This window comes from Delphinus delphis, chromosome 15 (assembly GCF_949987515.2).
Source record: "Delphinus delphis chromosome 15, mDelDel1.2, whole genome shotgun sequence".
In the NCBI taxonomy this organism is placed as follows: Eukaryota; Metazoa; Chordata; class Mammalia; order Artiodactyla; family Delphinidae; genus Delphinus; species Delphinus delphis.
Genome location: NC_082697.1, coordinates 78,655,675 through 78,793,202, shown reverse-complemented (window position 1 = coordinate 78,793,202; position 137,528 = coordinate 78,655,675). Strand labels below are relative to the sequence as shown.

The 137,528-nt window shown below is 53.3% G+C and overlaps 8 protein-coding genes and 1 non-coding gene across 15 annotated transcripts in view; 4 read left to right on the top strand and 5 right to left on the bottom strand.

Moving 5' to 3' along the window:
• MLXIPL (MLX interacting protein like) overlaps positions 1–13,443 on the bottom strand; it is an 18,369-nt gene extending 4,926 nt beyond the window's left edge. For 2 of the 5 annotated variants that reach the window (XM_060032243.1, XM_060032245.1), the window contains exons 1-8: positions 12,863–13,442; positions 8,945–9,051; positions 4,949–5,031; positions 4,695–4,784; positions 4,352–4,396; positions 3,629–3,830; positions 3,424–3,504; positions 228–397 (exon numbers count right to left, since the gene is read on the bottom strand). In XM_060032243.1, coding sequence (XP_059888226.1) covers positions 228–397; positions 3,424–3,504; positions 3,629–3,830; positions 4,352–4,396; positions 4,695–4,784; positions 4,949–5,031; positions 8,945–9,051; positions 12,863–13,161 — 1,077 coding nt within the window. In that variant the 5' untranslated portion in view covers positions 13,162–13,442. Of the gene's footprint in view, positions 1–227; positions 398–3,423; positions 3,505–3,628; positions 3,831–4,351; positions 4,397–4,694; positions 4,785–4,948; positions 5,032–8,944; positions 9,052–12,862 lie in introns of those variants that run through there. The other 3 variants (XM_060032242.1, XM_060032246.1, XM_060032247.1) reach the window with 3 other exon arrangements.
• A 25,891-nt stretch (positions 13,444–39,334) lies between these two features.
• Positions 39,335–43,499, top strand: VPS37D (VPS37D subunit of ESCRT-I). The gene is made up of 4 exons (XM_060033141.1): positions 39,335–39,549; positions 40,876–41,047; positions 41,521–41,603; positions 42,209–43,499. The coding sequence occupies exons 1-4, from the start codon at positions 39,412–39,414 to the stop codon at positions 42,569–42,571; spliced, it is 756 nt and encodes a 251-aa protein (XP_059889124.1). The 5' UTR covers positions 39,335–39,411; the 3' UTR covers positions 42,572–43,499.
• A 3,577-nt stretch (positions 43,500–47,076) lies between these two features.
• Positions 47,077–51,024, bottom strand: DNAJC30 (DnaJ heat shock protein family (Hsp40) member C30). Its single transcript, XM_060032250.1, has 2 exons — positions 49,816–51,024; positions 47,077–47,233 (listed from the first exon to the last, which is right to left on the bottom strand). Exon 1 carries the CDS (start codon positions 50,997–50,999, stop codon positions 50,319–50,321), a length of 681 nt encoding a protein of 226 aa, XP_059888233.1. The 5' UTR covers positions 51,000–51,024; the 3' UTR covers positions 47,077–47,233; positions 49,816–50,318.
• Positions 51,025–51,139: 115 nt separating this feature from the next.
• On the top strand, positions 51,140–62,440 carry BUD23 (BUD23 rRNA methyltransferase and ribosome maturation factor). The gene is made up of 12 exons (XM_060032249.1): positions 51,140–51,256; positions 51,358–51,395; positions 52,726–52,821; positions 52,917–52,999; positions 53,095–53,191; positions 55,151–55,247; positions 56,481–56,531; positions 57,281–57,366; positions 57,599–57,644; positions 57,811–57,869; positions 61,889–61,978; positions 62,122–62,440. Exons 1-12 carry the CDS (start codon positions 51,209–51,211, stop codon positions 62,174–62,176), a joined length of 846 nt encoding a protein of 281 aa, XP_059888232.1. The 5' UTR covers positions 51,140–51,208; the 3' UTR covers positions 62,177–62,440.
• LOC132439049 (small Cajal body-specific RNA 20) lies at positions 61,346–61,477 on the top strand. Its single transcript, XR_009522281.1, has one exon. It is a non-coding gene; the product is annotated as a small Cajal body-specific RNA 20 (non-coding RNA).
• A 444-nt stretch (positions 62,441–62,884) lies between the features above and the next one.
• On the bottom strand, positions 62,885–79,959 carry STX1A (syntaxin 1A). The gene is made up of 10 exons (XM_060032248.1): positions 79,885–79,959; positions 72,055–72,132; positions 71,598–71,697; positions 68,702–68,776; positions 67,865–67,938; positions 67,659–67,767; positions 67,495–67,568; positions 66,543–66,680; positions 64,876–64,986; positions 62,885–64,586 (listed from the first exon to the last, which is right to left on the bottom strand). The coding sequence occupies exons 1-10, from the start codon at positions 79,912–79,914 to the stop codon at positions 64,509–64,511; spliced, it is 867 nt and encodes a 288-aa protein (XP_059888231.1). The 5' UTR covers positions 79,915–79,959; the 3' UTR covers positions 62,885–64,508.
• A 2-nt stretch (positions 79,960–79,961) lies between these two features.
• On the top strand, positions 79,962–91,566 carry LOC132437697 (uncharacterized). Its single transcript, XM_060031020.1, has 6 exons — positions 79,962–80,156; positions 80,963–81,050; positions 90,528–90,589; positions 90,871–90,965; positions 91,191–91,311; positions 91,396–91,566. Exons 1-6 carry the CDS (start codon positions 79,962–79,964, stop codon positions 91,540–91,542), a joined length of 708 nt encoding a protein of 235 aa, XP_059887003.1. The 3' UTR covers positions 91,543–91,566.
• A 61-nt stretch (positions 91,567–91,627) lies between these two features.
• On the bottom strand, positions 91,628–94,018 carry ABHD11 (abhydrolase domain containing 11). Of its 3 annotated transcripts, none has more exons than XM_060033139.1 (6): positions 93,842–94,018; positions 93,553–93,688; positions 92,699–92,872; positions 92,360–92,530; positions 92,075–92,256; positions 91,628–91,768 (listed from the first exon to the last, which is right to left on the bottom strand). In XM_060033139.1, the coding sequence occupies exons 1-6, from the start codon at positions 93,955–93,957 to the stop codon at positions 91,720–91,722; spliced, it is 828 nt and encodes a 275-aa protein (XP_059889122.1). In that variant the 5' UTR covers positions 93,958–94,018; the 3' UTR covers positions 91,628–91,719. The 3 variants fall into 3 exon arrangements, with proteins under 3 accessions (XP_059889122.1, XP_059889121.1, XP_059889123.1); XM_060033138.1 differs by having other exon boundaries at positions 91,712–91,852; positions 93,842–94,017; XM_060033140.1 differs by lacking the exon at positions 92,699–92,872 and having other exon boundaries at positions 91,712–91,852.
• A 17,983-nt stretch (positions 94,019–112,001) lies between these two features.
• CLDN3 (claudin 3) lies at positions 112,002–113,275 on the bottom strand. Its single transcript, XM_060032241.1, has one exon. It carries the CDS (start codon positions 113,027–113,029, stop codon positions 112,367–112,369), a length of 663 nt encoding a protein of 220 aa, XP_059888224.1. The 5' UTR covers positions 113,030–113,275; the 3' UTR covers positions 112,002–112,366.
• Between the last annotated feature and the right edge of the window lie 24,253 nt (positions 113,276–137,528).

Here is a 137,528-nt window from a genome sequence, read left to right as displayed (position 1 = left end):
CCACAAGCAGCCCAGCTCCACGCTCCTCTGTCCTCAGGCTCCCCCCCAACCATCTTGTCAGTTCTGCTTCACGAGGGTCTTTCCTCCCCAGCTGAACGGTGCCCTCCTGCAGGCCACAGATGGGGTCTTTCTCCCCCTCCAGTCTCTCTCGATGGACTGAGCATACTCAGGAAGTACCCTGAATACCTCCGGGGTGTGGGCAGGTGAGCTGGGCAGGGTGAGCTCACCTGCAGGCGGTTATGTCCCGAGAGGTGGGTCATGCCCGAGCAGGCAGAGGGCACCTCCGAGCCCAGGGTCCCACTGCTGAGGCCAGGGTCAGCCATGGGGCCGAAGCTGGGGGGCTCCAGGAAGCTTGAGGGTGTAGGTGTCTGTGGGGGGCGGTAGTTGGTGAAGAAATCTGTAATTCAGACACACAGGGTGGCAGCTGTCAGGGCTAAGGCCGCGGCTGGAAGCAGCGGGCTGGCCCTGTCCCCAGGCTGGGCTGGCAGTGGGGTGGGGGCCGGCGAGGGAGGGGGGGCCTTCCACAGGAGATTGTGAAACTGGGAGAGTTTCTGTCTCAGGGGAAGCCACAGCAGAGGCTCTGGTGGGATGGGCCTGAGTGGGAGACAGCAGGGGGATGTGCGGGGGTGTCAGTGGGACACCCCAGGAAGCAGCCTTCCCACCGAGCCCCAAAACTGGCTCCAGAGGCCCCCCTTCCCCACCCCCGGCCTGGGAATCCCAGGCCTTGTCTGCTTCTGTTACCAGCTCTGCTGGGGACGTGGTGGGGCGGGGTGGTACTGGTACTGGAGACTACCCGGGAGGGAAAGGGTGGGGTCCAAGGGGAGGAGGTCTAGGATGGGGAAAAGGGCATCATGGCGTCAGGAGTTCACAGAGTGAGTTAGGGGTGAGAGGGGTCAGAAGGTCAGTAGGTCTGGGACAAGTCGGGTTTGCTGGAAGGTCAATGGGTAGGGCTACAAGGACAGAGCTCAGGAGTGTGGGTGAAGGGACTAAGGGGGGTCAGAGCAGGGGTCAGAGGGTGGGCTCAGAGCGGGGGCAGGAGTGAGGGGGTGCTGGAAGGCCTGGAAGAGCTGGCGGGGAGCGGGGCAGCCAGATTGTTTGAGGTGCGGGTTGTGCAAGCCCCAGGCTATTCTGGTTTTGGGAAGCAGCTGCCTGCGGCCTAACCACATCCCGGGCCTGGGTGCGCCCGCCCGCCCGCTCCCTTCCGGGCACCTTTCTCTGACCCTGAGCAGTCTCCTGTCTGCACCAGCTCCCAAGGCCTCCTGGTCTGGTCAGACACGACCCCACTAGCCTTGGATGGACCCCAGCCCCCTGGCCAAGACAGGAGGTCAGGCCTTTCTCCCGGGGGCCCCCTCGAAGGAAACTCAGGAGTGGGATAAGCCAGCACCAAACCTCGAGGCTGACCGGGTCTTATTTGTGCATCTCATGTGACTGGGGGCCCGTGTGCTGCTGGATGGCCGGCTCTGCGTGTGTCAGTCTCATGTAACACCTGTCTGTCTGCCTCCCTGTGTGTCGGTCCTGCTCTCTGGAGCTCTATCTGAGTCCGTGTGCACCTGCCCTGGTGTGAGGTGCTCAGTGTGTACATGTCTGCCCTGTGCCCACCTCTGTGTGTGTCTGTGTGTCTTTCTCGGCCACAAGGGCCGAAGGGCTCTTCTTGCTGTCCTCCTGCCTCTCTTCCACAGAAGGACTGGGTGGCAGCGGGTGAGCGGCTGCCGATCTTCCACCCCCGGCCCCCAGGGACCACGGGCCTCATCACGTAGCCCCGGGATGCTCAGGGCCACAGAGCAGCTGCTGCTCACTGTGCCGCCCACTCCCCAGAACCCGGTGGGGCTCACAGAGCAGCAAGCCCAGCCCAGCCTGAGTCACCACGTCCCCTCACCACGGCGTGTCCCCACCCCACGCCCGCAGAAGGCACTTCCGAGTCCCAGCCACCCGCGGAGCCCTCCCACCCTGTCGCCCCCACTGACCTGCCATCCCCTGGCCGAGCCCCTCCCCCGCCCGGTGCTTCCCCGAGGGGCCCTCAGCCAGCCTCTCCCTGCTCCCTGAGCCCCTCCACCAAGCCCCCTCCCTCCACAGAGTTATGGCCCCCTCACTAGGTTTCCTCTCAAGTGAGGAGCTCTTGGGGACCAAGCGGCAGCCCTGACGGCCCTGGCGCTCCCTGCCCTCCCAGTTCACGGGGCGCTTAAGGGGGCCACACTAGCCGCCTCCCCTGTGCGACCCACACCCCATACCGTAGGTTGCCCTCGCTGGCCCCCACTCTGGCAGCCACGCTGCACTGAGAGAAGTCGCTTCCCAGCCCCGGTCGATCAGGTTTTGCCCAGAGCCCGGGTTTGGGGGGCAGCGGCTGGGCTCCTACCTGCGGCAGGGGTCTGTGTGCCCAGACGGGGCTGCTGCCCTCCCAGGCTGGTCTGCTCCCAGGGCACTGCCATCAACACTGCTGTCCCCGCAGCCCCCAGCCCCCACCCAGGCAGGCATGGGGGTGGTTCCTCATTCCCTCGTCCCCGCCCCATAGGCTTCCACCTCTTAACTGACAGGCCCAGGACCCTGCCAGTCAGGAAGGAGTGGAGGGGTCACCCAATGCAAGCCTTTATCCCAGGAGCCCCCTTTCTGCACCCAAGGCCTCAGCTGAGACAGGCTGAGCCTCCACGTCTGACCCCCAGCACGGCTCCGGAGCCCCCTAAGTGTGTGGCTCTCAGCAGCAGTCTAAGTGAAGGAAGCGATGCGAGAGACAGGCTGCTACAGAGACAAGAAGAGACGTCGGTCCACATGTGCTATATAGACATGATATCTCCGGAGGGACACGAGAAAGCGGCGACTGGTGGCCCTGGGGTTCAGGAGAGGGAGCCAGGGCCAAGGGCTACTTTAAAGAATGCTTTGTAAGATATGATTCCTGGGGTTTTCTTAAAAATAACATAGGAGGGGAGAATTGGGTGAGGTCTAGATGAGATAAAATGGCCAAGAGTTGATAAATGTTGACGTTGGTGAGGATTCCATGAGGGTCAGTGAACTCCTCTCTCTCCCTACCTGTGTGTATGCTTGAAATGTTCTTTAATAAATAGTTTTTTTAATGAATTATATAAATACTGATAAATAGACCCAAACAAAGGAGAGCCATCAAAGACCCTCTCTCCCCTGAGAGAGTCCCAGCATCTACTGCTCTCCTGGGAACTCCCCAGAGCCTGCAGCTTCAACGCTCCTGGTCCCCTGTCCCCTGCTAGGTACCCTGTCTGGCTTGCTCTCACCTGAGGCCACGGCACCTGCATCCCAAGGCCAGACAAAGGGAGACCAGGAAGATCCCTCAGAAATCACCCAGATCATCTGCCCTCCCAGAGGGGCCTGGGACTGGCCTGAGGTCTCAAGCGTACTGGGGCTTTCCTCCCACTGACCCTGACCATCCACTCACCCAGGAGGAGGGGCCTGCCCCACCTGAGATCTCCATGAAGTCATCCAGGCTGGGCTGCAGAGGCGTCAGGTCTGGCTGGATCATGTCAGCGTTGCCAACATAGGCTGGAGGGGGCAGTGGTGATGTCAGCAGCATCGGGCAGGGCGGAGTGGGGGCACCCATGCCTGGCCATCCTCCCTTGGCTGCCTGGATCCCCTCAGGCCTCCCTTTCCTGGCGCAGCCCCTCACCGTCCTCGGGGGGCAGCTGCAGGGGTGTAGGACCGGGCTGAGTCATGGTGAAGAGTGTGTCGGAGATGTCGGACAGAAAGCAGTCGAGATCCAGAAGCTGCCGCCTGCCGGTCTCCTCCTCTGGGCCCGCCAGCAGGACGGGCACCACGCTGGTGAAGAGCTGCTCGCACCATCGCTCCGGCGGCTGCCACCCCCCTTCCACCTGAGGAGACAGAGCTGTCAGCAGCCCCAGGTGGGCTCCACTGCCCTACTCCTTCCCAGTCTGGAGACACAGGGGTCTCCCACCGCCCCCTGCCTGGGGGATGAAGTGGTCAGCCATCCAGGGGGCCTCTCTGCAGACAGCCCCTCCTCTCCTCTCTCCGGTGGACCCAGTTTGCTGCCTGAAAGGCTAGGGTCACCCCACTGGCCTCCAACAACTCCTCCCAGGAGAGAGGCTGGGGTGGCCTGCTGAAGAGATGAGGGTCCCTTCCTGCCCCTACACTTTTCCCTACCTGGGTCCCCAGTTCTTAGAGCCCCATGCTTCCCCACCACTTGCTTAGTGAACCAGAAGGCTTGGGGTCTTCCCACCACTGCGCTCCAATGCTGCCCTTCCCAAGAGGAGAAAAGCTCAATTAATCAACCAGAGGACACACCCACTCCACTCACGTCCCACCCTCACCCCACCACCACTGCCTCGCCCACCCAGAGGGAAGCATCCAGTCTCTGGGTCCAGGGAGCACCCACCTGCTTTGGGGCCAGGAGATCCCCTTCCCTGCTGGACTTACGGAGCTGCAGGAACACACAAAGGTGGACACTGGATCCCTTTCCGCTCCTCCATCGCTCCCCGCCAAGGCCTCCCTACTCACTAGCTCCCCCAGATCAACCGGATCCCTCACTTCCCCTCGGAAGCTCTTTGGCCCTGGGAGGTAAGGAGGTTGCGAGGAGGCCCTGTGGCCACTGGGTGGCGCTGTCGGCCTGGGTCTTAATGGAGGACAGGGTCGGGGTTGGGGTTGGGGGGGAAGCCCTCTGGGGCTCTAGCAAGAGAGGCCGTGGCCAGAAGTCGCAGGGGAAAGGGCCCCCCACTGACCCGCTTCTTGTAGTAGATGCGCCACTTATGGTACTCGCGCATGACCACCTCGATGCGCCGCTTCCAATAATTCCCCTCCAAGACGACGGCCTGAGGAGGGCCGGGTAGGGGACTCAGTGCGAGGGGCGGCACCGACCCCACCCCTCACCCAGTCTCCCTCTGGGCCAGCCCCTCCCGCTCAGCATGAGGAGTGATGGGCAGGAGGGGCCTGGCTTGGTGGGGCGGCAGGTGGTTGGTCCTGTGGTCTCAGCTACCTCCGGTTTCCGGTGCTCATCAGCCTCAGGCCCCTGCAGGGGGGTCACGAAGCCACACACGGGGCTCTTCCTCCGCTCCACATCTGAGAGAAGAGCGCCAGGTCAGGGGTGTCCAGCTCCCTCATCTCCCATCCAAGGGGACTGGGACTCAAGTGCCACACTATGAAATCCTGCTTGGCCTTCCATGCTCTGATTAAGTGCCACCTCCTCCAGGAAGCCTTGCTGCCTGCTCTAGCTCTCCCAGATCTCCCTCTTCTATGAGACTCTGTAAAACAAACCTCCCACACCCCATCTGCCCCCTTGGGAGCCTAGTAGGTGTGCAGGCAATGCTTGCTGAATGGCATTGTTGGGCCACACGAAGTTAATTGCCCCAAGAAGGTCCTGGTCAGGCTGGCGGGCTAGAGGTCCAGAGCCCTGGTCCCCTGCTTCAGGATACCCAATTCCATCTGAGAGCCACCGCTGGCCCACTTCAGGCCACCTGCCTGAGCCCTTTCTCTGCCTCCTCTACTCCCATCCCTGTCTTCAACCTTATCTCTCTCCAGGCTCCTTTTTGGCCTATAAACAAATTCCAGGCTCTCCTTTACCTCTCAAACCTTCCCCTTCCTTTGCTTCCCAACAAGCTAAATTTCTTCCCATCACCCCTTTGCTTTCCTCCCAGACTCTGGCAGACCTGTCACTCACCACATCCACCTCTGCCCTCCCAGTTGCATTGTCACCTCCGGTACCTCAGCATCTGCCCGCACACCCACCCCGCTGGCCCAGCTCCTGAACTCAAGGCTCTGGCCCTCCCCAGTCCTGTCCTCCGAGACCTTGGCTGCAGGGCACCTTCCTCCTCCCTAAGCCCCGGGAACCTTCCCTCTGTTCTCCTACCTCCCTGACCACTTTTCACTGGCCCTTCTGCCAGGCCCACTCCCCCTAGCCTCTCTCACCCTGCTCCTTTCCAGTTTCAGACCCATCTTCCAGCTGCCTGGGGAACCTCCATTAGGAAGTCTCAAAACACCACTCTCAGACGTTTGGGAACTTCCCTCCCAAGCCCACGCCTCCTCTGGACTGCATCCCAGTCTCCCAGCTCCCCACCATCTCCCAGTGTCCCCATCTAATCCTTGGACTAACCCTCTCAATCCCAAGGGTGTGTGGCATTTCTTCCACCGTCCCCGCCCCTCCCTATTCTCACTGTTCCCCCTGGTCTAGTGTCATTTCTCGCCTAGACCTCCCTGACTCCAGCCTCACACTCTCCAGCCCATCTTCCTGCTGCGGCCAAGTCAATTCTTCCTAAAGGGCAGTACAGGTCTAAACCCCTCCATGGCTCCCTGAACCTCCAGGATAAAGCCCTCACCCCTTAGCCTGGCTTCCAAGCCCTCCGGGACTGGCCCCACTGCTTCTCCTGCCTTTCCATTGCCTTCATATGCCCCACCTTGAAGCCAGACCCTAACCGCCCCCCCACACACAACAGCCCTCTGGTTTTATTCTACGTGGAATCCCCTTCCCTTCCCTCTGCCTCATCACGTCTGCCCTCCCATCAGGATAGCCTAGGGCTGCTCCTGTTCTAGGAAGCTTTCCCTTGTCTGAAACCCCATGGTCCCATGTGCCTCACTTTCCACCCTGCCTTGGCCATTTCTCTACATGCTGGCCTCTCCGTTGGGAGTGAAGGCAGAAGCTGTTGCTTTTAGCCCCAAATCCTTACATCTGGCACAGAGCTTGGCACACAGCAGTCCAGGCTGCGTGGACTCCTGGGGGTTAGAGCAAGGAGGATCTCAGAGTATCTGTTCCTGGCTGCCTAGTTGAGGATATGAGCACCAGGAAAGACTGGGCTTGCCCAGGGCCCCCAGAGAGTCAGTGCTGAGCAGGCCCGGTCAGGCTCTGCCCTCCCCCACTTGGCAACCCTGTGCTCTGGACAGAAGGGCAGGGATCATGTGGCTTCGTAGAGCTGGGACATGCTTTATTTAACAATGATAAGTTCATCCATTCATGCAGCCTCCTAGGCCCTTGCACCTATGCTGGGATAGATGCTGGGACAGGGGATCTATGAATGAATCGGGGAGGAATCTCCCAGCTTAGTGGGAGAGACAGGAAAGCACAACATCACACGAGCTAAAGCAAGGTGGAGAGTCAGCTCATGAGAGGTGCTCTGGGATATCAGAGGAAATCAGGATGACTTGGGGGTGTGGAAAAGGAAGGGCTCTTGGAGGCCAGGAGCCTGCCGAAAGGGTGGGGGTGTGAGGGGGAGGAGCCAGGCAGCCCTCCAGCAACCCCACTCCTCCCCCTTTCCTGCAGCCCCCCTTCAAACCTTCCGTGTTCGGGGAGGAGGAGTCCTGACATTGGTTAATAATAGCTGTTGCTATTATCGCAATAATAGTAGTAAATCCCAGCAGCTCACCTTCAGGGAGCCCTTGTGTGTTTCAGGCCCTGTGCTGAGATACGGACCATCTATCTCGCTGAAAACTCACAGCAAACCTCAGCAATAGGATCTATTATGATTCCCACTTGACAGATGAGCAAGCACCAACTGGGGGAGGCTAGGGACTTTCCCAAGGTCACACAGCTAGGGTGTGCTGGAACTTGACTCAATCCCCCTCTGACTTAGAACTTGGGGTCCTTCCATCAACTTGTGCCACAAGCTGGGTGAGGACCCCTGGGTGGCATCAGAAATTTCTTCTGCAGAGAGAAGGGTCTGCACCCCATCCAGCTTTGAGGGGAAAGGGTACAGGGTGAAAGCTCAGGGTGGGGTGGGAGGGTGAGGGAGTTAGAGACACCTTCTCCCCCCGGCCTATCAGCTTCCTGGTTTGGGCAGGGCCCGTCCTTAACATTCTCAGGCGAGGGCTGGAAGCCAGCCAGCTGGGAGCAGTGAAAGGAGCACTGGGCTGAGTTGCAGAGCCCTGAACTCACAGCCAGTCATAGCTCTGCTCCTTTTATGCTCAGTGACCCTGAGTAAGTCACTCGCCTTCTGGGTCTCACTTGCTCATCCATAAAATGGGGGTGATAAAACCTATCTCCCAGGGTTGCTAGGAAGCCTTAAATAAGATGATTTCGGAAAGTGCCGGGCACAAAGATGAATAGAAACCAAAAACAAACAAACAAAAAAAACCCACTTGTTTTCTCTGCTTGAATGGAATCCAGTGGAGCCACTACAGAGAATACCGTGTGTGGTCCCTCCTACGCTGTGTGTTCCCAGCTCAGCGCAGCCTTTGATCCTACAGGGGGACCTTACTGAGCTGGACAAGGTCCAGCACAGGTCTCTCAGCCTCTGCTACCCTGCCATGGGGCATAGGTGGGTTTTGTATCCCCAAATGAATGACCGTGACCTCCTCAAGGGTACATCGGATTCAACCATCATTTATTAAGCACCAACTTTGTGCCAGCCCTGTTCATACCCGTTATCCCCATGCCAGCCATCAAAGTTAGGACTCTTGGCCTCATTTTATAGATGAAAAAAATGGGTTCAGAGAGGTTAGACAACTTGCCTGCAGTCACACAGCCAGCAAGGGGCAGAGACAGGGTGCGAAACCAGCTCTGGGTGACTCCAAGACCAGAGTCCCTTCCACATGGCCTCTCTGGGCCCCCTCCCCGCAAATCTCCATGGTGGGGAACCTAAGGACGTCAGTAGAAGGCTGGTAGAGACCCACCAGGATCTGAGTTTCCCCTTTGCGAAGGGGTGCGATTGGCCCGGATAGTACTGAACGCCTCTTTCTACCCTGGCATTTGAGGCACCTGACTACACTAATGGGATGCAGAATGGGCCTTGAACCGTTCCCCAAATCTCAGCTCACTTTAGGACTTCCGAAGGGTGACCCCTGCTGTGTCCAACTTCACAGTGCAGAGCGCCCTTTGGGACACATCCCCCAAGACCCTCTGGGTTTAGAAGCTGTTGAGGGGTCCTGATGCTGGGAACCTGGCCTCCCCCAAAGCTCTCTGTGGCTGCTGGCCCTGAGGGCCCTGGGGGTTTCCGGGGCGGCCCCTTTGTCAGCCCTCCTGCTGGGGCCTGTGGTGCCCACTCACACTGGATATACCAGGCCCTCCAGATGGCGTTGTTGAGGCGGATCTTGTCCCGGCACAGCAGCTTGAGGCCTTTGAAATTCTTCCACTTGGGAGAAACCAGCTTGCCACTGTCAGAGGGAGAGGGCTGGGTCAGGGGGGGCGTGGAGAAAGGGCATGGTTGGAGGGGGCTGGTTCCACTTTCTTCCCATGCACGAGGCACTCATCTATGGTGGGCAACTCGATGGACACCCCTCCCAAATCCTGTCCCTCACTCTAATCTGCCTGAAGTGTCTACCCTGAGAGGCAGACCTTTAAAATACTCTCCCAGGTCCCCACTTGGGGCCTCTGTGTTCTTTGGTGAGACCTGCTGAAATCTGTTTATCAGCTCAGGTGTCAGAAAGACAATGCCCATTGGCCTCACAGGCATCTATCTCATAGGCTGGCTAAGGAGGGTTTTCGCCTGTTTCTTACTTAAGGAAACTGAGGGTCAAGACACGAAGGGGACATGCCCAAGGTCACATGACATGATGGAGACTCACTCAGGACCTGTGGCTTTTTCTCCACCAGTCTCACTGGCCCCCTTAGGCCTAGGGGATGGGTAAGCTTTGTCTGAGTAGAGACAGAGCCTCTTCACCAGAGGCAGCCTCCAAGCAGCCAGCCACTGCCTTTTCACTGCCCTTCTGGTGTCTGCCCAGCCCAGAATCCCAGGATGGCAATCTGGACTGACCTGGAAGGTGCACCCCTTCCCAGGGGTGTGTGCAACACAATAGCCACCAGGGCCCACCCAAAGGAAGGCAGCTAGGATGGTAGAGTGATGGGCTGGGGGCACCTTGACCCTAACCCTGACCCTGACTCTAACCCTAGTAGTCAATCAAATCCATGAGACGGAAGGGCTCTACCAGGTGAGGGGCTTGACTCTCAGGGTCCTGATGGGCACAGGCCAAGTCTGCCACCCCCGGGGAGCTGGCCTAGGAGGCCAAGATGTTCAGGGTCTTAGACCCCTGCTGGCCCCTCCCTCGCTCCTCATGATTCACAAGCTGGGTTATGCATGAGTCCCCTCTGGCCCAGCTTCTCCAACCCTTGCTCACATGGAAGGCTGAGGCCCCAAGGCTTAGTCTTTCAGAACGCCAGGCCTGCTCTCTCCAGGGCCCTCTCCCAGTTCCTGGGGGTGAGGGGCAGGTGGGTGGCAGTCTGGCTCCTGCAGCCCCTTGAGTGCATGGGTCACTGGGTCCCCTCTACTCTCTGGTCTCCAAGCTCCTGTGTTTGCTCTGGGGTTGGAGGGGGACTGCTACCCCCAGGCACAACAGGCCTCATTACCCAAATAGAGTACATGGCCCAAGCACCCAGGCCCGCTGGCTGGCCCCTCTCCCTCCTAAGTCAGATAAACACCATCTGTCTAGAAGGGAGACATGGAGTAGGGGCACTCTGATACCTCCTGGGCCAGCTTCTTCTGTGGCACCTGGGGGGACTCCTGAGTTTGTTGCCCCAGCCTGTATCCCAGCAACCTCCCAGCCCACTCTGATCACCCCGCGCCCTACCCCCAGCCTGCCTGCCCTCCCTCCTCCATTTCCCTGCTGAGGCTACAGCGTTTGTGGCCAGGCAGGGCTGGGGGAGGTGAGACAGTGACATCCACGCCCAGGAGGAAAGGATTTGGTCTGTGCTGGGCCTGTTGGCTGGGAGGCAAGGAGAGGGGCCCAGCCTGGAGCCAAAAGCCTGTGACCAGGGTTCAAGGGATTCTTACGAGCAATAGAAATTCTGGGAATCTTGGGGATGGGATGGAGAAAACTCAGAACACCCCGCCCTCCCCTGCCCACACACACATATCTACCTTGTGGAAATTTCCCTGGAAATTTCCTTAGAGTCCTGCTTGCTCCACCTCACTCCTGAGGCCATTCTTTCCATAGCTAGCCAGCTCTGACCATGAACAAGTGTTCTCTTGGAACTTCCAGAACCTGCCTCCCTGAGGGTTCCACCCGCAGAACCATGGAACACGGGCCTCCTCCCAGTGCAGCAGTCCTCTCTCTGCCCATACAGCCCTGCTGAGGGTGAAGGCTGGTCAGACGTCTACAGGCTGTTCTCCGGGTCAAGCTGGCCAGTTCTTCCTGGCACCTCTGGACTCCTTGCCTTGCTGTCCCTGCCCATCTCCTTACTCTCTTGGGATACCCCAGCTTCCACAATCCTCTCCCCTCCAAGGAACCCCTACAATTAGGGGTCTTTAAGGGCTAAAACACTGTCCCAGTCTGAGCCTCAGTTTTTTCCTCTATGGGGGAACTCAAAGACTCCTCTGACACCGAGCCACTACCATCCCTGGCACTTAGGACCCCACCCGGGGCGGGCCACAGAGGTTGAATATTCTGGGGGTTTAGGGAGAAAGCCCAGCCCTCTCTACCCCAGCTGCCCCTGTATGGGGTCACATCAGCTTCCAGTCAGCCTCCTAGTGTGGGCGGTTCTTGGAGTGTGCTCTGCCCCCTGCCTTGCCATTTCCCCTGAACCTCCCCTTTTGGTCACTGTGGTCTGAGATAGGGGCATGAGCCAGCCCAGGCAGAGCAGTGTGTAATGTAAAGCAGAAAGCTTAAGTTGGGAATGGATGGGAAAAGGGGGACCCTGGGGGAGTCTGGGGAGCAGGGGTGCCCAAATCTGGTGTACCGTGACCTTAGATGCCCTTTCCCAGGAGGTCCCCTGATGTCCGAGGAGGGGCGGGAGGAAGGGATGGGAATTTGAACTTTCCACACAGGTCTGGCGCTCTGGATGATCAGATTGCAACACGACCTGGGCCCGGGGCCAGAGCGTGTGGGCCAAGGTTACAAAGCGTCCAGCCAATGGGAGTCGAGGCTGGGCGCCACAGTGGGGGGTGGGCAACACTCTTCCCCAATCCCCACCCCAGCTCTGGATCCCAGTCAGAGCAAGTGCAGGTCTGTAGCCAGCGGTTCTCAGAAGAGGAGGAGGAGCCGCAGAGGAAGAGGAATATTTACACAGAGAAAAGATCAAGGCTGGCCGATCCCCCTTTCTCCCCTACGGTTCTCGGTTGATAATTTATCCTGGTCCCTCCGCTCCGGGGAACTTTGCTCTCCGGGGCACTGAGCCAGGACCCCGGTTCGCGCCCTCCCCTGGGACACAGGAGTGGAGCTGGGGCCGTGCGCGGCCGGCGTGCTCTGCGACGCGCCAATCAGGGGTCCCAGGCAACATTAGGCGCTCAGCCTCGCGTGGCGACCCGGGTGGGCGAGGCCACGCCGCCCGGACACCAGCCCCGCGCGGCCTGCAACACCCACTGCCGGACCACAGCTGGGAAACTAAGAGTTGCGCCCCTCTGGGCCGGCCGGGGCACCCTCCTCCCGCCACCCTCGACCTAGCAGGTCAAGAACAGGTGTTCCGGCAATTGAGGGGTGAAGGGTGGACGAGAGACTGGGTTTCAGTCGACGTTGGCTATGAATTGGGACAACATGGGCGCGAGGTGTATCGCGAGGGTGCAAGAATAGAGCGGGCCTGGGCGGGGACTGCTGCGTTGGGAGCGGAAGGCTACAGGTTGTCCGGTGGAGTGGCCCCCGGGGTGGAGGGTGGGAATGTTAGGATGGCCTAGGGTCCTAGGAGCGCAAGGGATGCCCTGGGGGAATCTTTGGGGGCAGAGGGGTCGGGACGGGAGAGAGAGGCCCGCGGTGGGCCTACGGAGGTCGAGGTGGAGGGCAGGAGATCCCAGCCTTAGGGAAGGGGGTCTCGGTGCTGAGGAATGGGAACCAGGAGGCGCGCAAGCATGTCAGGGGCCAGTGGGCTGGGCCGGGGTCAGAGGACGCTCCGGGCTGGGGAGAGGAGGGTATCCAGGATGTCGCCGGAGTCTCTGAGAGCAGCCGGGACCAAGGCTGGGGGCCCGGTGGGGTGTCCGGGGCCCCAGCGCGCGGTCCCGCCATGGAGGGCCGAGGTCGTCGGCCCCGAAGCCCCCCTCACCTGTAGGCCAGGCTCATGCACTCGAAGAGGCGGGTGAGTGTGGGGTCGATGCTGCGCGGCCCGAAGTCGGCGAGCCCCAGGGGCCCCTCCTGGTCGCGCCGCCGGGTCAGCGAGTCGCTGTGCGGCGATGACACCATGAAGTGACCGCTGTGGATGACCTGCGAGCGGAGCAGCCCGCCTGCGCTGTGCCGGGTACTTGGGTCCTCAGAGTCTGTGTCTGAGTCCGAATCCGGGCTGGGGACGACCCGCGGGCCCTGCAAGCCCGCGACCAGACCCGCCAGCGCTCCGGCCGTGGCCATAGCCGCCGCCGCCGCCTCGCCTGGGCTAGGTGCAGCTGCCCGCGCAACCCTTGGGGCCAGGCCGGCTCATTAGCATAGCCCCGCCCTCCAACCACGCTCGAGGGGCGGGGCCTCGTGGCGTGTGGGAGTGGAAGGGGCTGTCTTAAATTAGCATAATCAATGCGCCAGGTGTGAGAACTCTGGCCTGGAGCTCCCGCGGTCTAGAGTTTGGAAGAGGAGGAGGTCCCTATGTCCCCTCCCGTCTTTCCTTATGCTGTGACCACTTGGAGTCCTGGTGGAACCGCCCCTACTTCACCCAAAAGGGGTCTCAAGAAGAGTCGTTCACACCTGAGCCAGAAAGCGCCTCAGTGCCAGGGATTCCTGCCCCCAGGGGTGCCCTCCCGTGAAGCCCCTCACCTAACTACTGCCCCCCTGCTCTCTTTGATCTCCCGGCTCACATTCACTCTCTCAGTGCTCCACGCAGCTGGAAGCACCCACCTCTCAGAAGTCTCGCGTGGCCTACCCACAGGAAGGTCTCAATACCTCCAGTTACCATTATAATCATCACTGCACCTGCACAGAGGTCCTGGGGGTTAGATGAGCGTGAATCCTGCCTGGCCACACAGGATCGTTACCAGTGGTGATGGGTAATCGCTGGCAAGGCAGAGCCTTGGTCACCCTCCCCTGGACATCCCCTAGGCAGGCCATCTGCTCTGGGCCCCCTCCTCTCACCGACCCAGTGGTCCACCTTGTGTTCCTGTTTCTGAAGGCCCTCTTCTCACCCAGAGGACACAAACTAGGCTGTTCGGTCTGAGGCAATCACACCTGTCACCTCACTGGCGCCTTTAACAATCCTTAGAGGTAGAGTTCTTGCCCCACATCAGAGCGGGCACCAGAGTCCACAGGAGTGCAAACAGGCCCACGGATCTACAGAGGGACAGCCACAAAGCCTGGTCTAGAAGAATTCCGGCATTCCCACCCAGGGCTATCTCTGGTGCGGGGACAGGTGAGGGCTGGAGGCAAATGTTAACCTCCCTTGGTTTTGCAGAGGGTGTGGCCTAGTTAAGACACAGGAGGGAAAGGGGAGGAAGTGGTCATTTGGGGGCTGAAGGCTTGGAAAAGGTTCCCCCATACACTTTCTTCCATCCCCTGGTAGGATCACACAGCTCCCACAATCAAACAGCAGTGCCCCGAGGGCCCCTGGGACCGCTTGAGGTGCTGAAATGGTTACCCAGGCTGGTCACAGGCCAGCCCTTCCACACACCACGTCCCTTGGACAGGTTCCCTCTGTCCCTGACAAACAGTCACCTCACATTACCAGGAGCCCCAGCTGCCCTGCTCCACTTGCCCTCTGCTGCTCTCTGCAGGTGTTCCCTCTCCCAAATTCTGGGGCTCCTCATATGCCCACCTCAGCCTGCCTCCTCTGGAGAGAGGGCCCTCCCTAAGTGGCCCTTTTGGGATCCTTGGCACAGTGGATTTCCCTTATGTGCCTGTCTGACTTCTCCCCTGGCCTCCGGGCCCTGAGGCAGAACTGTGTCCTAGAGTATCTGAGCCCCCATGCTGGGCACCCAGGCACTTGGGGAACGCACTGTGGAGGTAGGAGTAGGAAACAGGGCCTCCTCTTCCTTGGCGCCTCCTAGCTTCAGGGGCCCTGGCTTAAGCAGACACCTGAATTGATCCTGCTCTGCCACTAATTCCATGAATGACCCTGGGCAAGTCTCTGTCTTACTGGGGATCTGTCTCTCTGTAAAATGGGGAAGTTGAATTCAGTGATTTCTTAGGGTCCTGCAACTTGAACCACCCTTGGTTCTAAGTCCCTGCTATCAGCATTCCAGCTCACCCTCCCAGGCTCCTCAGGCCTCCTGTCCCCAGGAGAAAATCTCAGAGTTGTGTTCTGTGGTTCAAAAGACTTTCCTTTGAGCTGGTTCTCAGTAGAGTGGATTATCTCCCTCACCCCTTGCCCTAACCCTCCACAGGCATCTGCACCCCATTTCTGCCCTCCTGAGGGCCTGATAATACCTTTGGAGGCTTAAGCACTGAAAAGACAATCCCTCTGCACATAATTCAAAACAAAACAACACTACAACAAATAAAAGGAAGTCCAAGATAAACAAGGGCCTATTGTATAGCACGGGGAACTATATTCAATATCTTGTAATGACCTATAATAGAAAAGAATCGGAAAAGAATATATATTATATTTATATGAAAAAAAAATATATATATAAAGAATATATATAAAAAATGGAATCACTTAGCTGTACACCTAACAAACTAACACAACACTGTAAATCAACTATACTTCAATTAAAAAAAAAATGACACAAAAAATACAAAACAGTTACCCAAATGAATTTTGGAAAAAAATAAACTCACTTATCTGAATAAAAAAAGGAAGTCCACAAATTCTGATTTCTCCCATGATGACATCTTCAATCTTAAAAATACATATATCAATTACTAAATTTTAAAAAGTGTTCTGGGACTTCCCTGGTGGTGCAGTGGTTAAGAATCTGCCTGCCAATGCAGGGGACATGGGTTCAATCCCTGGTCCAGGAAGATCCCACACGCGGCGGAGCAGCTAAGCCCATGTGTCACAACTACTGAGCCTGCACTCTAGAGCCCACGAGCCACAACTACTGAGCCCACGCGCCACAACTAGTGAAGCCCGTGCGCCGAGAGCCCGTGCTCTGCAACAAGAGAAGCCACTGCAACAAGAAGCCTGCGCACCGCAATGAAGAGTAGCTCCCGCTCGCCACAACTAGAGAAAGCCTGTGCACAGCAACGAAGATCCAATGCAGCCAATAAATAAATAAATAAAACCCATCACTAGTCTAAATAAATAATTTGATTAGAAGTGTTCTAAATGCCTCAACTTTCCTGAGGCCTTGAATGTGTGCTTCCTTCACTTTACCCAGCCTCCCCCAACCTATCTGTATGGCCATTTAAGGGAGTACGTATTCCTCATTCCAGGCACTGTGTCCAACACTTTTGAACCATCATCTCTAATGCTACTGAAGTAAGTGTTATTAGCTTCATATTACAGTTGAAGAGACAGGCTCAGAGCGGGGAAGCAGTTACTCAAGGCCCCCAGCTGAGAAAAGGCAGAGCCAGATCTGACTTGGAAGCCCTGGTTCCTACACCTATGAGGCTGCCACTCTCCATAGACCGAGGGCATAGCCGTTTCAGAGTGTCCTTGCCCAGATGACAGTGCAGACTTGCGTGTGCTAGCCCAGGTCACCCCTTCGCTCCTTTCCCATTTGGCCTGTATCACCCAGTGTTTATAACCTCTTGCTACAGACAAGTCTTTTTCACAGCTGTGGAGATGTAGGGCGAGGTCTTGACTGGGTGTGAAGATGTGGCCGTCCCAGAGGTCCTGCCTGACACCAAACCCTCCCTGTCTCCCAGCCTTAGTTCTCAGGATTGCTCCCCCAGACTGCCATTCGACGTCAGGAAAGCTTACCCATCCTAGATGGACCCTAGATGCCACTTCCTCCTCTAGCATCTTGTTCAGATACAACTGTAATTTCATTCTGCCCTGCGTTCACATGCACCTGCCTCTCTTCCCACTAGATGGCAAATTCCCCGAAAGCAAGAATCACATCTTACTTCTCTCAATGGACCATTTTCCTCTCAAGTGCAAATGGGTATTTGTTGAATGAATGAGTTTATATCTATCTACTAAGTGTGCTCTACCTATTCATCTGTCTATCTATCTATCTATCTATCCATCTATCCAGCCAGCCAGCCACATACACACACATAGATAACATTTATTAAGTGCACATTATGCGCCTGTCCCAGTGCTAGGTATTTCACTTTTGCTAAAGTTAAAACATATAGAAAAGCAAAGATTTGGTACTCTTAATATCCATAGAGATGGAAAGTAGATTAGCAGCTGCCAGGGGTTGAGACTAGCTGGGTGTGGGAAAATGAGGAATGATTACAAGGGGTATGGGGTTTCTTTTTGGGGTGATGAAAATGTTCTAGAATTACATAGTGGTGATGTTTGCACAACTTTGTGAAATACTAAAAGCCAGTGAAAAGGGGTAAATTTGATAATAAGTGTATTATATCTCAGTAAAAAAAATTAGGCATTTAATATATTATTTCACTTACTGATAATCCTCCCCACTGTGTGTGTATGTGTGGGTGTGTTCGTACTCTTATTGCCATTTTACGGAAGGGGAAACTGAGGAAGGGAAGTGATTCAGAGGGTTGTTGTGAGAATTAACTATAAATAGTTAATGTTTATGGAGCCTAACCTACTCAGTCTAGGGAATCTTCCTAACAGCCCCATGACTTTCAACCCATTTCGTAGACAAGGAAACAGTCTTTGCTGAAGGTCACAAGGGAAAAAGAGAATGGGAGGGACTTCCCTGGTGGTTTAGTGGTTAAGACGCCGCACTTCCACTGCAGGGGGACTCGGGTTCGATCCCTTGTCAGGGAACTAAGATCTCACATGCCACGTGGTGCGGCCATAAAACATAAATAAATAAAATTAAAAATTTAAAAAAGAGAATGGGATTCAAACCCAGGCAATCTGATGGAAGCCTGCCTTACAAATACCTACTTTCTCAAATTAAAAGGACTAGCAATTGTTTGTGAGGATGTGGTGTGCACAGAACCCCATCCACTGCCACCATCGCTGTGTGACTTGGCACAATCATTTTGAAAAACTATTTGTCCGTATCTACCAGAACTGAACATCCACGTACCTTATGACCCAGCAGTTCCACAGAAACGTGCACGTATGTGCACCAAAAGACATGTACAAGAGTATTCAGAGCAGCATTATTCTTATTAGCTCAATATTGGAAACAACTCAAATGTTTATCAACAGGCGAACGGATAAATATATCACAGCACAGACACGCTACGGAATCTTAACACAGCAATGAGACGAACACTCTACCACCAGATGCAACCATATGGATGAATCTCACTGACAGTCTGTTAAGCAAAAGCAGCCTGACATGGAAGTGTGGATGCTGTAAGGCTTCATTTATATAAAGCTCCAAAACGGGCTAATCTCTGGTGTTAGGCTGTGTTTTAGCCTTGGGATGACTAGAAGGGATCAAGAAGGGGCTGCTAACGTTTTGTCTCTTTATCTGGGTTCAGGTAACAGGTGTGTTCACTGTGAGTATTCACTGAGCTGGATACTTATGATGTTTACCCTTTCTATATGGACGTTAGACTTACAAGTTTTTTAAAAGAGAGACTCAGTTTGCACGTGCACGTGCAGCCTCACGGAAGCCTGCCTTGGCTGGGGGTGCATCAGGCATCTAGGAGGTGGGGAGAGCGATGGTGCATCAGGCCCAGAGGAGGATTTGGCAGGGGGAGAGAGCGTTGAGTGAGTTGAGGGAATAGAGGATGGAGAGGTAGATGAGAGTGAGAAAGAGGAGTCTCAGCTGTGTGTCTAACCGGCGGCAAGTAGGGAAGTCATTTCCCCTGTCTGGGTCTCAGTTTCTGTATCTGAAAAATGGATGAACAAATCATGAAGAGACAATTGATAAATATGACTACATCAAAGAGGAAGTTGGACTGGATGAGTTTTCATATCAGAAGCACCCAGCTGTTCTATCAAAAAATACGGGTCTCATCCTATGAGGAAAGAAAAAAGTCACTTCTCTTTGCGAAAAGTACACTTCATGCTTACAGACCTTCTGCTTCTATATTTACGTATAGTGATATTACAAGTAGTGTCATATTCTTCATACATTTTTTTTTTTTTCAGCCGTGTTGGGTCTTCGTTGCTGCACGCAGGTTTTCTCTAGTTGCAGCGAGAGGGGGCTACTCTTCGTTGTGGTGCGCAGGCTTCTCACAGTGGTGGCTTCTCTTGCTGTGGAGCCAGGGTTCTAGGCGCGCGGTCTTCAGTAGTTGTGGCACGTGGGCTCAGTAGCTGTGGCGCATGGGTTTAGTTGCTCCGCGGCATGCGGGATCTTCCTGGACCAGGGCTCGAACACATGTCCCCTGCATTGGCAGGTGGATTCTTAACCACTGCGCCACCAGGGAAGTCCCAGTTCATACACTGTTTTTCATAAATTTATTTATTTTTGGCTGCATTGGGTCTTCATTGCTGCACGCGGGCTTTCTCTAGTTGCGGCGAGTGGGGGCTATGCTTACTTGCAGTGTGCAGGCTTCTCATTGCAGTGGCTTCTCTTGCTGTGGAGCATGGGCCCTAGGCGCGCGGGTTTCAGTAGTTGTGGCTCGCGGGCTCAGCAGTTGTGGCGCACGGGCTTAGTTGCTCCGCGGCATGTGGGATCCTCCCGGACCAGGACTCGAACCCCCGTCTCCTGCATTGGCAGGTGGATTCTTAACCACTGCGCCAGCAGGGAAGCCCCATACATTTTTAAATTACGAAAATACCAAGTGAAAAAATAATCCCAAATAGACTACGTCTGATCTGGATCGAGAACCACTTGTCTTTGTGCTCTGAGACTGTTAGAGTGGAGGAGGAGGGAAAGGAGGAGGAAACACATCAGAGTATATATCAAGTGAGTATCCAGCTATCTGCCCACCCATCCATTCATCTACCTGGGCATGTATCTATGCATCTTCTCATTTACCTATACGTCTATCCATCCCCTAATAGTCAGACTGTCCCCCTATCCACGCATTCATCTATCCATTCCTAACCTGTCAATCCATCCATCCATCTCTTCATCCATCCACCCAGCTCCTACCAGTCAATCTATCTGCCCCTCCGTCCTTCCAGCTATACATCTACCTAAGTTTCTATCTCTTCATCCATCCCCTTACCCACATACCCACTCACCTGCCCATCCAGCACACATATGAACTGGCTGTGGGTATCAGGCCCTCAGTTAAGCCAGGGGTAGGGGGGTGGGGGGATGCTCAGATACTTATAACCTGCATCCTGCCTCCAAGCAACTCTGCATGGGAGAGTGAGGCATGCCCACCAGCAACTCAGAGAGGGGCAGAAATAGTGCCTGGGACTATTTTGAGGCCTATCTCAAGCACATTCTCTTCTAGAGAGCCTTCCCTGTCCCCCAGGCTGTGAGTCAGGGAAGGCTGTCTAGATGAAGGTGTGCTTGAGGTGGGCCTCAAAAGACAAAGTGGGAAGCAGACACACAGCGAAGGGAGAAGCTGTTATGGGAGGGGAGAGCAGGGGCAAAGGCAGGTCTGGGGAGAGCAGGGAGCCAGCAGCCCACAGAGCTGCCGTGCTCCGGGCAGCCACCTCCTGGCCCCGCCCCTCATCTGGCTCCAGTGTGCACTGAGGCATCTGTACCAAAGCATGCCCCGTGGGCCACTGCCAGCTCATGGATTCCCTTACCAGTTCGTGAGATAAGAAAAAGACATAAATTGAGAGCAAGTGTTTAGAAACATTTATATTGATTTAATGGAGTAATCTGATAGTTGAATGTAATAAGAAGAAGCTGAGCTTATAATTTGTCTATTTTTTAATTTAATTTTTATAGTAATTCGTTTTCTATTCTTTTTTGCATACTTATGCATCCATGGCCGATTGAAAATAAAAATGAGCCCTTTGCCCGTCTGTATGGACTGCAGGCACTTAGAGAAGCTCTGGTAGGTGGCACAGCCTACACCCATGTACCCTCTGCCGAAGTGACCTCCAGGTCATTACCACATTTCCCTGAGAGAGGGGCAAGGCGAGGACTATCGTCCCCATTTTATAGCACGACTGGCCCAGGTTCTCACAGAGTAGGTGGCAGGGCTGAGATTTGAACCCAGGGCTGACACTACATCAGGCAGCTTCCCATGAGCTCTTGCTCCAGGGTAGGCTGAGCTGGGGGGTGGGCCCAGGAGAGGAAGGGGAAGCATCTGGAGAAAGAGCAGTCCAGAGCCTGTCCCAGGGTGTCAGTGTGTACTCAGGGCGCTGAGGGGGAGGACAGGAAGACTTCCTGAGGAGAGCGGCCCGAGGGTCAGCCTGGGCTTCCCCACGTGGTCCCAGAAGAACCAGGCCCCAGGATCTCTGGGAACGTACGCTGGGGCTAGTTCCAGGCCCGGCCCACTTCAATCCCTCTCCAGCTCCTTCCCTCCTCTTCTCCTCCTGCATCCACACTCCCCATCAGCCACCCTGTGGGATCCCTGAGGCTAGGGCTTCTGCCCATCCTTCTTGTGCCCAAAGCCCAAAGTTCAGCCAGCGAAACGGGTCTCTGCCTGGCCCTTGGCAGGAGCCACTGCACATTCAGACACATCCTCTCCTCTTGTCCTGGGGGAGACTAGAAAAACAGGGATTATGATTACTCCTCACTTACGAGCTTGAGGTCACAAGGCTCTAATTCCTGACCCTGTACTTTTTGACTAGTATGGTTGAATAGTAGAGAGGAGAGGGAAGCCATTCCCTTAGGGCCCTGGGGTGAAGCCCATAGTGGGGCAGGGAGTGGGTGGCTGGCGTGTAGTGCCAGCTGGGGAGGAAGAAAACAGTGGCCTGTGGCATAACTAGAGGGGTTATCTGCCCAGAAACTGTTTTTTTTTTCGGCCTCGGCTCAAAGCTTATGGAATCTTAGTTCCCCGACCAGGGACCGAACCCGGGCCCTTGGCAGTGAGAGCGCCAGGGAATTCCCTGCCCAGAAACTTCTTATTCAGCACTGTGGCTGCTTCCTGGGCAGCCTGAGAACCCCTATCCCAGGCCAGGAAGAGGCAGGAATAACATGGGCCAGGTGAGGCTTTTTTCCTATTCTGTCAGTGGACCAGTAACATGGGACTATATTTTTGCAGGACCATTTGGCAAAATCTATTACACCAAAAATGTTGGTACTCTTTGACCCACCAACTTCAGCTGCAGGAATCTGTCCTATAAAAATATCTTCATAAGCGTGCAAAGATGTACCAGGATGTTCCTTGCAGGACTGTTTATAATACTGAGAAACAGGAGAATGGTTGAATAAATTTTGATGTCCCTACAGTGGAATACTATGTAGCTGTTAACAACCTCATCTTTAAAATAGTGATAATAGGATTTGTCTCTCATAGTTTTTAATGGGGATTAAGTGAATTAATACCTGCAAAGTGCTTCCATAGTAATGCTAGCTGTCATCATTGTTACAGCTGTAGAAATAGGAAAAAATCACTAAGACGCAACGCTGATTAAAAAAGAAACTTATAAAACAATAGGTGAAGTGTGATCCCATGTGAGTAAATTAATAATAGTAAACACACATACGAAAAAAGAAGAAAAGTCTGGACATACAGGCACCAAACTATGATACTGGTAGTCTTTGGTGGGTGGGTAACAGAGACATTTACTTTATAAATGTCTATAAATTTTAAAGTTGGGTAATACCTGTGTATTGCTTTTGAAACCAGGGGGGGAAATCCTCCAAAAAAGTAAAGAAAACAAGAGGAGTAGAAGATGGTATGGGAACCCTTCCCCTCTTTTTGAGGACCCCGAAGTCCAGAGATCAAAGCTGCCTAAACAGCAGAAAAGACTCCCTGTTTGGCTGATCTGACACTGGGGAAGCTGGGGGCGCAGCTTCCCACCCCAGCTTGTCTGACACTTTATTCTCATTCTGCAGGGCCCAAGGACCCCATGGGGACACCTTCCCTTCAGGGCATAAGGCCCAGGAGGCTGGCTCATCAGGGAGGCTGGGTCGTCTCAGGCAAGTCATCTGCCCTCTCTGGGCCTCAGCTGCCCTCCCTGTAACATGGGCAGAAGCAGCCAGCCTCTTGTGTGTTGTGAACAGCTAGGGGAGCAGAATGTGCCACTGGCATCACAGCAGAGCAAAGGATGGGGGCCAGCCTGGAGTTGGTGTTTCACCAAGAGTCTGTCGTCTGTAAAAATGCCGATGGCTGCCATTTGCCAGTGGGCAGTTTTTACTCACAACACTGCTGACACAAAATGCGTGATGTCTTTTCCAACACTTCTCCAATTCACCAATACCAGCTGGGTGTCCTCCAATTCAATTCCATTGTGACACTGTCTACCTGGAGTTAGCATCAGATCCCACAAATTAAGGGCTCGGTCCCACAAGCCTGCCTCCACTTCAGACACCAATCACAAGTCCAGGTTGTCACCGGTACTTTTGACCAACCAGCTATAAATCAGGAGATCCTGTGATCCCTGGCTGAGGTTCCATAATTTGCTAGAAAGGCTCACAGAACTCAGGACATCTCTTTACTTACACTTTCCAGTTTAGCATAAAGGAGACAACTCAGGAAAGCTGAATGGAAGAGACGCACAGTGCAAGGTATGGGAGCAGAGAGTGCACAGAGCTCCCATGCCCTCTCCTGGTACGCGCCCTCCCAGCCCCTCCATGTGTTCGCCAACCCAGAAGCTCTCCCAACGCCTTCATTTAGGGGTTTTTATGGAGGTTTCATTACATATGCACGATCGATCGATTAAATCATTAGCCCTTGGTGACTGAACTCAATCTCCAGCCATCTCCCCTCCCCGAGATGGGGGGTGGGGCTGAAAGTTCCAACCCTCTAATCATGCCTTGATCTTCCTAGTGACCAGCTCAGAACTATCTAGGGGGCCACCAGTCAGCTCATTAGCATACAAAAGACACTTATCACTCTGAGGATTCCATGGGTTTTAGGAGCTGTGTGCTAGGAGCCAGAGACAAGAACTAGCTATGTATGTTTCCCATTGTACCACAACCAGGCCTCCCAGTGGCCTGCCAGGCCCTGAACATTGGTTGTCATGTCTAATCAACCCACCCAAACACCTGCACATAGGGCTGATGGTCCCCAGTTTACAGAGCACACCTAGCTCAGGGAGTTGTTTATTTACATGTGTTAGAGAGAGTAGGACAGTCATTCCAGGTCATACAGTTAATGAGTAGTGTAGCCTGGATTTGAAGCCAGGTGTGTCCGAAGGCAGAGCCCAAGTGTGTCCTTCCACTGGGCTGCTCAGAGGCACTGAAGGATGACCTGACCGCCCCTAAATATCAAGTATGATAAGCCCACCCCCAAGACAGAGCTGAAGTGCAGGGGCCAGGGTGGAAGGGGCAGCTGGCACACAGTAGGTGCTTTGTGAATACTTGCTGAGTCAACGAAAGACTGGTAAGTCCTTCTCCCTACGCTCTCTAGGAGGGGGTGTGAGGATTAGGGTCTCATCAGCTGCTCAAGACTCATATCCACGACCTAGAAGTTTGTAAGTTGGAGAGGGCTGCAGACCACGTGTCCGCAGACCTCGTTACACAGAGGGAAAGTGGGGCTTGAGTTGGCTCAGGGGCTGCCTCAGACCACCAGCATGTCATGTCAGTGACCACGCCAGGCCTCCTGCCTCCCAGCTCTGGGCCCGCCAAGCTGCACCATCGGGGTCTCACGAGAGCGGGCCAGGAGAGGCAGAACAGGGCCCACTGTGTTAGTCGACCCATTCTACAGAGGAGGAAACAGAGGGCCGGAAAGCAGGTGCGCCTGGCAGTGCAGCCTCCTTCTTTGTGCATTTCTGGCCACCTCTGCATGTCGAGGCGGGGTGTGGGTGTGGTTGCCCAGAGTCAGTCCCCGGAGAGTAGAATGGGGGTGCCTTGGAGGGGTGGAATGATTGTCAAGGCCAGGACCTCCCTGGCCGCTCAGACCCCTGCCTGCCTGAGAAACGTCAGGGTCAGACGATGCCCGGGCCGCCCAGGGCTCCCTGGCACAGAGGCGTGTACTGTAGTGCTCAAACCTGCCCCTGTTCTGTGTCTTTGGGGTCCTCTCTGAGTGAGACCCCTATACAAGGAGGGAATGGTATAATGGGCTTTGAGCGCTGGTTTCTCATCTTTCTTTTTTTTTTTTTTAATAGATTTATTTTATTTATTTATTTTTTGGCTGCGTTGGGTCTTCATTGCTGTGCGCAGGCTTTCTCTAGTTGCAGCAAGCGGGGGCTACTCTTCGTTGCGGTGCGTGGGCTTCTCACTGCGGTAGCTTCTCTTGTTGCAGAGCACAGGCTCTAGGCGCATGGGCTTCAGTAGTTGTGGCACAAGGGCTCAGTAGTTGTGGCTCGCAGGCTCTAGAGTGCAGGCTCAGTAGTTGTGGCGCACAGGCTTAGCTGCTCCGCACATGTGGGATCTTCCTGGACCAGGGCTCAAACCCGTGTCCCCTGCACTGGCAGGTGGATTCTTAACCACTGCGCCACCAGGGAAGCCCCTGGTTTCTCATCTTTAAAATGGGTGTGGTGATATGATGTTATATTTACTTTAGGGGGTTGTTGTGAAGATTAAGTGAAATATGTGAATGACGGCCAGTGGTTGGCACATGGTAAGTGTGGGTTTCCTTCTTTCTTCTCTCTCTGCCTCTCCCACCCCTGCCCTTTCTTTTTTTCCTTCCTTCCTAGCCAACAGCTCTGGGTGTGGTGTTAGAGAAAGAACCAGGTGCTGCAGGATACAGACAATGAGGGGACAACCTCCACCAGGGGACTCAGGGATGGAAAAAGCCATCTCAAACCAGCTGTGGGTGGGCCGACAGTCAGCTCGGCCCTGCCCAGAATCCCCAGGCTTCCTCAGTGCTGGGAGCTCTGGGAGTCATACCAACCGTGGTCCCACACCAGCCTCATCAGGGCTTCAGACTCCTGGACTGACACGGGAGGGGGGTCCCAGGGAGGCACATCTCTCTCACCCAGAGTCATGGGGCTACTGGGGACCCCCAGCAGCTGACTGTCACCTGCTCACCCACCTGCCTGCTGACCTCCATAACTCAGGGCCAGCCAGGAGGAGGCGTCACCTATTTATTGGTGCCAGGCCCTGTCCTGGGCATGTCCTGTTCCTGCCTGCTGGGGTCTGTCAGGGTCTCCTACTCAAGGTCAGCTTAGCCCACCTCGTAACATGATCTGCCTTGCCCTGTATCTCAGGAGCAGGAAAGACAGGTGGAGAAATGGATGAGGTGGGCACAGGCCATGAGGACACCCGTGAGCACCCATGAATACACCCCCTGTTGTGTGCTGCTCCTTGAATGCAGAGCACACACTCGCCCAGAGCTGCTGCCCAACAGTCTGGGTAAGAATGCTTAGGCCCAGGTTACAGATGAGCAGAGTGAGGCCCAGCAGAGGACAGGGTCACCTGGAGGACAGTCAGAGGCAGCAGTGAGAACAGAAACCAGAGCTTTGGAATCAGGCTGCCTGGGTCTGAACCCAGCCCTGCCATTTCCAGGCTGTGGGACCTTGAGCCAGTGCCTTGACTTTTCTAGGCCTCTGTTTCCTCATCCGTAAAGTGGAGAGAATATCCTCTTCCATCTCAGGTTATCAGGAAGCAGGAAACAGAGACAGAAGAGCCCCCACACAGTGCCTGGCACACAGTAGGTGCACAGCGAGTTTCAGTTCCTCCTCCCACTCCCAGCTGGCCCTCTCTTCTCCTTCCTCTGCTTCCGAGCCCAAACCCCTTCTTCAGCCCTGACCAGGGGGTGAGAATTGGCCTAAAGAGGGCCCCTCCCAGCCCGACAGCGCCAACATAGGTCTCAGCCCGCCTTTGCCCGCCACAGGGCCAGCAGCGAGGTCAAGGGCAGCCTCAGAGGGAAGACCCTGGGAGGGGAGTCTGAGTGTCTGGGCAGGTGAGGTCGTGGGAGCCTCCAAAGCGCGGCCCCTCCCATTTCCATTCCACTCTGCAGTTCGTCAAAGCTCATTCCCATCCACCTCAGCTTACAAAGTCACCCGCACCAGTGTCAGAGGATTTCATTCACAGCGTTCCATGACCCCACGTGGGGCCCTGACCCCAGCTCTCAGCGGCCCTCTCACCTGAGCGCAGGTTGAGTCCTGATCCCAGCCTGAGCCCTGAGCACGATTCCAAACTGAGCCCAGGTCTAAGGTAGATTGTGTCCTTAGCGGGGTAAGGGGGTAGGGGTGGAGGGGCGCATTCAGAAGAATCACCCTCTCAAGAGAGGGAGAATCCTGGCTGTCACAGCTCAGAGCTCCTCCGCTGGAACCCCCCTCCTTCCCCAGAAGCTGTCTCTGCCCTGTGGCTGAGGAGCTGAGCACCCCCGGGGTGGGCCTGAGCCCAGCGCTCACGTTCCCAGGCCTGAGAGCCCCAGGCCCCTCTTCTGAGGATCTGGCCAGATGCTGAGGAACCTGGGCAAGGTGGAGGCCAGGGCTAGACCCCTGGCCTCACCTGCCACCTGATCCAACTGACCCTGTCACATCATCCTCCTTGTGACGGACCAGAGACCTTGTTTGGGGGGGGCTGCCCTGTACCCCAAAGCATCCTGGTGTCCCAGTTTGTTCTGTCCCTGTCTCCATACCAGTAGCCCAGGAACAAGCCCCCCCATGTCACAGAGGGAGAGCCAGGCCCAGAGAAAGGAAGTAACATGCCCATGGTCACACAGCCAGACACAGGCAAGAGCTCGAAGCTCCTAAACCCAGTCCAGGCCTGACTCTGGCTTCCTGGCCCCGCAGTGGACTCAGGAGACCTGGGGTTGGGGGCAGGGTGGCTGGGAGAAGGGTGGCTGGGAGCCGGCAGGGAGCCCTGGTCTCCCTGAGCCAGACCAGCGGGGATGCCTTTCACCACTTCCCTAGTCCCTACCTGTTGACTAGAAGCCTGGTGACTAGGAATCCACATGGCTTCCCTGCCCCACGGAGACAGCTGGCTTCTTCCTGACCAGCCCGGAGGAGTCTGGGTCCTTGCCCCGATCCAGGGCCCACTTGGAACCAGCTTCTCTATTGGCACCCACAACTGTCCAGGGCAGGGGGGAATGACAGGGAGGAAGGCCCTCCCTCTTGGCTTCCTGGACCCACACTCGGCTCCATGGAGAGCCCCCTGGACCAAGATTCAATCCCAGCCCAGCCAGTGGGACCGAGGAAGCAGTGGGAGCCTGTGGGCCTCCTGGAAGGGCAGGCAGGGTGAACTCTTCTTGGATTCTTGATCCTGAGCCCTCTCTGGGGTATGAGCTTGCCTCTTCGCTACCCGCCCCCCACCCCACCCCCGGCTTGAGTGAGGGGGGCAGGTACACGAGAGTATTAACCCCTTCAGCTCAGCAGAGCCATAGAAGCGCCCCTCCCCATTTGACAGGTGGGGAGACTGAGGTCCAGCATAACGGAGGCTCCGACTCTCCTCGGGCTAGGCACCTGCCCCCACCTGACCCCCTCCACGCCCCTTACCTGGATTCCGCGCGATCTGCGATGGGCGTGGTGGCTCCCAGCCAGGGCCACGGGGTCTCCCGTGCTGCGTCCGTGCGGCGTCCGGGGCGCACGCGGGATGCTCCGGGCCGACGCCACTCGCTCTCAGTGTCTTCTCTGCGCCGGCGGCAGATGGCTCTGCGCTGCCTACGCAGCGGGTGTGGACGCTGGCACTGCCCGGCCCCCGCCCTCCCGCCCCCTCAGGGTGTCCTTTGCCCCTTGATCCGGTGCCTCCTTCTCTCCTTAGCACGTGGGTGGCAACCGCTCACCCAGCCGGCGGCCTGTGGGGCAGCCCTGGCCCGGGCCATGAGCCCAGGCGCCTGCCAATCCCCGTCTGCGACCGGCGCGTGCCGCTCACCTTTAACCTCCCTCTCCGCGGGGCTTAGTGCCCGGCTCCCAACCCGCGGGCTGGGTTGGAGAAGGGAGGAGCCACAGGTGTGGAGCCAGGCCCAGGTGGGCGGAGGCAGAGCCTGGGACAGCCTCGGTTACGCCCTGAGCCGCAGCCCCTCTTCTCTCTTGAGTTCCCATCCTGCTCACCGAGACCCATTCATTCCCTGAGCGCCAGCTCCACTCATACCCCGTCCTGAGCCCCCTCCTGCCTCTGAGACCTGCTCTCTCTGCCTGATTTCCCATCGTCCTCACTGATCCCCACTCCCATTCCTTGAGCAGCCCTCCCCTTCTCACACACACCCACCCCTTATGGAGCCCTCCCCCTCCATACACCCTTTACCCTCCCTGAGCTCCCGGTTCCTCCTGGAACCTCTTTCTGGCCTCCTTTCTCTCCCCTGGGTCCCTGTCTCCTCCTATGCCTCTGCCCTCTCCCCGAACCCCACCACTAAGTCTAAGTATGTCTCATGCAATATTTGGGGCATACTTATACTAAAAGATTATTCATACTGTTTATCTGAAATTCCGATTTAACTGAGCATCCTAGATTTATTCTACCCATATGTAAAACAGGGGAGGCAGGGAAGTTCCGACAGGATCTTCTCTCTCCAGGGCCCCTCTTAGCTCCAGCTACACTTATAGAAAAACCTCAGGTTGACCTGGAAGTGGTCTGGAGGGTTACATCCCTTGCAGAATAAGAGGAAAGCAAGGTGAAGATGGGAAGCAGGGTGGAGGGGATGGCCTTCACATCAGAGAAAGACAGAGGGAAGCAGAAGTTCCCTGAGGCAGTCCAATCCTGGAAGGTTTCCTGAAGGAGGAGGACGTTCATGGTTACTTTGACGCTGAGAAAGAAGAGAGGTGAGTTAAATGACTCTGGTGGATGGCTCCCCCTCCCTTAATGGAAACTGGGGAGGGTTGGGGGTCTCCTCATTTAAGGAAGTCTCCTGAAGATAAGTAGAAGGTATCTCCCCCTTTATATGAAGATTCTTTAGAGTGAGGACAGGGTCTCATTTCAGCAACAAATTACTTCCATTTCTAGCTAAGATTTGTCAAGCACTGACCACTTGCCAGGGTCCTGCCTACACTTCCTAAGCCCTTTATGTGGGTTTATTCATTGAATCCCTTCAACCACAAAATGGAGTGGGTGTTTTTCCTTATTTTACAGATGAGGAAACAGAGGCACAGAGATACTGAGTAATTTGTCTGAGGTTCATACAGTGAAATTTGAGTCCAGGTGTGCTGGTCCTGCACCTGCCATGTAATAGAGCCTGTGCTGGGGGCTGGGATTGGAAAAATGACACAGATTCTGTCTCACAGGGGACCTCGAGTCTAGCAAGGAGTGGGGATGTGTGAGTCTTTAATGACTCTGGTACAGGTCAGGCTGGGATCAGGGATGGGACAGAGTGTGCTGGGAAGGGAGGATTGATTCTGCCTGTGGAGGAGGAGGTGTGTGCTAGGCCAAAAGGATGGGTCAGTTCTTCAATAGTTTTAGGACAAGGCATTGGGAGGAAGGGTATTCTTTTTCTTTTTCTTTTTGGCCACATCACGCAGCTTGCATGATCTTAGTTCCCCGACCAGGGATTGAACCCGGGCCCTTGGCAGTGAAAGCACGGAGTCCTAACCACTGGACCGCTAGGGGATTCCCATGAAGGGCATTCTAGGTAGCGGGACGTCTTGGGCAAAGGCAGGAGAGGTGTAGAGATGCAGTGTGAGACTGGGGAATAGTCAAGAGTCTGGCTTGAGTGGAAGGGGGTCTATAGGCAAGTATGAGATGGGGGAAAAGGAAAAAGGAAGAAAATCATAGAGGAACACAGACATTAGACAAAGAAATGTAGACCCCATCCAGAAGAGGACAGGGAGCCATAAAAGAGGGGAGGGGGCGCTCAGCCCAGGAGGGGCATGTCTGCCTTAGCTGGGCCAGGACTGCACAACTGCCTTGGGGAGGTGGAGGGAGGACTTGCCCAGCTGAAGGGACTGACTGTCACTTCGCCAAAGGTCTTGGGCCTCATTCAACTCTAGATCCAGCCCCAGAACAGGACCTTTGTTAACAAAATAACACACTTGTAAATGTCGGCAGAATTGGGTGAAGAGGATTTGTCGACAGATCAAAGCTTTAGGGGTGAGAAAGGCTTTCCTGATTTGAGCCTAAGTGCCTGGCAGGATGCTGACTGTCTAAATCAAATAAGGGGGTATGGGGGAAACAGACTGTGGGCAGAGGTGGGAGATACTGCATCGTAGGGCTGCTGTGGGGTGACGTCCAGGAGGCTGCTGTCCTCAGGATGGCAGGTAATGTCTGAGCCCCTCACAAGGAAGATGGTGGAGTTCTGAGGCTGCTGAGGGTGTCAGGCTGCTTATTTCTTCAGCCTCCCGTGTACCTAGCCCCGTGCTTGTGCGAACATGTTCATAATATGGTAGGAGAGTGTCCCCCTCAGCAGAAAGATAAGACGGCTGAAGTCGGAGCATTCACTTTTTATGAGGTTCAAAACAGCTACAAATGATCTATTGTTTAGACTCCTGTGTCTATATACCAAAACTATTTTTAACAAAACAAAGGAATTCCACACCCAATAGAATGGCTAAAAAGAAAAAGAGTAAGCATATAAAGTGTTGGTAAGAATATGGAGTAACTGGAACTCAGATACTGCTGGTGGGTATGTTAAAAGCGTTTGGAAAACTGTTTGGCGGTTCTTAAAATGTTAAAGACACCTACCACCTGACCCAGTCGTTTCATTCCTAGGTATTTAGTCAAGAAAAATGAAAGGCTATGTTCATACTAAGACATATGCAATGTTAATAGCAGCTTTGTTTGTAAAAGCCTTAAACTGAAAACAACAACAACAAAAAAGCCTTAAACTGGAAACAATCAAAAGGTCCAGCAATAGGCAAATGGATAAACAAATTGTGGTATATCCATACAATGAAATATTATACTGAGATAAAAAGAACAAACTGATAAATGCAACAGTCTGGATGAATAACAAAAGAATTATTCTGAGTGAACGAAGCCAAATAAGAAAACTAGTATACACTGTATGATTCCATTTATGTAAAATTCTCAAAAATGCAGTCTAACCTGCAATGACAGGAAGCAGATCAGGGTTATCTGGGGATGGAGTTGAGGGGTGTGGGAGAGACTGGAGGGAGTGATTACAAAAGAACATAAAGGAATTTTTTTTTTAAATTAATTAATTAATTTATATTTTTGGCTGCGTTGGGTCTTCGTTGCTGCGCGTGGGTTTTCTCTAGTTACGGTGAGCGGGGGTTACTTTTTGTTGTGGTGCACAGGCTTCTCATCGCAGTGGCCTCTTGTCACGGAGCACGGGCTGTAGGTGCGCGGGCTTCAGTAGTTGCAGTGCGTGGGCTCAGTAGTTGTGGCTCGCGGGCTCCAGAGCACAGGCTCATTATTTGTGGCACACAGGCTTCGTTGCTCCGCGGCATGTGGGATCTTCCCAGACCAGGGCTCGAATCCGTGTCCCCTGCATTGGCAGGCGGATTCTTAACCACTGCACCACCAGGGAAGTCCTGAGGTCCACATTTTAAAAGGGATATGTGTGTGTGTGTGTGTGTGTGTGTGTGTGTGTGTGTGTGTGTGTGTGCTGGGATAACTGGATATCCACAAGCAAAAGTATGAAGTCAGATCCCTACCTCACACCATATACAAGATTAACTCAAAATGGATCAATGACCTAAATGGAAGAGCTAAAACTATAAAACCCTTAGAAGAAAACATAAAGGTATAATAAATCTTTATGATCTTGAATTAGAAAATGGTTTCTTAGATATGATGCCAAAGTACAAGCAACAAAAGAAAAAAATAGATAATTGTACTTCATCAGACTTTCATAAAAACTTTTGTGCATCAAAGGACGCCATCGGGGCTTCCCTGGTGGCGCAGTAGTTGAGAGTCTGCCTGCCAATGCAGGGGACGTGGGTTCGTGCCCCAGTCTGGGAGGATCCCACATGCCGTGGAGCGGCTGGGCCCGTGGGCCATGGCCGCTGGGTCTGCGCTTCCGGAACCTGTGCTCCGCGGTGGGAGAGGCCACGGCAGTGAGAGGCCTGCGTACCGCAAAAAAAAAAAAAAAAAAAAAAAAAAAAGGACACCATCAAGAAAGTGAAAAGACGACCTACAGAATGGGAGAAAATTATAAACCATATATCTGATAAAGGACTAGTTTCCAGAATATATAAAGAACTCTTACAACTCAGAAATAAAGAAACATGGGACTTCCCTGGTGGTACAGTGATTAAGAATCTGCCTGCCAATACAAGGGACATGGTGGTGCAGTGATTAAGAACCTGCCTGCCAATACAAGGGACACGGGTTCGAGCCCTGGTCCGGGAAGATCCCACATGCCACGGAGCAGCTAAGCCCATGCGCCACAACTACTGAGCTTCTGCTCTAGAGCCCGTGAGCCACAACTACTGAGCCCATGTGCCACAACTACTGAAGCCCGTGCACCTAGAGCCCATGTTCCGCAACAAGAGAAGCCACCGCAATGAGAAGGCCGCGCACCTCAATGAAGAGTAGCCCCCGCTCGCCGCAACTAGAGAAAGCCCGTGTGCAGCAAGAAGACCCAACACAGCCAAAAGTAAATTAAATTAAATTAATTAATTAAGAAAAAATAAAGAGACCAATAACCAACTGAAAAATGAGCAAAGTGTCTGAATAGGCTTTTCCCCAAAGTAGATATAAAAATGACCAATAGCACATGAAAAGATGGTGAACATCATTAGTCACCAGAGATGTGGAAATTGAAATCATGAGATAACACTTCACACCCACTAGGAGAGTTATAATAAAAAAAGATAGACAATAACAAGTGTTGGTGAAGAAACTGGAACTTCATACATTGCTAGTGCAAGTGTAAGATGGCGCAACTGCTTTGGAAAACAGTCTGGCCTTTCCTCAGAAAGACTAAACGTGGAATTATCATATACCCACTCATTGGTATATAAGCAAGAGGAAAAAACATGTCACATTGTATGACAATGTTTATAACAGCATTATTCATAATAGCCAAAAAGATGAAACAACCCCAATGTTCACCAAGTGATGAATGGATAAACAAATTGTGGTAAATACATGCAATGGAATATTATTTGGTAATAAAAAGGAATCAATAGATATACAATGGAATATGATTTGGCCTTAAAAAGGAAGGAAATATTGATATGCTATACAACATGGAAGAACCGTGAAGACATTATGCTCAGTGAAACAAACCAGTTGCAAAAGGACAAATACTGTATGATTCCACTTATATGAGGCACCTAGAGTAGTCAAATTCATAGAAACAGAAAGTAGAATGGTGTGTGTCAGGGGCTGGGGTGAGGGGGGAATGGGGAGGGAGTATTTAATGGACTTAGAGCTTCAGTTTGGGAAAATAAAAAAGTTCTGGAGATGGATCGTGGTGATGGTTGCAGAACAAGGGGAATGGACTTAATGTCACAGAACTGTATACTTTAAAATGATTAAAATGGGAAATTTTATGTCACATATGTACCACAAAAAAAATCAAAAGGAATCATTACTAATAAATTCTACAACATGAATGAATCTTTAAAACATTATATTAGGACTTCCCTGGTGGCGCAGTGGTTAAGAATCTGCCTGCCAATGCAGGGGGTACTGGTTTGAGCCCTGGTTCAAGAAGATCCCACATGCCACGGAGCAACTAAGCCCATGCGCCACAACTACTGAGCCCACACACCACAACTACTGAGCCTGCGTGCTACAACTGCTGAAGCCCGTGCGCCTAGAGCCTGTGCTCCACAACAAGAGAAGCCACTGCAGTGAGAAGCCCATGCACTGCAATGAAGAGTAGCCCCCCGCTCAACGCAACTAGAGAAAGCCCACGCACAGCAATGAAGATCCAACGCAGACAAAAATAAATAAATTTAAAAAAATAAATTTATTTAAAATATATATATTAAATGAAAGAAACCAGTCACAAAAGACCACATATTATAGGATTCCATTAGTATGAAATGTCCAGAACAGGCAAATCTATAGAGACAGAAAGTAGGTTAGTTGCCTGGGGCTGGTGGTCGGAGTGGGATCTGGGGGAAATGGGGAGTCACTGCTAATGGGCACGGAGCTGCTTTTCTGGGGTGATGAAAATGTTCTAAAATTGTGCCAATGGATACACAGCTCTGTGAATATACCAAAAACCATTGAATTGTACAATTTAAATTGTTGAATTGTATGGCATGTATCTCAATAAAGCTGCTTTTTTTTTTTTGAGGGGGTGGTGATTGAATCCTTGGAGAATAATGAATTTAAAGGCTGAATCGGACTTCCATGGTGGCGCAGTGGTTAAGAATCCGCCTGCCAATGCAGGGGACACAGGTTCAAGCTCTGATCTTGGAAGATCCCACATGCCGCGGAGCAACTAAGCCTTGCGCCACAACTACTGAGACTGCGCTCTAGAGCCCGCGAGCCACAAGGACTGAGCCCTCGCACCACAACTACTGAAGCCCACAAGCTTAGAGCCTACGCTCTGCAACAAGAGAAGCCACCGCAATGAGAAGCCTGTGCACCGCAAGGAAGAGAAGCCCCCACTCTCCGCAACTAGAGAAAGCCCGCGCGCAGCAACGAAGACCCAACGCAGCCAAAAATAAATAAATTTATTTATTTATTTTTTTAAAAAAAGACTGAATCAGGGAGCAGAACCATGAAGATGAAGTGTTCCCTTTCTCCAGTCAGCCCCTGGAAGATAGTAGGTACCCCACAAATTAAATCCAATGGATCATTTCTAGAAAGAGGAACCCATTGCAGTTGCTGTTTTTGGAGAACCGACTAAGTGCCAGACATTGTGGTAGACACATATCAAGTCACCTAATCCTTCAACTACCCATTTTAAAGATGATATAATTGAGATTCAGGGAATTAAGGACTTTGCTCTTGGTCACATAGGAAGTGGCAGAGGTCAGAATGGGACCCAGGTCTGTCTGACTTCAAAGCTAAGGTCTAAAAATTGACCCTAAAAATTATTAATTTTATATAGAAGTTTTCAGGCTTACCCCAAAGTATTAATATAAAGAATAATACAGTGCACACCTGTGTACTCTCACTCAGCCTAAGAAACTGAACTATCTCTTAATGCCATTGAAGTCCCCTCTGTCTCCTCCCCGATTCCATCCCTCTTCTGCCAGACAGCCACACTGCTGAATTTCCTGTACTTTTACTTTGTACGTATCTCCAAGCAATAATATAAAGTACGGTTCTGCATGTTTCTAAACTTTACATAAACACTATTATACTGAATGTAGTCTTCTGAGGCTGCCTTTTTTTAACTGTATTGTTTGTGAGATTTAGCCAAGTTGACACGTGTAGCTGTAATTTGCCCATTTCTGTTGCTGTGTAGAATGAAGTGTTCCACTGTATTGGACATTTGGGTTGTTTCCAGTTTTTCGTCATTACAAGTAGAGACACTGCAAACATTCCCGTTCTTGTCTCCTAGTCCAAGACAGTGAAAATTCCTAGGAGTTTGTGTTAGTTTCCTATCGCTGCTGTAACAAATTACCAAATTAGTGCCTTAAAACAACACAGGTTTATTATCTTACATTTCTGGATGTCAGGAGTCTGAAATGGGTTTCACTGGGCTGAAATTAAGGTATTGGCAGGGGCACACTCTCTCTGGAGTCTCCAAAGGAGAATCAATTTCCTTGCCTTTTCTGGTTTCTAGAGGCTGCCTGCTCGTGGCTTCTTCCTCCAGCTTCAAAGCCAGCAACGTAGTGTCTTCAAATTTCTCTGTCACTCTGACCCTCCGATTTTACTGTCAAACCTCCTTCTCTGATTCTGACCCTCCTGCCTCCCCCTTATAAGGACTCTTGTGATTACACTGGCCCCACCTGGATGATCCAGGATAATCTCTCCATCTCGAGATCCTTGATTTAATCACATCTGCAAAGTTCCTTTCACCATGGAAGGTAACAAGTTCACAGGTTCCAGGGATTAGGATGTGGACAGCTTTGGGGTCTATTATTCTGTCCACTGCAGAGGGGAACAGCTGGGTAGTGTGATATGAACACCTTTGAATTACGAGTTTGTCAAACTGCCCTCCAAAGTGAATTGATTCTCTCTCCCAATAGCAGTACAAAAGCATTCCTGTCACTTCCCATCCTCACCAACACTTGATATTATCTGACTTTTTAATTTTTGCCAACTTGACACCTGTGAAATGTCTGGACTCTGACTGCTATGCGGTCAAGAAAGAGATGATGGTCAATGGCGCTGAACGTGACAAAGAAGGGCCCTGGCTGTAAGAAGCAGTCCATGACCTTGGCTAGTGCAGTGCCCTTGGAGTTGTGGTGGTGGGGGGCGGTGAAGTCAGACTGAGTCAAGGAATAAGGGGGGGGGCGGGTATGAGGAAATGGATGCAGGGAGTACAGAGTCTAGATGGTATGTTAGTAGGCTTGGACTGCCATAACAAAATACCACACACTGGGTGGCTGAAACAAAAGATACCTATTTCTCATAATTCTGGAGGCTGGAAAGCCCAAGATCAAGGTGCCAGCAGATTTGGCTTCTCGTGAGAGCTCTCTTCCTGGTTTGCAGACAGTGGCCTTCTAGCTGTGACCTCACACTGGTGGAGAGAAAAAGAACTTTGGTCTCTTTTCCTCTTCTTATAAGGGCACTAATCCCATCATCAGGCCCCATCCTCATGACCTCATCTAAACCTAATTACCTCTCAAAGGCCCCACGTCCAAATATCATTACATTGGGGTTAGGGCTTCGACATACCAGTTTTGGGGGGAAGTACTCAATTCATAACAGGGTACTTTCAAAATATTGGGTGGGGGTGGTGAAAGGGAGGTATCAGTCTAAAGGCAGAAATTAAAGGTGAAAGAGACAGACAAAGAAAGAGACATAACTACCACAGTGGGGGAGGCATCCTGGAGGGGCAGGTGAAGGTGAGACCCATAGCAAGGGTACCTGGGCTGGCTTTGGAATGAGGGGAGGTTCCTCCTCCTGGAGGAAGGAGAGAAGAAAGGGCACTGGGGCAGGTGCAGAGAAGATCCAAAGAGGTGGAGCAGGAAGTGGCAGAAGCTCTCCCATGTGATGGGCAGTGGAGTCACCTACTGAGGGGGCAGGAGTGGGTGTAGGAGGTCTGAGGAGTGTGGGGAAGTTTCACAGGGGCCGTTGTTGTGGGATTCCACAGGGGGCCCACTGGGCTGAACAAAGGGGGATTGGTGATGAAGAGGGGACAAGCCAAGGCAGGAGTTCCCATCAGATCTCACCAGGGCCTCTTAGAGTGAAGACTGCCTCTTGCCCGGCCAAAGGAGGGCCGGACAGGGGGAGTGTCTAGGAGACCCCTGGAAGCTTAGTGGAAACAGTGGGTCTGGAGGACGCAGACCAGAACCAGGGAGATCATAGCCAGGAAATTGTGAAGTGTGAAAGAGCTCTTGATAATACCCAGGACCGTGGTGGAGGGACATCAGGGACTGTGGGGCACACAATGCTGCCTGGGGAGGTAGAGAGGGCTTCCTGGAGGTGGTGATGTTTCAGCTGAATCTTGAAAAGGAAAACCAAATTTCACTTGCCATAAAAATGTGGAAGAAGTGTTGCCTTCACAGTCTATCAGCAAGTCTGTCCTGCCCCACTCCATCAGTTTTGTCTCTTTCTCAGACATCTCCACCACACCCCCTGTGCTCTGGCTGGATTGGGAGAGTCCTTGTTGGGCACTTTCAGCTTCTATGCCTTGGCTTATGGACTTCTCTTTGGTTTCACTATTTTCGCCTTCAACTTCAGAACTCCTATTCATCCCTCAAAACCCAGCTCAAATGTCACCTCTGCTGGTGAGCCTTTCTGTGCCCTGGTGCCATCTTGGTCCTTTCTTAGTAGTGTGGTGAAGTGGAAAAAGCTCACTCACTACTGTTTGATTTTAGACAGGTGACAATCTCTGAGTGTCTGTTTCCTGACAATGGCACTGGCCAAGCCTAGTTGTGAAGATAAGGTACATGACATCCTCAGGCATCACATGGGACTCACAAAGGAAGACATCGAGCCATGACACCCACCATTCTGTCTTGTACTAAAGTAAGCTGAGTGAGAATGTGACTCTGCCTTAATCCATGAGCTCTTAGAGAGTAGAGACAATGCCCTGACAGGGCCCAGCCCAGTGCCCAGCATGGAGGTATCGTGTGCTCCGTGGACACTGCACATACAGGAAGAACTGAGATTGTCCGTCATTTACTTGTAATGTGACTTTGGGGAGGTGACATCATCTCTGAGAATCTGTTCCTTCATCTTTAAAATAACAATAACTCGTATTAGGTATTCATCTAACTACAGGTAAGGGACTCAACAATTCACTACCTCTAATCCTCACATTGTGTTATCATCATCCTATTTTATGGAAAGGAAAACTGAGGCTGGGGGAAGTGAATGACTTGTCCAAGTTAGCAGCGGGCAGGAGCTCCTGGCACCCGGCCAAATTCAGAAAATTGTGCGAATTCACGGGGTAAATGTGAAATAGCCTTGCAAACTGTAAAGGCCTGGGGTGGGAGAGTCCGTGCCTGGGGGTGTGGTGAATGATGGCCGGGAGGAGAGGAAAGGAGAGGCGCCTTAGATATCCGGACGCCGTGAGGAGGATGGGTTGCCAGGCGATCTGCGGATGCGGAAGGCGCGGCAAGGCGCGGCTCGGCCGGGGTGGGAAGAGGAGCGGCCTGCCCCCTCCCCATCCCACCCCCAGCCTCCACGCCGCGGCCCCTTTAAGAGCGGGCGGGGCGCCCTCTGGCGGCGGAGCGGCGCGCGCTGCCGGAGCCAGAGCCCCAGCCGGATCCCGGAGCCGGAGCGGAGCGGAGCCGGGGCGGAGCGGGCCGAGCGGGCCGAGCCAGCAGCCGAGCTGGGGGCGCGGGCGGGCGGCATGTACCGGGCCCGGGCGGCGCGGGCGGGGCCGGAGCCCGGCAGCCCGGGGCGCTTTGGGATCCTCAGCACCGGGCAGCTCCGGGACCTGCTTCAGGATGAGCCCAAGCTGGACCGGATCGTGCGGCTCAGCAGGAAGGTAGCGCGGGGGGCGCGGGCGGGGGGCTCGGGGGACGGGCCGCGGCCTGCCGGACCTGCCGACCGACCGAAGGGCCGCACCGGCCGGGCCGAAGGGCCTCCGGAGCCTGGCACGTACGAGTGGGCCCGGTGGAGCCGCCCCCGGGGGAGGGGGCTTCCTGAGCTGGCCTGGGGCGGGTGGGGCGCCGGAGACCCAGGGAGGCGCCCGTGCACCCCCGGGATGGCCGCGAGGCGTGTCCTACAGCGGCTGCTCCAGGGAGGTGTGTTCCGGGGGGCGGGGGGCGGCTGTTTGTGGGGGCCCTGGCTCGCACACCCACGTCTGTAGGGCCAGAAAGGGGAGGCGCCTTCCATGGGGAGAACTAGGGGCCTGTGTGACACCTGGGGGGGCCATTGGGAGGGCTTCCGTGGTCTGGGAGTGTAAGAGGGGGCTTTGTGTCTTCCGGTGGGGAGGGGTACTGAAAGCTGAGGCGTGTATTCCATAGGCCACCATAAGAGAAAGTTGTATATTTCACAGGAGATAGGCCCGGGCTGGTTGTCTGCGGGGGGGCAGAAAGGGAAAGTGTACATTGGAGGGAGGCAGGCAGGAGGGGCGTGTGCATCCTATAGGGGACAGATGGAGGGTAGTGCGTTCTCCAGGGGCAGGGAGTGGAGGCTCGGCCCGCCTAGTAACAGAAGGAAATAGCGTTCTCCAGGGCCAGGAAAGAAAGGGGTCTGCTTTCTGCAAGAGAAGGAAAGCTGGGAGCAGGTGCTAGGGGATCAGGGAGGAAAAGGGGGTGTGTATTCCTTGGGGTGTGGGGATTCCACTGGAGGGCAGAGGAGGGGGTGCGAGGGAAGAGAGGGGGGTTTGAGGGGGTGCTGTGCAGGGACAGGGTGAAGACATCACTGGAGAGTAAGAGCAGGGGGTGGGAGTGTTTTCGGCACAAACACCTGAGGAGGAAACAGACAAAGGCCTGGAATGAGAGGGAAGCTGCCCATGCATGGAAAATGGGACAGAGGAGGGAGGGGGACTCCTCGGGGACCTGAGCAGACATATTAATTGAAAATTAAAAATTAACTAACATTTGTAGAGGCCTTCGTAGTTTTCCTCACTTAAGTCTCACAACAACCCTATAAGGTAGATGTTTTTAGCTCACTTTGTGGAAGAGGAAACTGAGGCAAAGTGGGGTCTGGGCTCTTATCGTTCCTCCACCTGTTGGCTCGCCATCCTGAGATTGGGGCAGGAAAGCCAAGCTTTCGGCTTGGCCCGTGGGCACTGTCGCCCACAGTGGCAGTAGGTGGCCATGGGCAGACTCCCTGAATGGGCCTCTGGGCTCTTCCCTGCCGGCAGTTCCAGGGCCTGCAGCTGGAGCGCGAGGCATGCCTGGCCTCCAACTACGCTCTAGCCAAGGAGAACCTGGCACTGCGGCCCCGCCTGGAGATGGGCCGCGCTGCCCTGGCCATCAAGTACCAGGAGCTTCGGGAGGTGGCCGAGAGCTGTGCAGACAAGCTGCAGCGACTGGGTGAGGGACGGCCGGGAGAACTGCCTGGGGTGGGGGGCAGCTGGCCATCTGGCTGGGTGGCCTTGGGAAGTGCCAGGCTCTGAAGGTCGGGACTTGGGCAGACCTATTCCCCAGGCAAGTTTGAGGGGTGCTACTGCTGGAAAATTACCGAGTTGGGAAAGTGAGCAGTCGATGGGTAGAGCTGGGTTCGAGAGGCCAAAATGGGGCCCAAAACCCAAGGGCCTGGGGTGCTTTAGGAGACAAAGCCCCTGCTCCCTCTTTCGCACTAGGACTGGGGGGAGGAGCATAGATGGATCCGGCAGGCGCGTTGTGCAGATGAGGAAACTGAGGCTCCAGAGAGGGGAGGGGAAGCGTAGAATCACACACAGGGTCAGTGAGAGTCAGGTCTGGGCCCTGGGGCTCTGCTCTGTCTGCCCTGAGTGACAGGCCCTAAGGGCAGGGGCTAGTTCACTATGTCCCTCTGTGGCCCTCAGAGGAGAGCATGCACCGCTGGAGCCCCCACTGCGCGCTGGGCTGGCTGCAGGCTGAGCTGGAGGAAGCTGAGCAGGAGGCTGAGGTGAGAGAAGGGGCAGCTGGGCCTGGGGACCAGGAGGGGGGCCCCATCCTATCATCATCCCCCTCCCCTCAATTCTTACATTGCAGGCTTGAGAGCCCCCCTTCCAGGAAGCCTGCCCTGAGTGCCTGGCTCCCAGGAGTGCCCGCTGCATTGCTGTCCGCACTGGACACAAGGCCCACCGTCCCCACCTGTAACTTTTCCCCCAACTTCCTGTGAACATCTCAGGGCAGCTTAGGCTGGGTCTACAGAGGAGCTGGGACAGATGTCTCAGAGCTGGGTTGGGAGCACAGTGCTCAGTGAGTTGAAGAGGTGGAGGAGGAGGGCCCTGGCCCTGATGAGAGACACCTGTCTACTTCAAGTGTGTCTCCATCTCTGATCCCGCCTCATCCCTGGCCCAGCAGGTCTGGTGATAGTAAGGGAATCAAGGCTTGAGAGTAGAGGACGTTCATCCTCAGCACTGTGGCAGGCCCAGGCTGGAACTCAGGTGCCCCATGCCCGAGCTGTGGGTGGTCGCCATCGGGAAGGGTTCAGGGTGGGAGGAGAGAGGACCAGCCCTCAGTCTTTGGTCATGTTCTTCCCAAACTGTCCTTTCCCTCCTGTCCCAGGAGCACATGGAGCAGCTGCTGCTGGGGGAGCAGAGCCTGGAGGCTTTCCTGCCCGCTTTCCAACGAGGCCGTGCCCTGGCCCACCTGAGGCGGACCCAGGCGGAGAAGCTGCAGGAGCTGCTGCGGCGCCGGGAGCGATCTGGCCAGCCAGCCCCCACTGCTGCTGCGGATCCCCCCAAATCCTTCCCCGCTGCCGCTGTCCTGCCCACTGGGGCCGCCCGGGGGCCACCAGCAGTGCCCCGGAGCCTGCCCCCCTTGGACTCCCGCCCAGTGCCCCCGCTGAAGGGCTCCCCCGGGTGCCCTCTAGGCCCAGCCCCTCTGCTGAGCCCTCGGCCCTCGCAGCCAGAGCCCCCCCACCGGTAGGATCCAGGGTATGGCTCCCCACTGGGGGGCCCAGACAAACTTGATGCGTGGCTCCTCCTCCTCCCCCACCGCCGGGGTGGGGGGAGGGGCAGGCCCCTCCCCCTGGCCCTAGGCAGGCCCTGGCCCTGGAGGCTGAACTGGGGATGAGGGTCACCTGGAAGATGCCCAGAGAGAGGGCCGGGAGTGGGGTGGGCAGGGTATTATGCCTCTGCCGCTGAGGAAACTCTGCCTTTTTCTCCCCGGCTGGGGCCTCCCGGGTGATGGGCCAGCCCCAGTGAAAGAACTTTACTCATGGGGGCCTGGGAAGATGCCCACTTCCTTCAAGGGCCCTGCCTAGGGGGCCTATCGCCCCCTGCCACTCCACTAAGCTTGCACAATGCCAAGGCTGACAGGAGTGTTTTCCATCATGTCCTGAGCCTACCTTTCCCCCAGTTCTGGGGTCCACCACCTAGGAGCCAGGTGGTCAGGCCCCGCTCATGCTCCAGACCCTGGGGCAAGGTAGGCCAGGGGCTTCTGACCTGCACCAGGTGAGAGTGGGCCCTCCCCCGGAAAGACCATTCTGTATTTTTCTGTCCCCGTCTCCTTAGAATGGAAACTTTTTGAGGGCAGGTCCTTGTCTTTGTATGTTCTGTCCCCAGCCCCGCCTCCCAGGGGCCGTCAATAAATGTGATGATGAGGATGACGATGCTGCCTGACTTCTCTCTGCTCCCTCATCCAGCCACTCTGCTGTTGCAGCCTCCACATCTCAGCTCCTGTGCTTCCTACTCTTGAGATGCCCTCCTTTCCTCTCTGCCCATCCAAAGCCTGGCTGTCCAGGTCCAGCACTGCTTCTGCCTCTTCCATGAAGCCTTTTCTGATTACCAACCCATGGGAGTCTTCCCTAACTGTTAAACTTCCCAGCACTTCTGGCCAGAAGCACACTCTGCCCCATCACTGTTCTCCAACTGCCTCACCTGTATGCACCTTCTTTTCCTGGGTGGCCTGTAAGCCCAGTCAGGATGGTACCTGCTCCTTCTCTGGCCTGCCAAATGACCACCCCACTGAGTGATGGAGAGGGTTCCACAGGGCTGGAGCTAGCTGTCTTCAGCTTGGGTAAACATTAGGTGACCAGCTTGGCCGATGACTGTGGACAAGAAGATGAGAGAGTGGGAATACGTCTTGGATCAGCTTAGGTCAAGTCTAATGAGATGAAGTTTGGCAGGAAGTCACAGAAGGTCCTGCAGGTAAGAGGGGACAGTCAGAGTGCTGTAGAAGCTAACGTGATCTTGGTCCATGTTAGTGGGGCTATAACCATCTAGAATGAGGCAAGTGCTGGTTTGGCTTTACTTTTTACTGAAGTTTTAAACTCTAAGGGAACCCCAAAACAGCACCTTTGGAGTATAATGAGAAAGAGGATTGGGGCTAAGTCCCCTACGGAACAGTTGAGGGATCTGTTTTACACACAAGTATGCGATGGCTAGCCTCTGAGTCTCTAAAGGACTGCTTCACATAGAGCAAGACGTTAGAGTCAAGACCAACGGGTGGGAACCACTGGGAGCCAGATTTTGGCTCAGTATGAGGCTCTTGATCCACGGGTGCTGCGGCTGGTAGGCTGGTCCCCATCCCTAAAGATGAGTGAGCAGCACCTGAGTGACTGCTTGATGAGCTCTTAAGAAATACAGGCAATAGTTAGAGGGACTGGCCCATCCGAGCTTTTGGAAGCCCAAGTCCAGTCGGATTCACCCCCAGCAGGGGCAAAGCACTGACAGTGCCCACTTGAGAAGCTTCATCCCACAGTGGCCGTGGTTCTCCTGCTCTCACTGCTAGCACTTGACGTGCTGGAGACAAGGGACGCTGGGGAGGACACCAGGTGCCTGCCTGAGATGACAGAAGACTGAACAGCCCCAGAAGACCTCCCACATTCTCCACACAGCCTGGGGCAAGCTGGGCCCCTCTCGGCCTGGCCTCCCACTCTGGTCCATGCTTCTAGGGAGTTTTTCGTTTGTAACCAAAAGGAAGAAGGGCTAATGGTGGTCATGCCTAAGCCTCCCTCCACTATTGTGAATTGGGGAGCAGCCTCTACAAGGCAGAGGCTAATGTCCACAGTCTGGTTCAGCCTCCCCTCCCCAGGGCAGATAAGAAGAAGAGGAAGGAATGACCCAGGCAAGGGAGGGACTGGGAAGGGAGAAAAGTTTTACCATGAGAACCAGATGGGGTCTTTCAGAAGGCCTTCCACACCCCTCACCTTCCTCAAGAGCTCAGACTCAGTTTTAGAGCGCACAGGGAGTGAGGCCCTCTGTATTCAGCTCCAGCATGAAAAACACCAAAGACCTGAGGCAGGTGGGTATAGATACCACCAGAGTGGAATGGGCCTAGTTCTGGGCCATGGGAAAGACTTAGAGTTGGATGGTTAATAAACTTGATTAACCTCTCTGCTTGAAGGTACATGGAATATTCTGGAAAGTTCCAGGCAGTCTGGGCTCTCCTGCCAGATCACTTCTGGAACTTTCTATTTCCAGGTCTGGGGTCGCAGGGAATGCTCCTGGCTGTAATCCTCTGTGAGAGAGAATAAACTTGAGGTAGACCCTCAAGGGGCCCATGAGAAAGGTCCTACCTATTGCAGGCCACCAGTGCTTTTACAAACCAAAACCAAAACCAAAAAATTGCCCAAAGGGCTTCTCTCGTGGCTCAGTGGTTAAGAATCCACCTGCCAATGCAGGGGACACAGGTTCGAGCCCTGGTCCAGGAAGATCCCACATGTGGTGGAGCAACTAAGCCCGTGCACCACAACCGCTGAGCCTGTGCTCTAGAGCCCGCGAACCACAACTCTGAAGCCCCCGTGCCTAGAACCTGTGTTCTGCAACAAGAGAAGCCACTGCACTGACAAGCCTGCGCACTGCAATGAAGAGTAGCCCCCACTCGCCGCAACTAGAGAAAGCCCACACATAGCAACGAAGACCCAACACAGCCAAAAAAAAAAAAAAAAAATTGCTCAAATAACAAAACTCTCACTCCTTTTTGATAAAAACAAGGTGTTCCTCCCCCTCAAGAAAGTCTATGTGTACCTCCTTGTTTGGAAATCACTAGCTTCTGCATATTTTCCTAAGCCTCCCACCTTGTTTTCCAAATTTGAAACATAATAACATTAAATGTACTTTTGTGTGTGCCTGCTAATCAAGGCTTACTGAGCTCAACCTTTACCACTGAATCATGTGGTCACTGCAAAGCCATGGCTAAGAACTTGCCCCTGACCTCCCAGGCTAGAGAGAATCTGATGGTTTCCAAGAGACCAAGTTGGACTAGCTGAGGGTTTATCCCAATTTATACAAGGATTTTACACAAAAGATTGAGTGCAGGAATTGGTGCTATTGTACCAAGGGACCTCTGGCTTTGTTTGGGACCTTGCCACTGCTGTAGAACTCTCAAAAGATTCTTCTTGTCCCACAATGAAAATAAGACTTATACTCTGCCTCCCTGCATAAAGTGTGAGCTCTTTTAATAACATAGGAGGTAACCTAGGGATCTGCAAATTCAAATGCCTGTAGGGGCCAGAAGGTTACAGTGCAAAGCAGCTCTGTTTCCACAAAGTACACCCTTCCCCATTTTCCTGGAAATGCATGATCCCCCCCACCTTTTTTGTTTTTCCTCTTAATAGACATGGGATACAGAGAGAGATTTCTCTAAGAGTAAAATGGTGCAAGTGTGTGCATCACGGCCTCTGACACATCCCCTCTGCTGGTGAGAGTGCAGGGGACCAGGGAGCAAGGTCCCATCTGAAAGGCAGACCTTACAGCTTCTCCCAGACTGTCACGAAAGTATGGGAGGAAGCTCAATGGTGGCACATTTTCTCACTTTTTTGAGAGGAGTCAGAAATCTAGATTTTTATGCAAAGTCTTCCAAGTTTTGAATATTGCCTAAAGTTAAGACACTGTGCTAGCCGCAGCCAAATGCTGTGTGCAGGTCAGCTGTGGCCTGTGAACCACGAATCTCGGTCAGTTCTTCGTCCTCTGGAAACAGGCCTTCTTTTGTCTAGCAGCAGTCCCCTCCCAGGACCGAGGATGTGAACACTGAAAGGGCAGAGGCAGGATGGGAGGGCCAACCCACCTCAAGACTAGCGACGGAGCCCCAGGTTTGTATAGCCTTAAGAGACAGTGGCGAGATGGCTAGATCCATAGTGACGCTATGACCTTACAACAGATGGTGAAGGTGAGCTCTCTGCTTCTGGGGGATGAGAGCACCTAGCAATCCCCAGCATATGCAAGTTCATGAGGTCCAGACTCAGGTCTTGCTACCACCCTAAAACACTAACAGAGGGACCCCAGCTGCTTTGCACAAACCCGATGGCCCCCAGGGCTCCAAGCCTGGCCTGAGAGCCAAGCCGCTGAGGGCAGGCAAGGCACGCCTTCTACAGTCCTGCTCAGAGGCAGGAGACAGTGTGTGACCTCATCACAGGGCTGAGGAACTGAGAGGGCAAAGGCCAGGAGAGCGCACTGAATTCCAGGGAGTGAAGTAACACCGCTACTTACCAGCTGTCCCTTCTCTCAGCCTCCCTTCATGGGATCTGGTGACATTCCTGGAAGCCCAAAGGCCCGAGACAAGACCCCTACTCCGCCATTTTCCATAAGCAGGTGTGGTGGCCACTCACTTGGGCTCCACCCTTGGTGTCTCAGCTTCAGGCTGTGGCTATAAGGGATGGAGATATATATACATGGTCAGTACTGACCACCGGACAACTCACTGGCCTAAGGTAGGCTATTCTTATTCATCTTGGCTCATGCTGGGACCATTACAGAGGGCAAGGCGCACTCAGCGAATGATGCCAGAACCGCAGAAGGAAGCAAGAAATCTTACTCCTTCAGCACTGGGATGTGTAAAGGATCTTTTCACCCTGCAATAAATAAAGGACAATGGAGGGGAAAACAGTTAGGCTCAGGAGGAATAAAATGAAGTCCTGATCAAGCCCAAAGACACTACCACAATTGCCTAGACATGTACACCTTGACTCCTATGCTCTTGTCCGCGTCGCCCCATTAGGATCTGTGTGTGCCGCTCACTCAGCCTGGCACTCTTCTTCACGCCTTACTCAATGAGCACAGCATGGAGCATGCTGGGCCCCTCTTGTCCAAAGTCTCTCTTCCTAGGTCCAAACTTATAGTTTTGTTTCAGTTTGTGACCAAAGGGAGAAAAGGGACTGAAGCTGACCATGTCTCAGCCTTCCTCCTCTATCAGGAACTGGGGAGCAGCCCCTAGAAGGCAGGGGCTAATGTCCATGGCCTGGTTTAGCCTCTCCTCCCCAGGGCAGCTAAGAAGCTGAGAAAGGATAACTGCAGGGGGACCAGAAAGGGAGAAATGATGTAACAGGAACCAGGTGGGGAGGGTCCTTCAAAAAGTCTCCCACACATCTCCCCTCCCATGAAGAGCCCAGATTGAGTTTCAGGGATGGTAGGGAGTGGGGCCTCTCAGAGTTTAGCTCTGGCCTAAAAAAAACAGAGGCAGGCAGAATGGCACTATAGAATAGAGTGGGCCTAGTTCTAGGCCTAAGGAGAGGCTTAGAGTTGGATGATTAATAAATTTTATTGACTACCCTGGTTGGAGTTGCATGGAAAGTTCCAGAAGTTTCACAGAGTCTGGACCCCACTACTCCAAACCTTCTGGGTCTACCTCCATGTTCTGGGGCCCAAGGGGATGTTCTTCACTGTGATTTTCACTGAGAGAAAACGAACTTGAGAGATCTATGTCAAAGAGCCCATGAGAAAGATCCCAGATTATCACAGACCACTAGTGCTTTCACAAACAAGACCCAAAAGAACCCCAACTCCATTTGATCGAAACTTTGATAGAATCTTGTCCCAAGGACACTGTTATGCCCCAACTCCTTGGCTGAAAATCACCAGCCTCTGTACTTTTTACTAAGCTTCACTTCCTGTAGTTTGTGTTTTGAAAAGACTTTCCCTCTTGTTTTCCAGATATGAAACATAGTAACATTAAATGTTCTTTTTTAAAGTACATATGCCCTTTCCCCCAAACAAGGCTTCATGAGCCCAGCATGTCTGAACCAGAGTAGGCTTAAATCTTTACTACTGAATCATATGGTCACTGCAAAGCCACGACTAAGAGTTTGCCCCCAACCTCCAAGGCTAGAGAAAACAGAATGGTTCCCAAGAGACCAAGTTGCACTAGCTATGGGTTTCTCCCAATTTATCCAAGGACTGCCACAAAAGATTGAGTGCAGGCACTGGTGTTAATATAGCAAAGCACCTCTGGCTTTGTTTAGAACCTACTTAGGCCCTTACCTTTGCAGAAGATCTCCTGCAAAGGTTTTCCTACCCCACAGCTTTACGCTCCACAGTACATACCTGAGTACCTACCATCTCACAGCTAAGCCACACCCCACGTGCAGTGATTCACGGTTAAGAGAACTGGATTACCACAGCTCTAGCCAAGTGACAACCCACTGCACCAATTAGGAAAAGAGGAAACAAAGAACAACCAAAAAACCCTCAGCCAGCTCTGAATAAGGAAGTGCGCTTCCATCCTGTGCCTCCTGTCACTCAACAGTCCGGTCTACTCAAACTCCCCCAATTCCCACAGCTTCAAGTAGCCATGTTTCAAGGACTTGGCTTGTAGGACCTGCGATAAGCACTGCCAGCGAAACAGGAGGCTGGGCCACACTCAGGTGACTCAAAACTCCCAGTTCGTTGCTCTATTTTTGGGAAGGGAGGAGCTGCACAGTTAGCAATGGGGCTGGCTGGTCAAGGGATGACCAGGTGCCAGGCACAGTGTCCCAAGGACAAACCTGACTCTACTGGCACTATATATATATATATATGTATGTATGCATGTATATATATATATATTTTTTTTCTTTTTCCCCCCTGCTGCTGCACCATGTGGGATCTTAGTTCTTCAACCAGGGATTGAACCTGTGCCCCCTGCAGTGGAAGCACGGAGTCTTAGCCACTGGACCGCCAGGGAAGACCCTGGCATCATACTTTAATCACTGAGCCTATTAGAACATGGATAATCAAGTGTGACAGACCGAAAGAGAGCAAACGATTTGCTCCTCTGCCATCACGCCCACAGAGTAACCTCTCCGAGGTCATACATTAGATAAGCATGGGAACAGGAAGGCTCATTCCTTACTCTCATGACCTTGCTTTCTTTCCCACTCACACTCACCACCAACAGAAGGCGGAGTGGGGTCTGACCACCAAAGAATGGCCAGGTTCCCACAGATCACATCCTTACCCTACACTGGGTCTCACCTGTGGCTTGGGGAACTCACAGAAAGACAAGTTTCTTATCACCCCAGAATTTTTCTTTTGGCAGTCACAATTGGTCACATTGCACGTTTCAAGGTTACAGAGGAGCCCCACGCTACACACGTGGGGCAGGAGCAGACGAGTCTTGCTCGGAGCTTTACAGGAAAGCCACAGCAAGTGTTCCAGAAATTGACATCATCTGGAAGCAGGCACCCCAGGGCCTCCAGGAAACCCCTCACTCTCGGGCTTTCGGGACTCCTCATTGGGAGCCTTTTTCTTGGGCATCAAAAAGCCTCCTTTTCTGGACCAGAAGGGTAGGGATATGCAGGTCAATGGCTAAGCTGGCCGGGTGGGGAAGGGAAAGGGGAGAGCAGTTCCTTCGGACCCCAGTAGAGGTAGACAACAGCAGACAATGGAGGCAACGGGTTCAAGAAGACAGGAAAGGCCGTTTTCTTGGGGGTTGGGGGGGCGGTGGCGCGGCTGCTCCCCTTCCCTCCGCTCTCCGATTAAAAACGAAAACCCATGATGATGAAAACAGTGAGCAGAACCACGAATAAAGCCGTGTCTCGGGTCTCGTCCCAGCGTAAGCCTTTCTTGGCCCGGTCCTCCCGCTGCTTGCGAAGGGCCTCCCGCCGGGCCCTCAGGCGCCGCTCGCGCTCCAGCTGCTCGCCGTAGTGCGCCTGGTAGAAGGCGTCGAAGTCGAACATGGTGCGGTTGGCTCCCGACGAGGCCTGACCGCGGCCCTGGGTCCGAGAGGCAGGCGGCTGGGTGCGGGGCGAGTCGGGGTCGGTGGCGGGCGTCTTGGAGGGCCGGACCCCGGGGCCGCGCAGGTCCTCGTCGCTGAGCAGGCCGCGGTCATACTTGCGACGCAGGGTGGTACTGCCCAGCACCACGTAGGCCTGGGAGATGCGCGTGAACCGCTCGGCAGCCTCGGCGCTCCCGGCGTTGCGGTCTGGGTGGTAAAGGAAGCTCTGCCGGTAGTAAGCCGCCTTGATCTGCGCCTGCGTGGCCGTGGAGGGGACGCCGAGCAGCTCATAGAGCGCCGTGCGCGAGTACGGGCCGTCGCTCCGGGAATAAGTTCTCGCTTTTAGGCCCAGGCCCAATCCCAAGTTTTGTGGAACCCCCCGGGCCTGCCACAACCTCCACAGGAATAGCCGTGACCACCTCACATCGCGCTGGGCGGCCATCTTGAATGAGTCAGGCGGGCGGTGCAAGATGAACTGGCCAATGGGAGGCGTGCGTTTTTCGCATCCAGTCGGCCCTTGTAGCCAATCGAGTAAAAGAGAAGGCGGGGAGATGGGTGGAGCATGCGTATTACGAGGCGGGCGTCAGGCCGAGGACATAAAAGCCGGACACCCGAAAGAAATCGCGCGAGTGTTGTTGCAGAGGCGTGGGGATGGCGGCACGTGGGCAGAGACCCGAGCACAGCGGGCCTCCGGAGCTGGTGAGGCCTGTCTTCCGCGGACACCCCTCTCCTCTTCTGGGGCCTCCGCGTCTTGATTTCTTCCTCGACTCCCCACCCTTTTTCTTTTCTCGTCCCTGCAGTTTTACGACAAGAATGAAGCCCGGAAATACGTGCGCAAGTAAGTGGAGCTTGGATGTTGCGAGGCGTCAGGGGTCGGGAACCGGCAAGTTGCTCTGGTTGCGGAGGTTGCTTGGAAAGCACGCAGAATTTGGGGGTGGGGGAAGGAAGAGACCTGAGTTGATCCCACTTTTGACACTGGAAGAGTCAATTTTAAACTTTCGAATGGGTCTCAGTAACCTTAGCATCAGAATGGGAGGGATCACGCCTACTTTCTCTCGTACGACAGCTTATTTTAAGCATGTGATAAAACAGGACGCAGTGGAGATGTGTAAGGGATCAGTGCTGTTGGGGGGAAGGAAATAATATTCATGGAATGCTTACTGTACGCCGCAGTTTACATTATCTCAGTAAATCCTTAGGGCAGCTGTTGGTAGAGTATCTGAATTTCGTAGAGGAGAGTTTTTTGTACAATTATGAAGTTAGTTAACAGATGACGGCTAGAGCAAGGACTTCCAAACCTTTTTTTCCGATACAGTATTCTGTAAGAAAGTTCTGCAGATACCTCTTTTCTCTTTTTTGTTCAAATTGGACTATCAGAGTCAGCAAAAACCCTTTGGTCTAGCAAATACAAACTTTTTTCCAGTTGCAGAGCCCTGTGTTAGGCATTTTGAAAACTGGTACATGTGACTCTCCCTGGATCTTGGGAAAGCCAGATACACTCTAGACCTCTTCTGTTCAATATGGTAACCAGTAGTCATCAGCCATCTATTGAAACGTATTTAATATGATACACTTCATGTGAAGAAAATGTAGAATGCTTTATTGTTTTTTATGTTATGTATTGAAATGATGTTTTGAGTATACTGGATTAAATAAAAGGTAATATTGAATATGTTGGGTTAACTATTACTACAGTTAACTTTACATATTTAATTTCTTTTTAAACGTAGCTTCTAGAATGTCCCAAGTGGCTTGCGTTATGTTTCTCATGGACAGCACTGCTATAATTCTTATTGTGTCTTCTTCACCCTTCTATATGGGAGTAGCTACAGTGGATAATTCTTCTAGAAGACATGTATTTAATTAATACAATGTCAGAGCCTGGTAGAGTTGAAAATACCCAATGGTTGGTCATTAGATGAATGATTTGTTAACTTCGCATTAGCTCTGCAGCTACTACAGTTTTAATTTGTGTCAGAACAAAATAACACGTTGTATTACATGGACTTCTGGGGTCACTTTTAAATAGTTGTAGTCCAGTTTGTTGACCGGGAAAGGGTACCTCAGGATGATTGTTCCTTTTTCTCTTTCTTTGGCTTTTCTTGGTCTGGGTGAGGTTTTAGCCCAGAGCTCCTTTACCACTTGCTTGTGTTTCTGCCTTTTTATAGCTCACGGATGATTGATGTCCAAACCAAGATGGCTGGGCGAGCGTTGGAGCTCCTCTGTCTGCCTGAGGGTCAACCTTGTTATCTGTTGGATATTGGGTGAGATCCCGGGGCTCACTTCAGATAGTCCAGGTGGGTGGTGGGATGTCTTTGCTACTCACAGTGTTGAGTCCCCATTTGATTGTGTCTTCCAGCTGTGGTTCTGGCCTGAGTGGAGATTACCTCTCAGATGAGGGGCACTACTGGGTGGGCATTGACATCAGCCCTGCCATGCTGGGTAAGTATGTCCTATTTGGCACTGGAGTGGACTCCCCTGCATGAGTATGGAACAGTGATGCAGATTGATTCCTCACCTACTCTTCTCCAATGTAGATGTGGCCCTGGACCGAGACACGGAGGGAGACCTGCTTCTGGGGGACATGGGTCAGGGCATCCCCTTCAAACCGGGCACCTTTGATGGTTGTATCAGGTGAGAGTCTTCAGGTCCTGCTTTTAGTCCTGCAGGCCAGTGCTTCCCAAACCTGGCTGTGCAGCAGAATCACACAGAATACTTAAAAATACACATCCCCCAGGATTTTCAGATGTGTAAGGTCAGAGCAAGGCCCCCAAATATGTATTTTGTATTTCAAAACTACTCCTGTGATTATCTTGCACTGCCAGGTTCAGGCACCATGGTATAAGTTTCTCTGCTTTGTGTGTGGGGGTGTGTGTGTGGGGGGCGGTCTTCTGAGCCTCTAGGAGCCATTTTGTGGGTCCCAGCAGCCATCTTGTTGACTTCTTTTCAAAGGACTTTATAGTGGAGAGTGACCCCAATTGCTCCAGTCTCTTCGGTGGCTTAGGAGTCGTTTCTGTGGCGTCAGGTTCAAGTTTTGAATGTGTACCTAGTACTTTGATAACAGATCTTAGAACACTGAAATTACAGTTAGAAACGTGAAGTTGTTCTTTGTCTTCTGTGGTAAGTTCTGTTTAGTATTTGGTTTAGTGTTTTGTTGGTGGGGTGGAGGTAGGGGCTAGGGTAGGAAGTCATAGTTTAATCATTACCTGGGGGAAGACCTCCTGTGATAATAGATTGAGCTGTAGCGATACACAGTAGGAATCTGGGTGAGGAGTACAAATCTGGATTTGAAGGTTTTTTTTAGGGTATGGGATTAGCTTACATGTGGGAACAAAACAGGAGGGGAGAAAAAACATTTCAAAGATAGCAATTGCTTTTTAGTAATGATCAGGTGAGATGTTCTAAGCTGCAGAAAACCAAAGGCCAGCAATTTGGTCTTGTATGTTTCAGGAGTAAATAGTCATTTTTAGTTTGTTTTTAAGAGGAGGGGGTGGTATGGCAGGCTTTTTCTTTTCAACATTTGTTACCTGCAAGAAATTGTCCAAGGTGCTATGCTGTTTGTGGAAATAAAGGTCCCTGTTTTTAAGACTCCATGGTTTTTTAGGTGCTATAAGATGTGGACCAAGTTACTAAACGTGAGCCCCAGTGTGGGGTGTGTACTAGGGAATCATGGGACCCACCAGAGTTATGAAGAGAAGTAAGAGCACAGGAAAGCAGGAGGGGCCGGGGCTGGGCCCTGAGGTTGGGAGGAATTTGGATAGTCAAGGAGAGGGTTTCAGAGTGAAGGAACAGTGTGATCAAAAGCACATAAGTGGGTGGGGAAAGGAGTCTAATAGGTGTAGGGAGGAATGAGAAATTCTACGGAAGATGAGATTGTGTGGGGTCGGTTCCTAGAGGCTTTTAACTCCATCCTGAGAAGTTTGGGTTTTACTCAGTAGTTGATGGGGAGCTGGGGAGTGACGAGATCGGGTCTGTGTTGTAGGAGGATTATTTAAAAGAAGAGAGAAGACGCGAGAGGAGAGATAAGTTAGGTTGTCGAAGCGATGGAGGCGGTAATGAGTGCTGACCAAGGAGAGTAGTGGAGGAACGTAAAAGCTGGGAGAGGCGGTTGGACACACCAGCAGGGTTTGGGGTTCTGTAGAAGTATGTGCACAGCAGTGAGGAGCGGAATGTCGGAAAGGAGGACATACTAGCTGCTTGAGGCTTTAAATCTGGGGATGGTGGAGACAGTTAGCAGGTACAGTTGAAGGAAGTGATTTAGGAGGAGAGCGAATGGCTTTGTGTAAGTCCAAAGCATATTTCCCTTGATTGGAGGAAGGGAATGAAGGGGTAGGTGGCAGGGGGAGCCTTGACCTGCTGAGTAATGCTAAACTTGAGATGTGTGCAGAAGCAAGGTTGAGGAAATGTTTCCTTGGACTGGCCACGAGAAGTTCACATTCACCTTCTGTAGACCCTATTTGGTCCAGCGTTGTAGAATAGTGACCTGGAGTGGACCTGCACGTGCCAACAAAGAGTCGGGGGCAGGAGGGTTTCGCCTGGAGATCGAACCTTGCGTATCGCTCCCTTTCCTGACTAGGTCCCTTCCTCTTTCAGCATTTCTGCGGTGCAGTGGCTCTGTAGTGCTAACAAGAAGTCCGACATTCCTGCCAAGCGCCTGTACTGCTTCTTTTCTGCTCTTTACTCTGTTCTGGTGAGTATGAGATCTCCTTCCCACCTGGGCTGGCTGCCTGTCCCTCCCTTGCCCTGCAGATAGCATGATGAAGTGGAGGTGCCCCGTGGGAATGCCATTTAGATGGGACCACACAGGATGGCAGGACCTCATTGTTGGCTACTTTGGTCCAAGTCTTCAGCCCCCAAAAAAGGAAAGCTCAGGGGGCTGACGCTCTAGTGAAATGCGAAGACACTGATGTCAGAATCTGAGACTGATCACAACTCCTGTGTCCAGTCTGCTGAATACCAGTCAGAAGTTGGCTTGGGGGCCTGGACGCCACAGAGGGAGGACAGGGACAGCATTTCGAGGCCACACAGAGGACACCTTCTAGAGTGCTCACATCCTTCAACTCCCACCTTGCCTTCCACCTACTGCCAGTGCTCAGATGGGGAGCAGGGTGGTTATTTACCACTGAGGGAGCCTTTATTAGCTTTTTCTTGTCTTTTATTTATTTGTTTGTTTGTTTATTTATTTATTTGGGCCACACCACTCGGCTTCAGGCCCCTGCAATGAAAGCGCTCGGTCCTAAGCACTGGACTGCTGGGGAATTCCCTGTCTTGTCTTTAGACGTGATGGTGTTGATTTCCACTGTTTACTAGGATTAGATGATAGTCTGCGATTCTAAGTCCTAAAAGTGAGTTCTTTCACTTTTTTTTTTTTTGGATCCGGGTGTTTCTTGGTCCCCTCAGTCCCCTCACCTCACCCCTGGCTTTCTTAGAGTGGGTGGTTCTGGCAGATAGCTGCGTCTTGTGCATTACATGGTTTCTCTTCCTCTCAGGTCCTGGGGTTAACCCTGAAGTTCTGAGGGCCTTTGTGTTTGGTTTTCTCTCTGCTGAAATGCTCTTCCCTCAGACATTTTAAATAGCCCAGCCGTCTACTACATTCCGGTCTCTGCTCCAGCGTCCCTCAGAGAGAGGCCTTCCTTGAGCCAGAAGTAAACTTGATAGTTGCTGTCATGCACCATCCCTTGTCCTAAGTTATTTTTCTTTTTGGCACTTAATCACTACTGTAAATCAGCTACCTCACCCACTAAAATGTGAGCTGCAGAAGTTCGGAGGCTGTCTCTTTTGTCCATGGCTGTTTCCCAGCCCTGAGAACAGTATACCTTGCACATAATGGGAACTCAATAAATATCTCGTGAATAAGGAAAGGAGGAGTGTCTGGGTCCTGACCCCATGGGATATTTGAAAGATAACCATGTTTCTGTTGCAGGTCCATGGAGCTCGGGCTGTCCTGCAGCTGTACCCTGAGAACTCAGAGCAGGTGAACCCCTTGGCTAGTGGAGGTGCAGGGAAGGGGGAGGGACCCAGAACAGGTAAACATCATCCTGCTCCTCACCCACCTGCCCTCCTGCTGTTGGGAGGTGATGGAGTAAGCAACCTTAGGCTGCTTGGTGGGAAGGGAGGGGCTGAGCTCCTGGGAGTGGTCCCCGTGGCCCCTGCTGGCACATTTTATGACCTAATGTCCTAAGGAAGAGGGAGGGGTACCTGGGGCGAGGGGCGGGGTAGGGGGGTCTGTCTTCTCTTGACAGATAAACCATCTGATATTACTGATTTCCATAACCGAAGAAATAACTGGGGGTGGGGGAGGGACATCAACAGTTGTCTGTTCTGTGGAGTGTGACGCATGAGCAGTGAGGGGTAGGAGGTACCGACTCTGACGGACAAGTGGCGAGCTGTCCCTGACTAATAACATGAATGAGTCTGCCTCGCAGTTGGTGGCCATTCATCTCCTGAGATTTGAGTCGGGAGGTGGGTCCCTGGGCTAGAAAGTGAGAATCAGGGGGACTTGGTTGGTCTGTAATCCCCCGAGGGAGGTATCTGCCGTGGCTGGTTCTAGGCTGCACCTTCTCTGCGTGGCTTTCAGGGACTCAGAACTGGGAATAGTCTGATAAAGACCCTCACTTCTCCCAGACAAGGTCCATTCTGGGACCAGAGCGGGGCCAGGGGAGGGGGCGGGAAGCTGCTGCTCCCCCAGCCGCCCTGCCTGACTGCGCGCTTTTCTCTCCCCAGTTGGAGCTGATCACGACCCAGGCCACCAGGGCCGGCTTCACTGGTGGTGTGTTGGTGGACTATCCCAACAGCGCCAGAGCCAAGAAGTGAGTGCCGGGAGCCAGGGTGCTGCCCGTGCTGCAGGAGAGAGGGTGGCGGTGTGGCCCTCACAGGCCGCTGATGTGAGCACCAGGGCAGTGCTGAGTTGGGTCACTGGGGCCCCGGGCAGGCAAGAGGCCTGGCTGTGTCTGTATCTGTTTGTGGCAGGGAGGGGGAGGACTTGTCTTGCTCTCTGAGCCTTTCTGAGCCCAGCCCTCACTCTGCACTTTCTTGTTTCAGGTTCTACCTCTGTTTGTTTTCTGGACCTTCGACCTTTATACCAATGGTGAGGGACCTTGAGTTTGTAGGCCCATCTCTTCTGGCTTCCCTTCTTCTGGGGCCGGGCCGTCTACCTGTTAGAAGGGCTCAGGCCTGGGTGCCAGGCCTTCTGGGGCGGGGCAGGTGGGTTGACAGATCTCCAGGGTGATCTGAGAGCACTTTGGTTCCTGCAGGCCCAGAACGAAGATAATGAGGAAGAGGAGGCCAGGGAGTCCACGTTCACGGTTGAGAGGTAAGGCTGTCGTTCAGCCCTGCCTAAGGCGCAGGCAGTTGCTGCCACCAGGTTCATTAGACACAGCAGCAAGACTCCTCTGTTTCTCTCTGCTTTCACCAAGCCTGTCAGGGTCCGGTGTGGCAGAGACACCAAGGCGGAAATAGGACCTGGGAACCCTTCAGACCTGTGCCTGCACCTGCCTCCGGCTGAGCTAGTGGAGCCCTTCCGGATGTCTGTGGGCAGCCTTCCTCTCTGCCTGCCCTCTTGCCATACCCAGCAGGCTGTCCGCTCCTCCCAAGGCTGCTTCCTTCACCTACATCCCGGACCCCATCCCCACTTGGCCCCTGTGGCTCTCATTCCTCTCACGCATCCTCATGTTTACCCTCCTGAGTCATCCCCATCAGCACACAAACATCCTGCACGATTTCCCCTTCTTCAGAAAGGGTCCTCCCTTAACCCCATAACAGCTCCTGGCGTCCACCCTGTTCATCGGCTTCCCTTTATGACCAAACTCCTCACACTGTCTCCTCTGCCATTCTCACTCCTCTCCTCTGGCTCATGCTTGTCTCATCACAAATTGCTCTCTTTTTTTTCAGTACGTGGGCCTCTCACTGTTGTGGCCTCTCCCGTTGCGGAGCACAGGCTCCGGACACGCAGGCTCAGTGGCCATGGCTCACAGGCCCAGCCGCTCCGCGGCATGTGGGATCTTCCCAGACCTGGGCACGAACCCGTGTCCCCTGCATCGGCAGGCGGACTGTCAACCACTGCGCCACCAGGGAAGCCCCACAGATTGCTCTCTTGATCAAGACCACCGCCAGGCTGTCTCGCCAAACCCATGGTCACTTCCCAGTCTTTTTTCCTTCTCCACCTTCATTGTAACTTGCCTGCTTATTAGGAGCTGATGCAGCCGATCGCTCCCCTAACGCTTTCCTCACTTGGCCTCCCACCCACGGTCCCGGTTTTCTGTTAACCTCACTGGCTGTTCCTTCTCGGTCCACTCTGGGGCCCACCCTGGACCCCTTTTCTCTCTGTGCTGCTGCCTTAGACACCAGCTACAGGTTCAGAACCTCCAGGTTTCTATGCTTGGTCTCAATCCCACCTCTGCTTTCCAAACCACCTCCCCTCCTAAATATCCACACCTGGACTTCCACGGGTCTCTGGAACAAAACAGAGCTCTTGGTCTTCATCCCCGAACTTCCTCCCTCCATCCTTTCCATTCTCAGCCCTTCCTGGTTTCCTTACATTTTACATCTAGTCACTCCATCCCTTTTCCCCACTCCTACCTGGTCTCTGTCTTTGCTGCCTAGATTACTGAAAGCTACCTCACTTGTCTCCTTACTTCTGACTTTGCCTCTTTGAATTCATTTGCTGTGCAGCAAGACGGGGACTTCCCTTTTTCTTTTACTTTTTTGAAATGTAAATCATATCTTGCCATTTCTCTGTTCAGTATCTTCAGCTGAGTTCTTGTTACCTTTATTTTCCCTACCTCCTTTCACTGCTCTAAATCATAAGTATTCGTTTACTTGGTATTACTTCTGTCCCCAACTAGAATGAAAACTTGGTGGGGACTTGCACTGTATCCCTGAAACCAGAATAGTGTCTTGTTAGCAAAAGGTGTTCAATATTTGTTGAAGGAACAATTGATTATAAGGTAGTGAAGAATGAGGTGTTTCTTAGTTCTGATTAGTAGGGGTGAAAGGTTTTCAGACTCTCAAGACGTTTAAGAGGAAAAATGAGCCGAGAATGGATGAGTTAGGAAGGCCCACCTGTGGTGAAAATCATGAGTGCGGTCCTCCTGTCCACCATGGATTGATGCCCTCTGACCCATTGGCCCTCCGCGGTCATCTCCCTTAGCTTCCTCACCCATTCCCCGTGGGGACTTGGGGGCTCTCCTAGCCGTTTCTGCTCTAAGGTGCCCATTGCTTGCTCTCAGGGAGTGGTCCCGTTTCCTGCTTCCCCTCCATCTATCTTAGGCTCCCTCTTGTCCTCACGCCAATGTCTACAGACGACGTGTCCTAACTGTAAACTTAGGTAAGTTGTGGGACCTGATCATCCATTTCTCGTGTTTAAAATTGGGGGGGATGTGCCACCCTCTTGGGCAGTGAGTTGAGTCGAGGGCATGTCTGTACAGGACTCAGCACAGTGCCTGGCGCGGACCTCATTTCCCTACAGGCTCTTCCTCTTGAAGTCCTCGGATTTGAGGAGGGTGGGAGGAGGCCTTTGTCTCCTGTAAGGCTGATCGGGCTTCTCCCGGTGCTGTCACTTCTGTCTGATCACATTCAGGCCACTTACTGTAAATAAATAGGTAAATCAAGGAAAAGTATTTTAAACCTTTATCTGACTTGTCTCTAATTTCTTCCCCCCGCCCCCCAACAACTTTGCCTGACCTATGTATTCCGTAATCCTCGTCACCCGGCCTCTACCGTACCACTCGTCAGCTGCTCTCTCCAAAGGCTCCGTCCCCTCTGGCATTTGCACTGTGGACTCCGCTCTCCTCTTGGCACCTGTGGTTGGGGTCGCTTACCGTCTTCACTGCTCCCTTTGTCTCCCCTGATGACTCTTTCCCATCGTCCCTCCCGCAGCTCACATCTTGCCCCCTGTTCACTGTGCTACCCCAGAGCTCGTCCTTCCTTAGAGACTCCTGGGGATTAGTCCTGCATCTGTTTAGTCCTGCATCTCCAGCAGCGTGCTTTGCACCTGGCACATCAGACTCCTGCCCCCTCACTGTAGGCCCTCTTAACTTTCTTTCGTGAACTGCTATCTGCACACCCCAGAGTCTAGGACATGTTGTGTTCCTCCTGTGGTAGAAAGCCTCGCTGCTTCCTGGAGGGAGAGCACACTCCTTGCTGGTTGGTGTTCACACCTCCATGAACTGGACCAGCCAGGTGGGATTCTGAGTTGGTGTTTTTTTTTAATCTGACTTTTACTATTAGGTTAGAACAGATGAGAAGTAGGAGCCGGAAGGGTGTGTCATGCAGTCCGGCTTCCACTGGTCCTCAGGCGAGGAGGACACTTACGAGGACGACTCAATCTTCAGCTGACCCTCAGAGTCTCACTTGGACCCTTCCCCTTCTTACACTCAATGACTCCAGGCAACAGGGCTCTTCTGCTCCCTAACCTCCCTCTTCAGTCCTTTCCCTGTGCCTCATTTTCATGTATTGCTTCTTGTCTGGAATGCTGGCCCGCCTTCTGCATGAAGCAGCTTATCTCTGTGGCCCTCTCCTTTTCCCCATCACTGCCTTAGCAGCTCCTGGCCTCCCTGCTCTTGCTTTGCCTCGTGCGGACGGTCGCTACCACAGCCCAGCCGTGGACTCTTCAGGGGCAGGGCTGGTTCACAGCCACTGTAGAACGTCCACGGGCCGTGCACGCAGGTACTCAGGGAATGGTTACTCAGAGGGCAAGCAGCTTCCGTGGTGTGTTCGACGCTGAAAACAGTTGGAGTCCAACTGCCAGGTGGGGATGTGGTTTGAGGGCCCAGGCTCCCCCGTTCTCAGGGCCTCTCTCCCATAGAGCTGTGGGAGGTCCCTTTTCTCCTCAGCCAGGACTGGAGGCCAAGATCACCCCTTGAGGATCATTGTCAGGGCTGCCACGAGTGGGGCAGCCTTGTTTTCCTACCTCAGACACCTGTAGTTGCTGGGAGCCCCAACCTGGTCTGTACCAAGCATGCTGGCCTCACAGCCAGACTAGGGCCTGCTTTCCTTGGATCGGCTCTTGTGAGCCCCAAAAGTAGCTTGGCCCCTGCCTGCCCCACAGGCAGGTATGTATGTATGCCTAACCACGTGGTCAACCGCGTGGATGCCTGCGAGCGAGGGGGGGACCCCACGTCTCCTGCCTCCTCCTAAACAACCGCTCTGGCCCCAGCAGATGTCACCAGGAAGGGGGTGTCCAGAATGGGGGCTTCTGTTGTGGAAGGGGCATCTGAGGCCACCTGGCTCCAGGGAAGCTCACCACACTTACTCGCTGGGATTAACCTGGGTGCCAGCCAGGCCACTCTGTCCTGCTCACAGGACCTGCTCACAGTTGTGTCTCCTGCACAGGGTCCCGTACAGGATGGCGAGGCGGGGAGTGGTGAGGAAGAGCCGAGAGTGGGTGCTGGAGAAGAAGGAGCGCCGCCGGCGGCAGGGCAAGTGAGTGCAGGGTGGGGTGGGGGGGTGGGGGGGTTCTGGCCACCCAGGGCCCGGGGGCTCACCTGCCTCAGGGGTCCCAGGGGGTCTTGTTGTTTTTCCTGAGATGGTTCTGTTCTTCCCGCCCCTGTTACTTCTTCACACAGGGAGGTCCGACCTGACACTCAGTACACCGGCCGCAAGCGTAAGCCCCGCTTCTGAGCAAGCGGCCGCGTCCAGCGGGACAGCTCCGGAACCGCACAGTTGTGAGCTGAGCCATCCAGCCCAGGCACTTGCTTCTGGAGGGTTTTCTGCGTATTAAAGTGCCTACTTTATCAGCTGACAAGAATAGTGCTCTAGGAAAGTTCTAAAAAGGTTTAAAGTTCTAAAAGTATTTTCTTCACTAAAAAAAGTTCTGAGAGCATCCTATTTTGTTCTAAAAGCAGTAAACCACTTTCTGTGGAACTCCGGCTCTGGCATTTTCCAGCTCTGTGATCCTAAACAGATTTCTGAAGTTCCTCTATTGGTGGGGGCTTGATTCCCAGGTTATCAGTTAGGGTTTAAAGAACTTAATGTATGAAAGCATTCTTTTAACCTGCAAGGAACAAGGTAGATTAATTTAGGGCTGCTTATATGTGACTTAGATGAGACTATATTATGTATAACAACACCAGGCAAAGTTGGGAAGCATGGGCAGGATGAAATGAAAGGTATCCGTGGTACCCACTGGCCTGAGGCCTCTGCCCAGTCTGGTTTCCCTTTGGTTTGAAGGCACTATCCAGCCCAGCGGCCTGGGCTGACTTTAACCCCGAGCCGCCGCATCAGCTGACCAGTCCAGCACTTGGTTGCCTCTGGGGCCTGTCTTCTCTCCAATCACTAGTGGTCAGAAGGACAGGTTTGGACCCGGGTGGGGAGACTGTCTAGCAGGGTGATGAGCGGGGATCCAGTGGTGGCTTGTGACTCCGGGAAAAGTGGGAAGAGGGGGTCGATCTGGGCCCACAGTACAGAATAGGCGTCAGGTGTTAGGCAGGAGTGGAGAGATGTTCAGGCTGGGGTGGAGGGGCCAGAGGGTCTGGAAGGTGAAGGCCAAGGGAGGCGGCTGGGATCCTTGGTCTCTGAGCCCCGTGGTGCCACGTAGGATCAGCCCCAGTCCTAAGGCCGTGACACTAAGAAGTCTAGAGCAGAGGCATGGTACAGGTACAAATGTTTATTCTACATAAAAATTTCACAAAATGGGCAGCTGGTTGTACCAAGACCTTTGGTGAAGGGGTGGAGGAGGGGGAGGGGAGTCGCTGTTCAAGAAGGCAACACGGACAGCGGTCACAGTCACTGGGCAGGAGCAAAGCCGAGGGAAGGCGGGGCTCAGACCTGGCCCCGGCCCCTGCTGCATGCGCTCGCATGCATGCTCCTTGCCTGTCAACGGGCGACGGGTTTTGGGTGGGGGCACATCTCAGACTTGAGAAGTCCCGAGACAGTGGGGAGGAGGGAGGTGCCCCTCCCTGGCTGGCTGCTGAACACTGCATCCCAGACACCTGACACCCACGTGGCACGTCAGTGGGGGGCAGCAAGGGCAGGACGAGATTGCGGGCGCCTGAAGGGATGCTGACTTCCCGAGCGCAAGAGAGCAGGGACCACTGTCCCAAACATGCAACACACAATGGCTTGAGGACCCGACTAGGGCCTGCCAGGGAGAGTGGCTGGCCCGGGCCGTGGGCTTTACCAGTGCAGAGGCCTGACCGGGGCCCGCTCTGCCTCCCTAGCTCCGAGGGTGGCTGGAGACCAGGCACCAGTCAGCCTCTTCCAGAATATTACCTGGGGTCAGGCGTAGCCCAAAGGGGTTGCTCCTGGGGCTGTAGGAATGTGGGAAGGGAGGCTGAGGCAGCTGAAGACCTGTTGGACTCTGCCCCGAGGCAGGGGAGGAAGCCTGGTCTTGACACGGCCAGAAGCCAGAAGCCTTAGCCGGCCACGGCACCCTGAGCCTCCCTGGCAGTGAATTGGCTGTTAGAGGCTTAGAGCTGGGCTGTCTCTCAGGGCCACCCTTCCCCGAACCTGAAAAGCAGCACCATGTGGCCAGCTGGTCCCCAGCCCTCAGGGGGCTTGGCTTATGGGGACAGCTGGAGAGGACACAGGATGGGGCAGATGGGCTGGTCAGTAGGAGGCAAGGTTGGGGTCCAGAGAGCCTTGATCCCAGGAGAGGGCAGACCCCAGGCTGGAGTGGAATTACTGAAGGCTGGGGGAGGGGAGCATAGCTGACTACCCCAGGCAGCCCTGTCTAAAAGGGGAGCGGCCTGGGCCAGGGCCTGAGTCTGTCCCTTGCCGGCCCATCCCCACCGGGCTGGCTGTTCCCCAGCCTGGCTCCCCTCTGCCTCCTCTGTACAGACGCACACTGTCACAAGGATCATGCACACGACGGCTCAGGGCAGGGTGGGAACGGGGGCCCTGTGCAGAGAAAGCGGTGTGGGGTGGGGAGGAGAGGGCCCGAGCCAGAAGGTGGCAGCAGCCAGGCGGCCTCCCGGGGTGGGCCATCCAGAGCGCAGTGGCGGTGGGGTGGTCTCTACCCGAAGATGCCTCCGAAGGTGGAGGCGATGATGATGCCCAGGACCACACAGCAGATGATGATCATGATCTTCTTCTGCACAGGGAGGCGAGGAGAGACCTCAGCGTGGAACTGGGGCCAGGAGGGAGGCTGTGGGGCGGCTGGGGAGGGGCTCTGGGGAGGGATGAGGGTTGGAGAGTCTGGGGGATTGAATGAGGGAGAAAGTGAGGACCTGGAACATGTCTGGGTGGGGTTTTAACTGGGCACCAGAGGCTCTGGTCAGAGCTGAGGGAGGGTGCAGGCAGAGCGCGGAGGGGGTTGTGATGGTCCGGGGGCTCCGTGCGTGCGTGAGGACGTGGGCTCGGGCAGGGTTGGGGCTACTGACCCGGCGAGCCTTGCTCTGGTACTTGACGGCCTTCTTGGTGTCAGACACAGCCCTTTCCACGTAGTCCACCGAATGTTCCACGTTGTACTCAATCCTGTCAATCATCTCTCCCTGCAGGGCCAGGGGCACCCGAGCTCCAGAGGGCCCCCCTCAGGGTTACGAGGGGGCCCAGGGCAGGATTTCGGGAAAGCAGCCTGAGGTTAGAGAAAAGGGGAGTGTGAGGGGGATGGGGCAGAGCTTCTCACCCGTGCCCTTCGCCCCTGCCAGGCACCCCGGCACCCTGTGCAGCTCCCTGAAATGCAGCCTCAGCCAGGGGGGCGGGGACCATGCAGAGGACGCTCAGAAGGGGCCCTGACCCCAGGGTTGGGCAGAGGACAGCACAGGGCAGAGGAAGGCAGGGGCGGGAGTGGGTGGGCTGGAGTCTGGCCAGAGTGACGACGGTGAGCCCCCCACTCCATCCTCCCCAGGCACGATGGTTCCGTCCAGCCCTGACAGGCTTTGGTCTTCAACCTTTAAGATCCCCCTGCCCAGTCCCACAGGCCTCGTGGGCCCTGCAGTCTGGTCCCAGGAAGCCCCCGGAGGCCACTCGACCATGACAATGCCCAGGACTCCCAGCAGCAGCGTGTTGAGGGCTGGCCGCTCTCTCCAAGCCCACTGCTCCCACTGGCGTCCACAGCACCATGGTCTCTCGCCCCAGTGGAAGCAGCAGCCTCCTCAAGGCCTCCCTGCTTCCTAACTCGGGCCATGCCACTCCCACACTTAAGACCCTCCAGTCTAGAAGAGACTCCAGCAGCCCAGCACCGCCTGCCAAGACTCCACCTCTGTCATCTCCAGCTCTCCCTGTGCTCTAGCAGCCCGGATCTCCTTTCTGCTCCTCACATAAGTCAGGCTCTTGCTGGTCTCAGGACTGTGGTGCTGCTGGTCCCTCTGCCTGGGCCAACTGCTTCACTCTTCCCCTGGGAAGTCTTCGGAGCTCAAATGCCGCCTCCTCAGAGAGGCCTTCTCTGACCACCCCGTCCAAAGTGGCCACTGCAGTGACTCCGTCACTCCAAGTGTGGCCCTTGGACTAGTAGCGTCGGCATCACCCTTGAGCTTGTGAGACATGCAAATTTATGAACTCCCACCCCACCTACCGATGTCTGGGAACGGGGACCAGAATAGGGGAACGTATAACAAGCCCTCCTGGTGGCCCTGGAACACTTTAAAGTTTGAGAACCGCTGCTCTGTCACGTCGCCTCCTAACGTCTGGCACAACTGGAGAATATGCCATTCATCATTTACTTATGCTGCCCTTTTGCCCAACAGACATTAGCTCTCAGGGAGCAGGCCCTCAGCTGTCCTGGTCACGGCTATACCTCCGGCTCCTAGAAAAGTGCCCATCCACACTGCCCACATGACACACAGCTGGTGAACAAGACAGGACAAGGCTGGGTGAAGGTGGGTAGGGCCATGCAGGGCCTGGGGTCTTGGAAGGCCAAGCAGAGCCATGCAGAGAGGATCCTTCAGGTGGGCAGGACCCTGAGGGCAGTTTCAACGGCACGTGGTTAGTTACCTGAAGACTTGGTCCCTCCCGGGCAGGGCAGCGTGGCGGGCAGAGAGGGTAGGGTTAGTGCCGCCCTGGGTGCTGCTGGGGGCTGGGGGGCGACGGTGGGGCCCCGGGCGCTCACCTGGCTCTCCACGAGCAGGGCCATGTCCGTGAACATGTCGTGCAGCTCCCGGATGCTGCTCTCCAGCTTGATGATCTCACTGTGGCGCGTCTCGATCTCGCTCAGGGCCTGCTTGGAGATGCTGGAGTCCATGATGATCTAGAGGGTGGGAGCAGTGGGCTGGGACCCGGGGACCGGCTGAAGGGAGCGGGGGTGGGGACTGGGACAGCAAGAGGCCGAGGGTGGAAGCAGGCCACCGGGATGGGCCGTGGCCTGAGCAGCACGTTCTGACAGCAGAGCCTGAGGCTTCTTCCTCAGCCGCAGCTCTCCCCCCACTTTCTGCTTGGCGCTTACTAGCTGTTACCTAACTTCTCTGAGACCTGATTTCCTACCTGTAGATTTCCTACCTGTAACACGGGGCTAACCCTCCCCACCTGTGCCCATGCATAGTAACAGCTGAGTGGTAGTTGCCCCGAGGGGCCCAGGCCTTGAACGGCCTTTCGGCCTCTCTCCCATCCCCTCTCCTCCTGTTCTTCCTCCCATACTGAATGTAGCCGACACCCCCTCCTAGAACCACACGCCCAAGCTGCCTCCCCTACCTGTGTGCCACCTCCTTCAGGAAGCCCCCCTGCCGGGTAGAACATGGAGCTTCACGTGCATGTAGAGAGGCCAAGGGCACCGTGTCCTCCAAGAGGGGTAAAAGGTCCTGAGGCTGGTGGGAGGAGCCCCTAGCCGGTGGCAAATGAGCAGGGGTAGCTAGGGAGCGGACCCGACTGGGAGGAACCGGGAGACAGGTCTTAATTCCCCCTTTGCCCCTAACATTTGTGTGACCTCTGCCTGGTCCCTAAGCCTCTCTGGGACTCGGCCTTCTCTTCTCTAAAACCTGCCGCACAGGTGGCTGTGTCCAAAGACTGCCCAGATCCGGCGCTCTGCACGCACACCAGGGTCCCCAGGGGGAGGAGTCCACACTCACCCCGGAGGCAAAGATGGCGGGGTTCCCACTCTCCAGCATGTCCTCCAGCTCCTCGCTGGTCGTGGTCCGGCCGGCTGTGAGCAGGGGTCACGCTGAGCCCGGCCTTCCCCAGGGTGGTCAGCGGCTGCCCGGCCCCGCCCCTTGGCCCCACCCCCTCAGCTTACTGATCTCCAGCTGCCTCTGGATGCGGCCCTTGCAGCGCTCGCGGTAGTCAGTCTGCGTGGTGTTGTACTCTGACATCACCTCCACAAACTTCCGGGACAGTGTGGAGTGCTGGGGGCCCAAGATGGGGGTGCAGGTGTTAGGCCCACCCCACCGGGCCCCAGAGCCTCAGGTGCCTGGCTGCCCACCCCAGAGGTCCCGCCCACACCTGTGTCTTTCGGATCCTCAGGTCAGCGGATGAGCGGCTCAGGCCTTCCTCCTGCTCGATGCTCTGCTCGATGCCTGGGGAACAGCCAGCTGCTGATAACCTGCCCCATTCACCGCTGCCTCGCCACCCACACACCCAGGATCTGGCTCAGGACCCTCCCCTGGGGGGACGTGTCTTGTCTGTTGAGTGGGGTCACACAGGAAGCAGAGCAAGAGAGAGCTCCAGGCACTGATGGAGGCGGGGCCAACAAGGGCTCTTCCAGGCATGATGTGTGTGGGGGTGAGTGCATATGCACAGACACACCTGTGAGGCCTCAGGCACACACCAAGCTGTGTATCTGTGTGTGTACACCTACTATGTGCTAGGCCTGGTGGCTCAGGCCCACCCTGTCTCTCTCCCGCTCAGGAAGGCTGTGCATGGAGCGAGGAGTGGGGCATGCCGTGGAGGGGGTCGGGGGGTGGGCAGGGCTAGGTGGCCACAACCACAGGGCACGGGACCCCTAGGCCTGTGCTTTCCGGGGCATGCATGCCTGTGCTCACGTGAGCGTGTGGGGGCTCCTGTGTGGGACCAGGCACTGCTGGCCACTCCTTTAACTCTCTTTAGCTGACAGTGTCCAGAGTGGAACACTCCCTGGACGGAGCCTCAGGCATGTGTCCCAAGGCCCAGCCCAGAGCCTGGCACAAACAGGCCTTGCCAGGTAGCTGCTAAGTAAACGGCGCGTGAGGAAAGAAAGACCCAAAGTACCCCTCAGAGCCAGTGAAATTCCATGGGCTGTGTGGGGGAAGCAGGCCTGGAGTGCCCCCCACATCCCAGACAAGGCCTGGAGCCCAGACTCACTCTTCAATTTGGAGCGAACTTTGTTTGCTGTCTTCTTTATGTCAGACATGAGTTCCTCCAGCTCTTCCTTGGTTTCTGGGGAGGTAGAAGGGGTGGCGGGTAGACACCCTGGGCTCCCCCATGCCTGATCTTCAGGCTCAGGCCCGAGGGGGCTCTGGGCAGACCCTGGGTCTCCCCTTGTCCCCTGGCTAAGAGTCCGCCTGCCCCTCCAATCCCGGGCTGGGGCCACACCAGCTGCAGCCTCACCCCTTCTCGTGTGTCTTCCAAGGAGCCTCCCTTCTGCCTTCGCCGGCTCCCCCCAACCCCCTGCCGATAACAGATGGGGCTAAATTTAAGGCAGAAGTAATTGTGGAGCAGCTGGTGATGCTGAAGGTGGCACTGGGGAACGTTTACTTGATAACTTGCCTGAGTCGAAGGTGGAGGTGCGGGCTCACCTAGCGCTACCTGGTGGCTCTGGGGGTGGACATCCAGCTGATGGGCTGATGCGGGCCAGGGGCCAAGGAGGCAGAAGCCAGCCCCCATCAAGCACCCTGGGCGGGGCAGACCCTGTTCTCTTCACAAAGTCCCCCTCCCAGGTGCTGAGCTCAGTGAAGGCCAACTGCTGAGTGCCCGGTAGGTGGATGGGGGCTGGAGGCACCCGGCCGGGTGGGGGCTGTGAGAAGAGCTTCAAAGAGGTGGGCCCCTGGGGTACAGTCAGCTCTAGAGGTAGCATGGAGCGGGGCTATGAGGGGGTGAAGCTGGGGGAGGGCTGTGGCGTAGTTTCTGGCCCTTGTTCCAACTGGAACCATCTCTGGAAAGCTGGCAGAGGCCATGGAGGTGCCCAGCTAGCCCTGCTCCCTGCGAGGGGTTGGCTGGCAAAGTGGGGCAAGATGGCTGCTTCCCTCTGGGGTGCTGGGTGGAGCCCAGCCTCAGGGCAGCCCCCCATGGCTCCACCCCCTGGAGAAACCAGGACTGAGCTCCTGGCTGGAGCCTTTCTCATCCACCCTGTGCTTGCTTCTGGGGTTGGGGCTTCTCCCATAGGGGACTCGGGAGGGGCATTTACAGTGGCTGATCAAGTGGGAGGGCCACTTCCCAAGTGGAATGTGAACGAGGTGGAGTGGGGGGCTTCCAGGAGCGGGGGAAGAGGCCTTGTTCGTAGGAACAAAGGCAAACTCGGTTACCAGCTGCTCTGACGTCACAGCCTCTTTTGCTCAGACCCAGAATAGCCCAGCCTGGATGGCAGCCCCCAGAGGAGGCAGAGCAAGCCTTGGCCCAGGAAAGCCCCCCACTCACTGCCAACTTTCTTTGTGATGCCCCCTCAGCTCTGCTCCGCCTCTGCCCTAGAACCCTTAATGGGGAGCCCCCTCCCCTTGGGGAGTGCCTGTTAGCCCATGTCAGTGACCGTCAGCCGGGTCCTGACTGCCCAGCTCATGGGTGGCAATTCTAAACTGGTCACTAGTGCTGTCTGATGAAGGTGGCACAAGGCAGCCAAGGCTGGGGGAGTTGGGCAGTTCTGTCCCCTGCCTGCCCCACCTTCCAGCAGGTGAGAGGCCAACTCCCAGCTCTTTATAGTCTCGCCCCACAGTCAGCCCCCTCCTGCACCTCACCAGGAGTGACCCACCAGGGACACGCGCTGACCCGGATACACACGGGCCCACAGACAAACCACATCACATACTGCCGTCCCAGACAAACCTCTAGGGAAAGGGGCAAAGCACGACGACACAGCAGCTGCACTGGATGTACGCCCTGCTCTGGGGTGTCCCTCTTTCCTTCCCACTTCTTCCTGGGCTAGTCTCCCCGGCTCCCAGCTGACTCACTCTGCCTTCAAAGGGTCTGGCACTGGCCTCAAGTTCAAGCACACTTTGGGGCCGTGGAGAGATTTATTCTGGGTGCTTGAGGATGCCTGTGGGCCTGGGGCTGAGAGGCCATGGATAGGGAGGCAGTGCTGGAGTTGAGAACAAAATCAAGCTTTGGGTGCCTGGGTGGTGGGCTATGGGCCGTAGGTCCTTTCCCATGAACACCTGGGCAGCAGCCGGACCCTCCCCCGTGCTTTGTCTTGGGGCCCCATAGGCTGGCGCCTTCCAAAGGAGCTGGAGAAGGGAGAGAGGAGGTGAGCAAGCCGCAAGAACAGGCAGGCAGTGCACACACCCAATCTGATGAGTCCAGGTGGCTGACCTGGGCCCCAGCCCGTCACTGCCTCCCCAGGGCTGAGGGTGAGCCCCCTCTATGGGAGGGGGTCATGGGCCTGCATGCCGTCAGCCTGGCCCATGTTAGTGTAGTAGTAATCAACACCTCCACGGGAATCGTGACAGCCAGGTCAGTGGGACCCGTCTGGAGACAGTGAAACGCAGACACACACAGCCTCCCTGTGCAGAGGGAGAGAGGTCACTTCCTGGAGCCCTGAGAATGCCCGGCTCTGGGGTACCAATGGCCAAGTGCCAGGGCTGCCAGCTTTTTCCGGAAACTCTGCCTGCTTGGCCGGCTTGCCCTCCCACAGCGCTGATGCCTCAGAGCTGCCATCTGCTCCCCTGGGGAGGCGAGGGAAAGGGAGAGGCTGGGCTGAGAGGCCCTCTATTGATCAGAGGCCGCTGCCTCCCTCCTTGCTCCCTCCCAGAATCCCAGGGCTACAGCCGGCTGGCCAGCCGCGCCGCCTTAGAAAACAGCCAGCTCACCTGGGGAGGGCGGGTCCGGCGCCTGACCCCGCCCTTCTCACCAGGCATCCGGTAGGTGGTACTGGGCACTGACCCCACCCCCACCCCGGGCCTGGGACAGCTGTTTCCTGAGGCTTCCCATGGAGCCCTCCCCAGCCTGGCCAGGCGCAGGCAGCCCTCAGCCGACCAGCAATGAAGGGCGTCCCTCCCCGCAGCAGCGCCCTCCTGGAGGCCTGTGGGGCTCCTCACACCTACACACTCACTCTCATCAGGGTTGGGGGAGGCCAGGATGGCGCTGTGCTTCCGCTTCACCTCCTCCACGTTCTCTGAGATCTTGTCAATGAAGCCACGGATCTCCTCCACCTGTGGACCAAGGCCAGGTGGTCTGGGGGCAAAATCCAGGGAGGGGGCTTCTTGGGCCCAGGGCTTGCCCAGAGTAGGGCTGGAGGTCAGGGCTCAGGGCCAGACTGGGCCAGGCTTCAGGGGGTAGGTGAGGGGGGGTGGGGCTGCTCCAAGGATCCTTCTAGACTGGGGTAGGAGTAGGGAGGAATGGGCCATCCCAAACTTTGCTCCCCTCTGAGCCTCAGTGGGCTCATTAACTGGCGCCTGTGGGCTGCTGAGACAGGCGCAGGTGTGTAAGAGCCCTGGCTGCCTCAGAGTTGAGACGTGGCCATCCTGGGTCTGCCAGTGTTTGGGGAGAGGCAGGTGTGCTGCTCCCACCTGTTCGAAGAACTCATCCATGAAGCGGTCTCGGTCCACGGTGACAGTGACATCGTCATCATCATCGCTGTCCTTGGCCTGCACAGGGGTGTGCACACATGAGCAGACCTGTGCTAGGACCACTGGGCCCCACTGGACCTGGGACACCCAAACTGCCCAGCATCTACATACAGCAGGCCCGCAGGCTGCAGCTCCAGGGCCCTTGGCAGGGACAAGGCCTGGCTGCGCCCTCAGCTCCCAGCCGCAGTGAGGAGGATCCCTGGGGACCCAGCATGATCATGGAGAGAGGCCTTGCCTATCAAGTTGGTGACAGGGCCAAGTATCCACCTCCGTGCCAGGCACTCCTTCCCCTGCTCAGCTGCCTCCCCTCCCCCACAGGACTGGGGTCCTCCGAGCACACCCCTCACCCTAGGGTGCTGCTGGGGAGGCCCTGCCACAGGCTAGGCAAGAAAACCTCAGGGCTTAGTCCCCCGGCCACTGGCCCCAGCTCACACCATGCCTGAGACAGGTTGCCTGGCGTTCCCAAGCTGGCCCTGAGTTCCAAGCTCCCCCTCAGGGGAGGGCCATGCAGGGGGAGGCCTGGGCACCACGAACACGTCCCTGCCAAAAGGTGGGATGGCTCCGATATGGGCCATCCCCACAGCACCCAGGCCGGCTTGAGAGCTCCTGCCTGTGAGGGGCCTCTGATCCGCCAGGCTTGCTCCCTCAGACCTCGGGGAACTCTCCCTCCTTGTTAGTCTTGACATTGATCCTCTTTCCTTCCAGGTCCAGAGTTGGGTCCGGCAGGCACAAGAGGCCAGTCACGTTGCCACTTGGCCCGGGGCCTGCCTCAGCTGCAGGTGCAGGCCTCACCCCGCGGCCCCAGGGGCAGCCGTACAAAAGCCAGCCCATCAGGAGGTGGGGGTGATTACACCTCTGACTTCCCAGCATGCTGGCCACTCTCATTACTGTCCCCCACACCTGGAATCAGCCATGGTCAGCCCACTCTGCTGGCAAGGCCAAGGTCCCTCTCCACAGCAAGGCCCAGATGCTCAGGGCAGGATGGTCACCTGGGTTCTCGGGCTGGGTCATGCCTCCTCATTTCTCAGCGCCCCACAGGAGGAGGCACTAGCCCTCACCCTGATGCTCTCTTGTGAGGATGGAGGCAGGCAGAGGCTGAGGGGCCGGGGAGGCTGAGGGACCGGGGAGGCTGGGCCCCCGCCGGCTGGGGAAGGGGCTGAGTTCTGGGCCCAGCACAGACACTGACTGGCTGAGGGACTTCCCCTCCGGGTCTGTTTGCTCCTCTATGAAATGGGGACAGTGATGCCATGCTGGGGGACGCGGGCTGAGAATGGATGGGGAAGCCCAGCATGTTCTGTAAAGGGCTGTGGCCCTGGGGCTCTCGGGGTCCCACTACCCCACCAAAGTGGGACCAACCAAGAGAGGGGGTTGGTTGGGAGCTTTATGGAGGCGGCCCCCCTCCTCAAGAGATCACACCTCCTCCCCCAGCAGCTAAAATAAATCCTCGCTCCCACAAGTGCCTGTGGCTGCCGCCAGGTGGCCCCCATCCCCCACCAAGCCCACCCTTCGCCACAGAGAATCTAGGAGCCATTTCCATACTTTGAGGCCCAGGAACCAAGCCAAGCAGGAGGAGCACTCCCTAGGGACACCGAGGCAGGGTGCAGCCTGGAGAACCCCAGGGCCCCCTCCCCGGCAGCCTGCCAGCTTGGGAAGTGGCCCCAGGAGTTCCTGCCATTCAGCAGCCTGGCTTCTCTGTCCTTCTGGTGCCCAGAGAAGGATAGGGATGGATGGGAAGAGGCAGAAGGAGAATTTTCCAGCTCCCTTCCTTTCCGGAGTGATGACCCGCTAGAGCCAAAGACAAGGGCGCCGGAGTCACTGGAGATGAGAGTCACTGCCAGGGACCCGGGGGCTGATGCCTCCCTTTGGGCCTCAGCTTGCCCATCTGTGAAATGGACTTATCTTTTCCAGGCATCCAGCCAGTTCTGACCTGCTACCCGCACAGCCTCCCTGCACAGAGGCTGGACTTGAGTAGCTTCTCCAACAGAAGGGTGGTGGCGGGAGAGATGCCACACCCTCCTCCATGCTCTCTATCAATTGGAGGGTTTAGGGCCTGACCTCACAGCCTGGGTCAAACAGCTGTGGCTCTGAGCAAAACATGGAGGGGATGCTCCAAGGGCACCCTTCCTTACCAAGTGCTACTCCTTCTTCCTCCTCAGGACCTTTTCACTCTCACGCCCCTCTTCATCTCACTGCCCCAGCCTGAAATCTGATCTCACCACACTCCGCCTATAACCTACAACCATCTCCCTGCCCCTATAATCTACCCACTCTCCTCCCTGCTGTCCCCATGTGGCTCCCTCTGCCGGCAGTGCCAATTCCATGGAGCTGACATTCCCCTCGTCCTTAGATGCCACCCCCTTCGGAAGCCTTCCCCAGCTCCCTGGGGTGGGTATCTTGCTCCTCTGGTTCCCCACACCCTATTGGCATCCCTACTGGAGCCACAGGCACACACTCTCAAGCCCTAAGGGACCTGAAAAGGCACCTTGGCCGCAGCATCTAGCCGCAGCTTTCACACCTCCGGGGATGGAGAGCACACCAGCTCTCTCGGGCACTTCTGCCTATCTGGAGCAGCCCCAATTGTTAGAAAGTCCTTCCCTTTCCTGTGGTTTGGCCCCAGGCCGTAAAGAACCTGTTGGTGCCCTCTCCCTGGGCTGGCCCTGCCAGAGATCTGAAGGTAGCATCCACATCGTTCCTGGGTTTTTCTTCTCAAGTTGACCATTCCCTCCCCTTCAGATCCTTTCCAGAGGCCTTAAGTTGCAGCCCCTGCCCCAGACTTGTTCCACTCAGCCTCTGTCTTCTCCCGCAGTAGAAGATATAAACTGAACCTGCTGCTGATTGTGGCCTGAGCAGTGCCAAAGAGCTGACCCATCACCTCCCTCTTTCTACATAGTCTACCTCTGTTAATGCAGCCAGGGAATCACAGAAGTGATGTTATAGTTCTTCCTGCCAAGGAAAGCCCCCAAGCCCTTCCCCACCCTGTTTACTTGGTTGGATTTGGGGCTCAAGGGAAGGATCTTCATTTGTTCTGATCCTTGCTTCCGTTTGTGAGAATCTGACGGTTTATGCCTTTGTTGCCCCCTGCAACTTCAACCACATCTAGGCCAAAGCCCTGAATGGTTAGGGCCCCAGCTCCCTTGGGGATCCGCCAACCCTCTCTAAGTGGCAGTCACAGCTCCGGAAAGAGGGCTGGACTAGAGCTGGGGACTTGAGAGGCTGCAGCGTGGAGGCGGCAGCTGGAGTCGTGAGGCAGTTATAAACTCAAGGGTACAAACATCTTCTGGACAAACCCACCCAGACATCATATGGGCACCCTGTCTGCCACCTGGCCCAAACTAAGTTCCACCTCTTTCTCCTGAGCCCCCTTCTCTGAACCCCCCTGCTCAGAACCCCCGTTCTCAAGAGTCCCCCAAATCAGAAACTGGGGGAAGCATCCGCACTCTTCCTCCTCCTCTCACATCCAACCTACATCCAATTTGTCATGGTGTTTGTTTTTTGGTTCTAGTGTTCACGGGTTCTCAACCCTGGCTCAGGACCTGAGTCCCTCGGTGGGGGATTAAAAAAACAAAACAAAACAGCTTCCAGACCAAATGAGAATCTATGGGGATGGGGCTGGTGAGGTTAAGTTTTTTTTTTAAGCCCCCCAAGGATGGAGAACCACTGGTCTGGTCTCACTCCTCTCTGGCCGGCTGGCCATCTCGGCTCTAGCATCATCACCTCCGGCCTGAGCAATCAGAAAAGAAAATCGGTGCAGGAGTGAGAAAGCACTGCCCCACCACAGGGACCTGCTGCAACAGGGGAGAGAATATCCCACTAGAACCACCACGTGTGCAGCCCTGGTGGTCTCTCCAAGCAGAGGCTCCAGGATTCCAGGATACCCTCCTGGAAGTAAGAGTGTGAATCCTCCAAGGGGTGCGGAGGCCAGGCAGCCTCCAGGGCGTCCTGGGGGATGGTGGCAGGCTGGCAGGCAGGCTTGATTCATTCCTGCTGGAGCAGGAGTTGCTGTTGTCTGTCTCGAGGGCTATATTTTTTTCCCCTTGTTCTTTTTAATGACTAATCAAAGCCAGTATTACTAAAGCAGAGAGGCCCAGAGCTGAGTCAGGGGTGTGCGAGAGGCCGAGCTGGGTCTCCAGAAAGAGAGGGCTCTCCTTTCTGACCCCTTCCTCCTTTCCCCATCCTGCAAACCTCCCCCTCCCCCAGATCCCTGCCCTCAGCCGGGTCTACCCCTTAGCAGGGCCCCAGAGCAGCTCAGGGAGGCAGCTTCGGGCTGTGGGGAGGGGCTGAGCTCTGCCTCCCTCCAGGTGCTGTGTGACCTTGGATAAACTCCTGGCCCTTTCTGACCTCAGTTTTCCATTTGTAAAATAGCAGGTTGGACTAGATAGTTCCTGGAGGCCATCTGTACCTCAGATGAACACGTACCCAAATCCACTGGGTTTTTTTTTTGTGGGGAAACTCCAAGGAGGTGATGAGAGGGAACGAAGGAAGGAGAGGGCCCCTAGCCTGGGTCTATTCTTACACTCCCATTTCTTCTGCTCTGCAGGGCAAAGCCGGTTGGCTCCACTGTACAGACAAATGAGCATGGAGAGGTTAAGGCACCAACCTGCCTGCTGTTGCCCCGGGAACCCCCAGTCTCTTCCCAGCAGTGAGAGAGAAAAAGGGAACCGGTCAGCAGAGTGCTGCCCCGGTGAGCTGGGCCCTGCTCTAGACCAGATGTCAGGCCCACCCACCATTCTCTGGGTTGGGCATCCTAGCCCCTCTGCCTTTACTCACACTGGTCCCTTCTTTTGGACCACACTCCCTCCTCCCATTCAAATCCACCTCCTCCTTCTGGGCCATCCCAAGTCCTCTCCTTCCAGGAAGGTTCTTCCTGGGTGTGCCTACCCCATTCTCCCTCCTCTTTACTGTCGCAGGCCCCCCTGTGTCTCACATGGCCCAGAATGTAGATAAACACCATTCTGGGCCCAGGGAGGGGTGGGTCGGCTCCAAGGAGTTCTCGGAAAGAAAACCAGGGAGGCCTCTGAACTGGGGGAAGGAGGCAGCTGCAGGCCAGGCGGGGCTGCCTGGGGACACCTTGTCCCCAAAGTCTCCCCAGTATACTCTGGTGACCCAGGTCTTCACCCGTCCTAGGCCTCCAGGCTGCCCTTCTGATCTCTGAGGGCTGTGGAGAGCATTCAGGTCCCCACACCGGCCCACGAGGACCCCTTCATTCTCCCTCTGCATGAGAGGATCAGCTCCACGAGAGATGAGGGCTGGAGAAGGCTGGAGGGCTGGGCCTGGCTTGCAGCGCTGAGGAAACGTGCTAGCTCCTTCCCCAAGTGTGACTTTTATAAATAAGCTCCCTTCGCCTTCCTTCCAAATGTGGTGGGGAAGGAGGAGGAGGGGGGAGGAGGAGGGAGGGAGGCTGGCTGTGGTGCAAGTGGCTGTCCCAAGCGCCACCCTCTGTCCAGCCCAGCTAGCACTGGAGCCTCAGTTCCTGGGGGTTCTGGCTCCTGGGGTTCAAGGTCTCCCCCAAATATGGAGTCAGAGTCAGGAGACCTGTGACCACCCCTCTTGCCCTGAGAAACTGGGTTCTAGGTTTTCCTACCTCCGCTTCATAGATAGGAATCTATGCAGCCCAGAGGGAGACCTGGGGAAATGGCAGTGCCCCATACTAATGGTTCCACCCCACCCAGTGTGGGCTCCTGCCAGCGGACCCTCAAGGCTGCTAGAAACCCCCAAGGGGCAGAGCCACCCAGCCATGAGTACAGCAGCCTTCATGGGCGCTGAATGCCTGGACTGGGGGCCTGTCTGGAGAGGAAGACTCAGTTTACTTTCAGAGAAGCCAGGCCTCACCACCTAAAGACCACTCTGGCTAGTGTGTGTGCGTGTATGTGTGCTGGCTGCGGGGAAGGGGGGAATCACAGACACACCAGAGCAAAGAGCTGGCTTCAAGCTTCCTACAGCCCAAGATCTCTTAGGCCTTAGGTCTCAGCCAGGTCTGAGTGTGACCATTTTTAGGACTAGGTGAAGCCCCTTTCTACCATCCCACTTCATCTTCCAGGCCAGCCACATCTCTTTTGTGCCTCAGTTTTCCCTTCAGCAGAGGGAATGAAGCTGATGAGTCAGAGGATGTCAGACGGAAAGGACTGTGCTCTCCCTGATCACCTGGTTCCCACATACACCCTCCCCTGACCCACCAGGCACCCAAACACCAGCAAATGCACCACACAGCCATTCATCACTGAGATAACCACACTCCTTCTGACTCAACCAAGCACAGGAAACTTGAGGGCAACCACAAGGGCTGGCGGGGGAAGAGTTTAGATACCATACACGACATGAGGGACCATCTTCTTCCTTTGAAACCTCGTGGGGTTTACTCCTGGGTCTGGGCACTCAGCCAGGAATAACACAGGTCTGACGGGAGAGTGGGGGCTGGCAGCCAGAGCAAGGGGGACACGGAGGCAGGAGAGCACAGGTTCCAGCCCCATGCTGCCCAGGAGACAAGACTGGTACAACGGGTGGGAGACCCAGGCACAAATGCAGGGGACCTATGGGCAGAGAGGACAAGCCATGGGATCAAAAGTCCAAAGGACCCTTGGAACTTTCCATATAAGGGGACCCAGGTCTCTGGCTCTAAGGTGGGTAGCACGGGAAGTGTTCTGGGGAGACACTGAGCTAGCCCCGCCCCCGCCACAGAGATCAGCAGGTGGGGGCCTGCCAGTACGGGGGGGTCAGCCGGGGCATCAGAGGAGCCTCAACTGGGTCTAGAGCCCTGATGCCCCTCTCCCCACAGGCAGGCTTCCCTTCCTTCTCTGTCCCCCCCAGCCCCCCCACCCCAAGATTGCCATCTTTAAAGGGAGAGGTGCGAACACCCTGGTTAATAGCAGAGGCCAGGGGAGGGGGGCCTTGACGAGGAGGAGCAGGCGGCAGGGGTCTCTGTCAGGGCTGGGAGAGGGCGGGCTCCGACTCAGAAGCTTTGCGCATCCTTCTACTTCCCCCACCGGAACCCCGCCCCAGAAGCCACACCCCAGGGGCCCCCGAAACACAGGTGGAAAAATAGGTTCAGGTAGGAATCCGACCAGGGAACCCCGGAAGGGTCTGGAAACGCCGGCCCGGGCTGCCCGGAAGCCAGGAATGTGGACCGGGAGCGGGTCTGACCCCTCCCGGACCAGGGGGGGCAGCAGATGCCGATCGCCACCGGGTGGGGAGCCACAGGTGACGGGAGCTACAGGTGATGGAAGGTGATGGGGGCGGCGGTCGCCCCGCGAGACAGCGCCCAACGGAGGAGCCCGGCCACACCCGACCGCCCCGTTTCCGCAGCGCGCCCTGCAGCGGGGCTCTGGACAGCGGACCGCCCGCGGCCCCTTCCCACCGGTCCCGCCGTCTGTCTAAACCAGAGGAAGGGCAGAAGGGTCAGTGATGAGGCACCGTGGGGAGAGAGAGTCGGGACCTGCTCCGCGGGGCGAGCGAGAGGTCAGGCTTCGGTCCCGCCACCGATATTCCAGAATACCCCTTCGACCCCCGAAAAGAAGGGGGCGCCGAAAAGTTTATCCAGGACTCTGGGCTCCAGTCGTCAGTCCGCGAACCATCGGAACCGAGCTCATGCGAGCCCGTGACCCCAGTGGGTCCAAGGGGCGGGACCCGGATGGGGGTCCCCGGCTCGGCACTGCTCCCTCCTACCCTGGCCAGGGACGCAGGGACTACCGCCCCAGAGGTCGCCAGAGGTGGTCGGGGAGCTGCCCGGCCGCTGGGCACGGGCGGCGAGGGGCGCCGCGCAGGGGCCGGACTCACCGTGCGGAGCTCCTGTGTTCGGTCCTTCATGCTCCCGGGAGTGGCAGCGGCACCGGCTGCAGCCCTGTGAGCCCCGCATGCGCGGCGGCCGCCCCGCGGCTGCGCAGCGCCAGCCCGGCCCCGCCCCGGCCCCCGGGACCCCGGCCCAGCCCCCAGTCCCTAGCCCGGCCCCGCCCCTCGCCCGCCCCGCCCTGGCGGGTCCCAGCCTAGAGCCCAATTCTGGGACTCTGGCTCCCCGCTCCCACTGCCCACCCTCCCCCACACCCAATCAGGTCCTCCGAAGGGTCACAGCCCAGGGACCTCATCCCCCTGCGTTCTCGACGCCCGCCTGATCCCTGCCTGGGGTCGGTTCCCAGAGTCTCTGCTCCCTCCCGTCCCAACTCCGTCCTCCCTCCTCCCATCCCTCGACTCAGCCGCTCAGCATCCCTCCTTCTGGACCCTGGCTCTTCACCCCCAGGGCCCCTCATATCCCCGGGGATTTGCTAGAGGTTAGACCCCACCTCCCTCCTTAATTTTATTGCCTTCGGACCTCCAGCATCCCCCTCCAAAAGCCTCCTCGAGCCAAAACCCTCTAGAGTTCCAGCCTTTGAGTCCCTACCCTTCCTGCCTTCTCCCAGCGTCTCATCCAGACTCAGGCTCTGGCCCCTTCTTTCCCCAGGATTCCTCAGTTCACAGTCTGATGCTGAGTGACCACCACTTTTCCTTTAGTTTCCACTCCCAGCAAGATGCAGGCACTCCTCTATTTTGGGGGAAGGTGATCTAAGTTATAGTCCCATCTCTTTCCCCTTTCCCTGTAGTCCCAGTCCTGCATCCCAGCCCCGGGCCTGAGATCCTACTTCCTAGCTAGAAGCTGGGAGTAGCTAAGCAGGGGCTGAGCTCCTCTGGACTAATGGGAAGGTCTTCTCAATACTGTGGAGGGGTGGTGGCTGGGGGCTAGTCAGTAGCAGATGCTTCTTTTCTGGTCCCTGCCAGCATCTTGTTGAGCGGCAGCCACACACACACACCCCCAGCTGCCCTCTCTGTGCCCTGGCCCAGATGCTCTGACCTCAAGCCAAGCACTCCCCCTTCCCTTCCCCAGGGCTACCAAGGTGTTGCTCTGGAGCTGGGCCAGCCCCCTGCTGACCAGTATGTCCAGGCCCAGCAGTTCTCCGAGACTGTGGGCACAGGTTAGCTGGCTGGCAGACAGGCTGGAGACACTGTTCCAGCCATCCCTCCTTCCCAGGAAAGTCTGGTCCAAGACTAGCTCAGACGTAGCCTAGCACGAGAGGCAGCCACATCCCTTCCACTTGTCCAGACCTCAACCTTGAGTGTCCCACAGAGCAAGTGTTGGTGGTGCCCCATTTGACAGATGCGAGACCAGAACTCACCTGCTAGAGGGACTTGCCCAGGGTTACAGGGAACAGGTGGCAGGGAAGCTGCTGATTCCTGGTTCAGAGTACTTTCCTCTGTGCAGGGTGACTCAGTGGGGTGAGTCATGGGTGCAGCCCCAGAGCCCAGTGTCTGGCCCTGTGGGGAGAGGGCAGGAAGGGGAGACACAGCTGCTGCCCTTAGAGAATCCTGGTGTCATGCCAAGCATCACTTATTGAGATGAATATTAAATGGTAGCGTGAAAAATGAATAGAGAATGAATGTGTGCCCTTCAACTTAAACTGCCTTTCTGATACAGGTCTTACTCTCATTCATTCATTCATTCATCAAACATTACCTGGGAATGCACGTTCTGGGGATACTGTTCTGCACTTAAGGTGCTCCTAGAGTGGTGGGAGAGACAGATATGGTTTCAATATGTGAAGGATTCAGGGTGGCTTCCCAGAGCCGGTGACATTCAAGCTGGATATTGAAGGAGTGGCATTGCAGCAGGCAGTGGTGCAGGCATTCTAGACAGAAGGAGTGTGCCCAGACGCTGGGGTGAGGGTGGAGAGCAACTGGAGAACCTCAGGAGCCTGCTGCAGTGCTCAGGTATGGGGATGAGCGTGGGTGGGAGATGAGTCCAGTGAGGGAGACCTTGAACGTTAAACTTCATTGTGAAGACAAGGCGGGAGGCAATCAAGGGTCCGAATTTCATTCCCTTAATCAAAAAGCATCTACTATGTGCTGACTATTCTAGACGTTAGGGACATGGCAGAAAACCAAAGTCCTTGCCCTCCATGGGTTCTAGTAGAGGAGAGAGATGACAAACAAGAAAATAACATACATGATGGTGATAAGATATTATGAAGAAGATAAAGCAGGACAGAAGGAGTAGGGTGCCGGGTTTGAGGCAGGATTCCAGCTTTAAATCAGGTGGTCAAGGAGGGCCTTGCTGAGAAGGTGCCACTTGAGTACATATTTAAAGGAGGTGAGGGGGTAGGGCTGCCCTGGTGGTGCAGTGGTTGAGAGTCCGCCTGCCGATGCAGGGGACACAGGTTCGAGCCCTGGTCTGGGAAGATCCCACATGCCGCGGAGCGGCTGGGCCCATGAGCCATGGCCGCTGAGCCTGCGCGTCCGGAGCCTGTGCTCCGCAACGGGAGAGACCACAGCAGTGACAGGCCCGCGTACCGCAAAAAAAAATAATAATAATAATAAAGGAGGTGAGGGGGGCTTCCCTGGTGGTGCAGTGGTTAAGAATCCACCTGCCAATGCAGGGGACATGGGTTCGAGCCCTGGTCCAGGAAGATCCCACATGCCACGGAGCAACTAAGCCCGTGCACCACAACTACTGAACCTGCGCTCTAGAGCCTGCCTGCCACAACTACTGAAGCCCGCGCGCCTGGAGCCTGTGCTCCGCAACAAGAGAAGCCACCGCAATGAGAAGCCCACGCATGGCAATGAAGAGTAACCGCCAACTCGCCGCAACTAGAGAAAGCCCGCGCATAGCAATGAAGACCCAAAGCAGCCAAAAATAAAATAAATTAAAAAAAACTTTTTTTTCTAAATAAATAAATAAAGGAGGTGAGGGAGTGAGGCATGTAGGTCTCTGGGGGAGGAGCATTCTGGGCAGAGGAAACATCAAGTGCAATGACCAGGAGCAGGGAGTGTGCCTAGCATATCGGAGAGACAGCAAGGAGGTGAGGATGCCTGGAGTGCGGAGGGTGAAGAAGAGCTCCAAGGAGGTGAAGTCAGAGGACTCGAGGGAGGGGCGTTGGAATTGACTGTGTGTCCCTTGGCTTTGATTCTGAGGGTGATGGGAGCCCCCAGAGGGTTTTGAAGAGAGAAGGTACCTGATCCATCTTGGGCTTCAGCAGGATTGCTCTGATTGCTGAGTGGAGAACAGACGGAAGGGGACACGGGAGGAAGCAGGGACGTATTTAGGAAGTTGTTGTGATCACGCAGGCAGCTGGGCCAAAGGTGATACAATGGTGGTGATGAGAAGTGGTCACATCCTGGATACATTTTATTTTTATTTATTTTATTTTATTTTTTGGCTGTGCCACGTGGCTTGCAGGATCTTAGTTCCCCAACCAGGGATTGAACCTGGGCCACAGCAGTAAAACCGCCGAGCCCTAACTACTGGACCACCAGGGAGCTCCCCTGGATGCATTTAAAGGTAGAGCCAACTGAGAGAAAGAGAGGCATCAAGGATGCCTGGAGTCAAGTTTTTTGCCCTGAATACATGGAAAGATGGTGTTGCCATTTGCAAAGATGGAGGAAAAACTAGAGAAGGAGCAGGTGGCAGGTGGGTGGCAGGTGGTAATAGGATTCGGGGTTTGGACCCTTAAGTTTGAGTGGCCCATTAGACATGCCACCAGGGAGGGCAAGTAGGCCACTGCTCATAGGAATCTGGAATTTGTGGGAGAGGCCCGGGCTGGAAGAGGCCACCATAGATGGTCTTAAAGCAAGGGAAGAGGCTCATCTATAGCAGCATGGAGGCCAGCTGGAAGGCTGCTGCGTTGTCCAGGAGAGAGACTGGGACTGTGTGAACAAGAGCAGGACCCATCGGCTGGAGAGAAGGGTCAAAGGCATTCAAGAGATTTATTTAAGGGAATTCTCTGGCAGTCCAGTAGCTATAGTTAGGACTCCGTGCTTCCACTGCAGGGGGCACGGGTTCGATCCCTGGTCAGGGAACTCAGATCCCGCAAGCCATGTGGCCAAGAAGGAGAGAGAGAGAGAGAGAGAGAGAGAGAGAGAGAGAGATTTAATATGACTTTATTTCAATTATGAAAAGAATATGTTTGTTGTAAAACATTAAAACAGTGACAGAGACTTCCCTGGTGGCAGTGGTTAAGAATCCGCCTGCCAATGCAGGGGTTGCGGGTTCGAGCCCTGGTCCGGGAAGATCCCACATGCCGTGGAGCAACTAAGCCTGTGTACCACAACTACTGAGACTGCTCTCTAGAGCCCGTGAGCCACAACTACTGAGCCCACTGCCACAACTACTGAAGCCCGTGTGCCTAGAGCCCGTGCTCCGCAACAAGAGAAGCCACCGCAATGAGAGGCCTGCGCACCGCAACAAAGAGTAGCCCCCGCTCGTTGCAACTAAAAGGAAAGCCCATGCGCAGCAACGAAGACCCAACGCAGCCAAAAAAAAAACAACAAACAAATAAATAAATTTATTTAAAACAAAACAGTGACAGATATTATGAACTAGAAGCCACAGGCCCTGTGACTGACCACGTGCCGATAAGCACAGAACTGGCACCTGGGAGAGGGGTTCGACCAGGATGTGTACTATTTAAGGTTTCTGCCCTGACATCCAGAGGAGACAGGCAGACAGTCAATGAGGAGTTAGTGTGGCACACAGGCTGGAGACTTGGAAGGCAGGAGGAGCCTGGCTTGGGGTGGAAATGGAAGTTGTGGGCCACAGTCTAGGGAAGTGTGTGCATATGTGTGTGTCTGTGGGTATGTGTCTGTGCCTATGGAAGAAGGTGAAGGGCTGAAGATGAAACTGACAGGTGAAGGATGGCCAGAGACAGAGGACCCAGAACCATGGCAGGAGCTAAAGGAGAAGCTGCTGCACAAGGTGCCAATGAGCACCCGAGCAGCCACCTCCCTGGGATCAGGGACCACTTGGCAGACGTGGGGCATTTGACTTGGGGCTTAAAGGATGAGTAGGAGGTGACCAGGTGGAGAATGGGGGAAGGGCATTCTGGGGCAAAGCTGTGAACAAGGACATGGACAGTGAGAGAGCAGGGCTTCGTCCCTGTGGGAACCAGGCAGTCCCCACAACACACATCACTCCCATTCTTTAATGTGGTTAATTGGTGGAGATTCAGTCCAGAGCAATGTTCTGTAGAGCCCTCTCCCCACTCTCGTTAAAGGGGCATCACTGTGCCCCAACACTGGCATTCTGCACCCCTCTACTTGTTCAGGTTTCCTTTTTTCCTTGAGGAGCGGGGAAATGCTGGTACCACAATATAGCTTTCCAGGTCCTTTGTGGTCTGGCCCTGCCTCTCTTCTTGGAGGCCACCTTCCCTCCCACCCTGTGAGCAGCCTTAATGCCTGACCTGCACATGCCTGGGGCCCTCTCCTCCCTCTTTTCTCCTCCTCCCCATGCAGCTGGCCAATGACTTCTAGTCCTTCCCCGCTAGACATCACCTCCTCCAAGAATTTGTCTCTGACCACCCAAGAATGAGCTTTGGACTCCTTCTGCGTGGTCCCACAAAGGCCTGTATTTATCCCGACTATAGCACTATTGTCCTGTGTGCATATAGTGTGTGTTAAGTGTCTGTCCCCTCATTAGATGGGGACACATAAAGGGAAGGAACGGGGTCATGTTCTTGTAGATTCCCCAGGGCTGGCACAGAAAGTGTGTTTGCAGACTGAGCTGTAAACACTTGGATGCTTGAATGAGGCGTGTTCCTATAAAGGAGCACTGAAGGAAAGGCTGGGCGTCTGGGAGCATCCTCGCCCCAGCACAGTTTGGGGTTTCCATCCCAACAGCGGGGAGGGTGGGAGTGGGGATCCCTAATATTGGGAACTGCTGCCACCTGCTGGGCAAGGCCGGTGTTGCCTTGCCCACGCCCTCACGGCGGAGCACCTGTGTGCCCAGGTTGGGATGATGACAGTCACTACCTGTCCTCCAGAAACTCCCGGGCTGGTGTGAGAGACACCCTGACAGTGACAAGACAATGATGTGGAAGTATATGGGCTTTCGGGGTCTGGAGGCGGAAGGGGAGGCAGCTTGTGTAGAATTCAGGAATTCTGTCCCCGGGGCAGAGTCGTGAGGGGCTCAGAGCAGGAAGGGCCAGCCAACCCAGGCTCCGAGGCTGGGGAGAGTGCATGTCTGTGTGTGCGTGTGCGTGCGTGTGTGTGTGCGTGTGTGTGTTGCTGATGTTCTCCTGTTGTGGCTTTTCTGCTGCTTTCTGGCAGATTTACTCCCTCTTTCTCCTCCCCTGGGAAGTCTGGCCCTGGCCCATTATTGTACAAAGTGCTGGCCATTGTGTAAGGGTCACTCTTACTGTGACCCTATCAGGAAGGCCCTCCTTTAGTTCCATTTCACAGATGAGGACGATGAGGCTCAGAGAAGTAAACACAAACCAGGTACTGAAGGTTGGGTGACATGGTTTGTAAGCCACCTAGCCCTGCAAATCCAAGCTGTTTTGACCACAAAGTCCAGCCCTGCCCAGCAGGCAGCTCTCCTTCCCCCTTCCAGACTCCCTAACCCCAGCCCACCATCTTCTAGCTCAGTCTTGAGGCCTGGGCTCAGCCATCCTGGGGGTGCAGCAGAGGAGGGAGATACAGGCAGTAGGCAGCTGGGGAATGAGTCTCACTGCTCAGTGTGTGATATTTAAGGTATTTGTGATGGAATTGACTATATGCCTGAATACATTGCCCTCCTTTTCCCAATGAGAAGATTTTTAAGAAAGAAATTTGGCTCACTAGTCTAATTAAAACATTTAGGGGTGCAAATGAAATAAGCGGCTCCCTAGTAATATTTAGTGAAAACATTTAAAATGGAAATACTTTAAATCACATATATTTACAAATAACTTTATTTCAAAACAATTCTTTTCCACGCTCACGGTTTGTGAAAGTTCATTCAAACCCTTCACTTGTATTTCTGCTTCTCACTGTCATGTCATGTGTCATCCCTAGCACCTCCTTTGAGTTCCCTAATACAGTTTTCTCGAATGTGTCATCTTCACTTGTGCTTGGAAATACAGAACTCTTTTTTTTTTTTTGGCTGCACTGCATGGCATGTGCAACTTCCCCGACCAGGGATTGAACCCGTGCCCCCTGAGGTGGAAGTGTGGAATCTTAATCACTGAACCATCAGGGGAACCCAGAGCTTTTTGAATCCATGAATGATGCTGTTGCTGGAAAAATTATTCCAAGTCATGAGAACGGTTATCTTTCGTCTCAGTGGTAGGTTAATATTTGTGATCTCCCTAGGATAGTACAGAATTATATAAAATAGCAATCTCCTAGTCTTTTATCATTCTCTTGCCCTGCTTTCTTTTTCTTCACAGCACTTCTTACCGTCTGGTATACTCATTTATTTATTGTTTATTGTCTATCTCCCTTCCCTAGAATGTGAGCTCCGGTGGTCAGGGAACTTTGTCTATCTTCTTGTTTTATGTCTGTCACTTGGAAACATGCCTGAAGCATAGTAGGTGCTCAATAAATATCTGTAGAATGAACGAATATAAAAGTCTTAGAAATGTTTGATAGCCCAGTGGCAGCCAGGACCATGCATGCAGATGGCACTGGTGTGGGATGGGAAGGCAGCCCTGCCAGACCCACCCCCATGTAAGGAGGGCATCTAAGTCAGGGGCAGCCTGTTGTCTCAGAGGATTAGCTACCTACAGGGAGACTGAACAAATTATAAAATATATTGAAGACAATTGGGGAAAAGGCAGTAAAAATCTGGAAAGGGGGAAAGCTAGGATGAACCCTGTGCCATTGGAATTTAAGGTCTGAATGGAAACTATTTTTCAATATATGGAAATTGTATTAGTTTGGGTTTTCGGAGAACCAGAACCAATAGGATAAATATAGAGAAAGAGACTTATTATGAGGGATTGACTCACGCAATTATGGAGGCTGAGAAGTCTCACAATCTGCTGTCTGCAAGCTGGAGACTTGGAAAGCAGGGTGGTGGAGTTCCGGACTCAGACAGAAGGCCTGAGAACCAGGGAGCTATAATGGTGCAAGTACCAGTTCAAGGGCAGGAGAAGACCAAGTCTAGCTCAACAGTCTGAAAGAGAGAATTCAACCTCGCTCTGCCTTTTTGTTCTATTCAGGCCCTCAATGAATTGGATGATATCCGCCCACATCAGGGAGGGCCACCTGCTTTACCCAGGCCACCAAGTCAAATGCTAACCTCTTCTGGAAACACCCTCACAGACACACCCAGAAGCAATATTTAACCAGGTATCTGGGCATCCAGCAGCTCAGTAAGGTTGACATATAAAATTAACCATCACACAGATAAAGGAATAAACATAGGTATAAATGTGTATGTTTATGTGTGTATATAAACATGTGTCTACTGAGCGGGCCTGGCAGTAGAGGTTACCCTAACTGCATTGAGCACAACTAACACCCAGATCCCGGTTTCTAAATATTATTCTCCAGCAAAAAGAAACAGGTATTCTTGTTGAAATGGCTAATTCTAGGGCTGGGGCAGGGAAAAACAAGATGAACCTGGAATATCTTATTGAGCCAGAAAAGAATGGACGTGTCCAAAGAATGATGCGACACATCAAAATGACAAGAGGTCAGCAAGGGGCACCCGTTGACCAATCCTGGGACAATTTAAGCATCAAAATAAATGATAGGAATGGATTATAACCTATGGAATAAAATAGGAAATCACAAGTTCATCTGATAAATAAGTAAATGAATAAATAAATGGGGGTGAAGAAAAAGTTTTTTATAATAGAAGGCCAACTAATAAATGTAGAAGAAATGATAAAATTGGAAAATCACCATTTGCAAACCATTGTATTAATAATTAATTCAGGCAAGAAACATCAATGGATGCTGAAACCTATGGGTGAAAGTGGGATGAAGAAAAGGGTGTTTCATAGTCTTAAAGTACCTCCCTTCCCCAATACCTACTAATTATGATCAAGTTATCAACATTACCAGCACCAGGCGTCATGGTTCCAAATGATACTGAATACAAGAACACAGCATCAGGAGTTCCCTGGCGGTCCAGTGATTAGGACTCAGCGCTTTCACTGCCATGGCCTGGGTTCAATCCCTGGTCAGGGAACTAAGATCCCGCAAGCTGTGCAGCATGGCCAAAAAAAAAAAAAAAAAAAAAAAAAAAGCACAGCATCGTTTTCGTGATATTTCTGCCCAAAATATATAACAGTGGTCTAATTGTGAGAAAGAAATGGACAAACCCAAATTGAAGGACAGTCTACAAAATAAGTTCCCTGTAATTTTCAAACATGTCAAGGTCAAAATTCAAAGAAAGGCTGCAAATTGTTCTAAATTGAGGGAGACCAGAGAGATGTGACAACTGGGTGCGATGTTTGATACCATATTAGTTTTTTTAACCCTAAAAGGATATATATATATATATATATTTTGACATTGAAGAGCAGTTTGAAATTGCTTCAAAGTAAAAAGTTAAGATAAAAGAAATGCCTGGCATGAGTGTTAGACCTTTCTGGCTGACTCCTGCTGGCCTGCGGGATTCATTATTGGACAAGCTCCTGTGGAACCCCCGTGACTGGATGTGAGGGGTCTTTGTGCTCCCACTGTCCCTGGACTCCCTGACACCCTTTTCTGACTATATCTGTGCTTCATCCCTGCTAGCCCCAGAGATCCGAGAGCAGAGGTCCTGTCTGGATCATGACATACAGCAGCCTCCAGAAACACAATGAATGAATCTCCTCCACAAAAGGGGTTTTTGGGGGTACAGCTCAATTCCACCTCTTCACCTGGGTTCAACCAAAGAAACTGGAGTCTGGCTGTTAGAGGTGCACCTGGTTGAGTGGGACCCAGACAAACCAGGAGTCATGTCTGCAGGGAGCTTCCTGGGGGGTCTTGGAGGAAGTATGTACTATTTAGAGTGGGGTTGAGGGTCTAATCCCCAAGATGGAACCTTGCTGCAAAGGCCTCTCAAAGGGGAGGCCCTCTTACACGTTTGAGGTTACTTGTGCTCTCAATGGTCACATCGAGGGGGGGTGTGGGATTCTGAGACTTCCCCTGCCCGCCCCCCCTCAGAGCACAGCACCTCCACCCACACTCCAGGATCAGAATGTTGGGAATACTGGAGGAATAATGAACACTATTGTGGGAATACTGGAGGATATTGCTAGGGGGGATGGACGGTTCAATGTGCTAGGAGGCATTTGCCAGGAACGGTTAAACTTTTGCCCTTCTGTTTTCTGCTGAGCTAAGGTTATGGTTGTATGTGTGGTGATGCCACTCAAGCTTCCAAGATGCCAACTCCTCAGCATGGGGGACTGGGGCACCTGTCTCTCAGCGTTGACGTCATCCGGCTCTCACTCCTTTCTTATCTCCTGATGTGAGTAGTGCGCCCCCTTGAGGTGAGGGGCACGCATGCCTGGACAAGGAATGGGTGAAGAAACTCTGGGTCTGGCTGGAGGGTTCCAGGATCCGGGAGTGGAGGCAGGGGCATGGTCAGCCTACCCGGGGCGGAGCCTCACAGGGAGTGCCTTGACAGGAAGGGAGGGCAAAGGGCCACGTCCTCCGCCTGCCCCACCCTGCTGACAAGAGTCCCAGTCACCAGGCCACCCTCTCAGTCTGGGGCCCTCGAGGGGTAAGTGTCCTTCTGAAGCCACCTTGTCTCTTTCCTGGGGATCAGGTGAGAATTCCTTTCCTCTTGTGGGGTGGAGGGGGGCGGTCCAAACACCCTGCCCCCTCTGCTTTCCTTTAGGTGGGAAGGGGCCACACCTACTAACCCCTCAGCATGATGCAGTCCCCTGCCCACGAGACCGGGGCACTGGGGGGCAGGTACAGAACGTCTCAGACCCTTCCCCTCCTGACATCAGCCTCAGGGCCAAGGCCAGGGCGGAAAAGCCAAGTGGGGCACCTCATCCAGGCAAGCCGCAAACCACTACTGCCTCCTCTGTCACCCTACCACAGAGCCCAGAATCCCAAGTGGCTGGAGCGCTGGGGGACACCCAGACAGAGCCCTCGCTGGACCAGGTCCTCCGGGAGCGGGATGAAGCCATTGCCAAGTGAGAGGAAGCTGCTTGTGGGGGATGGGAGGGTGGTGGCTGGCTCACCCTCAGGCTCTGTCCTGCCAGGAGGGGAAGGGGGGACATCAGGCATTCCTGGAAGAAAAGCCACACAAATACCCACTCTGTCACAAGGCGGGGGCTGTGGCCATACTTGTCCACCCCCAGGGCCCAGAACCAGATCTGCAGGCTCTGACGCCCAGGCTGCTCTCTCTGCCCCCTCAGGAAACGGGCAGTGGAGGCTGAGTTGGACATATTCAAAGCCAAGTTGCGAGCTGTGGAGGCCCAGCTGCTGGAAGTTCTGGAGGAGAAGCTGAGACTGAAGCAGGAGGTGGAGGCCTGGGAGGTAGGGTGGACCTGCCGGCCGGGCCCAGGGGGCTGGGCCAGACGGGCACAAGCCTGGCCCCTGAACCTGCTCTCCTGCCCCCAGGATGACATGCAGTGGATGGTGAGGCAGCAGGTCGAGAGTCAGCTGCAGAGAGAGTCCAGGGGCGCTCTGGGAGCCCCCATGGACCCTGGAACTGCCAGGACCCCCTGGGTCAGATTCCCCCTGCATTGGTGGGGACGTTGGCGGTGAGAGAGCTCAGCCCAAGACCTTGGGAAGAGTAACTTTATTCATTAAAGTTTAAGGTCTGACACACCCCCGACGCATCCTTGTGCCCTCTCAGTGCCCACCTGAGTCCTTCTGTGCAGAAACAAGGAGCAGCCCGCAGGGCCTTGAAGCCTGGGGTTTTGTGTCCCCTTCTGGCCTTTCTTAGGCCAGGAAGTCTCGGACTGCAGCCATGAAGTCCTGCGGGCAGTCGCTGTGGACCCAGTGGCTAGCGTTAGGCACGGTCTGCATCTGGGCCCGAGGGAAGAGCCGTCTAATCTCAGGGTGGTGGCTGGGACTGTCCGCCGGAGAGAAGGCCACCGAGAGGGGGTGAAAGTAGGAAGATGGAGAGAGAAGGAGAGAAGTGGAGGCCAAGCGGGGAGGGATGGGGAGCCACGTGAGTCCACCTGCCTAGTGGTGTTTCTGGGTTTTCAGGCACCCCCTGCCCACACCCCAGCCCTCCCCAGGCTGGGGGCTGGATAAGTCAGGTATGCCCCTCCCACCACCCAGCCTGGCTTACAGCACGAATTGAGAGTTTCCACCCAGGAGGAAGAGGGATGGCCCAGAGTAGGTTTCTCGTCGTGGTGGGAAGTTCAAGATCTTGTCCAAGTGCTGGGCCAAGGCATCCAAGTTCACCCTCCACATAAAGCGCCCGTCCACCTCCACCAGGTTGGTGAGCAGGAACTGCCGCATACTTATGCTCTGTGGGGGTCCAGCAGTTGCGGGTGGGAGGGACTCCTTGTGAGGCCCGGGGCTGCCACTCTTCCTTTGCCCACAACACCATACAGGGGCTTGGGTGTATTACCTGGATAACACAGCTGAGCTTCTCATCCACCAGTTTTCGGGCACCAGAGAGGGACGCCTCATCGGGGATGTCTATGGCCCTCATGGCTGCCACGTAGTTTGGAAAGTTCAAGCTGGATGGGCTCTCCACTGGGCTGATGTCCACGGCAATCAAGCGCTCCACCAGCTCTGGCTGTGGGAGAGAATCAGACTGGGGACCTTAGGGCAGGCATAGCAGGTCTCAGGCCTAGTTCCTGGATCCTGAACTTGGCCATCCAAGGCTCACTGGAGTTCCAGGTTGCCTGCTGGGCACGCAGGGTCTACAGTGGATGGGAAGAAGCGCTGGATAGAGACGGCTCACCCTCTGAAGTGCGAGCAGCATGGCTGTCCTGCCTCCCATGCTGTGGCCAATGAGGACGCAGGGCACTAGGCCCAGCTGGGGCAGGAGGTCCTGCAGATCCTGGCTCATGGCCTCGTAGCTCATGTCTGGGCTGTGGGGGCTGTCACCATGGTTCCGAGCATCCACTGTCAGCACCTGGGGAGTGGGCGAGGCGGGCAGCTCTGGCATCCACCTTCAGGGCATAGCCAAAAGCCTGGCAGATCTGCAGGCTGAGGGAGGTGGAGAGCCTGGGGTGGTGGGGAGATCCAGAAGGGGAAGAAGGGCCCGAAAGGTGAGAAGGCCCAGTTCTCAGACCTTGGAGGCCCAGATGACGAACCTGGAGCCACTGTGCCAGAAGGTCCAAGGAGTGTGACCACGTCTCTGGAGGTATGGCCTAGCTGGGTGGCAACTCCAGAGAAAGCAGACACCAAGAATTGGCAACAGCTGGAGCACAGCAGGACGGGCTGCTGGACGAGGTGGAAAGCCCCCTGTCATCCCTGGTGAACAAGCAGGGTCTGGCCCCCTTAGGGGGTAGGGTATTGGTGCTTAGGCATCTGACAGCAGAGCCTAGGTTAGGGTGCAGCACTTAGACCTGTAACACGAATGAAGGACTGGATGGGTGAAAGCACGAGGGAATGAATGGGGTTCATCTAGGGCCTGGGTCTGCCCTGGGGCCTCCAGCCTTAGAAGGTCAATCTCTTCTTTAATTTCTGCCGAGAAGGACCTGCCACTCCCAGCGCTGAGGACAGAGAAGCTGGCCACACCGCGGCCTCCTCTAGGGCCCCGCCCACCAAGGCCCCACCTCCCTCGGGTCCCCGCCTCTCCCGGAAGCTCACCCTCCGGCCGGTCTGCTGGGCCAGGGCCTTGGCGATGGAGTTGAAGTTGGTTTTGCAGCCGAAGAGCCCATGCAGAAAGACGAGGGGCGGGCGGGTTGCCTCCCCGTCCAGAAGTCTGTAGGAAAGCGGCACCGGCCTGGCGGGAGGAGCAAGGGTAGGGGAAGGGTCTGAGCCGGCTGGCGAAGCGGCCTGGGAGAGGGCGGGCCCAAGCGGAGGAAGTGGAGCCATCTGGGTTGGACTGGAGGGGGAGGGGCGAAGGACGAACTTGCACCTGACACCCTTGACTGACCTCGGCTCGGTGCCGCCTTGGCTGCTGCTGGGTGCGACAGGCACTCTGGAGAAGCTGGGACTGGAGGGGCCGAGGCTCCTATGGGGGAGCCTCCAGGCGCTGGCCCAGCGGAGCATCTCCCGGATCTCCTTCCCGGCGCGCACCTCGTGTTGTCCCCCGGCTCCGCCTCGCTCGGAGCCCCGCCCAATTCCGACTGGAGCTCCGCCTTCTCCCCGCCCCCTATCGCGGAGCGCCCCTCCTTCGCTCACGTTTCCTTACGTAATCCCGGAAAACTGTCCCCCCCCAGGCTCCGCCCCTTGCGTCACTACGAAACCCTGTGGGCACCACGCCCACAGGCGAGAGCACCGTACCTGGCCACGCCCTGGGCGGAGCTAACCAATACCCTGGCCCCGCCCTGCTAAGCTCCGCCCGGCCCCTCCCCGCGCAGAATTCTTGCGGGGAGTCGGAGCCTGAGTTTTGGGAATCACGTTCCCGCAGCTCGTGACGTGCTGGGTTTGGGGCTTGAACCCTCGCCGCGGGGCAGATCCTTGCCAAGCCGAGGAGGCGCTGCCTGGGCCCGCTGTGGACCCCGCACCTGGCCTGCTCCGGATGCTGTATTTTCTGTGCCGCTGGCGGTCGCAGGCGAGGGGCGCCATGAGTGGCTCCCGTCGTCGAGGCGTCAGCTTGGAGGCGCCGTGCTCTATAGCTGGGGGCCCAGGCAGGCTGGACGGAGCACCTCTTACTAATCCTGAAGTCTACTCTAGAAAGAGCTAGGAGAGACTCTAGAGGTCATTTCCAGCCCGCCCTTCGACCCCCGCTCCTGCCCTTTACTGATGAGGAAACTGAGGCAAATAACTTACAAGCGGTATAACGTAACCTCTGGTCTGCGAGTCAAGGTGGGAGGCCAGGTGTTTGTACTAAAGGGGGCATTTGCTGCACTGAGCTGAAATGGTTCAGATCTGCTCACCTCCGCCCCCCATTTACCAGCAGAGAAATAAATAAGACCTTTATTTCCCACCCCCCTCAGCACATCGTGCAGGGAAGTCGCCTCCTTTTGGAGCACTGACTGGCTGCCATCTTCTCTGACCAGTCTGGGGTAGTGGTGGCAGTGGCGACATTGTCTCAGGTCTCAGCTGGCTTCCACAGCAGTCCAGCCTTCAGCAGCTGCAAGAGTAGCTGCTCTTTCTACAGCATTCTTCTGCTCAGAAACGGTCAGGGGGAATTTCCTGGTGATCCAGTGGTTAGGACTCCGTCCTCTCACTGCTCAGGGCTCGAGTTCAATCGCTGGTCGGGGAACTAAGATCCCACAAGCTGCGCAGTGCCAGGCACCCCCAAGGACTATACTGCACACCTCCCTTCAGGTCCTTTCCCACACCACTTCCCACTGGGATGCTGTGTCCACTTTCCAGATAGCCAGTTGCCCAAGTCCTCCATGTCTTTTAAGGTCCAGGATAACCGCCACCTCTTCCTCAAGCCTTCCCAGCGTTTCCCAGTTGAAACTAATCTCTTCCACCTCATGTTCTCAAAACATCTGTCAGAGTCTGGACTCCTATGTGTCCACCAGGCTGGGGGCTCCTGAAGGACCTGGGTCATGTTTTGTTCATCTGGCGCAAAGTGCAATAGTAATTTTACTGAATGATTATGGAGAGATTCAAGCACTAGCTGAGGCTTAGGTGTAGGCTCAGCTGGTAGCTGGGTCAGTGCCCCCTCCAGGACATGGCACCTGGGCTAGCCAGGGATCCACTGGCTTCTCCCCCACCTCCTTAGGACAAGCCTGATGGAGTCAGTACAGTAGGATGCATCCTAACTCCATGGCCTCATAAATGCCTTGCCTAATGAAGTGGCCCCCATCTTGAGCCAGCCTGGTGATGGGCAGGTGTTTTGTTCTAATCTGAGGAGGACTTTGAGATCGCTGGGGACTCTAAACACACCAGGTGGTGTGATCATTTGTTGCCAGCATAGTCAATAGGGGCATGATGAGAACATCTGAGCTCTGGAGGGGGGTTGGTCCAAGGCCTGGGAGGGGTCCTTGAAGGAGATCAGGTAGGAAGTTTTTCTAGAACTGGTGGATAAAGGGGAAGAGGGTTGATGTCATGGTGGTGATTCAGAAGAGTAGCATTTCAAAGGTGGTTTCAGGTGGTCCCCCATCCCCACCCCAGCCTACTGTCTAACTGGGTAACCTGAGCCCGGCCCACAACCCTTGACCATCTGCCCCCAGTCAGAGTCCTGGGTCTAGGGGCAGAAGCAGTCTTGAGACGTTTCTGAGTCCTGGGCCCCAGCTGTGTCACGTGGCCGGTCAGGACCTGGCTGGCTGGCGAGCAGAAAAACCAGTTGGCTTGAGGTTTTCACTTAACACTCCAGAATAAGCAGTGGGACCAGGAGAGGGGTTGTTGTTACCTTGGAAGGACTCTGGTGATGGGGTGTTGGGCAGGGGTAAACCTTAGGGCCGTCCACCCCTCCCATCTTGTCAGGAACAGGCCAGTGGCCTCGCTGGTGGTTGGTGAGGGTCTCCTTCTTGGGGGGTGTCAAGCCCCTGATATGCTGAGGTTGATGTAGGGGGAGAAACGGGGCACAGAATGAAGACGCTCGACCTCGGTGATCGACTCTCCACTTCCGCATCTCTGTTCCCAGCCGTCCAAACTGGGAAGGTGTTAGCATCCTTATTTCACTGCTGAGAAAATGGAGATTTGGGAGGTGAAGTCACCCAGCTCCAATCATGCAGCCCCCGTGTGGCGCAACCCGAAGTCCTTGCCCGGCTGTGTGACTCCTAGTGCAGTGCTCCGAGTATTTCGTCACCGCCCTTCTGGCTGGGGACTGACAGCCAAGGGGGTGTGGCCTGCGGCCGCAGGAACACTGCACCCTGGTGGCGGCGGCGTTGAATGGGTTAAGACAGGGAGGTGGCGGGTGTCCCTTAACCGCACCTGGCTCAGTATCGGTCACGTGGCCAGGGTTTCACCTGCCCCGCTGAGCAGGGACAATCAGGCTGCTTGTTTCTGCGATTGGTCACCATGGTGACAGGAGGGCGCCTGGGGAGGTCATCAGGGCAAATTCCTGCCCGCCGCCAGGTGGGGCAGGGGTGTCGGTCAGGCGGGTGTCACCGGGGCTCCTGGAAGACCCCTCGAGGTTTCCCTTGGGGCTGTCCCCGTGGCCCCCCTCAAGTGACTCCCATCCAGCATCCTCCCATAGCACCCCACCCCCAACCCAACTTCTCTCTTACCAGATTTTGAACCTGAGTTTATTAAACTGCCAAGACTTTCGTATGCATTATCTTGTTTAATCAGCACAGCAGCCTGTTCTGCGTGGGAGCGGTGGTAATCCCCTGTGCCTCCCCCGACTCAGGGAACACTTTGAGAACATTTGCTCCTGCCTTCTTTCACTCAGCAATCAACAGATATTCTTGGGGCCTCATGCCTTTCTAGACACAGGCACCTTTCTAGACACAGCCAGTGAACAAAACAACAGACTAACAGCCACACAACAGTGGGTGGTGTGGAGTATTTACTTTCTTCGGAGCGGGTTGGGGAGGCTCATGGGGACCCCGTGTAGAAGACAGAGACTGCGCGTGATCATCCTCTAGCCCCGGTGTCCAGAACGCCTCTGGGGACCATTTCTGCCACCTCCAGGCCTTACCTGTACCTCCTCCCCTCCAAGCTCCCCACCAGACCCACAGATCCTCCAACTCCTGCTTTCACCTACTTGCTCCTCTGCCCCAGAACCCCCGACAGGCCCTGCTAACTATTTTTTTTTTTTTTTGCAGTACGCGGGCCTCTCACCGTTGTGGCCTCTCCCGTTGCAGAACACAGGCTCCGGATGCGCAGGCTCAGCGGCCATGGCTCACAGGCCTAGCCACTCTGCGGCATGTGGGATCTTCCCGGACCGGGGCACGAACCCGTGTCCCCTGCGTCGGCAGGCAGACTCTCAATCACTGCGCCACCAGGGAAGCCCGACTCTGTGTATTTTGAAACCCAGCAACCTTCACTCCCCTTGAGAAACAGCAGCCTGCAGGTTGCACACCAGCCACCTCTGCCTGCATTTTGGAGCCTTCATTTACTGAGCCCTATGTGCCAGGCACAGGGGATGCAGGGGTGAGCCCAGATCAATTCACAGACCTGACAGTCTGCTGGGGAAGATACGAATGGATGTGTGATCACACACCCAGTAAATATGCAAAGGAAAGTGAGAGCATAAAACCGAGGAATCCGACTGGCCCTGCAGAAGTGATGCTTGAATGGAGATCTGAAGGATGAGTAGGAATCGGCCAGGTGAGGGGGTTACAGTGGAGGAGGGTGTTCCAGAAGTTGGCACACCATGTTCAATGACAAAGCCATCCCATTTCTCAAGGCAGAATCAGGAGTCATTTCTGATGCCTCCTTCCTTACCTCCTCCACCCCCATCCAATCTCTCACCTAGTTCTGTTGATCTTTATCTCCCAAACAGCTCTGTTATCCATCCACTTCTGTCCATCTCCACAGCCCCATCTCGCCCCTCCATCACCACCTTCTCACTGGACCTGTCCATTTTGGCCCTTCTAGTATTTTCCCTACATAGTAGGCAGCTTGATCTTTTCCAAACATCTAATATATTTCTATGTTATTCTAGTTTGTTCCTTTTTACATTTTCCTTTTTTTCTGTGCTCTGGGTTCTGTGTTCAATGCTCCTGGCGATGCATGTGGCAGACCAAAGAGTAGAAAAGCTGGTTTTTGTGTTTCAAAAGCTGAAGCCCAGAGGGGAAGAGGAAGCCTCAGTAGAGATAAGTGTTTGGGCCAAGAATGGGAGGGGTCTGCCACTTACTTCTTGGCAGGGTCCCCAGAAAGGAATGGCTCATGGGCTTACTAGGCAGGCAGGATCATAGGCAGCTTGCAAAATTGTTCCCAGCTCTGAGCCCAAAGCAGACACAGTACAAACCACAGGACCAAAGGGACCATGGAGACAAGATGGTGGTGCCTCAGCAGTGATCACTGTTGCCTGAGGGCTGGATACTGTCCAACTTCACCCTTCCCCCAGCCTCCTCCCTCATCTCCCCCCTCCAACACACCCCCAGCAAATTTGGCCCTGCTGAATGTCCTGGAATTGTGGCCCAGCCACTGCCTCAGCAGAATGGAGCATCAAGGAAATAATGTTATTGCATGGCTCAGTTTATGAACTGAGGTAATTGCCACAATGCCATATACACGGACTTTCTTTATAAATCAACAATCCGATGATTCATTTGGCAAATATTTACTGGGCACCCGCGGATGCTAAATATGAATTTTAGAGTCAGGGATATGGCAGTTACGTGGCCCTCTTCCTCAAGGACAACAAAAAGCCAAAACCAAAACCCCCCCCCCCAGCATTTCTACTTTCAAGTGGGCAGGGTGCTGTGTTCAATAATTGGGGTGGGAGATATTAAGTAGGGTGGTAAGGAAAGGTCTCAGGTAAGGTGAAATTTGGGGGATAAGAAGGAGGCAGTCATATAAACACCAGGGGGAAAAGTGTTTTAGGCAGAGGGAATAGTATGTACAAAGGCCCTGAAGTACACAAGACCTTCCCGTGTTTGAAGAACAGAGAGGTAGGCAGAGGAAGCTGGAGCAGAGAAAACAAAGGGGAAAAAGGCCTATAAGAGATGGGCTGGGGTGGGTCCATGTAGGGGCCTGGTAAGGGATCTGGTCTTTATTAAAGAGAAATGAGAGCCAGTAAGGGTTTAAGCAGGGAGAGATATGATTTCCATTTTACAAAGACTATTTGGCTATGCAGGAAAAGGCTGGATAGACAGATTAGAGGGGAAGTGGAGGAGAGGAAGGAAAATCAGCTAGGAAGCTATTGTATTATCTAGTTGAGACAAGATGGTAACTTTTGACTGTGAGGTGGCCGTGGAGATAGAGAGAGGTAGATAGACTTGAGATATATTTTGAGTTAGAATTAATAGGATTGGATGAACAATTATTTTTAGTTTTAGTTTTTATTTTTGGCTGCAGGGCGTGGCTTGTGGGATCTTATTTCCCCGACCAGGGATCGAACCTGCACCCTCAGCAGTGAAAGCACAGAGTCCTAACCGCTGGACCACCAGGGAATTCCCTGGATGAAGAATTAGATGGATATCCCCCTCTATAGGGTACAAGTGGTAAGGGAGAATCTAGAGTTCCACTTGAGGCATGTTAAGTTTGAGATGCCCATGAGATAGCATAGTAGTTAACATTTATTGAGTTTAACATGCCAAGCACTGTTCTAAATGCTTTATATCCATTAACTCATTTACTCCTCATAATGACTGTGAGAGGGGACATGTATTATTTAATCCCTCCTTTAATAGCTGAGAGAATTGAGCAACAGAGAGGTTAATTAATTGCCCACGATCACACTGCTTGGAAGCTGCAGGGCCAGAATCCAATCCCAAGTGGTTGGGCTCCAAGGGCCATGCTGTTAACCAGTGTCTTCTACTGTCTTCGTGGCATTCAAGGAGGCAGGTGGATGCATGAGTGGGGAGCTCGGAGGAGAGGTCTGGGAGCTGGGGGATGTTAAAGCCGTGGAAATGGGAGAGACACTCACAGGGGATAAAAGTGCATTGGAGGAAGAGAAGAGGGCCTAAGACAGAGGACCTTTGGAGGATGGCAGGAAGGGAGATGGAGGAAGTGCACAGAAGGAGGAGGAAGGCCAGGCGAGGGTGGTGTCACAAAGAGCAGGACAAGTGAGGGTTCTGAGGAGGAGAGAGAGCAGCCACCTCTGTCAACAGCTGCTGAGAGCATGACTGTTGGCCATGGCAACCTGGATGCCCCAGGGACCTTGCCAGGAGCAGCCTGGAGTGGTGAATGGGTGGGGGCAGGAGCAGACAGGAGGGGCTGATTGGCATGTGGGCAGAGAGGAAGCAAAATCAGGGGTGAGATAGCTCTTGAGGTGAACAGAGAAATGGGGTGGCATCTCTTTGGAGATGTGAAGTCAAGGAACTTTCTTTTTTTAAGATGGGAGATAAACATGTTTATATGTTGATGTGAAGGATATAGTAGAGAGTGGGTGGTATTTGCTAATGCAAGAGAAATAAGGTATTTCTGAGGGAGATTTTTTTTTCTATCTACCTTTTTTAGTTTTTATTTTTAAAAATTAAAAAAATTAATTTATTTTTATTATTTAATTTAGTTTATTGGATCTACCTTTCTTTATAATTTAAATTTTTAATTTTATTTTCTTTTATTTTTTGGCTGTGCTGTGCAGCTTGCAGGATTTTACTTTCCTGACCAGGGATTGAACCCAGGCCCATGACAGTGAAAGCGCAGAGTTCTAACCACTGGACTGCCAGGGAATTCCCTGAATCTACCTGTAAAAAAAAATACTTTTTATTATGAAAAATTTTAAACATATATGAAGGGAGATAGAATCACCATCACCCATCACCCAGCTTCAACAATTATCAACTCAAGGCCAATCTTGTTCCATCTGTACCCCATGTATCTCCTCTCCCATCTCTGCATTATTTTGAAATAAACCTCAGACATCATACTATTTCATCTGTAAATATTTCAGTATGTTTCTCTAAAAGCTAAGGACCTATTTGTTTTTTAAACATAAACCACCATATCATTTACATACTTTTTTTCTTTCTTCCCCTCCGCACCATTGGCATGTGGAACTTCCCTGACCAGGGATCGAACCTGCAGCCCCTGCAGTGGAAGCACAGAGTCTTAACCACTGGACCACTTAATACTCCTTAATATTATCAATTATACACTCAATGTTCACTTTTCTAATTGTCTCACAAATGCCATAAATTTTAACAGGTTGCATCAGGAAACAATTAAGATCCACAGCTGTGATTGGTTGATATGTCTTGTGTTTCTTCTTTTTTGATCCATATGTCCCTACATCTCATTTTTTTCCTTGAGTTTTGTTGTTGTTGTTGAAGAACCCGTTTGTCCTATAGAGTTCTCCACATCTGGATTTGCTGACTGTATTCTGGGTATATGTGTTCCTCTCTCCTTTGCATGTGCTGTAAATTGATCTTCTGATCTAGAAGATTGATCAGATTCAGATTTCACTTATTTATTTGCTATTTTTGTTTTCTGCAAGGGTACTTCACAGGAGATGTTGTACTTGATTCTTCTTTTACGGCAGCCAAGTTGTACTGGTTAGGACCCTTTTGGCTGGAAACCCCAAATCACACTGGCTTAACCAATAAGAAAAACCGCATCTCCCACAACCAAGAGATCTAGAGGAAATTCAGGGCCCCGAAGAGGAGACGGTTACTGGATAGAAAATGTTTCCAGGGCTCCAGGTTCCTCCTCTCCAGATCGACGTCCTCATCATTGGTCGCAGTCCTCGGGCTCATTCTCTTTGGAGGTTCAAGTTGGCATAGAATTCCAGATATCACCACCTGACAGGACAACGTCCAGGGGAAGATGGGGTGCTTTCTTTCCTAGGCAAGTGGAAGCCTAGTCCTGCGGCCTGGCAACAGACCTTCCCTCCTGTCTCACTGGCTGCAAAAGTGTCACATGCCCACTCTGAGCCAATCACCATGGAGGGAAAGAAACCAACCACCATGATTGGCTTAGTCTAATCAGGAGTTATCACTGGAGCTGGGGGTGGGGATCTGCTCTAGTTATCTATAGATGCATAAAATGAATATCCCGTATCTTTGCACACTGAGTATTTCTGAACAATGTTACCTAGAAGTGGAGTTACTGGATCTCAGACTATTTTTTTATACTTATAAGGGACCTTATTTTTTGTAGAAGTGGTCAAATTGCCCTCCAAAAAATTGGTTATTGTATCAATATATACTTCACCAACAAGGGAAAAGGAAAACAAGAGGCAGAGGAGTGCGGTCCTTAACAACTTGGGCTCTAGAAGACCAGATGCCTGAGTTCAAAGCCCAGCGTCTCTGTGTAATGTCTGTGTGAACTTTGGGCAACTAGTATAACTTGTTTGTGCCTCAGTTCTCCTATCTATAAAATGGGGATAATGATGATAATACCACTATTCAGTCAACACTTACACTTAGAAATTGTTAGCTATTATTTTCTCTCATATGGGGTATCATCAAAGTGCTGGTTAGTGTCGCCGATCCTTTCTCCGCTCTTGACTGCGCCTCTGGGAGGCTCACCTTTGCAGGCTGTATTAGCTTTGTCTTCTGGCTTCTGAGGGCGAGAAGAGAGAGATGCTGGCCTAGTTGTTTCTCCTGCTGCTCCCAGGTTTGCTGTGGTTCCAGCAGAGGGTGTGTCCTTCTATAGCTGTGGCTACTGTCCAGCAACCCTGTTTCCCATGGCTCCATCTTTCAACCCTGTAACTCGGTTTCCTCGCATTGCTTCTTTAGGCTTGGGGGTGGTAATGGCTCCCCACTACTGTTAGTTTCTTTCTTTCTTTTTTTTTAATGCTGCTGGAGATGCAACTCTTTTTATTTAGTTATTTATTTTTGGCTGCGTTGGGTCTTCGTTTCTGTGCGCAGGCTTTCTCTAGTTGAGGCGAGCGGGGGCTACTCTTCGTTGTGGTGCGCGGCTTCTCATTGCAGTGGCTTCTCTTGTTGTGGAGCATGGGCTCTAGGCACGTGGGCTTCAGTAGCTGTGGCATGTGGGCTCAGTAGTTGTGGCTTGTGGACTCTAGAGCCAGGCTCAGTAGTTGTGGCGCACGGGCTTAGTTGCTCCGCGGCATGTGGGATCTTCCTGGGCCAGGGCTCGAACCTGTGTCCCCTGCATTGGCAGGCGGATTCCTAACCACTGCGCCACCAGGGAAGCCCTCTTTCCTTTTTTTGTTTTTAATTGTTAGTTTCTTGGTACCTCAATATCCTTTACTGAATTCCCTAGCTCTACCCATACCTCTCTGTACATAGTCCTCCAATAAAGTCTCTTTAAAATCAAGCATGCTGGACTTCCCTGGTGGTCCAGTGGTTAAGACTCTGCCCTTCCAATGCAGGGGGCACAGGCTCAATCCCTGGGTGGGGAAGTTCTGCTGGCCACGTTGCCAAAAAAATAAAAAATAAATAAATAGAATAAAATCCAGCATGCTGTCTGCTCTCTGCCAGGCCCCCAGTGATACAATTAGTCTTTAAAGCTTGCCAATCTAAAAGCGGGGAAAATTTGTTTCACTTAGAGAATTTAGAGAAATACCACTTAATAGAGAAGTTATACATCTTTTCATATGTTTATTAGCATAAATAGTTTTATAATTGCTTCTTCTCCTTTGCCGATTATTCTTTTGGACTGCTATACTTTCTCTTGTTGATTTGCAGGAACTCTTTATAGTAGGTGTTTTAACCATTTTTCTGTTACATATGTTGCAAACATTTTCTCCCTGTTTCTTGCTTATCTTTGACATTTGTTCATTTTTCCCTTCTATGTAATTTTTTTTATTGTGGCAAAAAGCACATAACATAAAATTTACCACCTTAACTATGGAGTATAGTTCAGTAATTTTAAGTAAATTCATATTGTTGTGAAACATATATTCAGAACTTTTTCTTTTTCTTTATTTGGGATCTTAGTTCCCCGACCAGGGATCGAACAAGTACCCCCTGCTGTGGAAGCACAGAGTCTTAACCATTGGGCTGCCAGGGAAGTCCCCAGAACTTTTTAATCTTGTAAATCTGAAACTATACCCATTAAAGGACAACTCCCTTTTTCCTCCTCTCCCCGCCTTGGTAGCTATCATTCTGCTTTCTGTCTTTATGAATTCGACTCCTCTATGTACCTCATGTAAGTAGAATCATACAGTGTCTGTCTTTTTGTGGCTGGATTATTTCAATTAGTATTTATCTTTAAGGCTCATCCATATTATGGCATATGTCAGAATTTTCTTCCTTTTTAAGGCTGAAGAATATTTCATTGTATGTATAGACCACATTTTACTTATCCCTTTATCCATAGATGGACATTTGCATTCCACCCCTTGGCTATTGTGAATAGTACTATGAACATGGGTGTGCAAATATCTCTTTGAGACCCTGCTTTCAACTCTTTCGGGTATATACCCAAAAGTGGCATTGTTGGATCATAAGGTAGTTAAAGTTTTTTACCCCCATACTGTTTTCCACAGCATCGGTACCATTTTACATTCCCACCAAAAGTTCCAATTTCTTTATATCCTTGCCAACAGTTGTTATTTTCTGTTTTATTTTTCTTTTTGAGTTTTAGGAATTCTCTATATATCCTGGATATTAATCATATATCAGGTACATGATTTGCAAATATATTCCAAAACCATCCCGTGGATTGCCTTTTCAATCTGTCCATAGTATCTTTTGATGCACAAAATTTTAAATTTTCATCAAGTCCAATCTGTCTATTCTTTTCTTTTGCTGCTGGTGCCTTTGATGTCATATCCAAGAAATTGTTGCCAAGTCCAACGTTGTGAAGCTTTTTCCCCACATTCTTCTAAAAGTTTTGTTGTTTCACCTCTTATGTTTAGGTCTTTGATCCAGTTTTAGTTTTTGTATAAGCTGTCAGGCAAGAGTCCAACTTCATTCTTTGGCATGTGGATATCCAGTTGAAAAAACTGTTCTTTCCTCATTGAGTGTTCTTGGCATCCTTGTTGAAACTCATTTGACCATTTTTGTGAGAGTGTATTTCTGGGTTCTCTATTCCATTTCATTGGTCTATATGTCTGTCTTTATGCTAGTACCACACTGATTTGATTACTATAGTTTTGTAATATTTTGAAATCCAGATGTGTGGATTCTCCAACTTTGTTCTTCTTTTTGGCTATTCAGTTCCCTTGAGATTCCATATGAATTTCAGAATGAATTTTTCTATTTCTGCAACACAAAAACAAAAATGTCGTTGGGATTTTGACAGGCGTTGCATTGAATCTGTAGATCACTTTGGGTGGTATGGATGTCTGAGCAATTTTAAGTCTTTCAGTCCATAAACATGGGGTGTCTTTCCATCTATTTGTGTTTTCTTTAATTTCTTTCAGTCATGTTTTGTACTTTTCAGTGTACAAGTCTTTCACTTCCTTGGTTAGGTTTTATTTCTAAGAATTTTATTCATTTTGATGTTATTGTAAGTGGAATTGTTTTCTTACTTTCCTTTTCAGATTGTTTATTTATTTTATATTTTTATGCACTCAAATCTGATCATCTTTTGTTTGACTTCTTCTGGGGTTTGTGTCTTGCTTAGGGAGGCTTTCCTCATTTTGATATCATAAAAATGCTTTCTGCATTGTCTTCTAGTTCTTTCTAGTTTGCTTGTTTGTTTTGTTGTGTTAGACCTTTAAAGCATCTGGATTCCCAATGAATTGCCAATGATTAGCATGTGGACAGAAGGCAAGGTAGAAGGATAGGGATAGTAAAAAGTGTTGGGACTTCCCTGGCAGTCCAGTGGTTAAGACTCCTCTTTTCCACTGCAGGGGGCACGGGTTCAATCCCTGGTCAGGGAAGTAAGATCCCCGATGCTGCTGTGCGACGTGGCCAAAAAAAAAAAAAAAAAAAAAGTGTGGAGACTGGGTGGGGAGAGGGAAAGGAGGAGGGGCAATATAGGGGCAGGGGATTAAGAGGTACAAACTACTAGGTATGAAATAAGCTACAGGGATATGTTGCACAACATGGGGTATATAGTCAATATTTTATAATAACTATAAATGGAGTATAACCTTGAAAAATTGTGGGTCACTATACTGTACACCTGTAACTTATATAGCATTACTGTACATCAACTATACTTCAATAAAAGAAAAACTGTGGAGGCTGGAACAACTCTAGGTGGCTGCATTGTTGGGTCTGGGAAGGAGGCATTGAAGGGTCTGGAATACCAGGCAGAGAAATTTGGGTTGAAATGTAACTCCGTGTCCCTACTCAAATTTTTCAAACTTTCTCTTACTGGCTTGTATACAAAGTTTGTACTTCAACCAGGTTGACCTTTTGGTCAACTCCTGACTTCTGGTCTGACACTTTGCCTTTGCCCAATCAGTGACTCCTGCCTGGAAAGCCTTTTCCTCTTAGCTCTGCCTATCTAAAACCTACTTATGCAAGACCTTTTCAGGGACCACCCCCCCACTGCCCACAAAGCCTTCCTAGACTGTTACAGCTCTTCATGACCTCTGAACTCTTCTAGAACCAATCTGCTGCTGTTCCCTGATTGCACATTAGACACAGTCATTTTTGTCTCCAAGAGGCACCATGGACATTAACCTTGTCTCTTCTTTATTGAGTATCAGCTTTGTGCTGGGCATTCTGCTAGGCTTGGGGCATATAAAGGTGAACAGGATGCTTAGGTCCTTCCCCGACAGAGCTGATGGTCTAGGGCAGGAGAAAGACAAGAGGTGATTCTGTCCACCTGCCAATGCAGGGGACATGGGTTCGATCCCTGGTCAGGGAAGATTCCACATGCTGCAGAGCAACTAAGCCCGTGTGCCACAACTACTGAGCCGGTATGCTGCAACTACTGAAGTCCGCGTGCCTAGAGCCCGTGCTCCGCAACAAAAGAAGCCACTGCAATGAGAAGCCCGCGCACCGCAACGAAGAGTAGCCCCCGCTCGCCGCAACTAGAAAAAGCTTGCGCACAGCAACGAAGACCCAATGCGGCCAAAAAAAAAAAAAAGAGAGAGAGAAAAGAAAAAAAGAGGTGATTCTGACACAGAGGGACAAACGCTATGGTGTCACCCGGGATGCCCAGGACTCTATAGGAATAGGCTGGGTGTCAGGGAAGCATCCCTCAGATCGGATATAAAGTGACCTCTAAGCTTCCCAAGACGGGTGAGGTGAAGATGGGGAAACTGTGCCAAGAAGAGAGGATGACTTGTGTTGAGGGTCCAGAGAGCACGATTTTTGAGGAAGGGAAGGCTGTCTAGTGGGGTTGAGCCTTGGAGGCCGGGGTGGGGAGGCAGGGTGGGACAATGCGCAGGGTGCAGGCAGAAACTGGAGGCAAGCACGGCTCTGCCCTTGTAGGGGCTCTTTAGGCATGCCGTGGTGTTTGGGGGCTCTTAAGAGCCACGTCGGCTTGGGGGACTGGAAGGACTTTAAATAGGGGAGTGACGTGGCCAGATTCAGGACTGTGTCACTTGGCTATTCCAAATGGCTTGGAAATGGACTGAGCAGGGTTGAGGGTAGGGAGAGGCAGTCTGGAGATGGGAGACCCTCTTGAGGCTGTTACAGAAAGGTGGTGATAGCCTGGTTGGAATCGGTGGTACAAGTGGGGAAGAAGAGAGTTGGACGTATCTAGAAATAATAACAGGCTGGTAATTGACAGGAGGTGGCAGAGCCTGGAGCCCAGCCTCATCAGCTTGTGAGCTTCGGTGGTCTCAGCGTGTAATGCCTACCTTGCAGGGTTCTTACGGAGATCAAATAGAGCAGGGACAACATCACCTCTCTTACAGAGGAGAGTGGGAGGTGGCCAGTGACTTGTCCAAGATCCCTCACCAGGGCCAATGCGCTCTCTCTCTCTTCACCTCCTCTGCAGTGCATACTTGTCTTGGCAAGGATGACCTTGAATGGAGCCCTGGCAGGGGAGGGAGAAGGAAGGTATGGTCTGTCCCTCCAGGCCTGCCGCAGACCTTGAGGGAGCCACAATAAATGCTGTATTTGTTTGGTAAAACACTTGGCTTTTAGTTTTGCTAAGAGGAAGAGCTAGAACAGGTGTGGCCAGATCAGGGCAGCCTGCAGCACAACAGTGGGGGGTGGGGTGGGACAGAGCCCCAGGGCCTGGCAGGGGGCTCCAGGGGCTGTGGATTTTGAAGAAATCCAAGGACTTTCTCATGACCCAGCCATCTCCCTCATGTTCCCAGACTCCTGCCTGGCTGAATACACCCAAATATTAACGATACCAACTCAAGTTAACTGACGTTCTACTGTGTGCCTAGCATTGTGCCATGTGCTACTCCTGCACATAGACAGCAACACAAATGAGTGCTGGCCTGTACTGGGTGCTGCAGACCGAGAGAAGCTCAGGATAGTGCCCCTGATCTTGGGAGATGACCTTCTGCAGGGGACATCTCACAAGAAACAGAACAACAACATAGTGTATGTAGTATGTGCTGTGACGGGGTGAAACTAGACTGCATGGGAATCCAGAGGATGGCTCAGCTAATCCTCAACACAGCTCAGTGCTATTATCATACCCATTTTGTAGATGAGGAAACTGAGACTCAGAGAGTGAACTGCCCTGTTTACCCGGTCAGTTTGGTTCCGACTAATTTTCTTCTGCAGGGGGTGATAAGGATAAAAATGGGGATGGAAAAGACAAGTTACAGGGGCCCTCATGGATCATCTGGTCCAAGCCCTATGTTGAAATGATGGGGAAACTGAGACCCAGAAGGGAAGGAAATTGCTCCGAGTCACACAGGGAAAGGAGCGGATCCCAGCTGACTCCCAGTCCAGTCACACCAAATGGCTTTCTCTTCTCTAGCAGTCTCAGGATTTCCTGGGACCCCTCACGTGGGACCCTCCTCAGTTTGTGGTCTCTAGGCTGCAAACTCTATGCCCTCTGTTTAGACCCTAAACTCCAGGAGGAATAAGAAGAGTTTGAGTTAGGACAGATCCTGAAGCCAGGCAAGGATGTGTGTGTGAGTTGGGGTGGGAGGGTGTAGGATGGGGTAGGATACCTCACCACTACCTGCCAGGGGAGCCCAGGAGAGCCCAGGCTTGGGGAGAGACTAGGGAGCTGGGGGAGGGTCTGAGGCCCGGGAGTCCTTCCTACCCCACCTGAGGATCTGATTGGGTCTGTCTACCTTCTCGGCCACATCCCTCTGGCTCATGGGTGCTGACAGGTGTGCTGGGGATGAACCACAGTGGGCTGGCTGGCTCAGAGCCTCAGGCTGCAGCTCTGCCACAGTGCGGTTGGGAGTCGTTGCATCCAGGCTGCCCTCCTGAAGCCGGTGGTAAATGAATAACCTCGCTCCTGCCTGCAGGGCCCTCTGGGACAAAGAAGCCACCTGGTGCCCCTCAGTTTTGGCTTGGGCCAACCTGACTCCCTGGTTACACTGACCAAGAGGCCGTGGGGGTGGGTGAAGGCAGATGCAATCCCTTGGCCCTTTGCCTACACTCCCAAATCCCATCTCAGTTCCCTCCCCCTCTACTGCTAAGCCTCTTCCCTCTCTGACACTTCCCCCCACGGAGCCCCCTCCCCTTCACTGACCCCCTTCTCTGAGTCCCTTCCCTCTTACTGGGCTCCCTCCCCTCACTTCCCCATGGCTAAGCCTCCTTCCCTTGAGGCCTCCCCATGGAGCCCTCCCACCCACTGCCCCGAGCCCACATCCCCTCCCTCTAGCTCTCCCTAGGATCCATCACTAGCAGCCCCCCTCACCTTCATATTCCACGTCACTCTGTTTCCTTTCCCGCAGGCTAGAAGACTGGTTCCCAAAGGGGACTGGGCTGGAGAGAGAGTAATGGCAACCCCAAGTCCTTTCCTGGAATCTCACAGAGAATGAAGGATCTAAAGCCAGGGTACTCTTACTGTTCATGGTAACCTACTTCCTCTTCCCCAGGTCATAAAGGGTAAAAACATATCTGTTGTTCCTTAACTAGAGGAGAATTTTTTGGGAGCTATGTGAAGCATTCTACTGAAAAAATCTGTCTGCTCCCGGGGCCTTTTGCTTTCGCTTTGCTGCAGGCCAACAAGTTCAAGATACAATAATTTCGAAATAATTGCAAGCCTCCACAATCCCAAATACCTGTCCTGTGACCTTTGCTCCCCTGCAAGTGGCTTTCCTGGCCTGGATTCCCCAAACCTCTAGGACGCATGGTCTACATGTTCTGTTTCTGCTTCTCATCTCCCACTCACTTTTCTGTCCACTGCATCTGCCCCCGTGCCTCTAGTTAAGGCTGCCAGTGACCACCTCGCCGCTTTTAATCTTCAGGCTTCTTCTTGCCTGACGACTTCCGCAGCCTCGGATGCCATTGCCAACGCCCGCCTTCTTGAAACTCTTTTTTTTTCTCTTTGGTTTCTAGACTGATCTCATCCACTTCCCTGGTTTCGGTTGCCATATGTATGCTAACAACAGCCAGGTTTACTGTTCCTGAGTTCCAGATCTCTATGTATGTCCAGTCACTTCCTGGACGTCTCTGCCTGGAGGTCCCACAGGCTTGTCAAACTCCATTCACTCACAAGTGAAACCATCATCTTCCCCCAGCAACCTGGTCCTAGTTTGGTAAATGGTACCACCACCAGCCAGTCAGCGACCTAAGGCAGAAAATTGGGGTTATCCTAGCTCTTTCCACTCCCTCACCCCGCCTATCCAAATGGTTCTCCAGCCCAGCTCATCTTGCTTCTTTTACAACGCCCCCTCCCCGTCAGGCCTGGTCCCCCACCCCACCGTCCCTGCTTTATTTCTGGGCTGCATCATCTCACACGGGTACAGCTGCACAGCCTCTAAGATGGTCTCCTGCCTTCATGTTTCTCCTTGAGTCCCAGTTCTGCAGGGGCAGCTGGAGAGGTTATTTTAGAGTGTAAATTTGACCAGGTACGTCCCTCCCATGATTCCCATAACATTAGATGAGGGTCCAAAATCTGTGATTCTGCTCACGAGATTCTCCATGACTTGGCCTCTTCTGGGCCCAGGGCCCCATTGCTACTTCCCCCCTCACCTTGCTATCTACCCAGTCATTGGAATTCCACTTTCCTGGCTCTGCACACCAGCCCCCTTTCCCACTGCCTGAACCTCTTATACCTTCTCCAAGACACAAGTGCTTCCAAACCTTGTTTACCTTAGCATTAGAATGTCACCAGAGAGTTCTGAGTCCCCCCGCCTCTTTCCCTCCCTCAAGGGTTTCAGGAAGAAAATGAGGCCCCTCTCTCATCTCTTCTCCTGGTGAGAAGATTCCACTCAGCTTCCTTTGGTGGTGTGTTTTACCAAAACAATAGATCTTTTTGTTCTCCTTTCCCAAATATGAAATCATAGCATTGAATGTGCTCTTTCACACACCACAGGGGAGATTCAGGTGTGCGGGAGTGCTGTGGAGGGCGGGTGCTCCAGGCACAAGCCCTGGGGAAGGGGGTCCCTGAAATCCTCCTCCCACCTCCCCCATGCCCGGAAGCGCTCATGCCCGCCCCTCCAGATTGGGGCTTCATCGTCTGAATCCCCAGTGAACAGGCCAAAAGACCAACTAGCTAGTGAGCACCCAGCTCGGTTTACAACCCCACTTTCTCGGCTACCGAAACTCGGTCCCTCTCTAAGCTTCATCCCGGGCAGTGGGAGAGCAGAATCCAGCCAAGGCCAGCCCTTGCGGGGAGAGCTCTGCAGGGAGGTGGAGGCCTGTCCGCGCTCGGGACAAGGAGGCACAGGCAACTGCAAAACGAAAGGCTTTTATTGAAAAATATCAAGTGGCCCTTTTCAAGACTGCGGGTCCCTGCTCAACGAAGGCTGTCAGGCCGCAGCCCGACGGGGCGAACAAGTAGCGCTTGTTTTGTAGCTCCGCGCTCCAGAGGGGCAAGGTTTCATGGTCCGTGCTGGCTGGCCCCTGGACTCCGCAATCCCGCTCCCCGGCCCGAGGAGGGGTGGCGGCTGGGGAAGGGGGTGCCGGGAGGTCCCCTCCCAGTCCAGCGAGAGAGTTGCCTGGCATCTGGGTGGGCTGGTCTCCGATGCAAGGCCGCACGCAGGACTGGTGGGCGCGCCATCTCGTGGGAGTGGTAGAGGCTTCCCGCGGCTGCTCCCTCAGACGTAGTCCTTGCGGTCGTAGGCTGTGCCGGTGCCGGTGCCTGGGCCGTTGGAGCGCGGCGCCGAGTAGAGGATCTTGGCGGGCGTGTATTTCTTCTCGCGCGGCGGGCACGAGCAGCAGAGTAGCGCTCCCCCCAGCAGCTGCAGCGCCGCGGCCGCCCAGCCCACGTACAGGGCGGAGCCCATCTCGCGCTTCTGTGCATCTGGCACCAACGGGTTGTAGAATTCCCGGATGATGGTGTTGGCCGACCAGGACACCGGCACGAGGGTGAGCAAGGCGGCCATCAGGAAGAGCACGCCCGCCACGATGGTGATCTTGGCCTTGGCCGTTTCGTCCTGCACACAGTTTGTGCACTGGGCACCCACGAGCGCCACAAGGAGCCCGAAGGCGGCCAGCAGGATGGCGATGACGATGAGGGCGCGGGCCGCCTGTAGGTCCTGCGGCAGCGCCAGCAGCGAGTCGTACACCTTGCATTGCATCTGGCCCGTGCTCTGCACCACGCAGTTCATCCACAGGCCCTCCCAGGTGATCTGCGCCGTGATGATGCTGCTGCCGATGAAGGCCGTCACGCGCCACATGGGCAGCGCGCAGCACACGATGGTGCTCAGCCAGCCCATGACAGCCAGCGAGGTGCCCGCGATCTCCAGGCCCATGGACATGGCTGCCGCTCCAAGGCCGTCACTGGCGGGCGGCTCCGGGTGCGGGACGACGAGGGGCCGGGGCCGCTGGGGCCTGGGTGGGAGCGGCGGTGCGCCGACGGACTGACGCCCGAATTGATGGACCGACGGAAAGACACACGGATGGCGCGCGCCCTAAAGGGTCCGCTCTGCCCGTTCGCGCAGCGGCTGCGCCTGCACCTGCCTGTGGCTTTGTAGGCGGGCGGCAGCGACTGGGCTGGCCCTGGGCTGGGGCAGGTTAGTCTTCGATCCGGGCCCAGCGCTCCGGCGGGGGAGGGAGGGGCGGAGCCGCCCTCTCCCGGGCCTGGGGACAGTGACGTGGCCCCTCTTCCCACCTTCACTAAGCGCCCTGGGAGGAAGGACTTGGCCAGGAGTGGCTCACGGCGCGGGGAGGGGGGGGTGCCAAGAGAGGGCGGGGCCGAGACCTGCGCCCCCGCCCCTCGCTCCTGGTTCCCCACTGCTCGGAAACGAATTCTACGGGGTGTGGGGTGAAAAGCACAAAGTGCTGGACACTCCTCCTCCCACCTCCCGCATTTTCAGCGCCGTTGGCACGGAAGGCGTGGGGAAGCGGGCGCTGCCAGCTGCCAGGGATCCGCGGGGACAGGGAGGGCCCACTGTGGGCGTGGCCGCGGCTGTTTTCCCAGAGTGGGCCGCTGCCCCGGGAGCTGCGCACCTGCTCCTCGGTCCGTCTGGCCTCTGAGGCAGCGCTCCCAGCGCAGGATCCCGGTCTGATCCAGGCCCATGGCGTTGCCAGCCCTGGACGTCTGGACTCGGCGGAAGCCAGGGACCACCCGCAAAGGCGCCCAGAAGACACCCCTGAGCCAGTGCTGAACTCAGATTCTCTAGCCCCTCTCCAGCTCTCAGCTCTTAACACTCGCAGTGACCCCGGATCCCTTTAGCTGAGCTGCTCTCGCCTCCCAGAGCCGCCCCCATTGAGTCCCTTCCCTTCACAGAGCCCTGGTCCTCTCTCCCGCTGAGCCGGGGGCGGGTGGGGGTGGGGAGTCAGAACCGGGATCCACCTTAATGAAACGGTGGTGAAAGAGGTTTGATCCAGGCAAAAGTGGGAAGTCAGAGACATTACCTGCAATCCTTGCTCCCACACCTGGGCTATCCCTCGCCCTGCTTAGAGCCCTGCAGAGTTGGCCTTGGAGGGTCTGTCCCCCACCTTCCTCGCTTCCCCTCATCTCAGGGCCCTCATTCTTGCCGTGTCCTCTGCCTGGGACATTGCAGAGACCACATGGCTCACTCCTTTCACCTTTCATGTTTTTGTTCCCAGCCAGGCCTTCCCTAACCACACTATTTAAAATCACAGCTGGGACTTCCCTGGTGGCAAAGTGGTTAAGAATCTGCCTGCCAATGCAGGGGACACGGGTTCCATCCCTGATCCGGGAGGATCCCACATGCCACGGAGCAACTAAGCCCCGTGCGCCACAGCTACTGAGCCTGCACTCTAGAGCCTGTGAGCCACAACTACTGAGCCCACGTGCCACAACTACTGAAGCCTGCGTGCCTAGAGCCCGTGCTCTGCAACAAGAGAAGCCACCGCAATGAAGAAGCCCGCGCGCAGCAATGAAGACCCAATGCAGCCAAAAGTAAATAAATAAAATAAATTTATTTTAAAAAATTAAAAAATAAAATCACAGCTGGGAATTCCCCAACGGTCCAGGGGTTAGGACTCCCTGCTTTCACCGCAGTGGCCCAGGTTCAATCCCTTGTGGGGGAACTAAGATCCCGCAAGCCACGTGGGGCGGCCAAATAAATACATAAAATCGCAGCTATTCACCCCACTATGTCCTGTCCCCTTTCTATACTTTACATTCTTTTTTAGCATTTAACACTGTCCATCATACTCTATATTTTTCTTACTTATTTTTTATTCTCTCTCTCTCTGCTCTAGTATGTCAACTCCACTGGGACATCCAGAAGCTCCCCAAACGGGCAAGGGTTTCTGCTGGTTTTATTAACTGCCGTATCTCCAGTGCCCAGAACGGTGCTGGGTCCTCAAGAGAAAGTTGATTTAGAAAGTTCATGCAAAAACATCACTTTCTTGCATTCCTGCAACCTTGTCTGCCTGGGGGCCCTCCTCCTGGCATAAATGACTGATAATGGGACACTACTCTGTCACATGCTTTTGGAATCTAGTCGGAACCTAGGGCACTTCCAGGCGAGATGAGAAACCCCATCAAACCAGGCCTAGGGGTTTTTCTGGTTTGCCCCACATCTCTCAAATACAGGCATGCAGCCTATGTCTTCCTCCGTAAGGGTCAAAGCCCTGGGGTGAGGTAAACAGGGCCAGAGGCCCATGGAAACCAGGGTCCTACTTCTCGCAGGGGCAAAGGTCTTGGGCTGGGCCTGTTGGGGCTGGGTTGGGCAGGGCTGGGAGTGCCCAGCCAGAGGGCCCCGCTGGTGCTGGGCGGGGGCTGCCCCGGAGCAAGTTCTTGAAGCCCAGGTCCATCCAGTGGACTGCTGGCTGCTGCAGTTTCCTGGTTAGTGGCGTGGCTTTGGGTCGGAGGAGAGGCAGAACACTTGGGCAGTGTGGCTGCGTATAGGGTGGGTGCCTGAAATCACATGCTTTTGTCCTGAGAGTGGGCTTCCTACTGGTTTTGCCCTGAGCTCTATCTCTTGCTACCTGTGAGGCTGAGGAGAGTCACGTCCCCTCTCTTAACCTACATTTCCTCCTCTGCCAAATGAGGAGACTGTTGCCTACATGACCTACCTCACAGGGCATTGATGAGAACGGAGGAAACGTATGTGTACTGCAAACCAGAAAACAGCCAGGACCAGACAAACCAGTGGGCAGAGAAACAGTGTGGACAAGGTGGAGGGTTTAATTGGACAGACTTGAGGTGGAGTCCAGCTCCACTCTTATCAGTCCTGTGGCCTTGAGCAAGTCCTTTCCCACCTGGACTTGGTTTCTTCATCTGTGAAGAGGGGTTTGTTCTGAGCTGCTTGGGTTCGGGGTTGGGGGGGTGGTGGGCAGGAAGAGGCACCTTGTTCCTGAGCCTGAATGAGGTGGATGTGCTGGGCAGGGCTGTGAGGAGATGAGGCCAGCAAGACAGAAAGCTTCTTGCCCAGGGGCCAAACTTCAGGGACGCTGGGCAAATAGCTTCAATCAGCGTTTTGCTCAATATCGTCCATGGTCCTTACAACTCAATAATAAAAAGACAAATAACCCAATTAAAAAAATGGTCAAAGGATCTGAGTAGACATTTGGAATAGACAAGGAAGACGTACAAATGGCCAAGGTGCACATGAAAAGTTGTCTGACACCATTAGTCATTAGGGAAATGCAAATCAAAACTACAAAGAGGGATTTCCCTGGCGGTCCAGTGGTTAAGACTTTTCCTTCCAATGCAGGGGGTGTGGGTTCGATCCCTGGTTGGGGAGTTGAGAGCCCACATGCCTCATGGCCAAAAAACCAAAACATAAAACAGAAGCAATACTGTAACAAATTCAATAAAGGCTTTAAAAACGGTCCACATCAAAAAAATCTTAAAAAAAAAACATACAGAGATAAAACTTCATACCTGTGAGGATGGCTAGAATCAAAAAGATGATAACAAGTGTTGCAGAGGATGTGGAAAAGTTGGAACCCTCCGACAATGCTGGTGGCATTGTAAAATGCTGCAGCTGCTTTTGAAAACAGTCTGACAGTTCCTCACAAGGTAGAATTACCATAGGACCCAGCAATTCCATTATTAGGTATTTACCCAAGAGAAATGAAAATGTACGTTCACACGAAAAACTTGTGCACGAATGTTCATAGCAGCATTATTCCTAATAGCCTGAAAGTAGAAATGTCCTAAATGTCAGTTGATGAATGAATAAACAAAAAGGAGTGTATCTATACGTGCAATATCATTCAGCCATAGAAAGGAATAAAGTTCTGATATGTGTTACAACGTGGATAAACCTTGAAGACATTATGATAAGTGAGAGATACCAGTTGCAAAGGATGGCGTATTATATGATTTCACTTATAAAAATGATCCAGGACTTCCCTGGTGGTGCAGTCGTTAAGAACCCACTTGCCAATGCAGGGGACACGGGTTCGAGCCCTGGTCTGGGAAGATCCCACATGCCGCAGAGCAACTAAGCCCGAGCACCACAACTACTGAGCCTGTACTCTAGAGCCCACGTGCCACAACTACTGAAGCCCGAGCGCCTAGATCCCATGCTCTGCAACAAGAGAAGCCACTGTAATGAGAGACCTCTGCGCGGCAATGAAGAGTAGCCCCTGCTCGCCCGCACTCAGCAACAAAGACCCAACGCAGCCAAAAAAAAAAAAAAAAAAAAAAAGATCCAGAGTAGGAAAATCTATAAAAATAGAAAGTAGATCGGTGGTGGTGCTGCGGTGGTGGTGTTGGGAGAAAATGGGGACTAACTGCTAATGGGAACAGGGTTTCTTTTTGGGGTGATGAAAATGTTCTAATGACACAATCGATTGTGTTGATGGTTGCATAGCTCTGTGACGATACTAAAAAACCATTGAATAGTACAGTTTAAATTGTGAGTTGTATGGTATGTAAATTGTATCAATAAAGCTGTTAAAAACCACAATGGTGCTGGGTGGGGGGGGCTGCAGTGTGTGTTTGTGTGGTATGTGTGTCCCCAGAGAGTGGGAATGAGGGTGGGATGAAGCTGTTTTTTAATGGAGAGTACTGTGGGAGTTGGTGAGAGGAGGGTGAGGCTTGGGGGCTCCAAGCACAATGCTTGTCTCCTCTTCCTCCATTCCTGAGCCTCCTGTCTAGAAACAGCAGCATGAGCCAAGGTGGGACCGATGCTCCAACATCCCTCCAGTTAGTGCTGAGTGACCATAGGAAGGGGAGTTCTGATGCTGTCTTGGTCCAGGAGAGCTTCCCGTAGGAGGAGGTTGGGCAGGAGCTGGTAGAGAAGGATTTGGCTGGTGGAGGTGACTAGGTGCGTTTGGGGTGAATTGTGTGTGTGTAACTCCAAGAAGCAAGGGTCTAGAAAAAGAGGAACTGAAAGAAGAGTGCCCCCAGCTAGGAGATTAGCCTGTTCCCCATCTCCCACCCAGTGTTCAGCTCCCCAGAAGTAGCCATCACGTCCCCAAGGCCTGCCTTTCCCCTACTGCAGTGGCGGCATCCTCCCCTTTCTCCCATCCCAGCACACTCAGCCTGGCCCCCACCTCTCCCCAGTGGGCAGTCTGTACTGAATTACACCATCGGCTTTCTTGGTTCTCCAGTTTGCAAATGGCAGATTGTGGGACTTCTTGGCCTCTATGACTGCATGAGCCAATTCCTATGATAAATCTTCTATTATGCGTATCTGTATATAGTCTATTAGCTCTGTTTTTCTTGAGAACCTTGACTAATGTGGTAGAATTCTCCAGTGAAAAACTGGGCCCGTAGATTACTTTCTGGGAGTTTTAAAATTACAAATACTTAATACTTACGGGTCTATTTAAATTATCTATTTCATACTGAGTGAATTGTTGTAGCTGTGTTTTTTGAGAAATTGGACCATTTCATCTAAGTGGTTGAATTTATGTGTGTTCATAATATTTCTTATTATCCTTTTGATATCTGTAGGGTCTGTATGATAGCTCCTGTTTCATTTCTGTTGGCAAATTGTATTTCTCCCTCTCTCTCTCTGTCAGCTAGAGGTCTGTCTTTGTCAGCTAGAGGTTTGTCATTTTTACCAGTTTTTTTTCCCTCAAAGAACCAGCCCTTTGCTTCATTGATCTTCTCAATTATCAGTTTCCTTGATTTTTGCTCTTCTTTATTATTTTCTTATTTCTACTTGTTTTGGGTTTATTTTCTCCTCTTTTTCTAAATTCTTGATGTGGGAGTGTAGATTATTGATTTGAAACTTTTCCTCTTTTCTAATATATGCATTTAGTGTTATAAATTTCTCTCAGCACTGCTTTATCTATGTTCTACAATTTTGATATGTTGTACTTTCATATTCACTTATTTCAATGCATTTTAAAAAAAATTTCCCTTGACCTATGGCTGCCTTTTGAGTTATGGAACAAGAAGTGTGCTGTTTAGTTTCCAAGTGTTTGGAGATTTTCCTGTTGTCATTCTGTTATTGATTTCTAGTTTGATTCCATTGTGGTCAGAGAGCATACTATATGATTTCAATTAATTTAAATTCAATTAATTTCAATTAATTTAAATTCAATTAATTTAAATTCCCTGGCCATCCAGTGGTTAAGACTCAACGCTTTCACTGCCAGAACCTGGGTTCAATCCCTGGTGGGGGAATTAAGATCCTGCAATCCAAGCAGCACGGCCAAAAAAAAAAAAAAAAAAAATCCGTGGAGATTTCATTTTGGCCCAGGATATGGTCTATCTAGGTTTTTAATTTTTAATTAAAAAAATTTTTTTTTAAGATTTTTTGATGTGGACTATTTTTAAAGTCTTTATTGAATTTGTTACGATATTGCTTCTGTTTTTTGTTTTGTTTTTTTGCCCCCAAGGCATGTGGGATCTTAGCTCCCAGACCAGGGATCGAACCTGCGTTCCCTGCATTGGAAGGTGAAGTCTTAACCACTGGACCTCCAGGGAAGTCCCTATCTGGGTTTTTTAAACAAAAAAGTATTCTATAAATGTTGATTAGATCCTGTTTGTTGATGGTGTCACTGAGTTCTATAACTTTGCTATATTTCATCTAGTTGTCCCATCAATTGTTGAAAGAGAAGTGTTAAAGCCTCCAACTATGATTGTGCTTTTGTCTATTTGTCCTTTCAGTTACGTCAGCTTTTTCTCCATAATTTGCAGTTTTGTCGTTTGATAATGCATACACATTTAGGATTACTATGTCTTCTTGGTAGATTGACCCTTTTTTCGTTACATAATGTCCCTCTCGGTCTCTGGTAATTTACTTTGCTCTGAGGTCTAGTCTCTCTCATACAAATATAGCCACTTTCACTTTCCTTTGATTGTTTTCATGCTATATCCTTTTCCGTTTACCTTGCCTATGTCATTATATTTGAAGTGAGTTTCTTGTACACAACATACATTCGGGTCATGCTTTTAAGCACTCTGATAATTTCTTTTAATTGATACAGAGGCATACCTTGTTTTATTGCGCTTCGCAGATACTGTGTTTTTTTACGTTGAAAGTTTGTGGCAACCCTGTACCAAGCAAGTCTATCGGTGCCTTTTTTCAACAGCATTTGCTCACTTGGTGTCTCTGTGTCGCAGTTTGGTAATTCTTGAAATATTTCAAACTTTTTCATTATTATTACGTTATGGTGATCTGTGATCAGTGATCTTTGAAGTTACTATTGCAAAAGGATTATGACTCATGAGGCTCATGATGGGTAGCCTTTTTTAGCATGAAGTATTTTTCAATTAAGGTACGTACATTGTTTTTTAGATATAACGCTATTGCACAGTTAATGAATACTGTATAGTGTAAACATAACTTTTATATGCACAGGGAAACCAAAAAATATGGGTGAGTCACTTTGCTGTATTTGCTTTATTGTGGTGGTCAGGAACCAAAAGTGCAATATCTCTGAGCGATGCCTGTATTTAGACTATTTACATTTAATGTAATTGTTGATGTGTTAAAGCTTAGTCTGATATTTTATTTTTTGTTTTCTGTTTGTTCTCTCCATTTGTTTGTTTTTTTTTCTGTTTTCTTTTTTCTGCTTTCCTGTGGGTTACTTGAACAGTTTTGAAATCCATTTTATCTATAGTGTTTGTTCTTTTTTAAATATTTATTTATGTCTTAGTTGTTGCATGCAGGATCTAGTTCCCCAACCAGGGATCGAACCTGTGCCCCCTGCATTGGAAGTGCGGAGTCCTAACCACTGGACCACCAGAGAATTCCCGAGTTTGGCTATTATTTATTAAAGTTTAAAAGCAATGCCTACGTATACAGGAAAGTCAAAATGGAAAAGGATATTAGAAAAATTATAATCCCATCCATTTAAAGATACCATTATTGACATCTGGTTTTATACGTTTCAAGATGCTTTTCTAGTCATTGCTGTTCAAACGTGGTGTCTGCTAGAATGTAAACTTGATGACTGTAGGGACCTTGTCTGTATGCTTCAGCACTTTATTTTTAGCAGTAGAATAGTGCCTAGCAGAGGGCAGGCACTCAGTAAATACTTGTCAAATGAATATGTGAGTGAGTCCTGTTGTACTACTGTTATAATACACTGTAATTAAAATTTTTTAATTGAAAAAAGTTTTCATATTTCATATCTAGGCTCCCCATTGGCCTTTGTGGTGTGGGGATGGGTGGGGCCACAGTTTCTTCTCTGGTGTTTGTCCTAATATAGAATGCTTAGTTTTAAATTTTATTTAAAATTTTTTTTGGCCGTGCCTCATGGCTTGCAGGACCTTAGTTCCCCGACCAGGGATTGAACCCACGCCCCCTGCAGTGGAAGTGCGGAGTCCTTAACCCCCACTACACACAAACGGCTGACAAATATTTATTGAGCACCTACTGTGTGCCAGGCACTGTGTAGGCACTGAAGGCAGGGTCAAGGGTCATTCCAGCTGATGACTCCTTGCATTCTCCCCACTTCACCCCGCCCCCACAAAAACCACTGCAGGGATGAAGTATCACTCTTCTAGCTACCACTATCTCTAAGAACCCCAAATCTGTCACCCCATAATAAAGCTGATTTGAAGTGTTACTATCTTTTGGAGGGACTGCCAGGAAGTTCCCCTAGAATGATTATTGTTCAAAAGTTTTCTGTCCTTTTAGGCTGCCTCTTTCCTGGTCTTTTGACCGGAGAAAGCAGACTTTTATTGGGGCTTTTTTGGTTTTTGTCCAGTGGTATCTCCCACTTGCCTACATCTTCAGTTCCATGTTTGGGATACATGAGGGAGAAAGAAAACCCAGGGCACTGGCACAAAAACAGACACCTAGATCAATAGAAAAGAATAGAGAGCCCAGAAATGAATGCACACTTATATGGGCAATGAATCTATGACAAAGGAGGCAAGAATATACAGAGGGGAAAAGACAGCCTCTTCAATAAATGGTGTTGGGAAAACTGGACAGCTATATGCAAAAGAATCTAACTGGAATACTTTCGGGCTTCCCTGGTGGCGCAGTGGTTGAGAGTCCGCCTGCCAATGCAGGGGACATGGGTTCGTGCCCCGGTCCATGGGTTCGTGCCTCTGGTCCAGAGGTCCTGAGTTGGTCTGCCTTCCCTCCACCTTTCAATCTTCTCATGCCTGTTTTATCTATAAAATCCAGGGGTTTCAGCTGTACTTGGCAGAAGGAATAGGAACACGTATGTCTATTTCATCTTCTCAGGAGTCAGTCCCCCAACTGTTGTCTTTCTTTCCTTCTTCCTTCCTCTCTTCCTCCCTTCCTTCCTTCCTTCCTTCCTTTCTTTTTCTTTTGGCCACGCCATGCAGGATCTTAGTTCCCAGACCAGGGATCGAACCCGTGCCCCCTGCAGTGGAAGCGTGGAGTCCTAACCACTGGACCACCAGGGAATTCCCCCCCACCCCACACACCTGTTTTCTTTCACCTGGTTCTCTGTACACATATTCGTTACCTGCTCGGTCCATGTAACCACTTGAGTTTGAGACCCCTGGCTTAGCCTCTGTAGTTTAGTGTTTTGGCCCTGGGTCTCCTACTGGCAACCAGAATGAGAAAAAAGGAAAAGGAAAAGAAAGAAACCCCAGGGAAGCTCAGTTGGGATAGGCTGGGGCTGGGGGCACTGCAGGAGAGAGGCATGTGAGACCCCAGCCCCCAGCCCCTGCACTGTGCTGTGTCTTCACTTCACTAAGCCTCCCTTCCCAGGAACAGAGGGTAATGGACTCTGTTGACTTCTAAGTTTATTTAAACCTTGGGGAACCTTATCATATCTTCACGCAAACAGCACAAAGTTAAACAAAGCAGCTTCTGAGGCCCAAGGAGAGCATAGTTGATTTAAGATAGGACTCTATCAGAGGTTACTCAACCCTTAGTGCCTCCCATGTTATCACTGACAGAGGCCACGTTCGCCAGCCAGGGCAGTCCCATGGCACTCTGTGCCCCGACTCTGAGCTCCAACCGAAAGGAGAGTCTTGCTGCTGAAGGAGCTCAAATATCTTTGTTGGCTGATGAAGAGCCCTATGGGTACCAGGCAGCCTCTTCCCCAGACAGCCCAGTCCCTGCTCAATGGCCTTGTGACTGCGGCGGCCACTGTGGCAGGGAGGGAGTCCACGGAGGGCTTTCTCTCACCAAGGCCGACCCCTGTGGCTTCTGGCCGCAAAGTAGCACCCATCCTGAATCCAATACGGCGCTCTCCTTCCTTAGGGGCCAGCCAACCTAATGGGACTGCCGTCGCTCCAGACTCCTGTTGTGAGGATGTCAGCAGTGTGTCCGTACATCGATAGGTGCCCATCTGGGATCTGGATTTGTTCTACTTGAGCATCATGCTTCTGCCAGGACTACTATTCATGGACTTACTCATGCCTCATTTGCTGTCCTAGTGTATCTTGCAATATTGTTTCTGATCTAGAAGCTGCCTTACAGCAAAAGAAGTATGGGGTGATATCCTGGGAGTCCTGCTCTTATCCTGAGCCCCACCATCTAGAAGCATCTGGCCTTGCAGGGGGGATGAAATGGCCCTTTGAAGACAACTGTGGTTCCACCTGGGAGACAACAGCGTGGCAGCTCAGACGGCCATCTTGCAAATGCTCTCACACCTCGTGCTGTTTCTCCTGCCGACAGAACACGTGTGTAATCAGACCTCCTCCTCCCCTGGCCTGCTAAACAGGATTCAATAATTGCGCACCAAGTTTGCCCCAGCCCCTCCCACCTTATTGAATATAAGGAGGAAGAGCTGCTTGCTGGAGGAAAGGCAACGCAGATACATATAATAAAGCGTTGCGATGGGCAGGGGAGGAACGGAGCTCGTTAGACTGGGAGTGAAAGAGTGGTTTGGGGGGTGCAGCTTCTAGAAGATTTGCTTAGGACCGATTGTGGGGTGTGAGGAGGGGAGAGGGAAGGTGGTTTTCACCTGAGTTGTGGTAGACCACATATTTTGATAACTTTGACATCTTTCAAAAGTCAACGGTGGGGGGCTTCCCTGGTGGCGCAGTGGTTGAGAGTCCGCCTGCCGATGCAGGGGACACGGGTTCGTGCCCCAGTCCGGGAAGATCCCACATGCCGCGGAGCAGCTGGGCCCGTGAGCCATGGACGCTGAGCCTGCGTGTCCGGAGCTTGTGCTCTGCAATGGAAGAGGCCACAACAGTGAGAGGCCTGCGTATCGCAAAAAAAAAAAAAAAAAAAAAAGGGTCAATGGTGGGGATTTCCCTGGTGGTGCAGTGGTTAAGAATTCGCCTGCCAATGCAGGGGTTACGAGTTCGAGCCCTGGTCCGCGAAGATCCCACATGCTGCGGAGCAACTAAGCCCGTGCGCCACAACTACTGAGCCTGAACTCTAGAGCCCGTACTCCACAACAAGAGAAGCCACCACAATGAGAAGCCCACGCACCGCAACAAAGAGTAGCCCTCTGCTCGCTGCAACTAAAGAAAAGCTCGCGGACGGCAACAAAGACCCAATGCAGCCAAAAATAAATAAATTGACAAATAAACATTTAAAAATATGTTAAAAAAAAGTCAACAGTGGGGTGGGGGTTAGGGGGTTCCTATGTACTTCTAGATCATGCTTTGTAAATGTGACAGCAAGCCTGGGTGGCATTAAATCTCTAGGACCTCAGTGTTATTTGAGGATCCAGGAACTGAGGGGCAAAAATGGGGGAGGCATCACCCTGAAGTACACCCAATGACCCACTGTCAAGAATTTTGTTTCCTGAACTCTGTGGAAGGAGGGATGCTCCCCTGGGGTGTTGCATGGTAACAGGCCCACTGCGCTGGAAGGGAGGAGGAGGCCCCCTGACTGTTTTGTGTCCCTTGTCCCCCTACAAGAACAGGCAAAAAGGAATCACTGCAATGGCTGAGATGATTGACTCTGACCACGGAGGGTAAATCAAGTCACAGTTACTGGGGGGGAGCATATGGGCAATTCGTGTAGAGCTCAGGGACCCTCCTGGGTGTCTGCATTCTGCTGTCACCAGTGATAAATGTTCACAGAAGACCACCACCACCCCAGGCAGGGCCACCAAGGGCTGGTTATCTCTGTGGGAGAAGAATGCTGGCCCAGCTGGGGCTGCCAAAGCTGAAATGTGGAGTGAAGGAGGGAAGGCACAATCCAGGGTCAGCTGCAGAAACCAAGATGGCAGCCCACCAGCTTGCAGCCAGACTGTAAAACTGCCCTCTTCCCTTTGAATATATATTTTTAAATTACGAGGGCAATTCCTTGGTGGTCTAGTGGTTAGGATTTGACGCTTTCACTGCCATGGCCCAGGTTCAACCCCTGGCTGGGGAGCTGTCCCGCAAGCTGGGTGGTGTGGCCAAAACCCCTCCCCCCAAAAAATCCCACCCAAAAAACCCTGGAAAGAATAATATAAAAAATACCCATGGGACCCCACCACTCAGAGTTAGCAAGTTGTTACATTCTGCGGGAGACCCTTTGCACTCCTTCCCTATCCCACTCACTTCTCTTCTTCTGGGTAACACAATCCTGAAGTTGACATGGCATCTTCCTGTTCAGATTTGTATAGTTTTGCTACTTAGGTATATATCCATCCACAATACATAGAACTTCTTGCATATTAAACATTTTTACATGGATGGTCTTATATTGTACACATCATTCTGCAATTTGCTTTATTCAATGGTGTTATGTCTTTGAAACGTATACAGGAAGCGTTAGTTCATTCATTGTAACTGCTGTGTATATTCCATGGTGTGAGTATGTCACAGTTTATATCCATTCTCCTCTTGATGAGCATTTGGATTATTTCCAACTGTTTTGCTATTACAAAGATGTGACATGCATCCTTGTAAATGCCTCCAGGTGCATGAGTGAGAGTTTCTCCGGAAGTGGAATTGCTGCATCATAGAGTATATGCACCTTCCACCTTACCAGACCTTGCCAAATGATTCCCGAAAATTGTTGCCTGTTAGTATTATACACTCCTTCCAGCACATTAGAGAGTTCCTATTGCTACACATCTCTGCCAGCACTTGGTAGCGTCAGACTTTTTGTCATTCCGTGGGTGTCAAGTTGCATCTCATTATTATTTTTAAAAATTATAATCCTGCTTAGTTTTTTAAAATATTTATCTATTTAGTTGTGGCTGCGTCGGGTCTCAGTTGTAGCGCACAGGCTCTGTGTTGCGACGCACATGCTTCTCTCTAGTTGCGGCATGAGGGCTCAGTAGTTGCGGCACGTGGGCTTAGTTGTCCCGCGGTATGTGGGATCTTATTTCCCCGACCAGGGATCGAACCCACGTCCCCTGCATTGGAAGGCAGATTCTTAACCACTGGACCACCAAGGAAGTCCGCAGTTTCTTTTTTTTGAGGCACAAAATACATTCACTGAGGTCCTTGAAATGAACAAATCTTAAAGGTACAGCTTGAAATTTTTACATTTGAACACATCATGCACCTACCACCCAAATCAAGATACAGAGCATTTCTATTACCCCAGAAGGTTTCCTGGTGTCCCAACCCCATCCTTCTCCCCAGAGGTGGCCACTTTCTAACTCCTGTCACCATTGATTACTTTTGCTTATTTTTGACCTTTGTATAAGTGGAATCACAGTGTGTACTCACCTGTACCTGGTTTCACTCAATCCAATATGTGTGAGGTCCACTCACGTTGTTGTGCATGTCAGTAGTTTATTCTTTTTTCATTGTTGTAGAGCATTCCATTGTGTGACTATGTCACAATTCCTATCCATTCTTGTGAGCATTTGAATGGCTTCCAATTGTTTTTCTATTACAAACAAGATGTGACACATGTCCTTGTCCTCCAGGTACACATACCTGAGAGTTTCTCTAGAAGTGGAAATGATGGGTCATAAGGTATATACGTCATCCACCTTACCGGATATTGTGAAATGATTCTCTAAAATTGTTGTACTAACCAACACTTCCTCCAGCATGTTGGAGTTTCTTTTTTTAAAAAATTAATTAATTAATTAATTTTTGGCTGCATTGGGTCTTCGTTGCTGCGCACGGGCTTTCTATAGTTGCGGTGAGCAGGGGCTGCTTTTCATTTGTGGTGCGTGGGCTTCTCATTGCGGTGGCTTTTCTTGTTGCAGAGCACAGGCTCTAGGCACACAGGCTTCAGTAGTTGTGTCACATGGGCTCAGTAGTTGTGGCACACGGGCTCAGTAGTTGTGGCTCACGGGCACTAGAGCGCAGGCTCAGTAGTTGTGGCACACGGGCTTAGTTGCCCTGCAGCATGTGGGATCTTAGTTCCCCGACCAGGGATTGAACCCGTGTCCCTAGCATTGGAAGGCAGATTCTTAACTACTGGACCACCAGGGAAGTCCGAGAATTTATATATTTATATGCTGATCCCCATGCTGTTCCACCTTGTGACTTTTCTGGAATTTGGTGACTCATTTTGCTCTGGAGAGAAACCTTAGTATTCACCCTATAACTATTCCCTCCAATTCCCATACTTTTGTTTTGGGACTTACAGTAAACACTGGCAGTTTCTGTAACTTTCAATAAAAATAATCATGTCTGGCACACCTGCTATCTCTAACACTGAGGCCCTGGTCTGATTGGAGAGACATGGCCTTGCCTTTGGGGAGACATTGCCGAGAAGAGACAGGCCCTGCCCTGGGAAGTCTCAGTCTGAGGTGGGTAATCACATATGCTGGGAGCAGATGCTGCAGCTGGGGGCAGACATGGCCAATGTGCTCAGGGGCTGGGGATTCCAGGCACTCCTTGGAGAGGCGATTTTGCAGCCGGCTCTTGTTACATGGACACCTGTGCTGAGACATCAAGATTATGTGTGTTCCCTGAGATGGAGCCTAAGGTGGGGGACAGGAGGCAGTGAGGGTGGGTTGGGGGGGCACCTCAGATTCTTGCGATAAGACAGTGCTTGGCCCTGGGGTGGTTAAAACCCAGTGTGTGCTGTCTCTCCTCAGCAGGAGGCTGGGGTCCCCCCCACCCCGATTTGGCATTCCCTCCACCTCCGCTGCCCCAGCGCCTTCCCTCTCTTTCCCTCAAGAGCCTCTTAAACTGGCCGACTGAGAAGCCAGATTGGTTCTGGGCCGGCAGAGAGGGCCCACACCTGGGTCCGGCTGAGTCTGGGAGCTGGGCTTCGGGCTCACCGGGTGCTGTGCTTTGCTGTGAGGGAGTGGCTTCTCGGTGCGCTGGCTTCTGGGGGCTCTGGGGGCTGTCGCGGATGGCGGGTGTTTGTTTCTGGGTGCGGAGGTTTGGGATTGCGTTTAGCCTGTGGGTGTGTGTCTGCCTGAGTTTGTGTTTGTGTGGGAGGTGTGTTTCTCCTCCAAGGTGTCCACTGTTCCGGGCATGGTCCGTCCCTCCCTGCGGGTGACGGTGGGAGGCCTGAGGTGAGAGTAGCCGGGGTGGGGTGGAGCTGTTTTCTCTCGGCCGGGCCTGGTTGGCTGTTTGAGAGTAATTCCCAGGCTCTGGGGTGTCAGGAGCCTGGGAGGGGGAATGAGTCACTCCCTCCTCCCCCCCACCAGAAACTTATTCCCTGTCCCGGGGGCCAGGTTTCGCCAGGAGCCATAAAGAGGCCCTGCCCAAGCCTCTTCCGCTTTCAGGCAGGCGGGCGAAACCCAGCCTGGGGGCTGCCTCGGAGCCAGGCGCTGCCCAGCTGGCATGAGGCGGCCTGGACCCACCCCTCAGGGCTTTCCCCGGTCTATTCTATGTGCTGAATATTCTGCCCGCTCACAGCCGCTCCTCCCATGGCCCCTCCCAGTGCTGAGCCCCTCCCTCACTGAGCCCCCCTCCCCTCACTGAGCCCCCCTCCCTCACTGAGCCCCCCTCCCCTCACTGAGCCCCCTCCCTCACTGAGCTCCCTCCCCTCACTGAGCCCCTCCCTTCACTGAGCCCCCTCCCCCACTGAGCCCCCCTCCCCTCACGGAGCCCCCTCCCTCAATGAGCCCCCTCCCCTCACTGAGCACCCCTCCCCTCACTGAGCCCCTCCCCTCACTGAGCCCTCTCCCTCACTGAGCTCCCTCCCCTCATTGAGTCCCCTCCCTCAATGAGCCCCTCCCCTCACTGAGCCCCCTCCCCCACTGAGCCCCCCTCCCCTCACTGAGGACCCCTCTTTGAGCCCCCTTCCGGTCTCTGAGTCTCTTCGTTAAGCTTTTCTGGGGGCGGGGGCGCGGGAGGGCGTGAGCTCGGAAGCGCGACTGGGTGAGCGGGCTGATGCAGAGGGCCGGAGGCTCAGGGCAGGGTCGGGCTGCGTCTGGGCCAGCCTGCCTTTGGCCTGGCTGGCTCTCCATTTCATCCCGAACGTGGGGCCAGGGTTCCTGCCATCTTCCCAGGCCCAGGGGCATGATGTGGAGGAGGGAAGAGTAGGGGGCTGTGACTCCGGAATTGAGTCACCCCAGGGGCTCCTGGACAGCCCCTACCTCTGCTCCCCTTCTTTCTCTCTCCTCACAGAGGCGCACACTCGTCTGCCTACCCTCCTCACCACCCACCTCCGTGAGGGCCCAGGAGAAGTCTCCCTCCTCATTCCTAGGCTCTTGGTTCTCAGGTCGGAGCCCTTGGTCTAGGCGCCCTCACCCCATCCGACCCGACAGACCCAAGATGGGGTGTCAGGGCTTTCCTCGGGGGTACTTAGAGGAAGGCTGCAGTGACGCTCACCTCCACTGGGGGGCGCTCCTCTACTGCCGGGGCCACAGCCACCCCAACCCCATGGGTGACTCCTCCCCGTGGACCTCACAGTCCTGCCCGGATGCCCACCTCCTCCGCCTGTGCATCAAGGCCTCGGCCACACTGGCTGTGCCCTCCGCAGACACCCAAGGGCGCCCACCTCAGGCCTGCCCCGCTGGACCCACCCTGGGGAGAACGGCACTGGCCATGCACACAGCACTGGTCGGCCTTTATTTTTCATCATGATGAAAAAAATCTGTACATCCTGTGGTTCACCATTTACCCTGAACCCCCTCCCTTCGCTGAACCCCACCTTAGGGGTACCTTGGGCGGCCCCATCACTTTTCTGACGATCACAACATTCCCTGTTCACTCTTCCACCGCCCTTAGCAGGAGCGATTTTCGAAATTCCCATCCACGGGCTGGAGTACACGGCGGAGGCTGCAGTGACCATAAGCAAACACACGGGGGCAACACCTGAGAGGGCCGGGCGGGCCCAGCCTTGGCGGGGAGATGGACACGCAGCCATTGTACCCCGGTATGCAGCGCCACTGCCGGGGCCTCTGTCACCTTGCTGGGCGTCCCAGCTCATTCTGGACAGGGGGTTGTAGCGGTAGAGATGGGGTGTTGCCTAGGACAGGCACCCTGTATTTCCACCATCCTGCTAGGTCCCCGCGCCCTTTATCCCAGCCCCACACCATCTCGGGTAGGTCTCAGCACTCCAGCGTGTCCACAACCCGACCAGCAACCCTTGAAGACAGGGCCTGAGGGTTTCTGAGTTTCTCCCCAGTTCGAGCAAGCTCCCGGCTGTCTTGAAAACAGACTTGAGTAGACTTGATGTTTGGTGTGGTGGTTACACACTGGCTGTGGTTTCAGACAGTTCTGGGTTCAAATCCTGCCTCCACAAGCTGTGTGACCTCGGGGAAGTCACTTAAATGCTCTGAGCTTTGGTATCTACATTAGTAGACTGGGATGATAGCCCTTTTTTTTTTTTTGGATCTTAATTAACAGAATCTTATTAGTTCTCTCCTACATATACCCATGGTATCAGAGCCTTGTTTCAGAGCTCTTCCTTCCTCCTGTTCACTGTACAGACCTGGAACCCAGGCCTGCCCAACAATCCCTATAGAAGACAGTGTTAGTGTGTTTGGGTCCTTCTTTGGAAAGCTGTCACCTCTCTTTCACCTGAACACTGGGACTAACCCCAAATTCCAGGCAGTCACGTCATGTTTTTGAGCTGTAGCAGAACAAATGCATGGAGATTTCTTTAAGGCTACAAACTTTACAAGTTGGTCCCATTAACAATGACCTAGAGGCAGGAGTTTTGTTTTTTTTGTTTTTTTTTTTTTGCAGTACACGGGCCTCTCACTGTTGTGCCCTCTCCCATTGCGGAGCACAGGCTCCGGACACGCAGGCTCAGCGGCCATGGCTCACGGGCCTAGCCGCTCCGCGGCATGTGGGATCTTCCCAGACCGGGGCACGAACCCGTGTCCCCTGCATCGGCAGGCGGACTCTCAACCACTGCACCACCAGGGAAGCCCAAGGCAGGAGTTTTTTAAACGGCATGAATCGAACACTTGCACGTTTCAACAGAATACAGTTTACATTCATCTCTAAATCTGAGATTAAGAAACTATCAGCTGGTTTCCAACTGGTTTCAATACTGGTTTGAAATTTGAATAATTTTACTGTGTAGACATTAAATATTTTGTTTAAATATGAAACATTAAATCTTTTCCTGACTATCCAGACAGAAATAGAGAAAGCAGGAACAACAGGCAGGAGAAGAAACAGTCCAGTTAACAGACTTGTGACTTCTATGCCATCTGTAACAAGGGGAGGGACTTCGGCATGGGTTTCAAAATCGCCTGGAAGCTGCCGCCTAAAGTCACCTCTACTCGGCATAAACCCTTTTTTCTACACAAGGTGTCTGATTCCTACAAAGGCAGAAGAAACCCAGAAAACAAAACAGAAAGAACTGGGGTGGTCTCTCAATGAGTTACAGTGGATATCCTGTAGCACTGAAGGAACTGTCATTTTATTTCGTACTACTGAGCCCTTGCCACGCAGAAGAGCTCTTGCTGAGAAATAAAAAACTTCAATCCTGGTTCCCCTCAGAGGACACCTTGAGCCTGGGTAAGGTCCTCAAGACGAAGGTTTCCTGCTAGCAGGAAGCTATTCTCTCCTAACTTCTAGGCTTACTGCATACTAGTTGAAAAACAGGCCACTTGGCTATTTCAATAAATCTCAATGTCACAGCCCTTTTTTTTTAATGTTTATTTTTTTCAAAGGAAAACAGCAACAGCCAGTTGGAAACCTATTTATTCTTCAACTCCAGTTTTGTTTAATTTAGAAGTGACTTACTGATTCACTATATTAACCACCCCTCCTCCCCCCCAACCTTTCCTCTTTAAATATTTATCTTCTACTTTGCTGAATTCTTCTAAGGAGATTGTTCCAGTATATATCTCCAGGTCCTTGCTTTGCTCCTTTTACCAAATAAATAAATAAAAATTAAAATGCAAAATGCAATTCCCTTGTGCATCTTAAGGGCTCCAATTGTCAAAAATAGAAAAGAAAAATCTTTGGAATAGCCAATTAAGTTGAATTTAAAAAAAAAACTCGCACGACCATGTGTAAAATAGTTAGTGGGAACCTGCTGCATAGCACAGGGAGCTCAGCTTTGTGCTCTGTGATGACCTAGAGGGGTGGGAAAGGGAGGGTGGGAGGGAGGCTCAAGAGGGAGGGGAAATACGTATACATAGAGCTGATTCACTTTGTTCTACAGCAGAAACTAACACGACATGGTAAAGCAATTATACTCTAATTTTTAAAATTAATTAATTAATTAAAAAAAAAAACCCTCACGTGAATGTGGTTTCTCTGGGGGCAGAAATCCACTCCTATTATACATCACAAGGTCCTGAGGGGTAACAGAGGCTGTGTGGGGCCTGCCTGGCACCTGACAGGCATTTGACAAGTGCTAATTATTATTCTTTTCAAAGCAGCTCTGTTGAGCTCTAATTCACACACCATGCAATTCACCCATTTAAAGTGTATAACAAAGTGTTTTTTTTAGTCTATTCAGAGTATGCAACCATCATCACAGCCAATTTTAGAACATTTTCATCACACCAAAGAGAAACCCTGTACCCTCTACCACCCTATGCCACGTCCCCTCCAGCCCTAAGCCACTCATCTTCTTTCTGTCTCTATAGATTTGCCTGTTCTAGACATTTCATGTAAACAGAATCATACGATATGTGACCTTTTGTCTGACACTTGCATTTAGCATGTTTTCAACGTTCACCCATGTTGTAGCACGGATCAGCACTTCATTCCTTTTTATGGCTGAAAAATAATTCCGGTGCATGAATATAGCCCACGTAGTTGATCAGTTCATCCTCTGATGGCCACTTGGGTTGTTTCCCTTTTGACTGTTGGAATTATGCTGCTATGAACATTCAGGTAGCTATTATTATTAATGTCACTGCCCTTGTCTTCCAAGATAACGAGGCCTGAGTGCCCCAGACTGTCCAGAGCACAAAGAAAGGAAAAAGCCGGGAGGGCTGTTTTGTATCAGATTCATCCCAAAGGGAGGCCCGGGTACCAGAGTTACATGGGATGGGGGATCCTTCTCCCCATCAGCAGGGAAGCCCAGTGTGTATGGATATGATTCAGGATATGAAGCAGGAGAGGAAGGCTGGGCCAGATTACGGCAGACTTTAGTATGGGGTGGGTAGGGGTGGAGGCGCCTGGGGAAGACTTCTGTGGGTGAGTTGGGCTTGGGGGTGAGTGGGCGTGGAGGGTGAGGCCGGTGGGAGGCCAGCAAGGAGGCTGAGGAAACCATGGCTGGTGTGTGCATGTGTGTGGGGGGCTTATTGCCATATCAGTTTGCCTCTGCTCTCTCTTCTTCCCCGTTCCCAGCAGCAACTGGTCAGGCTTGGGACTGGGGTGGGGTGGAAAGAGAGCCAAGGCTGAGGCAGAAGCTCTCCCTGGGCTTGACTTTGAGGTAAAGGCCGAGGTCAAGAAGAGCTGGGGTTTGGTGTTCTGGAGTGGGGACAGGAGGAAGGGATAGCAGAGAGATTCCTCTATTGGAAAGCAATGATGTGGGCGGGTGGATGACTTGAGAGTGTGTGGCATGTGGGGAGGTTCCTACTACATGCTTCTACCATACGCCAGGCACTACTCACAGGAATGAAAGGTGATACCTTTTAGTTGATGACTATATGGTTCCTGGACAGTGATTTCTTTCATTTCGTTTTTTGGCCGTGCCACGTGGCCTGCGGGATCTTAGTTCCCTGACCAGAGATCGAACCCGTGCCCCCCTGCAGTGGAAGCGCGGAGTCTTAACCACTGGACCGCCAGGGAAGTCTCGAGGCCAGTGATTTCTGATTCCTCGGTGTTGCTGGGAGGCCACTGAGCCCCAGACCCTGAGGGGTCCAGGCAGACTGGAGCCTGGAGGTTTCCACGGCACCCAGGGCTTGGCACTGGCTGATGGTTCAAGGAAGGACTTCCCGATGTCCTGGGATGTCGAATATCCCTGGTCAGAGATGGAGCTGCAGGAAGTTCTGAGGCTGAGAGCCCTGCCAGCCCGCTGAGGTGGCAAAGAACTGGAATGAAGTGGATTAAAAGAAAATAAAGAAACACGCGGGACCCTTGGTGCATGCCCAAGTGTGTGGTGACAGCTTCATGCTGATGTGGGGCTGAACAGCTGTGGAGTGATGCTGACGGGCAGTGACACCAAGCCACTGGCGCCTGGCCAGCCCCCTGGGTACCTGCAGTCCCCCAACCTCACTGGAGAGAAGCAGGGATTGTATGGAGGGGGAAGGGAGGGTGTGACCAAGGGCTGTGGGTGAGCGCTCAGGTCCTTGTCAAAAGTTCAAATCATGTAGGTTGGGGCTTCCCTGGTGGCACAGTGGTTGAGAGTCCGCCTGCCGATGCAGGGGACATGGGTTCGTGCCCCGGTCCGGGAAGATCCCACATGCCACGGAGCGGCTGGGCCCGTGAGCCATGGCCGCTGAGCCTGCGCATCCGGAGCCTGTGCTCCGCAGTGGGAGAGGCCACAGCAGTGAGAGGCCTGCGTACCACAAAAAAAAAAAAAAAGTTCAAATCATGTAGGTTAAGCCCTGCTATAAAAAGAACATTGAAAAAGAAAAAAGTTCACACTAACCAGAGGTGTGGCTGCTCCCAGCTGGTCCCCACATCCTGCTCCCCAGCCCATGGCAGGCAGGTCAGGGCCGGCTGTACCCTTCCTCAGGGCTAGACTGATCCAGAGCTGGGAGCCAGCAGAGAATGAGGGCTGGGTCAGTGGGCGCACCGGGCGGTAGGACAAAGACCTGGCAGTTGAACTGGGCCCCAAGAAGGCCAGGGGTCAGGATCTGTGGGTGGTGTCTACCCCAACCATGCCTGGAGGCACTCCAGTAGGAGAATGCCGGCCAGGCCCGGAGGAAAGGGTAATACGATCTCTGAGTCACCTGGGGCTGGGGTGAAATGCCACTTACAATGGATAGATTTTTGGTTTTGTCCCTGGTCTGTCACTGCTGACTCACTGGCTGCCTACCTGGGAGTCCCCTGGTTGACCTGCTAGTTTCTCTCTCCCTCTTGGTATGTCATGGAAGTAGAGACAGCTTCTCTGTAAGCTGTCGTCATCAGGTGTAACCTGCCCAGGCTGCTGGGAGGGAAAAGGTGCTGGGTTCCAGGATCCCCTGGGGTCCGCACTTGGGGGGTGGGCAGGAAGCAAGTAGGGATGACTCCAGCCCCTGGCTCTACCCATTGGAGACAACGTCTGTCTTGGCCCGGGGGAAGCAGGCTGCTCTGGGGGTCTAGCTGGTCCTGGGTCAAGATGTCCCCCTAATATCTCAAGGTTCCATCCACCCCAGAGCAGGGCAGCCCTCCTGGCTCTCCCCATCCAATTAACCTACCACGAAGGCCCAAGTAACAGCTGTCTGGGCCTACCCTTGCTCAAAGCCTGTCCATGGCTCCCCTGGGCACCCCAGCTCTTGAGCTGGCTACTTGAGGCTTTTCCTGATGTGCCCAACTTGCCTTCCAGCCCAGCTCCACCACCTGCCCAGCTCCAGACACCACAAGGCCCCCGAAAGGCCCCTAGTCTCTGCCCCTTGCCGCTCCCCTTTTTAGAGAACTCTCTCCTTTCCATAGGATTCTAAGCTTTTACTCACCTTTCACAGCTCTCCTTCCCTCTCCCTCCTCCAGGAAGCCCGCCTTGGGCCCAGGATGCTGCTGACCCTTTCCTCCGGAGCCCACACAGAGCTGCCTTCTCTGGTCTAGGGAGTTGTCTGTTTAGATCAGGGGGTCTCGAGGGCAGGCACTGGCCCAATTCCCACTGTTCTCATGATTCTCATGGCCCTGGAATGTCACATCAGTTCTCCGAGGCTTAGTTTTCTCATCTCTAGAATGGGACAGATGGTGCCCTGCATGGTTTTGTAGTGAGAAAAAATGATGTCTCATAATACTAAGGCACCTTAGCAGGCCCAACTCCTGCTGACCAGTGACCTGGCTGGGGGGTGTGGGCTGGGCAGGACTGATCCCTCCAAAAGATTAGAAGGTCCTCGGGGATCCCCTGGCCTTTAAGTCCTCTTCTTCCTCTGCCTCTGGAAAATGGATGTATCATACAATCAAGAGACAGGGGCTGCTCTGAAGTTAGGTAGGGGGAGCAGGAGGGAGGGATGGGGGGGCGGGAAGGAGTTCTCCTGTCCCTGGGATGAACCCCTCTGAGAAGCAGGGCAGTGGCTTGTGAACGGTGGACAGCAGGGTGGGCGGTGCGGATGGCTCCGGTCTTGCATAAATATGGGCTCTTTGAAACTGCCAGGCAGAAGCTGGACTCAGAAGCACTAATTTCATGGAAACTAATTAAAAACTCACTCCGTCCCATCCTGTCTTTCAGTCTCCCTCTCTTCACAGAGCCCTTCCCCCGCTGAGCCCCTCTCTCTAGCCAAGCCCATTCAGAGCACCCACATCCCCCCACCCACCCCCTGCCCCCGCTCAGCCCCTCCCTCTCTCTGAACCCAGCTCCATCCCTGCCATCCCTCCATCCCATTCCCAGAAGTGCCTGGGCCGTGGGGCTGCAGCCAGCAGCGTGGCCTCGCTTCTCTTCCTTGGAGATGCCACCCCACCCCACCTTCTCCCTCCATGTATGTGGGGAACCAGGCCTGTCATTACCCCCTCCGGGGCCAAGTGGGGAGCGTGGCCACCGGTGTGGGCTGCCAGGCTACGGGCAGGGGGCTACCCACTCAGCCCAGGGCCTGGCCTCCACTTCTGAGCCCAGGGCCCGTGGCTTTCTAGGGCCTGGACTGGGCCCGCCGGACCCCTGTCAAGGCGGCGAGAAGAATCTCAGTGGACTGAGTGGGCCTTGCTTCCGTGTTTTCACGGAGCATCCCACTGCCTCAGAGGGAGATGTTGTCCTCCTTCCCCGGATGAGGAAATTGGTTGAGAGAGTTTAATTCTATTGCCCAGTGTCGCAGAATTGGTAGTGACAGAGCTGGGACTCAACCCGGGGAGGGCTGGGGTCATCTCAGAAGAGAGCCATAAAAGGACCATGACATTCTGCCCCAGATTCTGAAAGTCCCAGCCTGGGGCCCAGCCCTCCCAGCCAGGGCTGGGCCTGCCCTAGTGAAATCCCCACTGTTGCCAGAGCCAGCAGGAGGCGGCCAGTGCATACCGGCCCAGGGTCTGGAAGTGACCGCCTGTTTGCTGGAAGCATCCAGGAGATCTTCCTCCTGGGACCATCCAGGACGATGGCTCTGAAGTGACTCGAGACACAATCTTTACACTCACGGAGAATTATGACACCCCACTGCAGATTATTCACTAAAATTTAA

Bases quoted from the DNA above. Each gene is read 5' to 3' on its own strand.
- VPS37D (XM_060033141.1), top strand. From the start codon at position 39,412: ATGTACCGGGCCCGGGCGGCGCGGGCGGGGCCGGAGCCCGGCAGCCCG. The intron at 41,048-41,520 runs GTGAGGGACGGC...TGTGGCCCTCAG, and splicing joins AGACAAGCTGCAGCGACTGG to AGGAGAGCATGCACCGCTGG. The intron at 41,604-42,208 runs GTGAGAGAAGGG...CTCCTGTCCCAG, and splicing joins AAGCTGAGCAGGAGGCTGAG to GAGCACATGGAGCAGCTGCT.
- DNAJC30 (XM_060032250.1), bottom strand. From the start codon at position 50,999: ATGGCCGCCCAGCGCGATGTGAGGTGGTCACGGCTATTCCTGTGGAGG.
- BUD23 (XM_060032249.1), top strand. From the start codon at position 51,209: ATGGCGGCACGTGGGCAGAGACCCGAGCACAGCGGGCCTCCGGAGCTG. The intron at 57,367-57,598 runs GTGAGTGCCGGG...TTCTTGTTTCAG, and splicing joins AACAGCGCCAGAGCCAAGAA to GTTCTACCTCTGTTTGTTTT. The intron at 57,645-57,810 runs GTGAGGGACCTT...TGGTTCCTGCAG, and splicing joins CTTCGACCTTTATACCAATG to GCCCAGAACGAAGATAATGA.
- STX1A (XM_060032248.1), bottom strand. From the start codon at position 79,914: ATGAAGGACCGAACACAGGAGCTCCGCACG. The intron at 67,939-68,701 runs GTGAGTCTGGGC...GCTGTTCCCCAG, and splicing joins AGTTCGCTCCAAATTGAAGA to GCATCGAGCAGAGCATCGAG. The intron at 64,987-66,542 runs GTGAGCGCCCGG...CTGGCCCTGCAG, and splicing joins CCCTGCTCGTGGAGAGCCAG to GGAGAGATGATTGACAGGAT.
- LOC132437697 (XM_060031020.1), top strand. From the start codon at position 79,962: ATGCGCGGCGGCCGCCCCGCGGCTGCGCAGCGCCAGCCCGGCCCCGCC. The intron at 81,051-90,527 runs GTTAGCTGGCTG...CCACCCTCTCAG, and splicing joins CTCCGAGACTGTGGGCACAG to TCTGGGGCCCTCGAGGGGTA. The intron at 90,966-91,190 runs GTGAGAGGAAGC...CTGCCCCCTCAG, and splicing joins CGGGATGAAGCCATTGCCAA to GAAACGGGCAGTGGAGGCTG.
- ABHD11 (XM_060033138.1), bottom strand. From the start codon at position 93,957: ATGCTCCGCTGGGCCAGCGCCTGGAGGCTCCCCCATAGGAGCCTCGGC. The intron at 93,689-93,841 runs GTCAGTCAAGGG...TCCTCCCGCCAG, and splicing joins CAAGGCGGCACCGAGCCGAG to GCCGGTGCCGCTTTCCTACA. The intron at 91,853-92,074 runs GTAAGCCAGGCT...TCCGGCGGACAG, and splicing joins GGAAACTCTCAATTCGTGCT to TCCCAGCCACCACCCTGAGA.
- CLDN3 (XM_060032241.1), bottom strand. From the start codon at position 113,029: ATGTCCATGGGCCTGGAGATCGCGGGCACCTCGCTGGCTGTCATGGGC.